The following is a 124,759-nucleotide window of genomic DNA, read 5'->3' as shown; positions in this document are numbered from 1 at the left end:
AAGGCCCACTTGACTTCGCATTCCAAGATGTCTGGCTCTAGGTGATCATACTGTCATGATCATCTGGGTTGTGAAGATCTTTTTGAATAGTTCTTCTGTGTATTCTTGCTACCTCTTCTTTTTTTTTTCTTTTTTTTTTAAATTTTATTTTATTTAACTTTACAATATTGTATTGGTTTTGCCATATATCAAAATGAATCTGCCACAGGTATACATGTGTTCCCCATCCTGAACCCTCCTCCTTCCTCCCTCCCCATACAATCCCTCTGGGTCATCCCAGTGCACCAGCCCCAAGCATCCAGTATCATGCACCGAACCTGGACTGGCGACTCGTTTCATATATGATATTATACATATTTCAATGCCATTCTCCCAAATCATCCCACCCTCTCCCTCTCCCACAGAGTCCAAAAGACTGTTCTGTACATCTGTGTCTCTTTTGCTGTCTCATATACAGGGTTATTGTTACCATCTTTCTAAATTCCATATATATGCATTAGTATACTGTATTGGCAGAGAAGGCAGTGGCACCCCACTCCAGTACTCTTGCCTGGAAAATCCCATGGATGGAGGAGCCTGGTGGGCTGCAGTCCATGGGGTGGCTGGGAGCAACTTCACTTTCACTTTTCACTTTCATGCATTGGAGAAGGAAATGGCAATCCACTCTGGTGTTCTTGCCTGGAGAATCCCGGGGACCGGGGAGCCTGGTGGGCTGCTGTCTCTGGGGTCACGCAGAGTCAGACACAACTGAAGCGACGCAGCAGCAGCAGCAGCAGCATACTGTATTGGTGTTTTTCTTTCTGGCTTACTTCACTCTGTATAATAGGCTCCAGTTTCATCCATCTCATTAGAACTGATTCAAATATATTCTTTTTAATGGCTGAGTAATACTCCATTGTGTATATGTACCACTGCTTTCTTATCCATTCATCTGCTGATGGACGTCTAGGTTGCTTCCATGTCCTGGCTATTATAAACAGTGCTGCAATGAACATTGGGGTACACATGTCTCTTTCAATTCTGGTTTCCTCAGTGTGTATGCCCAGCAGTGGGATTGCTGGATCATAAGGCAGTTCTATTTCCAGTTTTTTAAGGAATCTCCACACTGTTCTCCATAGTGGCTGTACTAGTTTGCATTCCCACCAACAGTGTAAGAGGGTTCCCTTTTCTCCACACCCTCTCCAGCATTTATTACTTGTAGACGTTTGGATCACAGCGATTCTGACTGGCGTGAAATGGTACCTCATAGTGGTTTTGATTTGCATTTCTCTGATAATGAATGATGTTGAGCATCTTTTCATGTGTGTGTCAGCCATCTGTATGTCTTCTTTGGAGAAATGTCTATTTAGTTCTTTGGCCCATTTTTTGATTGGGTCGTTTATTTTTCTGGAATTGAGCTGTAGGAGTTGCTTGTATATTTTTGAGATTAGTTGTTTGTCTGTTGCTTCATTTGCTATTGTTTTCTCCCATTCTGAAGGCTGTCTTTTCACCTTGCTTATAGTTTCCTTTGTTGTGCAGAAGCTTTTAAGTTTAATTAGGTCCCATTTGTTTATTTTTGCATTCATTTCCAATATTCTGGGAGGTGGGTCATAGAGGATCCTGCTGTGATGTATGTCGGAGAGTGTTTTGCCTATGTTCTCCTCTAGGAGTTTTATAGTTTCTGGTCTTACGTTTAGATCTTTAATCCATTTTGAGTTTATTTTTGTGTATGGTGTTAGAAAGTGCTCTAGTTTCATTCTTTTACAAGTGGTTGACCAGTTTTACCAGCACCACTTCTTAAAGAGATTGTCTTTAATCCATTGTATATTCTTGCCTCCTTTGTCAAAGATAAGGTGTCCATATGTGCGTGGATTTATCTCTGGGCTTTCTATTTTGTTCCATTGATCTATATTTCTGTCTTTGTGCCAGTACCATACTGTCTTGATGACTGTGGCTTTGTAGTAGAGCCTGAAGTCAGGTAGGTTGATTCCTCCCGTTCCATTCTTCTTTCTCAAGATAGCTTTGGCTATTCGAGGTTTTTTGTATTCCCATACAAATTGTGAAATTATTTGTTCTAGCTCTGTGAAGAATACCGTTGGTAGCTTGATAGGGATTGCATTGAATCTATAAATTGCTTTGGGTAGTATACTCATTTTCACTATATTGATTCTTCCAATCCACGAACATGGTATATTTCTCCATCTATTAGTGTCCTCTTTGATTTCTTTCACCAGTGCTTTATAGTTTTCTATATATAGGTCTTTAGTTTCTTTAGGTAGATATATTCCTAAGTATTTTACTCTTTTTGTTGCAATGGTGAATGGAATTGTTTCCTTAATTTCTCTTTCTATTTTCTCATTATTAGTGTATGGGAATGCAAGGGATTTCTGTGTGTTGATTTTATATCCTGCAACTTTACTATATTCATTGATTAGTTCTAGTAATTTTCTGGTGGAGTCCTTAGGGTTTTCTATGTAGAGGATCATGTCATCTGCAAACAGTGAGAGTTTTACTTCTTCTTTTCCAATTTGGATTCCTTTTATTTCTTTTTCTGCTCTGATTGCTGTGGCCAAAACTTCCAAAACTATGTTGAATAGTAATGGTCAAAGTGGGCACCCTTGTCTTGTTCCTGACTTTTGAGAAAAAGCTTTCAATTTTTCACCATTGAGGATAATGTTTGCTGTGGGTTTGTCATATATAGCTTGTATTATGTTGAGGTATGTTCCTTTTATTCCTGCTTTCTTGAGAGTTTTTCTCATAAATGGATGTTGAATTTTGTCAAAGGCTTTCTCTGTATCTATTGAGATAATCATATGGCTTTTATTTTTCAATTTGTTAATGTGGTGTATTACATTGATTGATTTGCAGATATTGAAGAATCCTTGCATCCCTGGGATAATCATATGGCTTTTATTTTTCAATTTGTTAATGTGGTGTATTACATTGATTGATTTGCGGATATTGAAGAATCCTTGCATCCCTGGGATAAAGCCCACTTGGTCATGGTGTATGATCTTTTTGATGTGTTGTTGGATTCTGATTGCTAGAATTTTGTTAAGGATTTTTGCATCTATGTTCATCAGTGATATTGGCCTGTAGTTTTCTTTTTTCGTGGCATCTTTGTCAGGTTTTGGTATTAGGGTGATGGTGGCCTCATAGAATGAGTTTGGAAGTTTACCTTCCTCTGCAATTTTCTGGAAGAGTTTGAGCAGGATAGGTGTTAGCTCTTCTCTAAATTTTTGGTAGAATTCAGCTGTGAAGCCGTCTGGACCTGGGCTTTTGTTTGCTGGAAGATTTCCGATTACAGTTTCAATTTCCATTCTTGTGATGGGTCTGTTAAGATTTTCTATTTCTTCCTGGTTCAGTTTTGGAAAGTTGTACTTTTCTAAGAATTTGTCCATTTCTTCCACGTTGTCCATTTTATTGCCATATAATTGCTGATAGTAGTCTCTTATGATCCTTTGGATTTCTGTGTTGTCTGTTGTGATCTCTCCATTTTCATTTCTAATTTTATTGATCTGATTTTTCTCCCTTTGTTTCTTGATGAGTCTGGCTAATGGTTTGTCAATTTTGTTTATCCTTTCAAAGAACCAGCTTTTGGCTTTATTGATTTTTGCTATGGTCTCTTTTGTTTCTTTTGCATTTATTTCTGCCCTAATTTTTAAGATTTCTTTCCTTCTACTAACCCTGGGGTTCTTCATTTCTTCCTTTTCTAGTTGCTTTAGGTGTAGAGTTAGATTATTTATTTGACTTTTTTCTTGTTTCTTGAGGTATGCCTGTATTGCTATGAACTTTCCCCTTAGGACTGCTTTTACAGTGTCCCACAGGTTTTTGGGTTGTTGTGTTTTCATTTTCATTCGTTTCTATGCAAACTTTGATTTCTTTTTTGATTTCTTCTGTGATTTGTTGGTTATTCAGCAGCGTGTTGTTCAGCCTCCATATGTTGGAATTTTTAATAGTTTTTCTCCTGTAATTGAGATCTAATCTTACTGCATTGTGGTCAGAAAAGATGCTTGGAATGATTTCAATTTTTCTGAATTTACCAAGGCTATATTTATGGCCCAGGATGTGATCTATCCTGGAGAAAGTTCCGTGTGCACTTGAGAAAAAGGTGAAATTCATCGTTTTGGGATGAAATGTCCTATAGATATCAATTAGGTCTAACTGGTCTATTGTATCATTTAAAGTTTGTGTTTCCTTATTAATTTTCTGTTTAGTTGATCTATCCATAGGTGTGAGTGGGGTATTAAAGTCTCCCACTATTATTGTGTTATTGTTAATTTCTCCTTTCATACTTGTTAGTATTTGTCTTACATATTGCGGTGCTCCTATGTTGGATGCATGTATATTTATAATTGTTATATCTTCTTCTTGGATTGATCCTTTGATCATTATATAGTGACCTTCTTTGTCTCTTTTCACAGCCTTTGTTTTAAAGTCTATTTTATCCGATATGAGTATTGCTACTCCTGCTTTCTTTTGGTCCCTATTTGCATGGAAAATCTTTTTCCAGCCCTTCACTTTCAGTCTGTATGTGTCCCCTGTTTTGAGGTGGGTCTCTTGTAGACAACATATGTAGGAGTCTTGTTTTTGTATCCATTCAGCCAGTCTTTGTCTTTTGGTTGGGGCATTCAACCCATTTACGTTTAAGGTAATTATTGATAAGTATGATCCCATTGCCATTTACTTTATTGTTTTGGGTTCGAGTTTATACACTCTTTTTGTGTTTCCTGTCTAGAGAATATCCTTTAGTATTTGTTGGAGAGCTGGTTTGGTGGTGCAGAATTCTCTCAGCTTTTGCTTGTCTGTAAAGCTTTTGATTTCTCCTTCATATTTGAATGAGATCCTTGCTGGGTACAATAATCTGGGCTGTAGGTTATTTTCTTTTATCACTTTAAGTATGTCTTGCCATTCCTTCCTGGCTTGAAGAGTTTCTATTGAAAGATCAGCTGTTATCCTTATGGGAATTCCCTTGTGTGTTATTTGTTGTTTTTCCCTTGCTGCTTTTAATATTTGTTCTTTGTGTTTGATCTTTGTTAATTTGATTAATATGTGTCTTGGGGTGTTTCACCTTGGGTTTATCCTGTTTGGGACTCTCTGGGTTTCTTGGACTTGAGTGATTATTTCCTTCCCCATTTTAGGGAAGTTTTCAACTATTATCTCCTCAAGTATTTTCTCATGGTCTTTCTTTTTGTCTTCTTCTGGGACCCCTATGATTCGAATGTTGGAGCATTTAATATTGTCCTGGAGGTCTCTGAGATTGTCCTCATTTCTTTTAATTTTTTTTCTTTTTTCTTCTCTGATTTATTTATTTCTACCATTCTATCTTCTAATTCACTAATCCTATCTTCTGCCTCTGTTATTCTCCTATTTGTTGCCTCCAGAGTGTTTTTGATTTCATTTATTGCATTATTCACTATATATTGACTCTTTTTTATTTCTTCTAGGTCCTTGTTAAACCTTTCTTGCATCTTCTCAATCCTTGTCTCCAGGCTATTTATCTGTGATTCCATTTTGATTTCAAGATTTTGGATCAATTTCACTATCATTATTCGGAATTCTTTATCAGGTAGATTCCCTATCTCTTCCTCTTTTGTTTGGTTTGGTGGGCATTTATCCTGTTCCTTTATCTGCTAGGTATTCCTCTGTCTCTTCATCTTGTTTAAATTCCTGAGTTTGGGGTGTCCTTTCTGTATTCTGGCAGTTTGTGGAGTTCTCTTTATTGTAGCGTTTCCTCACTGTGTGTGGGTTTGTACAGGTGGCTTGTCAAGGTTTCTTGGTTAGGGAAGCTTGTGTCGGTGTTCTGGTGGGTGGAACTGGATTTCTTCTCTCTGGAGTGCAATGAAGTGTCCAGTAATGAGTTATGAGATGTCTATGGTTTTGGGGTGACTTTGGGCAGCCTGTATATTGGAGCTCAGGGCTGTGTTCCTGTGTTGCTGGAGAATTTTCTTGGTATGTCTTGCCCTGGAACTTGTTGGCCCTTGTGTGGTGCTTGGTTTCAGTGTTGGTATGGAGGCATTTGATGAGCTCCAGTCAATTAATGTTCCCTGGAGTCAGGGTTTGGACTTAAGCCTCCTGCTTCCAGTTATTGGTCTTATTTTTACAGTAGTCTCAAAACTTCTCCTTCTATACAGCACCATTGATAAAACATCTAGGTTAAAGATGAAAAGTTTCTCCACCGTGAGGGTCACCCAGAGAGGTTCACAGCATTACATGGAGAAGAGAAGAGGTAAGAGGGAGTTAGAGGTGACCCGAATGAGATGAGGTGGAATCAATAGAGGAGAGAGCAGGCTAACCAGTAATCACTTCCTTATTTGCACTCCACAAATCTATTGCCTGTCACTTCCAAGGCAGTTCCCTCTGTTATAGCTTCTTCTGTTTGCTGGTCTCTTCAGTGTCTGATTTCCACCCTGATACAAAGGGGGCGGTGGTGGACACCTTTTTTTTTTTTTTTTTTTAAGGCTCACTTGTTCAATCGTGCTGTGGGGAGGGAGAGACGTTGCAAATAAATAAGACTGGCGTGTGCTTGCAGTGCCTCAGCCACACTGGGCCTGCCCCCACTCACGGCACGTGTAGCCTCCCTGCCCACACTGCTCAGGCTTTAGATTGCTCTGCCAGGAACCATCCGCGGCCAGCCCTGGGCTGCTTGCACCTCCCAGGTCTAAGCCGCTCAGGTTCAGGCACTCGGGTAGTCCTCAGAGGCACAGACTCGGTTGGGCCCGCGTTTTGTGCCCTTCCCAGGTCCGAGCAGCTCAGACAAGAAAGACAAGACATATGCTTGTGTTTCAATGATGAGGCGTTTGGCGAGCGTGGTTGCTGTGACTTATCCCCTCCCCGCCGCTCGGTTATCTGGGTGTACAACCGGCGCACCTTCTCAGGTGGATGTTGACTGTCCAGAACCCCAAGAAGTTTTAGTTAGCAAAGAAGCCTGCTTACAGTTTTGTAGATAATGTCTCTCTGGGGCTGCGATTGCCCCCTTCTAGCTCTGGCTGCCTGTCACAGGAAGGGGACAGTCTGCAGCCGGCTATCTCTGTACAGTCCTTTGTTCTGTGCGCTGGCCTGGCGGTGTCTTAGGTTAGGGCTGGCTTTTCACGTGGTAGATATCCCACAGTCTGGTGTGCTAGCCCAAATTATTTTGCTCAGGTAGTGCTTGGGGTATTCAGGCCAGATCCTTACTCTAAGTGATGCAGCCTGCGCCGCGCCTCCCTGCCCAGCTCCCGCTTGCTAATGGCAGATGCAGGCGTCTGTGCTGCTTCTCCACTGGGGGAGTTACTGTAGGGCTTGTAATCTGTGGGTTTTAATTGTTTATTTATTTTTCCTCCCTGTTATGTTGCCCTCTGTGCTTCCAAGGCTCAGCGCAGACTCGGCAGTGAGAATGTTTCCTGGTGTTTGGAAACTTCTCTCTTTTTAAGACTCCCTTTCTGGGACGGAGCTCTGTCCCTCCCTCTTTTGTCTCTTTTTTTGTCTTTTATATTTTTTCCTACCTCCTTTCGAAGACAATGGGTTGCTTTTCTGGGTGCCTGATGTCCTCTGCCGGCATTCAGAAGTCGTTTTGTGGAATTTACTCGGCGTTTAAATGTTCTTTTGATGAATTTGTGGGGGAGAAAGTGGTCTCCCCATTTTATTCCTCCACCATCTTAGCTCCTTCTCGCTACCTTTTCTTAATATCTTCTGTTTCTGTTAGATCCATACTGTTTCTGTCCTTTATTGTGCCCATCTTTGCATGAAATGTTCTCTTGGTATCTCTAATTTTCTTGAAGAGATCTCTGGTCTTTCCCATTCTATTGTGTTCCTCTGTTTTTTTGCATTGATCACTGAAGAAGGCTTTCTTATCTCTCCTTGCTATTCTTTGGAACTCTGCATTCAAATGTGTATACATTTCCTTTTCTCCTTTGCCTTTTACTTCTCTTCTTTTCACAGCTATTTGTAAGGCCTCCTCGGGCAACCATTTTGCCATTTTGCATTTCTTTTTCTTGGGGATGGTCTTGATCACTGCCTACTGTAAAATTTCATGAACCTCCATCCATAGTTCTTCAGGCACTCTGTCTATGAGATCTAATCCCTTAAATCTATTTGTCACTTCCACTGCATAATTGTAAGGGATTTGATTTAGGTCATACCTGAATGGTCTAGTGGTTTTCCCTGCTTTCTTCAATTTAAGTCTGAATTTGGCAATAAGGAGTTCATGATCTGAGCCACAGTCAGCTCCCAGTCTTGATTTTGCTGAATGTATAGAGCTTTTCCATCTTTGGCTGCAAAGAATATAATCAATCTGATTTGGGTATTGACCATCTGGTGATGTCCATGTGTAAAGCCTTCTCTTGTGTTATTGGAAGAGGGTGTTTGCTGTGACCAGTGTGTTCTTATGGCAAAACTCTATTAGTCTTTGCCCTGCTTCATTCCATATTCCAAGGCCAAATTTGCCTGTTACTCCAGGTGTCTCCCCACTCCAGTACTCTTGCCTGGAAAATCCCATGGACGGAAGAGCCTGGTAGGCTGCAGTCTATGGGGTCGCTCAGAGTCGGACACTACTGAGCGACATCACTTTCACTTTTCACTTTCATGCATTGGAGAAGGAAATGGCAACCCACTCCAATGTTCTTGCCTGGAGAATCGCAGGGATGGGGGAGCCTGGTGGGCTACTGTCTCAGGGGTCGTGCAGAGTTGGACACGACTGAAGCAACTTAGCAGCAGCCAGGTGTCTCTTGACTTCCTACTTTTCCATTCCAGTCCCCTATAATGAAAAGGACATCTTTTTTGGGTGTTAGTTCTAAAAGGTCTTATAGGTCTTCATAGAACCATTCAACTTCAGCTTATTCAGCATTACTCATTGGGGCATAGACTTGGATTACTGTGATTTGAATGGTTTTCCTTGGAAATGAACAGAGATCATTCTGTCGTTTTTCAGATTGCACCCAAGTACTGCATTTTGGACTCTTTTATTGACTATGATGGCTACATCATTTCCCCTAAGGGATTCTTGCCCACAGTAGTAGATATAATGGTCATCTGAGTTAAATTCACCCATTCCAGTCCATTTTAGCTCGCTGATTCCTAAAATGTTGGTGTTCACTCTTGCCATCTGTTTGACCACTTCAAGTTTATCTTGATTAATGGACCTAATCTTCCAGGTTCGTATGCAAGATTGCTCCTTACAGCATCAGACTTTACTTCCATCACCAGTCACATTCACAGCTGTGTGTTGTTTTTGCTTTGGCTCTGTCTCTTCGTTCTTTCTGGAGTTATTTCTCCAGTGATCTCCAGCAGCATATTCGGCACCTACTGACTTGGGGAGTTCATCTTTCAGTGTCCTATCTTTTTGCCTTTTCATACTGTTCATGGGGTTCTCAAGGCAAGAATGCTGAAGTTTTTTGCCATTCCCTTCTCCAGTGGACCACATTTTGTCAGAACTCTCCAGCATGACCCATCAGTCTTGGGTGGCCCTACATGGCATGGCTCATAGTTTCATTGAGTTAGACAAGGCTGTAGTCCATGTGATTAGTTTGATTAGTTTTCTGTGATTATGGTTTTCAGTCTGTCTGCCCTCTCTTGGAGAAGGATAAGAGGCTTATCCCCTTCAGGAGCTTCCTGATGGGAGAGACTTACTGAGGGGTCTTGTTCTGATCAGCGGGGCCATGCTCAGTAAATCTTTAATCCAATTTTCTCTTTTCTAACACCATACACAAAAATAAACTCAAAATAGATTAAAGATCTAAATGTAAGACCAGAAACTATAAAATTCCTAGAGGAAAACATAGGCAAAACACATATAAATCACAGTAAAATCCTCTATGATTCACCTCCCAGAGTAATTGAAATAAAAGGAAAAAATAAACAAATGGGGCCTAACTAAACTTAAAAGCTTTAGCACAGTGAAGGAAACTATAAGCAAGGTGAAAAGACAGCCTTCAGAATGGGAGAAAACAATAGCAAATGAAGCAACTGGCAAAGAATTAATCTCCACAATATGCAAGCAGCTCATGTAACTCAATATCAGAGAAATAAATGACCCAATAAAAAAATGGGCCAAAGAACTAAACAGACATTTCTCCAAAGAAGACAAATAGATGGCTAACAAACACATGAAAGATGGTAAACATCACTCATTATCAGAGAAATGCAAATTGAAACCACAATGAGGAAACATCTCATGCAGGTCAGAATGGCTGCCATCAAAAAGTCTACAAACAATAAATGCTGGAGAGGGTGTGGAGAAAAGGGAACCCTCTTACACTGTTGGTGAGAGTGCAAACTAGTAGACCCACTATGAAGAACAGTATGGAGATTCCTTAAAAAACTGGAAATGGAACTGCCACATGACCCAGCAATCCCACTGCTGGGCATACACACCAAGGAAACCAGAATTGAAAGAGACACATGTATCCAAATGTTCATCACAGCACTGTTTACAATAGCCAGGACATGGAAGCAATCTAGATATCCATCAGCTTATGAATGGATAAGAAAGTTGTGATACATATACACAATGGAATATTACTCAGCTATTAAAAGCAATGCATCTGAATCAGTTCTAATGAGGTGGATGAAACTAGAACCTATTATACAGAGTGAAGTAAGTCAGAAAGAAAAATGCCAATACAGTATATTAACACACATATATATGGAATTTAGAAAGATGGTAATGTTGACCCTATACAAGAGGCAGCAAAAGAGACACAGATATAAAGAATAGCCTTTTGGACTCTGTGGGAGAAGCCAAGGGTGGGATGATTTGAGAGAATAGCATTGAAACATGTATATTACCATACGTGAAATAGATGACCAGTCTAAGCTCGATGCATGAAACAGGGCACTCAAAGCCAGTGCACTGGGAAAACCCAGAGGGATGGGATGGGAAGGGAGGTGGGAGGGGTTTTCAAGATAGGGGACACATGTACACCTGTGGCTGATTCATGTCAATGTATGGCAAAACCCACTACAATACTGTAAAGTAATTAGCCTCCAATTAAAATTAATTAATTAATTAATTAAAAAAAACTAAGATCATGGCATCCAGTCACTTCATGGGAAATAGATGGAGAAACAATGGAAACAGTGACAGACTTTATTTCTGGGGCTCCCAAATCACTGCAGATGGTCACCGCAGCCATGAAATTAAAAGACACTTGCTCCTTCTAAGAAAAGCTATGACAAACCTAGAAAGCATATTAAGAAGCAGAGACATTACTTTGCCAAGAAAGGTCTGTCTAATCAAAGCTATGATTTTACCAGTAGTCAAGTATGGATGTGAGATTTGGACTATAAGGAAGGCTGAGGGCCGAAGAATTGATGCTTTTGAGCTGTGGTGTTGGAGAAGACTCTTGAGAGTCCCTTGGACTGCAAGGAGATCCAACCAGTCCATCCTAAAGGAAATCAGTCCTTTATTGGAATATTCATTGGAAGGACTGATGCTGAAACTGAAGCTCCAATATTTTGGCCTCCTGTTGTGAAAAGCCAACTCATTAGAAAAGACCATGATGCTGGGAAATATTGAAGGCAGGAGGAGAAGGGGATGACAGAGGATGAGATGGTTGGATGGCATCACGAACTCAACGGACTTGAGTTTTGGCAAACTCCGGGAGATAGTGAAGGCCAGGGAAGTGGTGTACTGCAGTCCATGGGGTTGCAAAGAGTAGACAGGAGTGAGTCACTGAACAACAACTCTCATTTGGGGCTCCCTTAAAAAAAAAATCTGTCCAGATAGTTTTGCTCTTAATCTAGGCCATCTATACTATATTAAAATCAACTTGTGACATAATTGTTTCACCTCACAATACACAATTTGAGACAATAACATAAAATTCTATATCAAAACAAAAAACAGTCATAGTAAATTTCCTGAATAGCTAGCTGTCATTTGATTAAACACACACACACACACACACACACACAGACAATATGCCGTTACATTGTAGATAACATATCTTTATTTTTAAAGTTAATTTTGGATTTATAAAGAAAGATTTACCCCTTTTGGGATATTTGATTTTGCAATAAATCTTCATCCTTTTATGAAGTAATGAAACATGGTTCACTTGAAAGTAGGAAAAGAACTATTAGAAACAGAAGTTCTCATTCTGAAACTTGGTAGCATGAATCTTAAATTTAGCTAATTGAAAATGAACCATGAAAAAAAGGTCTGGAGTGGTCTAACCAATTGCCTAGAATTTTAGACACACGATTTGACCTTTGACCTTAAATAGATTTCAATGTCAGTAAATAAAGAACGACACGCCTCTTTTTTACCTAGCTATGCATAAAGGGCTATTATTACCATGACTCAATGACACAATCCTGTCATTAACAGCTCTCAAAGACAGAGTGAACACTCGTGGGTTTCTTTAAGTTTTATTTTCTAATTTTATGTTCAAAATACAATTTTGTTTTCTTTGGAATGCACGTTCTACATTGGATCACTTTCTTCTAAAATCCAATATTCCTGATTTATATGAGTTCTCAATCAATGGCCTAATTTTGAGATGACATCTTTAGGCTCTGATTTCATCAACAGAAAGACCAGTCCGACAGGAAGTTGCGCTGACGTTACCATCCTATGTAAACATCCCAGGCATTTTGATTCCGTGTCCGACACTCATTGTTTTTGTTTTCCGTTTCGTCAGAAGGTTGGCCACAGTGCCCAGGCAGTGCCTGCACGTGTCTGTAAGCCTTTATGAGCGTTCTCGATCCGAAAAAGCATAAGGGCGGGACCTGGATGAACCCTGGACACGGGCAGGTGAGGCATCAGCTGGGACTCCGACAGTGGTCCCCTAGTGGGCGGGACTCGCCGAGACCTAGCGCCCGGGCTGCCTCGGGGAGAAAGACCGGCGGCCGCGTAGAATAGACCGGCGCCTCAAGGGCAGCCCGGAGGGGGCGTGACCGACTAGCGGGGGCCGGGCCGGCTGGCGGAGGCGGGCTCTTCGAGGGCAAGGCGGAGGCGGGCCCGGAAGACAGAGGCGGGGCTGGGAAGAAGGGGGCGGAACCGGGTGAGGAGGCGGGATCGGCGGGTGGAGGCGGGGCTGGCTACAGGGATAGGGCCGCGGGCGGGTCAGGGCCGGAAGACAGAGGCGGGGCTGGGAGGAAGGGGGCGGAACCAAGTGAATAGGCGAATTCCGAGGGTGGAGGCGGGGTCGCCGGTGGAGGAGGAGCAGCCCGGCGGGGCGGGGCCATGGGCGGAGAGGGGGCGAGGCGGGGGCGTGGCGGGGGGGCGTGGGCAGCCGGGTAGGGCGGAGCCAGCGGGCTGGGTCGGGATCTCCCGGGCCGCGGTTGCTGCCCCGTCTGCTCGCTGCGGCCCCGCACTAAGACCATGTACTGGCGCCGCGCAGCGCTCGTGGGGACTCGGCTCATCCCGGTCAGGAGCAGCTCAGCCGGCCGGCTTGAGGGGCCAGCGGGAATTTCGGGCTCCGGGTAAGCGGCTCTGCGAGCAGCACGAGCTGGGCGTGGCTGTGCGGCCTCGCGGGGGTCTGGACCTAGCGGTGGGCTGGGGCGGCTTCTTCCCGGGCGCCCGGTACGCCCCGAGTCGATCGAACCGCTGAGGCGCCTCGGAGGGCGGGAGGCCGGGAAGGGACCAGGAGAGAAGGTGCCTTAAGTGTTCTTGGCGATTTCGGGACCACGTGATCTTCAGATTGCACAAGCCTAAGTCTTGCTGGCTTGAACCTCCCCTCCTCCTCGGTTAGTAGATAAAATACAAGATGCCCTAATAAATTAGTATTTCAAATAAACAGCGGATAATGGTTTTTGTTTAAGTATATTCCAGATATTGAACGGAACATACGTAGGCTAAACAGTTATTCGCTGTTTATCTGAAATTCTAATTTAACCGAGCAATCTGCATTCTCATTTGCTAAATCTGGCTCCTGCGGCAGGAAGTGGAGGTGGCGCTTTCTACCAAATGGCCAGGTCTTCTAGATAGGACGGTGTCGCCTCTGTCTCGAGCGAGGTCGGTGAATACCCGCGGCCCCGAGGCCTGCGTTGCGAGACCGCCTCCTCCCGCGAGGCCAGTCAGGGCTGTCTTACCAGCTCGCCTATCTGTACATCCATCCCTCTGTCTGGGACGTTATTCCTAACTCCTCAATCTGTTAACTTCTGCCAGTTTTGCACGACTCGAGGAGCCCCTTGATTAACCTTCTCTGCTAAACTAGAAACCCCCTCCAGAAGGTGCCAATCACATAGTGTAACTATTTGACAAGTCCTGGAGGTTCAGTGGTGTTTTTACAGTGATACTATCCCTGAGGCATTTCAGCCCTTTGCCTGCTTAGCACATGGTAGGTGTTCCATAAACGTGGCATGGCTAGTGGCTACTTCATTAATGGAGAAGAGAAACGTGTATTGAACAACTTACTTTTTTTTTTACAACTTACTTTCTTGAATTGGAGAAAAGTGCCTTCCAGCAGCTTTCTCTTTTCTTTGGCAGGGAAGGTGATGTTTCAGAATACACCTTCCACGTCCTCTTAGTACGTAAGGAAATATGGTCTTAGGAAAGTTCTACTAGAATTCCTGCTTCCAGAGTAGATGCAAATAGTAGATGCTTTGGGAATGCTAATTAAGTGTTGGAACTGAGATGAAAAGGATGTGTTCTCTTAGTTGATAAGACAAATAGATTGATGTGTTGTTCCACCTAAGCTCCTACTTAGGTCCACACCTTCATCCCTTAACCTCCATTTTCTTTCCTGAAAGCTAGATAGTAAAGGAGGCAGGCCTTTGTGATATTAGTAAACAAATACTTTGACAATGCTATTTTGTACTGATAGCAAGTAAAACGTTTCTCTTTCATATGTTTGGATATATATTTGCATATTGGGTTGCTCTGAATGGATCTTATCTGATACATTGTCCTTAATGTTTAACTGCACTGCTCTTTAAAATTCATTTTAGGATGGGGAACAGCATATCGTCATCTTTGGGAAACGCAGCAACTGCTCCCATGAATCAGATCCAAGTGAGTGATGGGGGACATGTAGGAAAAAACTTTCCTTGGTGGAAATAGAATTGTTGTACATATTTAATATGCTTATCTAAACTTGACATAGTCTAGTAAATTAATTACTAAGTTAATATATTTTTAAATCTGCTATCAAAATCATGCATGATACAAAGAAGTTCTGGATCATTTTCTTAGTTAGAATTTATGAGATTTATTCTTTTTTTGGCTGTGCCAAATTGCTTGTGGGATTTTAGTTCCCCGACCTGGGATCGAACGTGTGCCCTCTGCAGTGGAAGCACAGAATCCTAACCACTGAACTGCCAGGGAAGTCCCTATGAGATTTATTCTTAATGGTGCCTTCGCTCCTCTAAATTGGGCCTATGAGGTTGACTGCTCTTTCCGTCTCCCCCACCTCAGGTTTCCTGTTGTTACCAGTCTGGGTGCCTTAGCCAGGCATACTGTTCGTTTCTGCCCTGAAAAGCTGTTTTTCTAAAACATAGAACCTAGTTTGCAGTAGTTACTCTATGACCAATCCTCTCAAGGATACTGTGCACTGCTGTGTTCTCTTGTCTTTCTCTTGCTTGAACTGCAAAGCCTAGTTAAGTCTGCCTCAGAAAATTCCTCTTGTGTATGTTTTTCTACCCTTATAGCCTACAGGACATTGGAGAAGGCAGTGGCACCCCACTCCAGCACTCTTGCCTGGAAAATCCCATGGATGGAGGAGCCTGGTAGGCTGCAGTCCATGGGGTCGCTAAGAGTCGGACATGACTGAGGAACTTCCCTTTCACTTTTCACTTTCATGCATTGGAGAAGGAAATGGCAACCCACTCCAGTGTTCTTGCCTGGAGAATCCCAGGGACGGGGGAGCCTGATGGGCTGCCATCTATGGGATCGCAGAGTTGGACGCTACTGAAAGCGACTTAGCAGCAGCAGCAGCAGCCTACAGGACATGCGTATTTCTCTGTTCCTCACCACCAAACACCACTACTCACAAACATTTCTGCCTTTAGTTTATTTGACTACAAAAGTATTCACTCACAGCTGCTGAATATAACAATAATGTTGGAGACCTGTTGTGAGGGATTGCCTCTTTTAAAATACGAATAGGAAACCATGAGGAACTTCCCTGGCAGTTCGGTGGTTAAGATCCCATGCTTCCACTGCAGGGGGCACAGGTTGAATCTCTGGTCATGGAATTTGGCCTCGCAATTGGGCCAAAAACAAACAAACGAAAAGAATATGAAACCATGAAATATTTAGCAAGGACAGGGTTGAGAAAATGTGAGAAGGAAGGTTCAAGAAACTGTGACACTGTCATCCTGAGTTTTTGCTCAGTTTGGAATCTTTCAGTTCAGTTGCTCAGCTGTGTCCAATCTTTGCGACTTCATGGATTGCAGCACGCCAGGCCTCCCTGTCCATAACCAACTCCCAGAGTTTGCTCAAACTCATGTCCATTGAGTCGGTGATGCCATCCAACCATCTCATCCTCTGTCGTCCCCTTCTGCCTTTCCCAGCCTTCAATCTTTCCCAGCATCAGGGTCTTTTCAAATGAGTCAGTTCTTTGAATCAGCTAGCCAAAGTATTGGAGTTTCAGCTTCAGCATCAGTCCTTCCAATGAATATTTAGGACTGATTTCCTTTAGGATAGACTGGGTGGATCTCCTTGCAGTCCAAGGGACTCTCAAGAGTCTTCTCCAACACCACAGTTCAAAAGCATCCATTCTTCAGCGCTCAGCTTTCTTTATTGTCCAACTCTCACATCCATATATGACTACTGGAAAAATCATAGTGTTGACTAGATGGACCTTTGTTGACAAAGTAATGTCTCTGCTTTTTAATATGCTATCTAGGTTAGTCATAACTTTTCTTCCAAGGAGTAAGTGTCTTTTAATTTCGTGGCTGCAGTCACCATCTGCAGTGATTTTGGAGCCCCAAAAAATAAGGTCTCACAGTTTCCATTGTTTCCCCATTTATTTGCCATGAAGTGATGGGACCAGATACCATGATCTTAGTTTTCTGAATGTTGAGTTTTAAGCCAACTTTTTCACCCTCCTCTTTCACTTTCATCAAGAGGTTCTTTAGTTCTTTTACACTTTCGCCATAAGGGTGGTATCATCTGCATATCTGGGGTTATTGATATTTCTCCCGGCAATCTTGATTCCAGCTTGTGCTTCATCCACCCCAGCGTTTCTCATGATGTACTCTGCATATAAGTTAGATAAGCAGGGTGACAATATACAGCCTTGATGTACTCCTTTCCCAATTTGGAACCAGTCTGCTGTTCCATGTTCAGTTCTAACTGTTCCTTCTTGACCTGCATACAGATTTCTCAAGAGGCAGGTCAGGTGGTCTGGTATTCCCATCTCTTTCAGAATTTTCCACAGTTTGTTGTGACCCACACATACAAAGGCTTTGGTGGAGTCAGTAAAGCAGAAGTTGATGTTTTTCTGGAACTCTGCTTTTTCTATGATCCAACAGATGTTAGCAATTTAATATCTGGTTCCTTTGACTTTTCTAAATCCAAATTGAACATCTGGAAGTTCACAGTTCACATATTGTTGAAGCCTGGCTTGGAGAATTTGAGCATTACTTTGCTAGCATGTGAGATGAGTGCAATTGTGCGGTAGTTTGAGCATTCTTTGGCATTGCCTTTCTTTGGGATTGGAATGCAAACTGACCTTTTCCAGTCCTATGGCCACTGCTGAGTTTTCCAAATTTGCTGGCATATTGAGTGCAGCACTTTCACAGCATCATCTTTTAGGATTTGAAATAGCTCAACTGGAATTCCATCACCTCCACTAGCTTTGTTCGTAGTGATGCTTCCTAAGGCCCACTTGGCTTTGCATTCTAGGATGTCTGGCTCTAGGTGAGTCATCACACCATCGTGGTAATCTGGGTCATGAAGATCTTTTTTGTATAGTTCTGTGTATTCTTTCTACCTCTTCTTAATATCTTCTGCTTCTGTTAGGTCCATACCATTTCTGTCCTTTATTGTGCCCATCTTTGCATGAAATGTTTTCTTGGTATCTCTGATTTTCTTGAAGAGATCTCTAGTCTTTCCCATTCTGTTGTTTTCCTCTATTTCTTTGCATTGATCACCGAGGAATCTCTACATCACTATTTGTCAGGGCTTCCCTGGTGGCTCAGATGGTAAAGAATCTGCCTATGATGCAGGAGACCTAGGTTCAATTCCTGGGTCAGGAAGATCCTTTGGAGAAGGGAATGGCTACCCACTCCAGTATTCTTGCCTGGAGAATCCCACGGACAGTGGAGCCTGGTGGGCTACAGTCCATGGGGTCTCAAAGAGTCACATGCAACTGAATGACTTTCACTTTACTATGTTTCAGCCGCCAGGGTGCCCCTCTCTCTCTAAATTTATGGTCTCGGTGTGTCTCTAACCTGAGGCAGCACAGTGAGGAAGGAGCACTGGCCTTGGTTTTGGGACAGGGTGGGTTGAATCCCACCCAGTGCTGTGAACTCCTCAACCTCAGTTTTCTCATCTGTAAAATGGATCAGTAGTATATCTCTGGCCTGTCTAGCTCTCCCTGAGATAGACTTTTGAAGTAAACATTGAGAGTGAGCAGAAGAGAAGCATGGAAATAGATTTGCAGACACATAGACTCTTGAGAGTCCCTTGGACAGCTAGGAGATCCAACCAGTCAGTCCTAAAGGAAATCAACCCTGAATATTCATTGGAAGGGCTGATGCTGAAGCTGAAGCTCCAATACTTTGACCACCTGATGTGAAGAGCCGACTCATTAGAAAAGACCTTGATGCTGGGAAAGATTGAGGGCAGGAGAGAAGGGGATGACAGAAGTTGAGATGGTTGGATGGCATCACCAACTCAGTGGATATGAATTTGAGCCAACTCTGGGAAATAGTGAAGGACAGGGAAACCTGGCGTGCTGCAGTCCATGGGGTCAAAAGAGTTGAACATGACTTAGTGACTGAACAACTGAACAGACACTGACTTGGAGCCCTTCTGACCCCCGAGGGTGGATGTAACTTCTGAACCACTTTGTCCTACTCTCTGATTTTTGACCTTCATCTTGAAGGTGCTGCTTATGACTCGCACTAGGACAACCTAGCAGATGCTTGGGTGCTAGATCTGTCCATTCAGAAATTTCCAAAGGACCTGGGCATTGACATGCACAGAGCTCAACAAACTTCACCCGTGAAGTTGTGACACAGATGCACAGCGAAGCCTCGGGGTCTTTGTGACAAAGGCAGGCAGGATAGCTTCCAAGGCTAATATAGCTTTCCGGCTGATGTTAGAATTGTCTGGAATGTTTTTCAGAAATAGTTTCTGACCTCTGTCTCAAACCCACTGAGTCAGCATCTCTGGAAGTAGCTTTTCCAGGAACAATGAATGCTGGGGAATATCTTATCAAAACAGTGATGACAGTTGTTTTTTTACTATAAAGATATAAAAGGAAGGAGTGGAAATTGAAGGGAAAAACTATTGTTTATACCTGGATCCTTGAAAGCCTTACATTTTGAAGAGAATTCATACATATCATTGGGGCTTCAGGTGTCACTAGTGGTAAAGAACCTGCTTGCCAATGCAGGAAATGTAAGAGACATGGGTTTGATCCCTGGGTCGGGAAGATCCCCTAGAGAAGGGCATGGCAACCCACTCTAGTATCCCACGGACAGAGCAGCCTGGCAGGTTACAGTCCAAAGGTTTGCAAAGAGTCAGACATAACTGAAGCGACTCAGCATGCATGTGTACGTCATTTTTCACCATTGAACATTAAGGAAGTGGGTCGATCATTTTGCAAAATATAAAAATACCAAATCACCATGCTATACATCGGAAACTAATATAATAATGTAAGTCAGTTATATTTCAATGTAAAAAAAAAAAAAAGCAAAGAAGGGAATTCTCCAGTGGTCCAGTGGTTAGGACTTCAGGCTTCCACTGCCAGGGACATGGGTTCAATCCAGGTTGGGGAGCTAAGACCCCATAAGCTGTGTGGTTCAGCCAAAAAAAAAAGCAAAGAATGGTTAAGATGGTTAAAAAAATTAAAAAGACAGTTAAGTAAGGAGTTAACTCCTGAACACCTTCTGAATATTTGAGAAGTAGTATGGCAGGAGATTGGAGAAGGAAATGGCAACCCACTCCAGTATTCTTGCGTGGAGCATCCCACGGGCAGAGGAGCCTGTCTAGCTACAGTCCATGGGGTCGCTAAGAGTCAGACACAACTGAGTGACTTCACTTTCACTTTTCACTTTCATGCATTGGAGAAGGAAATGGCAACCCACTCCAGTGTTCTTGCCTGGAGAATCCCAGGGATGGGGGAGCCTGTTGGGCTGCTGTCTATGGGGTCACACAGAGTCGGACACGACTGAAGCGACTTAGCAGTAGCAGTAGTATGACAGGAGATTAAGTACCTGGGCTGTGGACTCAGACTTGCGCGGGTTCAAATCCCAGCTCACCCACATATGAGCTGAGGACCAGGGATAAGTTATTTACCCTCCTCTCTGCCTCAGTTTCCTCATGTATGAAGTGGAGACGATGATAAAGACCTATCTCAGGATTGTGGTGAGGTTTAAGTGAACTAGTGAAGGTAAAGTGTTGAGGATCGTGTTGGCACACAGAAGTGTCTGCTGTCTATGAATTGGCTGATTATCTACATTATTACTCTGTGCCAACACTTTGCACCCATCACATCCCTTTTCCCTAATAATGTTCCTTTGTCCTCAATCTACAGATGAGAATTAGATGACATAGGCTGAGTCTGAGCCCTGAATTGTGAGGCTCCAAAATCCATACCTTTCCTACTATATCATGTATCTCCTGTATCATGATTCCTTTCTGAGAGGTAATGTCTAGAATTAAATTGATCTTTTTGTTTTTGTTTTACTGCAGGAGACCATTTCTAATAATTGTGTGGTGATTTTCTCCAAGACATCCTGTTCTTACTGTACAATGGCAAAAAACCTTTTCCATGATATGAATGTTAACTATAAAGTGGTGGAACTGGACATGCTTGAATATGGAAGTCAGTTTCAAGACGCTCTTCACAAAATGACTGGCGAAAGAACCGTGAGTCCGTTCCCCGTGGTGCTTTGCCCCAAAGTGGGTGGTGAGCTGGGTCACCTTGGGCCTGTGTCCTTGTGTAGGGAAAAGTGAGCCAGACATACTCTGAGAATCTGAACTGATAAAGAAATGGCGGATCTTGGAACTGATTCATAGACCAGGAAACAGAGTTCTGTTTTTTAAAAATTTTTACCATGTGTGTTTGACTGTGTGAAATGGGTGGGGTGATGGTGTTGGCATAAGTGGTGTTTTTTTTTTTTTTTAATGAGTGGTGGTCTATAAATGGTTGACATCCTCCTGGGACTTTTTCAAGATGAAAGAATTCTTTCCTCACTTGAACAGTGCAGATCAAGGGTGCTTCATTTTCTGTACTAATAAGAGTGCTTTTGGGCTCCATGTTTTTAGATTCTTGAAATCTGAGGATTTTCCCATAATATGCATTGTGGAAAAAATAGAGGAAATTCCATGGTTGTCCAGTGGTCAGGACTCTGAGCTTCCACTGTAGTGGGTTCGATCCCTGGCCAGGCAGAATTAAGATCCTGCATGCTGCATGGTGTGGCAAAAAAAAAAAAAACCAAAGGAAAAAGAAAAATAATGGCAACATTATTTTTCCTTCCTGTTTATATGTGCCATTTTCCTTCCTATTTATATGTGCCTGTTAAGGAGTTGATAATGTACTGTTCCCCTTTAGTAAACAATGGTAAGAAAGAACCACTTCAACATTATTAATCATTAGAGATTGCTGATTGCTTTATTTTGCCATTTATATGCCAAAGCGATGAGGAGAAAGGGATTGAGAGTCAGTTTGTCCTGGGTTTAAACCCCAGTTCTGTCACTTACTTCGTGATCTTGGGTAAGGTCCTGTGCCTCCAAAATAAGACTAAAAAATAGTACCTACCTGAAAGGTGGTTGTTTAGACGCTAAGTCAGACTTTGTGAGCCCATGGGCTGTAGCCAGGATTTTCCAGGCAAGAATACTGGAGTGGGTTGCCATTTCCTTCTCCAGGGGATCTTCCCGACCCAGGAATTGAGCCTGTCTCCTGTATCAGCAGATGGATTCTTTACCACAGAGCTAACCAGGGAAGCCCCATCTAAAGGGTTAGAAAATTGAAATAGGTAATTATCAAAGAGCTTTATATGGTGCTTTGTCCATAAAAGCACCCAGAGTAGCATGTATTAGGATCCTGTGAATGGCTTTAGACTTCTGACACCCAAGGTGATATCTAAACTTTTGTTTATCCAACAGGTACCACGAATATTTGTCAATGGAACTTTTATTGGAGGTGCAACTGACACTCATAGGCTTCACAAAGAAGGGAAATTGCTTCCACTAGTTCACCAGTGTCATTTAAAAAAAAGTAAGAGGGAAGAACTTTAGTGATGTAAGTGCATATAACTTTGCTAGTAATATGTCACTATATATTTAAAATGATATTGCCTGATAATGCCTTTTAAATATTTGAAGGTGTTTTAAATATATGAATTATCTTCATGAAAAAGTAAAAATAATGAACAATAAATCACTGTGGAAACATCTTATTTGCCAGTTCTTCAGTAAAAAAGATATTTAAAACTGAAGGAGCAGGTAATAGGTGACAACCTGGACAGACAGGCATCTGAAGTGAGTGCTGCAAGGGACAGTCCTGTGGGACTAAGCAGCTGCCCAGGTGACATGCCAGTCCCAGATGACCAAGAACTTTAGTCTGATTATGCGGGGACTTGTTACCAAGTGGAGGATTAACAGAAAGACATTTGGGTGGGGGGACATAAGTTTTCAGTAGAAAAAAGCATAATTGTTACTGGGAATGAGGGTTTCAACATAAATTTTGGGGAGACACATTCAGTCCATAACACCATAAATTACAGCTGGATAAAAGTCTTAATATAAATCTAAGGCAAAACTAGGTTTTGGCAGCTGTACTTTCTTTCCAGAATCATAGGTTAGAAAGAAAATGGTGATCTGTTTAAGAAAAAGTATGATCTTTTTTTTTTGGTCTTTGATTTTTAATGTTAAGATCTGAAAGACAAACTTTAAAAAAAACAGGCCCTTTTTCCCCCCCTCACTTTTACCACTAATCAACTTAGACATGAATAGCCAAAATATTTAATTGGGAAGCTGAAAAGCTGCTGGGAAAAACGGGATTTTTTAAATATATTTGAGTTTCATTGTTTACTAATACTAAAAAAAAAAATACTATTTGAACAATGGTTTTTAAAGGCAAGTTTCCTAATTCAGGTTTAAAATAAAGTTTAGTTTTGCTCATCTGTGAGGAAATATTTGCAGTTGACCCCTGAACAAGGCAGGGATTGGGGCTCCAAATACCACCTTGAAAATCCAAGTGTAATTTAGAATCAGTCCTCCGCACTCTCAGATTCATCCAGTTACAGACTGTCTAGTACTGCAGTATTACTGAAAAAAATCCACACAGTTCAAACCCACGTTCCAAGGGTCAACTGGAGTTTGTGATCTTTCATTCTCCATACAGCTGTTCACTACCATCTTTAAATGGAGAACTCTAATATCGAATGAATGTTTATAAAGTTTTGGTGGGTATATTCGTGTGTAGCTTGTTCTCTTCAATTCCTATGGCTCAGATCTTAGAACTTTTAATATGAAAGTTTGATGGGAATTCAGAGAAATCTCTGTAAATTGGCACGTAAAATATTTTTATTTGCATAGTTGAGTTTTGGTGTTACCTTTTCCCAAAGGCAACTTTTATTTTCTAGAATTTTGTAATTGAAGTATCATTGCTTTCCAGTGTTGTGTTAGTTTCAGGTATAAAGCAACGTGATTCAGTTACAGATTATATACCTATTACATATATGTGTGTGTATATGTTTTTTCAGATTCTTTTCCCTTACAGGTTATTTCACAGTATTTAGTAGTTCCCTGTGCTATACAGTAGGTCTTGTTAGTTAACTATTTTATATATAGTAGTGTGTATATGTTAATCTCAAATTCCTAATTTATCCTTTCCTTCCTCCCAAAGGCAACTTTGATTTTTTCCCACAAAAGAATCCTGTTTTAAACTCTTTAAAAAATGTGTATTTTTATTAAATCTAGTTTTGATTCTATAATACCCACTGGAAAAGAATCCTCAAGCACATATTTTAAATACACATTGAGGCATTTCAAGACCAGTATTAATGATCAAACCTTAATTTCATTTTATTCAACTATTATAAGATTGAATATTCAAATACTGTAAGATTATAAAATGTAAGGTCAGGAGCCTTACATCTTGTAAGCCATGCATGCTAAGTCACTTCAGTCATGTCCCACTCTGTGGGCCTATGGACTGCAGCCTGCCAGGCCTTCTCTGCCCATGGAATTCTCCAGGCAAGAATACTGGAGTGGGTTGCCGCGTCCTCCTCCAGGGGATCCTCCATCGAACCTGCATCTCTTATGTCTAACCTGCACTGACAGGCAGGTTCTTTACCACTAGTGCCAACCTAGAAGCTTCTTACAAGGCATATAATAATAACCTTAAAATTCTTCTTTCAAGAAATAAAAAGACAAATACTTGATGTGCATAGAGTTTATTTGGTACCTCTGTCAAATTCTACAATAATACAAGTGGCTAGAAACAGTTCACACTGTGCCCACCTGCACTCGATGTCTAAAATGATTTATCCAGTATGGGTTTTGCAGGGCTAGACAGGAGAGTCCAGATTTCACAGTATTGGTGGAAACTATTTTGTCATGAAACAGATTTCATACATTAGTGTTTCATCCATTTTCCTATCAGAAAACAGCAGAATTACATTGTTAGATGTGTTATTTACAGTGATAACTTGGAAGACTCAACAGAGTATCAGTGAGTTTATCAACTGATCTAGGAGACCCCCACCCCTCCTTCAGGGTCCTTTTCCTTTGAAATGGAATGTGTTATAAATCAGACTTTATATACTTTAAAGCACCAGCTTGACAATTTTAAGTTTTCTCTCATTTTTATAAAATATTCCTGCTTTAAAAGGCAAAGTGAATGTAAAAATGTGAATGTAATTAAACATCACTGGCCTGGATACTTCTTATTGCAACTGTTTTACAACTGTATTCACTTCTTTGAATGAATTGCTGGTAGGCTTGAAGGAAAATATTTGCCTTTTGTCTTGAAAAATTCCCTTAAAAAATTAATCATTTTTGGAACTGTACAACTTTATTTTTCACTAAGAGTGTTTAAATATGCAACTTGGTCCTTGGAGATCATGTTACATAGAGTCCAGCTTCTTGGATAATTTGTTATACAAAACAATAAAAAACCTTAAACTATCACAAGGTATTACTGATGTTAACAGTCATGTATGTATAACACATCAGTGTCCTAGATTATCCTGTTAATGGGTGCTTAAACAACTAATGTACAATCGGATTTTAAAACTTGTTAAATATCCATTCTTTATGTAAAAGAGAAAGCTGTAAAAGAACCTTCAAGTTCTATACTTCAGAAATACTGACACTATTAAGGCATTACTTAATGAACAGACCCTAAGCAAAGTATGAATGCCTGTGTTAGAGAGCTAGTCATATTTTAAGGCAGTCAGAAGGTTCATTTTTTTCACTTTAAGGCTCTTATATACTTCAATTTTATTCTATGCAGGCATTAGTCTGTATAGTTTAAATACTGAGTGGTCAAATATAGAAATCAAAGCCTTTATATAAAGAAAATGGAGATTTTATAACTAGATTATAACAGTTCTTCCTCAGCCAATTTTTTTTAAAGTTGATTTCATATATCTCATCCCTTAGGAGAATTTCTTCATTATCAGAAGCTGACAATAAAAGGAGGAAAATATAATTTAGATGCATTACAAGTTATGTCTAGTCACACCATACCAAATTACATGCAGTCCATCTGTAGTAGTGCAACAAAAATATTTTTTCTTGGTTACTGTTCATTAATTATATAATATCTTTGATTTGGCTGTGTATGGATTCTAAACAGTTTGCATTACAAATAAAGCTTATTAAGTAATTTAAACAGAGGTTTCGATACAATGATTGTATTGATATAATGTTCCATCAATTATGTGGTAACGATACATAAAATAGCAAGGCTTTAACCCCATTTACTACCCTTAACAATCCAAGTGTTCATTAAGTGAAACGTACCTAACTTACTATTTCTTTTGTTCATGTAGAGATTCTGATAGCTTCTAAAAGCAGAAAAACTTAAATATATTTGAAAATGGAATATTTTCACTTCTGTTCATAAAATTACTATAACATGGCAGTACTAAATTAAATAGAAGCAAACGGAAAAATTTTCTTAGGCTCAGAAATACCTTTTATATGTTTTCATTATATTTACAAAATTAATTCTCACTGAAAATAATCACATTAATTTCAGTCATAGAATTCTGCAACATATCTCCTAAATTTATGTTTCTTTTTACCAATTTCCTATGTAGTTTGGTATTTTCAGAGTTTAGGAAAATGTGTCATTTGTTATAATTTCTATTCAAACTGTAAGTTTAACTACATTATTAGTTTTCTTTTTTTAAAATTATTAGTTTTCTATATGAAAAATACTACCATAGGATTAATTTTTAAATTAACATCATAATAATTTTTCAAAAGTAAATAAAACACTTACCAAGTAAAAAAATGTTCAATGTGGATACAAGTCTTATTTATAAGACCTTTTATATTACAAGCCATGTATATAGTAGCATAGTCAAGTACTTGGTAGACCAAAGATTTTGTGGGTAGTCTTTATAATTATGGCAATATGAGGACTGAGATGTGCTACTTTCTGAGAGTATTCAGTTATTTATTTTTTAAAGAGTGCTTTTTCTAAGAGCCAGGTACACTTATAATTGCAAACAAAGGCTGAAAAACTAACCCTACTCAAAAGGCCACAAAATTTCTGCGTACAGCTTATATAAAAGGTATAAAAGATTGGGAAGAGAATTTATCAATTTGATTATTGTTCCAGGAGACCTGCCTGTTATTAATTTGAAAAAAAATGTGCCCTTAACTCTATGTGGAACAAAAAGCAATCTGCAAAAGGTGTATCCCAAACCTAAATACAGGTGACTTTCTTGTCATTCACTTTATTACTCAGGTACAGCAGGAGTAGAAAAACAAAAAACCAAAATGTCAGAAGAAAGGACTTTTAAAAGAAAAAAAAAGGTATAGAAGTAATCTTTCAACAAGTAAGGGACTAGGGAGCAGGTATATGGGATATACTAGATTAAATGCATACAGTAAGTACACCTAATTAACTAGTTCGACTTACCTTTTTCCCTAATTCTCCCTTGAGCATGTTTCCATTGCAGCTATCTGACATTTCTCTAGAGGGGTTTATCGCCTTAACAAATCACCCATGTCTGTGGTAGACAAGACTAGAATTTTTCATTTTTGATTACTTACTGTAAGGGCCTTATTGAGAAATGTGTGGGTGCCTTTAAGTCAAATTAAAATAAGTCCAATAAGTGATCACAATCATTTTTCTTTATTGTTTAGATGTAGCTTTATTGTGCTTCTAAAGATGTTTCTCACGTAACTGTCAGATCCTCACATTTATTCAGAAATCCTGTCTTAAATTTCCCAAATAACTTTAAATTGCTTTGCAGAAAAAAAGCCTGATTAACTGATATTCTATCATTTATAGATTTACCTATTATTTAAAAGGTAAGCAAATGTTTGTCAGACCATCTTCTTATTTAGAGTATGTTTGTTTTTTAATGGGATCTTAGATTTGGAATATATTACTTCTTTCTCTTATCAGAGAATGATGACATTTCCCATTCAGATCAGGAGTGTGTTAAAAAATTACTCATTCTAAAACATTTTGCTTTCAAAACATATACCCTATTAAAGGTTTTAATTTTAAAGAAGTTCCAATTTGTATTGCAAGCCCTCTTCCCAATTTTGACTTTTATACAGATATAAATTCATTGATTCTTCTATGATCCAAGGATCAGATATGTTATTTTTTAAGGATAGCAAAGTTGAATCACACAGGTTAAACTGGTTGTCTCCAGTCACACAGTAAGAGAGTGAAAGAGGCTCCAGGGAGATGATGGTACATCCCATTCATTGAGCATTTTCCTCACCAATATTCCCATAAGATGATCACTAAACTAAACAATACAAGACAGTGTTCCTAAGTGGAATCTCCTAGAAATTTCAACTAACAAGGAAAGGGTAGGATTATAAGATTAGTTTTTGTTTTTACTAATTACAACTATGTCCTGAAAATATTTACGTATTTTCTGGGACATAAAGTTTATTTTTCTTAGGGTTGTTTTTTTAAAAGCAACATTTTCCTAATCAGCAGTAATGCTACAAGTAATTCAGAAAATAAAACTTCTTTATTACTTGAGAATATTTTATTCATAATGAGGTAAAAGTTTTTATTTTTTCTATATGACTATGTTATATAGCAACACAGGTTATTAAGATATTAATTGTGCTTGAGGGTCACTATGAACTACAAAAGTATACATGTTCACAATGTCTCTGTTTTTCTACTCCTAAAGCAATCATGTATATACATTAAGTATTTCCTAATACCTAAAAAGATAAAAGTCTATTTTATCCCTTACTCTTGTAAGTAAATGTCTTCCCATCTCTGGGGAAATGAACACTGGAATGAGAATGAGGAGGCCGTTTCTAGACCTAGGGTTCCAATGTCACACTCTCTCGGACCTCAGGTTCCTAGCCTAAGTCAAAAAGTTACCTTTTACATAGAAATTTCTAAGGTTATTTTCAGCTCTAAAGCTCCATGATTTGAAAATAAAGCTACCTTGTGTGGTGGTCTTTAGTTTTCTTGCTCAAATCTTAACATTTAATAGACTTTTCTATGTGACTTCAAAAAGGTCACAGCTAATCTTACTTCTCTGATGGATTTATTAATATTAGTTCCTGAATATTCTGACTAAAAACAATATAGAAACAGTATTTAACCGAAGGAAATAAGCATTTATATTATATTCCACTTAACATTTCTATTAGGAATAAAAAGTTAGATCATGTTATAATTTTTAATTTAAGAAGACCTTGGGTTTATGTAATGAATTCAAGTATGATTACATAATTCTATTAGGTTCTTTAAACTTTAAACTCAATCTGAGCATAATATTTTAATGTATCAAAAGTAGCTACCATTTCAAATCTAATGCCTGACACAGGGTAAAAAAACCAAAGATAGCAGAAGCGATGTATTTTGTGGGTGTTGGGTAGTGATGCCACTAGCTTTGTTGACCAAAATTTCAGGTAAATCACAATATTTACAAATTGCTACCAGTTGCCTTGAAGGATGGCTACATATCAGATAAACCCAGTATAAACATGTCAAATAAGTTTGAAAGGGACATTTTCTTGTCACTCCCAGAGCCCAAATTTCTCATCAAACAGAAGAATATACAAATTCTAACATTACTTAATCCTTCTGCCCCCTAACATAAAATCTCTAACCCCCAAGCACACAAGTCTGTGATTTACACTTATGGTTTGACTTTTCATAGTGAGAAGGCTTTAAAAATCCCCAGTAAATCTTTAAATACATTTAAAGAACAATACATAAAAACTAAAGTTTTATGTGCACATTATCTTAGACAACCATGATATAATTATGAGCAAATATATTGGCATTTCAACCGCTTAAAGCTCCTCACACAGAAGGGGTATTTGCTCAAGGAAATAATGCACTTTATAATGAATAGGAAGTTTAATATACACAAATAAGAAAAATTTAATTTCCTATAGACTGGTTAGTGGTAATATGCCACTCAAAAATTGCCTTTCAAACCTGAAAGACCTAGCTTGCTTATTTTTTTATACTATCAAAAAAGAATATTTTGCCACAAATCAATAGTAGACAAAGAGAGGAGGGTGCCAACATGTTTACAATTAGAAATATCTAAAACCCATTTATAGTTAGCTAAAAAAAGTAATTAAAAGTAATTAAAACAAAATTTTAAAGTAAGATAAAGTAAGGTAAAATATTTTAAAGTAAGGTATAACCAGATTATGGTTACAGTTGAGATTTTATTTGTCATATTTTTCAGATTAAGAGTAGGGGAAGTTAAATGCTTGAAACATCTTATGTTTTCATTTATGAAAAAATGTGTCCCTACATATGGCTATGTTGGTATAAGCCACAGGAAACCATCAAATCATGCCCCTCACAGCAATAAACAAACAAAACAAACCAAAATAGACTTCCTCAGCTGACACAAACTTTAGTATTTCTTCTCAAAGGTTTCCATTATGTTTTTGGTTAATGGTAAACAATCCTGTAAATGTAAATTAACCCTCAGAAATAGAGTATCTTTTCACTGACTGAGAATGCTGCTACTTATGTGATTGGAGAAAACTGTTAAAAGCAATTTGTAAAACTCATTCATAAGCAAATGTCTTGGTTGTTGTTTTATCCCCTTGGTACAAAAATTTACAAGGAGTTTCATAATCAATCACAGTACATGGTCCAGTGCATTTCAGAGTATTTGGACATTATCAAAGCTGTCCTTTACCAGTGAAAACATTTAAGAAAACTTAAAGGCATTTCTCAAACAAATGACATGATATAGGACTACTTACACTTTTGGCTCTCACTTCTTTTAAGTACAAATGTGATCATTCACCAAGCAGAACTGCTGGACTATTTTACAGTGTCTCAACAAGAAGTTCTCTGTTAGGTAGAGGGGGCTACAGTGTATTCTGAAGCTATTTCCCCAAAGCTAGTTTAGTAGAAAGAACTTTGGGCTCATCTTATTATTCCTTCCTTTTTTTTTTTGGTAAGGTAACCTTTCCATTATGCACATACTGTACCATTGTCTGACTTTTTTCAGTGGATTAAGATTAGCTGGGAAGTAGCTGTGTGTTTTTAGCGAGATCACTGATGGCAGTGGACCTCTTAGGTTGTGCTGGTGAGTATGGTTAGTTAAATCATATCTAATGTGAAACTTCGAATCACATCCAGAGCTCCAGTATCAAAGCCACACATGTCCAACATGCCTCTATCATCTGGGTCTGCAATGGTAAAGCCATTTGATGTCATTCCACAAACAATCAATTTAGCTGGAATATCCATATTCTGTAGGAAAAGATCAAAAACATTAAAAAAAATAGTATGTTAATAAGCAAAAATGAATAACCTCCAAAATGAAAACATTTTAAATTCTATCACAGTTTTTCATTACAAAGCCAATTTGTTTTTCCTCCATAAAATCTGTCAGTCTTCTGGGGCCAGAAGACTTCAGAAGAAGAGAATGTGATCTTTAGAAGTATAGAGAATTAAACATGTGAACAACCTGCCTGAAATTCCTGCTTCTCTGCTGGATGTTATTACTCGTTTTATGGACACAAGATACATTCCTGAGCAGCACAGGGACTCTGTACTCATGAAACCTGTCAGAATGTTCAAAGACATCAGACACTTTTACCAGCACATCATACACTGGGGCAGTATGTATGGGTACAAATAAGGAAAACAGTTCCTGGGGTTATCAATTTTTGTTCTATGACATTGGTATGTATGGCATATATAAATGTCATAACTATAATGTCAGTGCAATAACTTGTTCTCTGCAGCTATGATTTAAGGCTAAAATACTTGAGTTTTTGAGAAAGACTAACAATCACTGAGTGTGCACTATGTCAGATACCATGAGCTCTTTATAGACAATTGACCTAATATTAACTGTTATAACCGAGGGCTTCCCTGGTGGCTCTGTGGTAAAGAATCCATCTGCCAATGCAGGCGACAAGGGTTCGATCCCTTGGTGGGGAAGATCCTCTGGAGAAGGAAATGGCAACCCACTCCAGTATTCTTGCCTGGAAAATCCCACGGACAGAGGAGTCTAGAGGACGACAGTCCAAGGAATCACACGACTTAGCGACTAAACAATAACAATTGTTATAACAACCCTAGAAGGTAAGTAGTACTTTTAACCAACATGGTACATACCACAGCAGTGATATACTATTATGACATGTATCAGTTAAATAATTCACTTGGATCCACAGCTAGTATAAAGAGAAAGACCCAGGACTCAGAACCCAGGCTTCTTGATTCTGAATTCCATTCTCTCACTTGTTGTCTTAAGCACACATGAGAATCCCCAGAAAGGATAGTTAATACACGGTCCCATCCCCAGAGTTCCTGACTCAGCAGGTCTCCCAGGGGCTCCAGGAACATGCATTTCTAACAAGGTCCCAGGTGATGCTAAGAAAAGGTGCAGGTAGGGAAACCACACTTTGAGAGCCACTGCTCTTCATCAAGTTCTAGTTCTACTTCCAGTCACACCTGCCACAGTTCAAGGGCTCCACATTCTCACCTGACTAGCAGATTCCATACTGGACAGTGCAGATACAGAACAATTCCCTCATTTCACAAAGTTCAACTGCAGAGCACTGACTAGAACTCAGAAATACTCATAACACTTAAAGCACACATTATATTATAGCTTTGCTTTACATTTATGTAGTTCTTAGCAAAACTCAGAAATGATGTTGAATCATTAAAAAGTTTGTGGTTAAATTTAAAAAAATTTTGATTATTACTGAAAATACTGTTTGCAAAGGATATTAAAATGTGTACATCTGGAACTGGTTGAAATAAATTATATACATGTACTCAGTATTTCCTCATTTCAAGTACTGTTGAGTCCAGAACTAGTGTCATATTTCTTTTACAAAGGTACACAACTACCTTCAGTATTATTTTTTTTTTAAATATATTGACTGTTTTAGAACTGAATCTTGTTTGGGGTGAGAATGAATATTAGAATTTGCTTTACCTTTCGATATTCCCTCAGAGCGATAGCAGGATGGACACTTCCAGCAAAGGTCTCGTTATCAGTGAATACAATGAAGACATCGGCAGCTGTATTTGTCTTTTGAGCCCAGATCATTGGAAGAGAGCAATCAGTTCCACCTGCTGGGATCTAACTCAGAATAAAAACATGGTCTTAAATGCTCTCATTTCCATACTGAGATGTCCGAAATAATTAAATACTTAAAAATACTATTTTACACGTTATCATCTTGTTTAGCGCCAATGTATAAGCTTTCAGAAAGCTTGTAAGTATATTTTTGACTTTGTGCTCGTAAGAAAAACTGAGATGTAACACAATTTGTTCTCATATATTAATATCAGACATGACATCAATACAAAATTATTATAAAATACATGTTAAGTAAACTACATGAAATAGTTTCTTACCTGACTCATAGCCAGTAAAACTTGTTGTAAGGTCATATCTGTAGTCACTGGACATGGTACCATTTCATCTGAAAAAGCAACTATAGAAGAATCTTTCTCTGTTCGTGTGACAACCTGAAAAATTCAATAGTAGGAATTTTCACTACATTCAGGGGAAACAAATACAGTCTTTTAAAGTTCATCTTTAAAAGAAAATATGATTTATTTCTGAACTTACTGTGTGTGAAAACTATACAGTAACAGTATAGCTTTCAAAGCACTTTCACAAACTCTTACAAAGAAACTAGTTTTAACAACAATCCTTTGAAGCAAACAGAGTATATATTATTCCTCTTATTTTATTAAATAGGCAATAAAACCACAGAAGAGAAGCTAAGAAGCTCGCTGATGGTTACTCACTACTGAATCAGGCTAGAACTGAAGTCTCCTGTCTGTTATTATTAGTCCTTGATCTTTTAACATCTATATTCGTTAATAATTTCTTTAAGCATTATCTATTTCTTTAAAAATACGAGTAACATTTAATCTGTTATTGTAAAATTAAAAGTTCTACTCTGATTTTTCTTTAGACATGCGTTTTCAATATACCTACAATATCGTATACACCTAAGTATTAAAGTATATGTAAGTATGTTTTTGTTGTTGTTCAGTCGCTAAGTTGTATCTGACTCTTTGCAACCCCATGGACTGTAGCCTGCCAGGCTCCTCTGTCCATGGGATTTCCCAGGAAAGAATACTGGAATATATAAGTATACTCAAATATATATACAATGACTTAAAGCTTTGCTTAAAACAAGTGAAACTATAATTTTTGATCATATCCAACTTTATAGTTTTGCACTGGGTCAATATTTTCAGTATGGCAAAATCCTAAATTGCCTTAGGAGTTCTTACCATGCACATCGCTGCAGCTACTGTGCTTGCATTGAGTACACTACCCAAAACTCTTTGGTCCATAGAACCACTGACATCAATTGCCAGTAAGAAACGCTTTCCAGTTGGCTCAACTGTCTAAAGAGAACACAAAACAATCGTTAAAAGCAATCACAGAAACTGTAAATAAATTAAATTTCTAACATACCATATTTACTTAATTTTCATTCAAAGACTAAGATAAAAGGCTTGATTTCTGATTTACCAACTGACAAATATTTAGAAATGCTTAGCTTTAACTAAAGGTAAAACAATGAAAATAAGATGGCCTATTTAATAACTTTAGTAGCTAGTAAAGAAGTTACAGTCTTCCTTTTTTTTTTTTTTTTTTTTTAACTTTTCCTCATGAAGTAAACTGGGAATTTCTAGCAAGGAATTTTTTTTGTAGTAAAATATAAACAACATAAAATTTACTTTCTAATCATTTTTAAGTGTATAATTCAGTAGCATTAAATACATTCACAATGTATTTTTTATATATCTATGTATGTATCAGAGAAGGCAATGGCACCCCACTCCAGTACTCTGGCCTGGAAAATCCCATGGACAGAGGAGCCTGGTAGGCTACAGTCCATGGGGTCGCTGAGTCAGACATGACTGAGCAACTTCACTTTCACTTTTCACTTTCATGCACTGGAGAAGGAAATGGCAACCCACTCCAGTGTTCTTGCCTGGAGAATCCCAGGGACAGAGGAGCCTATTGGGCTGCCGTCTACGGGGTCGCACAGAGTCGGACACGACTGAAGCGACTTAGCAGCAGCAGCAGCAGCAGCATATGTATGTATGTATGTATATAACCACCATTACTATTTCCAGAACTTTTCATCCCAACAGAAACTCTGTACCCACTGACAATAACTCCTCATTTTTACCCACCTTTAGCCCTAAGAAACTTCTGTTTTACTTTCTACATCTATGAATTTGTGTATTCTGGAAACCTCATGAGTGGAACCATAGGATACTTATCCTTTCCTGTCTGGCTTGTTTTCACCTAGCATAATGTTTTCAAGGTTCATCCCTGCTGTAGCATCTTTCAAGTTCTACTACTTTGTAAGGCTGAATACTCCATTATATGCATATATCATATCTCATTTGTCCATTCATCTCCTGATGAATACTCAGATTGTTCCCACCTTTTGGCTGCTGTGAATAAAGCTTCTATCAACATCTGGGTATTAGTACCTATATGAGTTCCAGTTTTCAATTCTTTTGGGTATATACATAGGAGGTGGTATTTTTGGATGGCCAGAGCCATCCAATTAGGTGTGAAGTGGCATCTCACTGTGGTTTTGATTTGCATTTGCCTGATGACTAATGTTGAGCATCTCTGCATGTGCTTAACTGGCCATTTGTTTACCTTCCTTGGAGAAATGTCTGTTCAAGTACTCTGCTCATGTCTTGAATTGGGTTGTTTGTATTTTTACTGTTGAGTTGTAGGAGTTTTATATATATATACACACACATATATGTATATAAATATATATATATATTCTGGATGTTAAACCCCTGTAAAATAGATGATCTGCAAATATTTTCTCCTTCTCTGCAGATATCTTTTCACTCTCTTGACAGTGTCCTTTGATGCACAAAAGGTTTGAGTTTTGATGAAGTCAAAATTTATCTACTTTTCTTTTCCTTTTGTTGTCTGTGCTTTTGATATCACATCTAAGAAGCTCCTGCCAAACCCAGGGTCATGAGCTTTTATAATATGTCTTCTTCTAACAGCTGTATAGTTTTAAGTCTTATCTACAGGTCACTTTGAGTTAATTTTTGTATGTGGTGTAAAGTAATGGTCCAGCTTCACTCTTCTGCATGTGGATATCCAGTCTCCCCAGCACCATTTGTTAAAGACTATGTCTTCTCTCCATTGAATTGTCTTGACACTCTAGTCAAAAATCAATTGACCATATACATGTGCGAGTTTAATTCTAGGCTCCCTGCTCTGCTCTGTTGGTGTACATGTCGTGTTTATGCCAGTACTACACTGTTTTGATTACTGTAGCTTTGTAGTAACTTTTGAAATCCTAAATTTGGAAGTGTGGGTCTTCCAACTTTTTTTTTCAACATTAGGTTTCCCGATTTGGGGTCCTTTGAGAGTCCATATAAATTTTAGGATGGGGATTTCTGTTTCTGCTAAACATGCCACAGGGATCACACTGAATCTGTAGATTGCTTTGGGTACACCAGCATCTTAACGTTATGAAGTCTTCCAAACTAGGAACACAGGATGTCTTCTCATTTATTTCTTCTTAAATTTCTTTCAGTAGTGTTTTGCAGTTTTCAGTAACTCAGTCTTACACCCCATAGTTAAATTTACTCCAAAGTTTCTCATTATTTTTGATGCTGTTGTAAATGGAATGTTTTCTTAATTTTGTTTTTGGACTGTTCATTGCTAGTGTATAGAAATACTACTGATTTTTTTCCTGCTGAATTTATATCCTGCAACTCTGCTGAATCCATTTGCTAGATCTAATATTATTTTGTGGAATTTTTAAAAAAATTCTTTTTGGTCATGCCACGTGGCATGTGGGATCTTAGTTCTCCCATCAGGGATAGAACCTGTGCCCCCTGCAGTGGAAGGGTGGAGTCCTAACTACTAGACTCCAGGGAAATCCTATTTTGTGAATTCTTTATGGTTTTCTCCATGTAAGATCAAATCATCTGAGAACATGATAGTTTTTCTGCCTTTCCAACCTGGACTGAGATTTTCCTGGTGGTTCAGTGGTTAAGACTACATTTCTACTGCAAGGGGCATGGGTTCAATCCCTGGTTGAGGAACTAAGATCCTGCATGCTGCAGGAGTGGACAAAACATTTTTTTTAATAAAAAATTTTAAAATGAAAATGAAAACAACCTGGATACATTTTAGTATTTCTTCTCCTTTCGTAACTGCTAGAACTTCCAGTAAATGTAAATCAAAGTGGGAAAAGTGGGCATCCTGGTCTTGTTTCTGATCTTAAGGGAAAAGATTTCAATCTTTTACCCCTGAGTATGATGACAGCTGTGGGTTTTTTACACATGACCTTTATCACACTAAGGAAGCTCATTTCCATTCCTGGTTTACTCAGAGTTTTTGTTTTTTTTTAATCAGAAAGGGTACAGGATTTTGTCAAATGCTTTTTCTGCATCAACTGAGATATCATGTGTTATCTTTTAACATGATGTTATATTACATTGATTTTTCTTATATTGTATGATCCTTGTATGTTGAGGGTGACTCTCACTTGTATACTCTAATATGCTGCTGAATTTGGTTGCTAATACTTTGTTCAAGAGCAAGACTTTTTTAAAACCAAAAACTTTTAACTTATGGCTCTGATATAGAATTTCTATTTGTAAAAGATTATTCCCTATCAAGACAGAGGACATCTACTACTGATTAATGGGGAAAACAGGACAGAAGATCAAGTCCCTGGACTCCACAGGAATGCAAATTTTTAAATTCAGTAATTTAAAACATCAAAATTTAATGGTTGATGTCTGGTTGTTGTCCAAAGGTAGAGACAAATACTTTATTCATAAGCTTATGAATATAATCATAATTATATATTCATTTTCACATGAACAAATAAATACCTAATCAAAAATGGTTAAACTACTAATATCATCTTTAAAATGTGTTTCTAAATCCTAACTGGGTTTTCGTTCTCAAACAAAAATCAAACCATTACCTTAAACGTTTTATAAAAAGCGGCATCCAGAGCTTGCAGAATTTCTTCATCGGGGCGCCACTTCAGTTTTCCTCTGAGCCCATGACCTGTCTTATAAGTTTCTAATGCAATTAAAACATGAAATGGATGTATACGAGCCTAGAACATGACAGAGACAGAAAGCAAATGTCAAATTCAAGTGAAAAACAGTAATCATGTCTCTTAGATTTTTGTTATTGTTATTTATAGCTAATAAATTTTTTTGTTATTTATAGCTAATAAATTATTTTGTTATTTGTTATTTATAGCTAATAAATCTATTTCATAAAGAGAAAAATGAGGACATATTAAACTTAGATTTCAGAGTCAATGCAATGTGGTATGATAAAAGTCTCAAAACACCTAAAAAATTCTGACTCCATTTCCAAAATTTAAGAGCCAGTTTTTTCAGTTAGTAGTAGTTAGCAAAGGTAACCAGAGAAGGCAATGGCACCCCACTCCAGTACTCTTGCCTGGAAAATCCCATGGACGGAGGAGCCTGGTAGGCTGTAGTCCATGGTGTCGCTAAGAGTCGGACACAACTGAGCGACTTCACTTTCACTTTTCACTTTCATGCACTGGAGAAGGAAATGGCCACCCACTCCAGTGTTCTTGCCTGGAGAATCCCAGGAACGGGGGAGCCTGTTGGGCTGCTGTCTATGGGGTCGCACAGAGTTGGACATGACTGAAGTGACTTAGCATAGCATAGCATAGCAAAGGTAACACTTACCTTTTTTAACAGTTTTTCATTACACAGCTTTTCACATACTAAAGACACTTCTGAGTTTCCTGGTTCAAGCACTGAATTAGCGGTCATCTTTCCCAGATTCCTTAGTAATGCTGTGAGAGGCATTTCTTGTAACAAAGCCTTCCATACCTATTGCAATAAAATAGGTAGAAATAAAAGGAATTAAGGGGAAATGAATACATGTACAGACATATCAATTAATAATAGTCTTTAAGGTTTTCTTTTGGGGGTTCGGACCACTTTCTAAATAAAAATTTGTGTGGGTTGGTCAAAGGCTCATGGAACCTGCTCTTTATTAGAGTAATAAAGTTAAGTACATTATATTTTGTGAAGGAACTGTATATAAGAATTTTATTTATTTAATTAGTGAGGTAAACTAACCAATACATTTTCTGGAATGGAACTAATACTTAAAAATTGCCAACTACATCTGGGGCATTGTGCCCAGGTGTTTTAAATAAATGTTAATTTTAAGATATATTTAAAGTTTTTAGGGAATTCCCTGGTGGTCCAGGGGTTAGCACTTGGCACTTTCACTGCTGGGGGCCTAGGTTCAATTCCTGGTCCCCAGTCAAGGAACTAAGATCCGACAAACCATACAGTATGGCAAAAAAAATTTTAAGTATTAATATATGTTAAAAGCATTAGCAAAGTTTATCCTTTTACTACACAGCCTAAGTTCCTCATGTTTACTCATATGCTGGAATGTATTATAACTTTCTTACCTCTTTAGACTTTAAGTGATTTGTTAGGAGATGTTCCCTAACCAGTCTGTGCTCTTCTATCAGATGAATGACTTCCAGTTCATCTTTTGTGCGCTTCACTTTCTCTACAGCCTCGAGATACTTTAATAATTTTTCAGCCTCCACAGAAAGTGCTTTTTCTTTATACATTTCATGGACCTCTTTCCAGCCCTTTGTAATATATTTGGTGACAATAGCAAGTCCTTCAACAAAAGACAGAATTAAAACGGCATGTAGGATTAGCAGGTAAAAAACTGGACGTGTTACTGAGAACACCATATGTGAATGGCACATCTAGATACATAGGAGTTTAAACCAGGATGCTACTTCCCATAATATGACAAACACACTTAAGCAAATGGAGTCAACTAATTTTTGCCTATCCCATGAGACTCTGGAGGTAAAACTCCAACCTAAGGTGTTTTGAAGTCTAATGACTCCAAAGTCATTTTATTACAGAGCTTTTTTTTGGGAAGCAATAGCATTAGAACCTTTAGTACACAGTAACTATTTCAGGTCCACAATCTCAATTCACAAATGTACAGATCTACCTCAGTTAATCTCATATTCACTTGCCCCTTTACCTGCTAAATAAACATGCATTTGTAAATTACAGAGATAAGTGAAGTGGACAGGTAGGTAGGTATCTTGTAATTTTTAATAGCTGAGAAAGTATTACAGGCCTAAATAATGTGTCCATTTGTTCTATAATTCCTTTCAATAGTTGAAAAAGCTTTGGGTTGGGGGAGTGAGGAAATCTGGATTCTAGCCTATATGCATGTGTGATTATCTGAGGCCTTAGTTTCCACTTCTGTAAAACAGTGGGGGGACATAATTATCAAATTTCAAGGTCTATGGGGGGAAGGTAGGTAAAATAAATAAAAGAGGTCATTGATATAATAGTGGTCATGACTGGAGAATTAAACAGAATATACCTGACAGATATTTTAGTGAAATAATTGGAAAAAAAAAAATTTGGCTTGGTGCTGCTACAGGAATGCATTTTCAATATAAGGTACAATATGGATTTTTATATAACACTGGCAAATAATTCATTTTTTCCCCCTAAAATATAGTTCAGGCCAACTAAAATACACCTCTAAGACAGACTGAGCCTATGTGCTATTTCTGAACTCTAAATAATCTGACTAAAAGTTAATATTCACATGCAGGAACTTCTAAAGAATTGTGACTCTGCTGTCTTACACATCTTAATGTGAATCTGGAATTCCTGACAGTCCAGTCGTTGGGACTATGTGCTTTCACTGCAGGGGGTATGGATTCAATTCCTCATGGGGGAACCAAGATCCCACAAGCTACATGGTACCCAAATAAATAAATACAACAAGGATGTAATTTCTAATAAAAAATCAAAATATACATGTGTTTATGTATATAAATATTTACAGTAATTTATTGCTTAAATTTCATTTGAAAAAGTTCATTTGTAGTTTTAGAAAAAAGTGGTGAAACAGGAACTACTGAGGAGATTTCATGTATGAAGACATCACCACACAAGATGTGTAGGAAGGAGGAGAAGCACCAACACTGCCCTTTACTTGTGTCAGAAACTGTGTTTAAGTATTCTGATACACACTATCACTGTTAGTCACAATGATTTCAAGGGCTATTCCCTTTCTACCTTTTTTTAATAGATGAAGATATAGAAACTCAGACAGGTTCAGTTACTTGGTTTATGGACACACAGTAATAAGTAGAACTGAAATCTGAACTCTGAGGGGCTGTCATTTCAAGTTCCACCTCTGCTGTAAGAAAAAATGTCAACTTTGGACATGTTCATTTTGTGACTGTTCACATTCAAAATTAATCCTGTGCAAAAGTTTTTCTTATTTCCCTTCTAAGGACTAAAGAGTCATTGTAGATCCAAATAACTTCTCAAAAGTCTCTTCTAATAGACACAGAAAAACTGCCCCAAGTTACCATGACCCCTGGATGACTGCTTGAAGACAGTCTGTTAAGTTCAGCACTATTTCAGGTAGCCTTTAGGTTCAATGGAATGTATGTCCAAGGAAGTGCTTAGTTGCTCAGTTGTGTCCGACTCTCTGGACTGTAGCCCACCAGGCTCCTCTGTCCATGGGATTTTCCAGGCTAGAATACTGGAGCGGGTTGCCATTCCCTACTCCAGGGCATCTTCCCGACCCAGGGATCGAACCTGCATCTCCTGCACTGGCTGGTGGATTCTTTACCATTAAGCCACCTAGGAAGCCCCAAGATTTAGAATATCAACCTGCAAATCTGTCATTTGATTCTTAATCATTAATGTGTAGGTGTTTAATTCCAGGTTGGCATTAAACATGAATTAGTCAATCAGTGTCTTGAGACTAAAAGACTATTTCTAGAAAATATTACACAATTGTCTGATGGCAAATAAAAATTTGCCATTTACTGGATATCTGTACCTCACCTGTCGCCATGAAGATCTCATACTTACCTTCACTGGAAGGTTTAAGATGTGACAATCTTAACAGATCTTTGTGAGACCAGCCGTTTCTTTGTTTGTATTTTGTAACTGCCAGGGCGAGGGCCATGCCACCCTTTTCATTATACCAGTCTGCTACAGCTTTCCGGAGGGCACGACCCCACATGCCACACTTCATGCTTTCCTTCAGATCTTTCTTAAACTGGATAAAAGTAAACAGGTGTGTAGGGATGCGACAAACTTCAGGAACAGCTTTGAAGGCGGCTTGTTTGGTGCTTATGTCAGAACACTGGGAGCAAATGGCGAGGGCAAAGAGAGTGGGTTCCTGCTTTGCGGTTCTGCCTTCTTGACTAAAGGACTTTATTTCCTGTATCACTTCACATCCTCTACCATCTTCAATCAATCTGATTAAAGCTTCAGCATTCTCAAGGCCCAGCTTCTGTTCTTTGATATAGTAAGTCCCACCTTCAGAACCAAAACATAAGAACCGGTGTAGCCGATTCATATCAGTGACTTGCCACACGTATCCACCTTCGGAATTAGCTATCTGCTTCTCATTCAGTGGCTGCATTTGGTTTATCGATTCCTCCATTTTTCTGTCTTTAGGAAGCCTATAAAAAAGCAAAATGAAAAAAAAAAAAAAAAAAAAGCAAAATGTTATTACAAGAAAATAATAGAATTCTGTATCACTGAAACTACCATTTAACAGAAAAACTTGTAATCACCTTTAAAAATCCAGATGCATTAACAGAATTATCTTGGAATTTTTTGAAAAATACAAATGCCCAAAGTGAAAGTCGCTCAGTTGTGTCCGACTCTTTGAGACCCCATGGGCTACACAATCCATGGAATTCTCCAGGCCGGAATACTGGAGTTGGTAGCCTATCCCTTCTCCAGGGGATCTTCCCGACCCAGAATCGAAGCGGGGTCTCCTGCGTTGCAGGCGGATTCTTTACCAATCGAGCTATGAGGGAAGCCCCACTATCACTATTTTCCCCAGGAAAAAAAACCAAAATATTATTACAGCTAGATAGAAATGATAAGATTATAAAAAGAAAAACCGTTTATTAATCTAGGCTTATTGAAATCTGCCATGAAATATTTTAATTTAAAAATATTGTTTAAGTAAGTTATGGTATGACGATCAGAAGTGACAGTCAAGAAGTTGCATTTTTGATGTAGTTTGCTGCTGCAGAGTCTGAGCAGGCAGCTAGGGTGGAGTCCAGAGGAGCAGAGGGAGAGGAGAAGGGGTGGGGGCGGGGCAGTAATGGTCTCTGACTCAGTGACTGCAGACAAGCTCTTCCTGTGTACCCAACATCTGTTCCTCCCTCCTCTTTTCTAACTATTATTCTCTTTCTGGTAGTAATATCCTGCAGGGGACATTCCCCAGCCCCAAGGGATGAATCTTGATTGCTCTAAACAGTGGTTCTCACAGTCTATGGGCATCAAAATTACTCCAAGTGCTAGTTTAAACATAAAATGATGGGTCCCATTCGCCCCATCCCCCCCAAGTTTCTTTCACAATTCAGAATGTCTGGCTGAGGCCTGAGTTTTGGTACCAGTCACGAGTCCCCAGGTGATGTTCTCAATCCTCTTGCCATGTGACTGGTACAGGTATTGGGCAAGTATCACAGCTCCTGCCAGTGAGACACGATAAATCTCCTGGTAATACTTTGGAGGTCTCCTTCCCTCTTAAAAAGGGGCCTGGACTCTTAAAACGGCATGGTCTCTAAAAGAAACAAAAGAGCTATATATAGAAAACTATAAAACACTGATGAAAGAAATCAAAGATGACACAAATAGATGGAGAAATATACCATGTTCATGGATCGGAAGAATCAATACAGTGAAAATGAGTATACCCAAGGCAATCTATAGATTCAATGCAATCCTTATCAAGCTACCAATGGTATTTTTCAGAGAACTAGAACAAATAATTTCACAATTTGTATGGAAACACCAAAAAAACCTCAAATAGCCAAAGCAATCTTGAGAAAGAAGAATGGAACTGGAGGAATCAACATGCCTGACTTCAGACTATACTACAAAGCTACAGTCATCAAGATAGTATGGTACTGGCACAAAGACAGAAATATAGATCAATGGAACAGAATAGAAAGCCCAGAGATGAATCCACACAACTACAGATGCCTTATCTTCGACAAAGGAGGCAAGAATATACAATGGAGAAAAGACAATCTCTTTAACAAGTGGTGCTGGGAAAACTGGTCAACCACCTGTAAAAGAAAGAAACTACAAAATGTTCTAACACCAAACACAAAAATTAACTCAAAATGGATTAAAGATCTAAATGTAAGACCAGAAACTATAAACTCCTAGAGGAAAGCATAGACAAAACACTCTCTGACATAAACCACAGCAAGGTCCTCTATGACCCACCTCCCAGAGTAATGGAAATAAAAGCAAAAATAAACAAATGGGACCTAATTAAACTTAAAAGCTTTCGCACAACAAAGAAAACTATAAGTCAGCCTTCAGAATGGGAGAAAATAATGCCAAATGAAGCAACTGACAAAAGATTAATCTCTAAAATATACAAGCAGCTCATGCAGCTCAATACCAGGAAAATAAACAACCCAATCAAAAAATGGGCCAAAGAACTAAACAGACATTTCTCCAAAGAAGACATACAGGTGGCTAACAAACACATGAAAAGATGCTCAACATCACTCATTATCAGAGAAATGCAAATCAAAACCACATCTCATGCCAGTCAGAATGGTTGCTATCAAAGTCTACAAACAATAAATGCTGGAGAGGGTGTGGAGAAAAGGAAACCTTCTTACACTGTTGGTGGTAATGCAAATTAGTGCAGCCACCATGGAGAACAATGTGGAGATTCCTTTAAAAACTGGAAACAGAACTGCCATACGAACCAGCAATCCCATTGCTGGGCATATACACTGAGGAAACCAGAATTGAAAGAGAGACATGTAGCCCAATGTTCATCATAGCACTGTTTACAATAGCCAGGACATGGAAGCAACCTAGATGTCCATCAGCAGACGAATGGATAAGAAAATTGTGGTACACACACACAATGGAATATTCAGTTCAGTTCAGTTGCTCAGTCGTGTCCGACTCTTTGCAACTCCATAAATTGCAGCACGCCAGGCCTCCCTGTCCATCATCAACTCCCAGACTTCACTCAGACTCACGTCCATCGAGTCAGTGATGCCATCCAGCCATCTCATCCTCTGTCGTCCCCTTCTCCTCCTGCCCTCAATCCCTCCCAGCATCAGAGTCTTTTCCAATGAGTCAGCTCTTCTCATGAGGTGGCCAAAGTATTGGAGTTTCAGCTTTAGCATCATTCCTTCTAAAGAAATCCCAGGGCTGATCTCCTTCAGAATGGACTGGTTGGATCTCCTTGCAGTCCAGGGGACTCTCAAAGAGTCTCCTCCAACACCACAGTTCAAAAGCATCAATTCTTCGGTGCTCAGCCTTCTTCACAGTCCAACTCTCACATCCATACATGACCACAGGAAAAACCATAGCCTTGACTAGACGGACCTCTGTTGGCAAAGTAATGTCTCTGCTTTTGCATATGCTATCTAGGTTGGACATAACTTTCCTTCCAAGGAGTAAGCTCAGCTATTAAAAAGCGCATTTGAGTCAGTTCTAATGAGGTGGATGAAACTGGAGCCTATTATACAGAATGAAGTAAGTCAGAAAGAAAAACACCAACACGATATATTAACGCATATATGTGGAATTTAGAAAGACAGCAATGATGACCCTATGTGCAAGACAGCAAAAGAGACACAGATATAAAGAACAGACTTTTGGATTCCGTGGGAGAAGCCAAGGGTGGGATGATTTGAGACAATAGCATTGAAACATGTATATTACCATATGTGAAACAGACGACCAGTCCAAGCTCGATGCATGAAACGGGGCACTCAAAGCCGGTGCACTGCGACAACCCAGAGGGATGGGATGGGAAGGGAGGTGGGACACATGTACTCCTGTGACTGATTCATGTCAATGTATGGTAAAACCCACAATATTGTAAAGTAAATACAAGTAAATCCAATTAAAATAAATTAATAAAAAAAGGAAAATAAAAAAGGCATGTTCTTTCTGCTTTGAGATACTCATTTGCAGCACATGATGCCTGAAGTGGTGTCAGCTATCTTGAATCATGGGGAAGCCAGTTTAAGATGACATACAAATAAGGATGGCAGAGCCAGAAAAGATTTAAAAAAAAAAAAAAAAAAGTCTAGGCCATTGATACTATCAAGTTACCTGGAACTTAGAAATGTACTAATATATCATAGTGTTAGTGTTAGCTGCTCAGTTGTGTCTGACTCTTTGCAACCCCATGGACTATAGCCCACCAGGCTCCTCTATTCATGGGATTTTTCCAGGCAAGAATACTGGAGTGGGTTCCCATTTCCTTCTCCAGGGGATCTTCCTAACCCAGGAATCAAACCTAGGTCTCCTGCATTGCAGGCAGATTCTTTACTCTCTGAGCCACCGGGGAAGCCTAATGTATCTTTACTGTTTAAATTGTTTATAGGTTTTCTGTTACCTGTAGCTGACAGCATTCTGATTAACATCCTGATCAACAGTGCTCATTTACAGTTTGTGTCATCTGTAACTACCCACATTTTCCTCCTTCCATTATCTCTAAAGCCACTAGAACTGACTGACAGCAGTATCACTTTTTCTCCTCCTAACAGAGTAACCACAATCATCCACTGCTGTTCTCTCTTCAAGTGTTTACTCTCAGGTCTCCTGCCTGCACCACTACAGTGCACTGGGCTTCTCCCCATGGCCAATACCACAGTGACACAGCCAACAAAAAATCCTCAACCAGCATTTACTACATACTATGTGTAAGGCATGAAGGAGATTTCTGTTCCATTAAAAATAAGATTTTCAAAACTTTTACTGCCCTCAGGGAAATCACAGTCTGTACAATGTGGTAGAAATTTATTTATACCTCAATTTAAATTTATATACAATTATGCACAACTTTATATCCAATTGATAAAGCACTTGTAATCAAGTGCTTTAATAGAAAAATGAATAAGCAGAGGAGGATAAACTAATGCTGTCTCAATAATCCAGAAGGCTGAAAAACTGGTATATAAAGTTTGGGGAATGCATTCCAGGAAGGGGTATCTGTAATCTTGCTCTGTGTCTTTAAAGTTTAGAAAAGGAAGTAAGAATATTGCAAAGCAATGCTGACAAGTAAGGCAGTAAAATAAAGAAAAAAAAGAAAAAAATTTTTGAAGATGATAAAAGCTTGAGCATGTTTATATACTGTAGGGAAGGCTAAAGATAGAATCCTGGTGAATATCAACAATTAAAAGCTAAGGACAAAAGGGTCCTTTGAACGAGAAATAGGAGAGGCCCACAGACTTTAAATCAAGAGGAAGTGATTATCATACATCATAACAGAGAATTTCACGGAGTGAAAGGCTGGTAATGTCAAACACTTGGTAATCAAGTAAATAAGGCTGAAATTGGCAACAGGAATGCTGAAGAGAGGCAATGGCAGCAAGAAACAGCTGGATTCCAGTGTGGCGAAGAGGGCACACAGCAAGAAAGAGCCTTCACAGGTAAATGCTCTTTTATAGAAAGAAAGTTATAAAGGCAAGAGAAAAGCAAAGGTGGGACATAGAGGACAAATCTTTTTACCTTTTCAGATGAGAAGACAGGAGGCTGAGGTTGGAAGTTTAATTTGGGGAGTTGAAGGCAGTGGAGGAAGGGTGTTTAGTGAGGCAATGAGATCCCTGAAAGCTGCTCAGAGCATCCACGTGGAGACTGGCCTTGACAGCAAAAGAGCTATCCCCTTCCCTAAGGGTGAAGGTGACTGGTAAGGGCCCCTCTGAGGGAGAAAGAGAAACAAGGAAATGACTGCATTCCCAGTGGGGAAGTAAGTCTGGTGACTAAGACTGGGTCTCAGAGCGGGGAACACACAGTGCATGGGAGAAGGTAGGTAAGGAGTAAGTGGGAGAAAGCCTCAGGTTCTGAATATAACTGAGGGGGACAGAGATTTGGATTGTGTGGAAATAGCAGTGTCAGTATTTCAATACGGCTCTGATACAAAGAAGGAGATCAGCCCTGGGATTTCTTTGGAAGGACTGATGCTGAAGCTGAAACTCCAGTACATTGGCCACCTCATGCGAAGAGCTGACTCATTGGAAAAGACTCTGATGCTGGGAGAGATTGGGGGCAGGAGGAGAAGGGGACGACAGAGGGTGAGATGGCTGGATGGCATCACTGACTCCATGGACGTGAGTCTGAGTGAACTCTGGGAGTTGGTGATGGACAGGGAGGCCTGGTGGGCTGCGATTCATGGAGTCGAAAAGAGTCGGACACGACTGAGCAGCTGAACTGAACTGATACAAAGCAGTGAATGTCAGGGCAGGCCTCGGCCTCAGGTGGTGTCCTCAGGTGGTGTCGGAGAGGCGGTGGTCATTCTATCAGTCACTGGGGACTGATTTACAGTGACTGAGAGCAGCATAGGCTGAAACTCCTGGTGTGGTGGATGGTGCTTTTTCTATGTATTCTTAACCTCTTTTCAACATGGCATTTACCTCTTCTTTTCAATCCAAAAAGACTAACTGCCTTCTCAAAGACTGATAACATTAATCACTAATTCCAGTAGAAATTATTATTTTGATTTTTATACTGCATTTGATGTTACTGGCCTCTCCTTTAGATTTTACAAAAACTCTCTCTGGTGTTACTTCAACCAGGCCATTATTGCTTACTAGATATGTTTGTTGGATGAGTGTGAAATGACATTCAATTATCAGATTATACTACTACCCCAGCTTTCCTGCACCAAGGTCCCGGTGGTGAGTTCAAGGTCCCAGTATAAACCTAAAATCCCCTCCTTTCCAAGTTTTCCCTTGTATTATATTCTTTGTGACACGCCCAGCTAACATAATGGTTCCCTTGAGAGTGGGGACCAGGTCTTACTTGTGTATCACTCCTCTAGAATATCATTTTTAAATAATTACTAATATATATTTAAGAATAACTAAGCAGGGTTTCCCTGGTAGTTCAGCCAGTAAAGAATCTGCCTACAATGCAGGAGAACCCAGTTTGATTCCTTGGTTGGGAATGTCCCCTAGCGGAGGGCATGATAAACCACTCTAGTATTCTTGCCTGGAGAATCCCTATGGACAGAAGAGCCTGGTGGGCTACAGTCCATGGGGTCACAAAGAGTTGGACATGACTGAGCAACTAAGCACAGGACAGCACCAGTAACATTAAAGTTGATTTCTCTGAACCATTTATCTAAGTATTATGCATGACTTGCTTTTCTTTCCTGTAACATTTACTTTAAAAATAAGTCTCAATGCATGCAATTAAAATTAAAAACATAATTCTTTAACATAAATTCTGTAATCAGAATAAAATAATAAATGTACTATATGCAGGTAACAGAAATACAGTTAAAAAATAAAACATGAAAAAGTTACAAAGTAATGAGTTCTGAGTAAAATAGTCATCTGAGGATAGTATTTCTCTGTAAATTCTTCTAATATGTTTAATATTAGGTATTCAAGTATCTTTTGTACACCAAGCAGCAAAATGAACTTTAATTCTAGGGAAGATGCCTGAAAAAGAAATGTAATTTTTATAATTCCTATTATAAGAAATGAAATTACTTATTCATAGCTGTACCAATGGAATCTTCCCTTAAGTCTTATATTAATGACAACTCTGACCACGTATCTTTTCAATATTTCTGCAAGAGAAACTGTTCACCTTTTTCATATGCTTCTGTGAAAGTACTTTCCAGGATGCAACATAGAACAGTGGACATATAACATCATTAACAGCTATGGCACCTGTCTACTTGCTTGTGTAGATATACCAGAGTCAGAATGTTTGGCAGCATATTCCAAGCTACTCTGTCACTGAAACTGCAACAGAAATTAACTTTAAAATTGGCCAGGTGGAGACCAGTCCTGGGTGTTCATTGGAAGGACTGATGCTGAGGCTGAAACTCCAATACTTTGGCCACCTGATGCAAAGAGTTGACTCATTGGAAAAGATCCTGATGCTGGGAGGGATTGGGGGCAGGAGGAGAAGGGGATGACTGAGGACGAGATGGCATCACCGACTCGATGGACACGAGTTTGAGTCAACTCCGGGAGTTGGTGATGGACAGGGAGGCCTGGCGTGCTGCGATTCTTGGGGTCGCAAAGAGTCAGATATGACTGAGCAATTGGACTGAACTGAACTGAACTGAACTGAGGTGATAAAACATAGTGGTATAATAATATTTGTTTTTTGTGGGAGGTACAGACTACTGGGGGGAGGGGCTTCCCAGGTGGTGATAGTGATAAAGAACAAGCCTACCACCAATGCAGAAGGTATGAGACCTGGGTTCAATCCCTGGAGAATCCCATGGTTAGAGGAGCCTGGAAGGCTACAGCCCATGAAGTAGAAAAGAGTCGGAAAAGACTGAAGCAACTCAGCACATACACAGACTTCTGGGTATAAGACAGGCTACAATGATGTATTGTACAACACAGGGAATATAACCAATATTTTGTAACAACTATAAACGGACTGTAACCTTTACAAGTATTAGACTATCTGGTTTTTGTCCATGAGTCTCAAAAGGCTTCAAAAACCACTTGGGGTTTATATTAAAAAAAACCTCAAAAATATACATGCATCCAATGTTCACAGCAGCATTATTTACAATTGCCAAGGTATAGAAGCAACCTAAGTGTCTATCAACAGATGAATGAATAAATAACATGTGGTATATGTATATACAATGGAATACAACTCAGTCATAAACCATAAAAAGGAATGAAAATTTGCCATTTTCAGCAACATGGGTGGACTTGGAGGGCATTATGCTACATGAAGTAAGACAAAGACACATATTGTATGGTATCACTTATGTGGACTCTAAAAAATACAACAAACTAGTGAATGAAGAAACAATAAACAGGTTCACAGATATGAAGAATAAACTAGTGGTTACCAGTGGGGGGAGAGAAGGGGAGAGGCACAATACAGGTACAGAGGATGTATAAAGAGAATTATTATGAGATTATATGAAATCATGTGTGTGAAACTTAAAAACTGTAAAGTGGCATAGAATTTAAAGAATCTTTTATTCAAAACAATGTTAACAACAACAAAAAAAACCTTGCAATATCCTGATTGATGGGTGTCTTTGTTATGCTAATGATAGGGCTCTTTCTGGGCCTTTGGATTGCTTCCAGATAGGATCACCATAAAGACCAACCGTCTGATTAGAAGGCTGGGAACTCTGGACCAGATCATCCTACCAGGAGGGGAGGATGGCAAAACACTGGGCTCAACCATGTGGTCAATGAATTCATCAATCCTGCTTAATTATAAGACCCCCATACACAAACTGCGGACCCCCAACTTCAGCACAGAGTCCAAATCAGTACTGGTGGGGTGCCGTGCCAGGACTGCACAAACAGAAGGGACCCTGCTGCTGCCTCCAGACTGGCCTGGGCATGTCCTCCATTTGGCTGTTTGAACTGCATCCTTTTAAATAAAACTGTAATCATAAGGCTGGTGCTTTCAGGGAGTTGAGTCATCCAGGTGAACTACCGACCCTGAGAGGGTTGCGGGATGCCCACCTGGGCAGGCAGAAGTGTGGGGAGACTGGGGCCCTCCCAGAAGCTGCTATCTGAAGGAAGGGCAATCTGTTGGGAGTTCTGCCTTTTAACTTGGGAGATCTGATGGAACCGTACTCTGGAATGGAACTGAGGTGAAATGAATGTAAGGCACTGAGGTGACATCAGAGACTTGATCTCAAAACACAGACACCAAAGGCGTAAGTGACAAAAAGAAAAAAAACAGGCTTTCATCAAAATTTAAAACTGTGTTTCAAAAGACACCACAAAGAAAGCAAAGAGACATCCCAGAGAAAGGGAGAAAACACTTGCAAATTATACATATGATAAGGAATTTGTGTCTATAATATAGAGAGCATTCATAACTACATAATAAAATGATAAATGCCCCAATTAAAAAACAGGCTAAGAGTCTATATAGGTGTTTCTTCAAAGAAGATATACAAATGGCAAACACACACAAAAAATGCTGAGTATCACTGGTCATCAGCAAATAAAAACTGCAATGAGATATCATTTCACATGTACCAGAATGGCTATAATCGAAAGGACAATAATAAACAGCATTGTGAGGATCTGGAGAAATTAGAACCTTCATACCCCGCTGGTGGAATGTAGAATGTTGGATCATATGATATCTCTATATTTAACCTTTTGTGGGATTGCTAGATTCCTCTCTAAAGTGTAAGGGGTTTCTTTTTGGGGATGATGAAAATGTTCTGAAATTAGATAGTGGTAACGATTACACAACTCTGTGTGTGTGTGCGACAACTCTGAATATACTAAAACTCCTTAAATGGGATGTATGAAGTCTACTAAAACTCCTTAAATGGGATGTATGAAGTCTATCTCAAAAATGTTAATTTAAAAATTTTTTTTAAATTGACTAGGCAAAATATATTTGCGAAGTTATTTAAAAAGATAAGCATTCAAATGATATTTAACCCTACTTTTTTTATATTTGTCTTCAGAAAGCAATTTGAGATACACATAGACATATATATATGTGTGTGTGTGTGTGTTGTTGTTTAATTGCTAAGTCATGACCTACTCTTTTGTGATGCCATGGACTGTAGCATGCTAGGCTCCTCTGTCCATGGGATTTCCCAGCCAAGAATACTGGAATGGATTGCCATTTCCTTCTCCAGCGGATCTTCCTCACTCAGGGATTGAGCCCATGTCTCCTGTATTGGCAGGAGGATTCTTTACCACTGAACCACCTGGGAAGCCCGTATGTGTGTGTGTTTGTGTGTGTGTGTGTATATATATATATATATAAAAATATATAAATATATGTGTGTGTGTGTGTGTGTGTATGATGAGATGACATCATACACTGACTTGATGGACATGAGTTTGAACAAGTTCCAGGAGTTGGTGATGGACAGGGATGCCTGGAGAGCTGCAGTCCATGGGGCTGCAAACGAGTTGGACACGATTGAGAGGCTAAACTGATATATAAACACATATGTGTATTTATATTTTTATATACATATACACAAACACACACACACACACACACACACACACACATATATACATGCTGCTGCTGCTAAGTCACTTCAGTCGTGTCCAACTCTGTGCGACCCCAGACGGCAGCCCACCAGGCTCCCCCATCCCTGAGATTCTCCAGGCAAGAACACTGGAGTGGGTTGCCATTTCCTTCTCCAATGCATGAAAGTGAAAAGTGAAAGTGAAGTCGCTCAGTCATGTCCGACTCTTTGTGACCCCATGGACTGCAGCCCACCAGGCTCCTCCGTCCATGGGATTTTCCAGCAAGAGTACTGGAGTGGGGTGCCACTGCCTTCTCCACACATACATATATAGGACCTTAATTTCTTCCTTCCCCAACTGCTTTCATCGCCCTTCTCAAAGCTTAAGCTCCAGTGTCAGTGGTTTAGAAGGCAGTTGGGGAGTGAGTTAGGTCAGAGCATGGTCATCAGTTAATCCACTCCTGAACATCCAAGTGTTGTAAATCCAGATTAACAAAGATAGTTAATTCTTCTTTCAGCCGGACTGACATACCCAGTATTCTTAAAGCACACCCCTCCAAAGAAATTTAATACAGCTTGTTTTATTAAACTTCTATAAATTAAAATTTGGGGAAGCAATCAAACAAATCACAATGTTACTAAAAGCACAGCCACACTTTGAAATTGGTTGTGGTTCTTTTTTTCCTAATTTTAAATGCAAAATCAGTGAATGCTAGTAATACACAGTATGTAATAGCATTTATTTCTGCTTCTCATTCACTGGAACTAGAACAACTATTGAAGCTGAAGCTCCAACACTTTGGCTACCTGATGCAAAGAGCTGACTCACTGGAAAAGACCCTGATGCTGGGAAAGATTGAAGGCAGGAGAAAGGGACGACAGAGGATGAGATGGTTGACATCACTGACTCAATGGACATGAGTCTGAGCAAACTCCAAGAGATGGTGAAGGACAGGGAAGCCTGGTGTGCTGCAGTCCATGGGGTCACAAAGAGTCAGACAAGAACAACTATAGTACCTTTTAACAATGCTAATACATGATTTCTAAGCATTCCTACATTTTTCTTGAAAGTACACATCTAAGTATCTTTCCAAAGTCTCTTGATCATTTGTTACTTGAAAAGGCTCCCTTTCATCCCAAGAGGTCAAACAAGTTTGTAGCTTACTTCTTTTTAAATGAAGTCAAAACTGACTTACACTTATGAGAGAGAGCAAGATAGTTTGGAAAAGAGGGAATACTGAAAAACCTGGGGCCACACGTTCAGATAACTGTATCACTCAGACTGGTAATGGACATGAGTGGATCAAGTCAAGTGTGATGTAATAAAAAGCAGTGAACAGTAGGAGACATAACAGCATGATATCCTGAAGGCACGCCCTTTCAGCCAACTGGTCAACATGTAGTAAGGGCCTTGTAATTCCAGATCCTCTCATTTTGCCCAAAGACCCAGAAATCTGGATTTTTATGTGAACTCTTAGGCTTAAATCTTAACAATACAACTAAGGAAATTTGACCCCCATCCCTTTTCTGATAACTTATAGGTTCTGTCAAGGGCTAATTTTCAGTTTGGTCTCTACGACAGGCACCACATTGAGTGGAGTGAGTATCAAATGTTAGTTCTGCTGTATTTACTTAGCACTGAAGTTCTAAGTTCTATTGCCAAGTTCACAGCAATCCTGCAGATTAAAAAGTACCACAAATTACTGCAAACAGCTCTGGGGTCTGATGACACTCATTCTAGGTGTCATAAGGAAATAAGCCGAGACTCCTCGCCTCACAAACTTCCGCATTTAAGTATACTTAGCAGAACTCCCAGGGACGGGGTACCCAGGGATGGGGTCGCACAGAGTCGGACACGACTGAAGCCACTTAGCAGCAGCAGCAGCAGAACTCCGCCACCCTCCCCCCACCAGCCTGAGGACAGAGTCTCTCAGCTATAAACTCTCAAGAAAGATTCCCCCCCAAAATTTTAAATCTAACACCTGACACAAACTTGGGCTTCTATTCCATAATACAACTATGTCTGTCTTAATATTAAAGCTGTCCCGTTGTTTCTCAATGAAATATATCACGTTTATTTTGTGGCTTCACACAGCCCTGTAGGACAAGGTTCCCTTATTCCAGGTCCACCAAGCTGAGAAGCAAAGAATCAGAGTTTTACCAAGTAAAGCTTTTTTTCCCCCCTTGAAAGTCAAGGGCCCCTCCTGGAACTCAGAGATTCAGGGAGTGATGCATAATTAATCCCACCGTTAAAGACTTTATCTTAACATCAGTATTCTGTAAGGGGTTGGTGAAGGAGGGCTGTTTCGTGATTCAGTGAAGACAGCCATTTTTGGTCCAACGCATCCTTTAGTCTTAGGACCATTATACATATTTTCAGATTTAAGACACTACATTTTTCAACCTCCTGTATCTTGGAGGCGGCATCGCACAGCACTTGTCTATCACCCCCGATGGACGACAGGACGGATTCTTCTCCTCTCCCTCGTCATTCCCTCCAGCACAAACTCGTCCTGGGTCTTCTCACAAAGATCCTTCTCCTCAAAGCCCGCAGGCTGGGCAACGCCTCTCGGCGCAGCAGCGGCGGGAGGAGGAAGGAGGAGGAGGAAGAAAGCGGGTCCTCGGGACGTCGGTCGGCAGGAAGCTCCGCAAGCAGCAGCGGGAGGGATCCCGGTCTTCCGGAAGGGTCCGGGCCAGCGAGGAGCCTCACGGAGCGGCCAGTTCCGCTCCCCCCACCCCCGAGACGGACAGAGCCCCGAGGAGGAGCAGGAGGAGGTCTGCTCCGGCCGCGGAGATGCGGGGCGACAGCCACGAAGGACCGGCCGCACCCTGCGCGTACCCCCCCACCCCGCCCCCCGCGCCGCTCAGACCGCACAAAGGGCCGCGGCCACCCGGCCGCCCGTGGTTCCCTCACCTGTGCCCGGCGGCCAAGCCTCCGACGCCGCCGCGCCACCGGGAAAAGTGAAGCGCGGCACCGCGCCGCCACCGTAAGACGACGACGCACGGCGGCCTGACGCGCGACGACTGCTCTGGGGCCGCCGCCAGGGCCTCCGGGTTCGGCTCCCGGGCTCGAGCCCCGCCCCCCGGCCGCGCCCCGCCCCTGCCCCAGACGGGCGAGGGGCCCGGATGTTCCCTCCTCAGGGGCCCCAGGCCCCGCCCTTTCTCGGATTTTGCCCAGACCGCCCGCCCCCAACCCCTTCCGAATCCGCTCCTGGTCCAGCGCGGCCCAGGGAGAGTCTCGCCCACTCCCGGGTGGCTAGAGCGTCTGCCCGCGCTCTGTCGCGCTCCAGGTGACGGCGCAGCGGAGGCTGTCGGGAAGTAGGCGGGGTGACGTGAGGTGGACGAGCCCGCGGCGGGTTTGCCGAGCTCAGTGGCCAGCGGTGGCAGGAGCTAGGGCCGGGGGCTCCCGGAGCCGGAGGTGGAGCGGGGCGGCGCGCGGCCGGGGCCATGACGGGCAATGCCGGGGAGTGGTGCCTCATGGAGAGCGACCCCGGGGTCTTCACCGAGCTCATTAAAGGATTTGGTGAGAGCCAAGGGGGCCGTCCTGGGCCGGTGGCGGGTTACGGGAGGAGGCCGGAGCTGGTCACGAGCGCTTCTCTGCGGCTCCGGCCGCCTGGCGTCTGAAAGGAGGCGACTCCCGAATCCTGGAGTCGGGGAGAGGCGGGGGAAAGGCAGGGCTTCAGCCCCGGCAAGTCGCGTTTCCGTGGCGATCTGAGAGCCACATCTCGGTGACAAGAACGTGTCCCCGGGATTCGACGCTCCAGGACTGGGTTCCCTGGCCCGAACCCTCCGCCCCGGCCGCCACTTGACGCCTTGGAAGTCTCCTGTTTCCACCCCCGGCGCCCCCATCCCAGGCAGGTGTGTCCAGGTGTGCGTGTGAGGGCATCGGTCCTGCAAAAAAAGTCAAGTGTGCCTTGTCGAGGGTGGGGTGTCCAGGGCCCCAAGCTGCCCAGGAACCTGACATCCGAGTCATTCGAAGCAGAACCCGTCGAGTGTGTGTGATCGGCCCTGGGGCCGTCCGCGCGGGCTGGCTACATGGGACGCGCGGGCCACCTTGCTCGTTCTGCTCGCTTGTGGCTTCCGGGAAAGTGTGCATTCTCCAGCGAGTGTTCTAGAGACCACATGCTTGCCTCTTAATTGCTTTCTGACTCTATTCCTTGTCTGTGGTCCCAAGTAACCAACGTATTCGACTTGGTGGCCTCTGCCCTTCTTGTTCCCTGTTCTCTACTTCGGCAGTAAGTTTATTTTTATCTGTTACATTTTTTCAAGTATTATTCATTTTAGCTACTATGTTATTAAAACTTGTACTGAAGGTAGAAATTGAACATTGATAGTCGTGCGTCTGTGCTCAGTCGCTTCAGTTGTGTCTGACTCTTTGTGACCACATGGACTGTAGCCTGCCAGGCTCCTCTGTCCATGGGATTCTCCAGGCTGGGATACTGGAGTGGGTTGCCATGCCCTCCTCCAGGGGATCTTCCCGATCCAGGAATTGAACCTGTATCTCTTGAGTCTCCTGCATTGCAGGCAGGTTCTTTTCCCACTGAGCCACCAGGAAGCCCACTGTTTGTTGTACATAGCTATTTGAAATACCATTTATCACTCATATATTTTTACGTACTGTATATCTCAGACACATTGGTAGGGTTTCGGTATTTTTAGTGTGAATAAAGCAGGTCTGCTGTTCTGAAGAACTGACAAGCAATATATAATATGGCATGTTAACTGCTGCCTTAAAGTATTTACATAGAAGTCCTGGAAGAACACAGGCAGAAGGAAAAGCATAAACAGTAGTGATATTAAAGTATATGACTTAGGGAACAGCTGCTCAGTCCTGTCCATTAGCTTAGTTCTTTACCACTAGCGCCACCTGAGAAGCCCAGGGAAAGGGCTGGGGAAGTGACTAAAACAGTGTTATAGATTAGAGGAGTATTTGAATCCCAAACTGAAAAGATAAACTGAGGCCCAGTTGTGTGCCATGCTGTGTTGTGTGGATTGGCCTGTGATCCCCAGCGACTTAACTGTCAGATATTTCAATGCTGAAATGACATTTTTATAATTGAAAAACATTTACTTCATGTAGTGTGCAGTACACTGGAATGGAATGAAGTGAGAGACTAGCTAACTCTTAAGATGGTCAGAATCTGAGAAGATTAGCTCAATATGAGTAGTGATTTGGAGAGGAGGTAGTCAATAATTTTGGCTTTTAAGTCCACAGGACAGTTAACTGGTGGGATAAAGGGGGAAAGGTGATAATGACTTTAGTCTCTAGCTTCAGTTCAGATCAGTCGCTCAGTCGTGTCCGACTCTTTGCGACCCGATGAACCACAGCACGCCAGGCCTCCCTGTCCATCACCAACTCCCGGAGTTGACCCAAACCCATGTCCATTGAGTTGGTGATGCCATCCAACCATCTTATCCTCTGTCATCCCCTTCTCCTCCTGCCCTCAATCTAGCTTAGGAGACTGGTGAAGTAAAAGAGAAGAGTAGGTGTGATGGACAAGGAAATAGGTTCAACTTTGGACATAAACTGAATTTGAAATGTGCACAGGTTTAACCATGAAGTTTTACCTTCAAACCCTTAACTATTATGACATATTAAAGTTAACCTTAAAAAATGTTGTACCAGGCAAATTTGCTTATTTTAAAGTTAGTTCATTCTATTAACAGCTGTTGCTTCACTTTCATATGTGCAGAAAGCTTGGAATTGAAAGTGATTTAAGTAAAGTCAGGTATAAGAGACTGATACGGAACCGCACCTCCTGTACCTGCACTTGTGAAAAGTGAAGTGATATGGTTGGCTCAATTACCAGGAGACCTTTGCCAAAACTTAAATGATGGAAGTTGTACATCATTATCAGCTGCTTCAAAGAGACAAAAGTTTATTTCTGTCTTTTTTTTTTTTTTTTCCTCATTCACGTCACGGATTTAAAAATGCTTTTGGAAGTTTATTCTTTCAAAAGTGAAACATCTTATTGTTTTATAGGTGCTACTGTAGTTTTAAGTTTCTTCACTGAAGGGGAAATTATTTGTGAGTTCAGTGATTATATAATTAAAAATTCTGGTGGAATATAACATCAGGGTAAAACAAAGTTCTGTGTTAAGAAACTGATGGAGCAGAACTATATTTTTAATTGATACAGTGCATACATGATTAATAAATTGAGTAAAACAAACTATTATAGTATACCAATTAAAAATAGAAGCCGTTAATTTCTGCTTCTAGCCAGGATAGAGTATCAGGGACTGGATTTAGTACAGCAAATCAGTGACCGCAGCTTTCCCTTCAATAAACTAGAAAAGGAAGGGCAGATAAAACCTATAGTAAGCAGATAAAAGGAAATAATAGAGATCAGGGTTGAAGTTAGTAAAATAGACAAGAGAAGAATAGTGGAGAAAGTCAATGAAACCAAAAGCTGTTGTCTCAAAGATCAGTAAAATGGATAAACCTCTAGTCAGACTGATTGGAAGAAAGGAGAGGAGAAAAATGACAAATATCCAGGAATAAGAGAGATGACATCATTACAGATTCTATAGATATTAAAAGGATAAGTGAATTTTCTAATAAATATTTATGCAAATAAATTTGACAGCTTAGCTGAAGTGTACAAATTTCTTTAGACACAAATTGCCAAAGTTCACTCAAGAAGTAGTTGATAAACAGTATAGCCTTATGTGTTTTAAAAAAATTGAAATCGTAATTTAAAATTTTCCCACAAGGAAAACTCTAGCTAAAATGTCATCACTAGTAAATTCTTGCAAATATTTAAGGACTAAGTAATACCATTTCTACACAGGCTTCTCCAAAGACATTGGAGAAGAAGTACTCCTCATCTCATTTTATGAGGGTCAGCATTAATTTTAACACCCAAATCAGACAAAGACATTGTAAGAAAAGGAAATTACAGACCCATATCTATTGTCAACATAGAAACAAACATTCTAACCAAAATGTTATCAAATCAAATCCAGTAATATATTAAATAGACAGTATGTCATGAATGAGAGGGGTTTATCCCAGGAATTTAGGGTTGGTTTAACATTTGGGATTCACTGTAATTCATCATATTAAATAAGAAAAACCATATGATTAGATTATCTCAATAACTGCAAAAGACATTGGACAAAAATCCAGCATCTGTTAAGAATTACAAAGTGTTAGGTTTTAGCCTACTTGCCAGCCAGCAAATGAGCCTGCCACTATTTTATAGATGCTGGTAGACAGCTTCAACTTTAGAGGTAAATAATAGTATCACTCATGGCACGGTAGTCAGCAGGAGATTCATGTTTGCATTGGTGTCCTTATCCTTTGAGTCCATAGGAGTGAAGGTAACGCCACAGGCACGAGTTTCTGTCAGAGCTGAGGAACCTCTGACCTTTGGGAGCCTCAGCTTTAGAGTCTGCTTGCAAACTTGCTCAACCTTTGACTCTAGGGAGATGATATTATAGACAGCAGATCAGTCTTCTCTCTGCCCCACACAGGGAGATACTATCCCTGATCTTCAAGTCTGTTTACTATTTTGACATTCTTGAAAAGACAGTTCTGAACGAACCTGCAATTTCTCTCAGAAGACAAGCAGTAACAGTAGAAACTGATTGAGAATTGTCTCCCAATGAAATCGATCCTTTCTTACTGTACCAAATATGCCATTCCGTCAGCTACTCGGATTAATCTGACTGGACCTGCAGGACTGGTATCAAATCTGTTTATCCCTTGGGGTGTTTATGTTAGGAAGCCAGGTGACTTTCTCAAGTTTTTGTATTGGCCTTTCCTCCTGGCTTAAGGCATTAAATCAGGCATAACAGTATGTATTAGTGATTGCACAGACCCTACCTGGGTCTGCAGGGAGGAAGTCTAAAACAATTCTATCATCTACAACTCTGGCCCATGAGTTGAGGCATATCTGAGGGATTCAGGGCCAGTGTGGTGTTTCCTTTACATGGAGGTCTATTTCAAACACTCATAAGGTGCACGTCCCTTATTGTGGGGAGAGAGGTGAGTTAATGCCTGGCATTTACACAGGAAATAAAAGAACAGTTGAATGTGCATGTGGTACACTTGGAAGTGAGTGTTGACTCCAGTCTTTGGGACCTCCAAAAAGGCACCTTCTTATGAGTGAAAGTGAAAGTTGCTCAGTTGTGTCTGACTCTTTGCAACCCCATGGACTGTACAGTCCGTGGAATTCTCTAGGACACAGTACTGGAGTGGGTAGCCTTTCCCTTCTCCAGGGGATCTTCCCAACCCAGGGATCGAGCCCAAATCTCCTGAATTGCAGGTGGATTCTTTACCAGCTGAGCCACAAGGGAAGCCCAAGAATACTGGAGTAGTAGCCTGTCCCTTCTCCAGCAGATCTTCCTGACCCAGGAATCGAACCAGGGTCTCCTGCATTGCAGGGGATTCTTTACCAACTGAGCTACCAGAGGGGTATACATTAATAGTGCCTCCAACTTAGGGCTCCTTGTTCATTTTTAATAACTGACTTTAGTCCTTTTTGGAGAGATTGCCTAAGAGTTGACCATACAGTTTTTCCTATTTTGTCACATCACCAGTTGAATGGCATTTGTCTGTGCCATGTAATAACTGAAAATGCGGTTGGGAAAGATATCTGGGGCTGCTTTTTGTGGGAGGTGCAGAAGCTGGCGCCATTCCTGCTGCTTCTGGTGGAGCTGTTTATACGGTCATGGGGTTGGCAATCAATGTGTCCAAGCTGTTTGTTGAAAGATACCATCCCTAGCAGCCAATTAAATTTAAGTCACTGATAGTGGCTTAGTGTTAAAGAATCCACCTGCTAATTCAGGTGACACAAGAGATTCTGGTTCAATCCCTGGGTAGAGAAGGTGCCTCGAAGTAGGAAATGGCAACCCACTCCAGTCTTCTAGCCTGAGAAATCCCTTGGACAGAGAAGCCTGGCAGGCTACGTTCATGGGGTCACGAAGAGACACAACTGACCATGCACAACAGTTTGGGAGTGCCTACCCAGAGTATTTTTCTTGGGGAGAAAGACTCCAGGTATGTTGTTGAGAAAATTATTTTTAGAATTAGTTTCTCAATAGAGCTATTTTATGGAGCCTCCAGCACTATAGTACAAATGTGTTTGTCAATATATAAATATTTTTAAACAGTTTAATGAATTAATTTAATTAAAAATTTATTTAATGTTTTATTAAGTAAAATCAATTCGATAAAAGCAGTGTTCTGGTTTGAATGGCAGATTATTTGGTTATCCTGTTTAAGGCCCAGGTTAGCTGTTCTTCAAAGTTTTTTTCTGACCTGCAGTGGTAGTCTGCTACCTCTTAACTTGCAGAGCGCAGCCCCTGTACCTTTCATATGCAAAGTCTGCAGACTGCATAGTCTCTGAGTCATATATATTTGCTTCCTACGAGGTCGAAGTTCTTGTATGTGTCTGTGTGTGCTCATTGTGTCCCACTCTTTGCCACCCCATGGACTGTAGCCCACCAGGCTTCTCTGTCCGTGGGATTGTTCAGGCAAGAATACGGGAGTGGTTTGCCATTTCTTTCTCCAGGGGATCTTCCCAACCTGGGGGATCGAACCCGTGTTTCTTGCACCTCCTGCACTTGCAGGTGGATTCTTTACTGCTGAGCCATTGGGAAAGCCCCAGGTTGAAGTTTTTAAATATTGGTAAAGTAGTTTATTATTTTCTGTCCTTGTTAGGGCCTAATACCATGCTTGGCATATATTTTCAACCTGTGTTTGGTTGAATCATGCATACAGAACCTATGGATACAAAGTGCTGAATGTATTTGTTAAATACCAGCAATTCATTAACTTTTTAAAGCTCAACTCCCACTCAAGATTTTACTTAATAAATATTAGAGAAGTCAGCGTGGTGATATTTTGTGCTTGGTATTTGAGAATGTATACCTCACTAGAGAATTTTGTGGATTAGATGAAGCAGGTAGTATTCTCATTTTAAATTTGAGGAAAGTGAGGCTCAAAGACATTTTCTTGCTAAAGGCAAAGAACTTAAAGGCATTGCTAGGATTACAACCCAGGCCTCTTGAATCATTGCTTATTTTTATTTCCATTATAACCTGCATTATTTGCAGTTGAATGTACATAAAGGGATTATTGGCCTTCCCTGGTGGCTCAGATGGTAAAGAATCTACCTGCAATGCAGGAGACCCAGGTTTGATCTCTGACTTGGGAAGATCCCCTGGAGAAGGGAATGGAAACCCACTGCAGTATTCTTGCCAGGAGAATTTAATGGACAGAGGAGCCTTTGGGCTACAGTCTATGGGGATGCAAAGAGTCGGACACGACTGAGCAACTAACACTTATACTTTTTCACAAGGGGATTATTCAGTTCAGTTCAGTTCGGTTCAGTCGCTCAGTCGTGTCCAACTCGTTGCAACTCCATGAATCGCAGCACGCCAGGCCTCCCTGTCCATCACCAGCTCCCGGAGTTCACTCAGACTCAACGTCCATCAAGTCAGTGGTGCCATCCAGCCATCTCATCCTCTGTCGTCCCCTTCTCCTCCTGTCCCCAATCCTCCCAGCATCAGAGTCTTTTCCAGTGAGTCAACTCTTCACATGAGGTGACCAAAGTGTTGGAGTTTCAGCTTTAGCATCATTCCTTCCAAAGAACACCCAGGGCTGATCTCCTTTAGAATGGACTGGTTGGATCTCCTTGCAGTCCAAGGGACTCTCAAGAGTCTTCTCCAACACCACAGTTCAAAAGCGTCAATTCTTTGGCACTCAGCTTTCTTCACAGCCCAACTCTCACATCCATACATGACCACTGGAAAAACCATAGCCTTGACTAGACAGACCTTTGTTGGCCTAGATATGCTATCTAGGTTGGTCATAACTTTCCTTCCAAGGAGTAAGTGTCTTTTAATTTCATGGCTGCAGTCACCATCTGCAGTGATTTTGGAGCCCCCAAAAATAAAGTCTGACACTGTTTCCACTGTTTCCCCATCTATTTCCCATGAAGTGATGGGACCAGATGCCATGATCTTCGTTTTCTGAATGTTGAGCTTTAAGCCCACTTTTTCACTCTCTACTTTCACTTTCATCAAGAGGCTTTTGAGTTCCTCTTCACTTTCTGCCATAAGGGTGGTGTCATCTGCATATCTGAGGTTATTGATATTTCTCCCGGCAATCTTGATTCCAGCTTGTGCTTCTTCCAGCCCAGCGTTTCTCATGATGTACTCTGCATATAAGTTCAATAAGCAGGGTGACAATATACAGCCTTGACGTACTCCTTTTCCTATTTGGAACCAGTGTGTTGTTCCATGTCCAGTTCTAACTGTTGCTTCCTCACCTGCATATAGGTTTCTCAAGAGGCAGGTCAGGTGGTCTGGTATTCCCATCTCTTTCAGAATTTTCCACAGTTTATTGTGATCCACACAGTCAAAGGCTTTGGCATAGTCAATAAAGCAGAAATAGATGTTTTTCTGGAACTCTCTCGCTTTTTCCATGATGCAGCAGACGTTGGCAATATTAGATAGATTAGAAACATCTATCTCCTTATACATCAAGTTGAGTACTGTGTTTTCCTTTTACAAAGATGTATATGTGTCTAACATAAGGTTATTTAAACAGTGCCACTACTTGAAATTATACCTTTGCAAAAGATTTTGGGACTCTTAATTCAGTGACTTTTGTCATTGTGGGTTTTTGTGTGATACATGCAATGTTTTAATGTTTGGTCTTTTTACGGTAGATTTCCAATAGCATAACCAGTGTTAACAGTTGCATCAGTGCCCTTTTGTGCCCTTTCTTGATACTCGTATAATTATAGGTCCAGTTTTGTAAGGTTTTTTTTCCCCCAGCTTAATTATGTGGACATCTAGCAACCTGTTATACACATGTGGGTTGTTTCTAGTTCTTCTCTACTACAAATAACATAGGGCTTCTCTGGTAGCTCAGCTGGTAAAGAGTCCACCTGCAATGCAGGAGACCCTAGTTTGGTTCTGGGGTCAGGAAGGTCCCCTGGAGAAGGGACGGGCTACCCACTCCAATAATGTTGCCTGGAGAATCCCTGTGGACAGAGGAGCCTGGTGGGCTACAGTCCGTGGGGTCACAAAGAGTGGGACGCAATAGAGTGACTAAGCACACAGACAAATAACATAGTAACTCTGCTCGTACCTGTAACTTTAATACCTGAGTGGGTGCTGATAGATATTTGCTGAACAGAGCAAATTGTGGTAGTAAATGGTATAAATGCCCAAAGTCACAGAGTTGGGTGGTCGTTGGTCCAATTTTTTTTTTTTTTAAACCACTCATTTTTGCAGTTGGTCTAAAGGCTTCTCCAGCTCTGACTGGAAAATAATCTGGAGTATTAGAAAAATGCCCAGACTTTGGAACCAGACATGTTTTAATTAATTTTTTGGCATATGTTAGTTGTAGTGATTTTAGGCAAGACACCTACTATCCCTAAGCCTCTTTCACATAATACTTGCTTTGTAGGAGTTAGGGAAAATCCATTTAAAGCTCTATACCCATTGAAGTTACTGGTAAATATGACTGTTTTTTTGTTTTTGTTTTTTTCTCTTGTGATAATACTACTACCTGACCTTTAGTGAACCCTAAAAGTGTGTGAAAGTGTTAATTACTCAGTCGTGTCTGACTGTGACCCCATGGACTGTAAGCCCACCAGGCTCCTCTGTCCATGGAATTCTCCAGGCAAGAATACTGGAGCAGGTTGCCATTTCCTTCTCCGTAAAGTGTGTGAAGGCGCTGTATTGAGTGTATGTCATTCATAATAAATTATCTTATGAGATAATAAGTAATCTCCTTTATTCCTCACAACAGCTCTGTGAGTATGGGGAGCGAGAAATCAATGGTAGTGGAGGCAGGGTTCAGACCCTGGCAGTTTGGAGGCCACGTTTTAACCATTACCACGATATGAACTGCTAGAGCTGGAGTCTCCACCTTGTCCTCTTGCTTTGTCTGGATTAGACACTTTGGGTTTGATAATTCATTTTGTTTTGACCTGTTGGGCCAGGTAATTATTTGTTTTTGGGTGCTATCCTGTGCATTGTAGGATGTTCAGTATCTCTGGCTTCTACCTCCTAGATGCTGCCTGCCCCCCCAAGTGGCAATAGTGGCAGTAAAAATGTCTTCAGACATTTGCAATGTTCTGTGAGGGAGAGGGGGACTATCTTGGTTGAGAACCATTGGGGGACTCTGATGTAGTTAACATTAAATTAAAATTTTAATTTGTATAGTATAAAATTTTAATTTAATTTGTATAGTAATTTGTATTTTAAAATGTATGGTATTGGAATTTTGGAAAGGGATCAGAACTGAATACGTGATCTGAAAGTCACTGTTAAGTGGTGGTTACATATTACTTTATGGATCAAGTGGACAATAAGGAAGAAAGAGGGCCACGGGCAGAACTGTGGAAACTTAGCAGCTGAGTGAAGAGGGTGGATGAAGAGGAGCCAGAGATAGAGAGAGACTGAGAAGGGACAGTCATGGGTGGTGCTTCAGTGAAAATAAATGGGGAAAGTTTTTAAAGTTGTCAAAGTAATATACTCCCTTTGTAAATAATTAGAAAATAGTAAAGAAAGGGCTGGGATTTGACTGAACTTGACCAGTTTTACCATTTTAATTTGTCATGTCGTATTGTGCCTAAATGTACATTTCTTTCCCTTGGTATTTTATTTAATGGTGAAGGGAAAAATGCGTTGTTTTGTCTTCTGAAGAAATAATTTCTTATTTCAGGTTGCCGAGGCGCCCAAGTAGAAGAAATATGGAGTTTAGAGCCCGAGAATTTTGAAAAATTAAAGTAAGTATATTTTAAATTATGTTAAAAATATGTCTATACTTAAGCAAACTTAAGCACATTATCTCCTTTATTTTTTTCAACTGTGTAAAGGGCTTCCCTCATAGCTCAGTTGGTAAAGAATCCTCCTGCAATGCAGGAGACCCTGGTTTGATTCCTGGGTCAGGAAGATCCCCTGGAGAAGGGATAGGCTACCCACTCCAGTATTCTTAGGCTTCCTTTGTGGCTCAGCTGGTAAAGAATCCTCCTGCAATTCAGGAGACCTGGGTTCGATCCCTGGGTTGGGAAGATCCCCTGGAGAAGGGAAAGGCTACCCACTCCAGTATTCTTAGGCTTCCTTTGTGGCTCAGCTGGTAAAGAATCCTCCTGCAGTGCAGGAGACCCTGGTTTGATTCCTGTGTCAGGAAGATCCCCTGGAGAAGGGAAAGGCTACCCACTCCAGTATTCTGGCCTAGAGAATTCCACGGACTGTGTAGTCCATGGGGTCGCAAAGAATTGGACATGACTGAGTGACTTTCAAAAACAAAAAAAGGTCAATATTCTTCCCATTTTATAACCAAGAACCCCATGCTTATAGATAAGTAATTCACAAGGGATTCAAAACTAGGTCTGTGTAATTCTGTATCAACAAAGTACTGATTGGTCAACTTTTTTTTTTTTTTTTTTTAGCAACATTCACTTTATAGATCAATAGTGTTAGAACATGGAACACATTTTAACACAAACACAAAACACATGAATAATAGGTCAGTCTACAAAACTGTATTTAATAGATAATGTATTTTGCTAACCCAATATATTGATGATAATTCAGAACTTTTTTCCCCTATTATTACATTGCCTCTTGGGGAGGTTTCAGTTCAGATTCCAAATGTTGATGCCCAGAAGTACCTTCCTCTTACCCCGTCCTTCTGACTGGAGTTACTTGTCTGTCTCTCCCTAACCCTGAAACCTCTGTGTCCACAAGCACCAACCCTGTATTACAGATAGAAGGCTAGAAGAGTTTTCGATGTGGGGAGCGTTCTTAGAGTCCTGGAATGGGGACTCTAGGGATATGCTTTTAATATCTTTAGTAAGGAAATAGTTTAACAACTCCCCCCCGCCCCCCATTTTCTCCTTCCCCACAGAAGGAAAAATCATTTTACATTGAGTAAGAGGATGATCAGGGAAGTTTAATTAAAAGTGTATCATTTAACCTGTCTTTGCGGGATAGGAAAGAATTTGTTGTGTGGAAGGTAGTGGTGAAAGACTGGAGAAACTCCTCACGTGGTGATTTAATTGTTCAGTGGTAACACCCATGTAGGGAACTGGGTAACTTTATTATGTGTATGCAGTAGCAGTAGCAGCCTTATCTTGGGCAACATTCTAGTAACTATGAGTAGCAGTGCTGCTGCTGCTAAGTCGCTTCAGTCATGTCCGACTCTATGCGACCCCATAGACGGCAGCCCACCAGGCTCCCCCGTCCCTGGGATTCTCCAGGCAAGAACACTGGAGTGGGTTGCCATTTCCTTCTCCAATGCAGGAAAGTGAAAAGTGAAAGTGAAGGCGCTCAGTCGTGTCCAACTCTTAGTGACCCCATGGACTACAGCCCACCAGGCTCCTCCGTCCATGGGATTTTCCAGGCAAGAGTACTGGAGTGGGGTGCCATTGCCTTCTTCTATGAGTAGCAATAGAAATCGTAAAACATTTTCTCGCATTTACTTCATTTGCACTGTATTTCTTAAGTAAATGTCTAAAACTTAATATATTGACAACGTTTTATAGAAAATAAAGAATCTTCCTGCAATGCGAGAGACCTGGCTTTGATCCCTGGGTTGGGAAGATCCCCTGGAGGAGGGCATGGCAACCCACTCCAGGATTCTTGCCTGGAGAACCCCCATGGACAGAGGAGCCTGGCAGGCTACAGTCTATGGGGTCACAAAGAGTTGGACATGACTGAGTGACTAAACACAGCACATATAGGAAGCAGGGTTTGGTGTCACTAATTTGTATTTTATTTTGTAGGCCAGTTCATGGGTTGATTTTTCTTTTCAAGTGGCAACCAGGAGAAGAACCAGCAGGCTCTGTGGTTCAGGACTCCAGACTGGACACAATCTTTTTTGCCAAGCAGGTATGGTCCTTGGACTCTGAAGTCTCAAGAGCGATGCTTTTTATAAACAGGATTCTTTTCCACCTGTGTGTCTCTAGTGTAGCAGTTCTCAAGTTTCTTGGTCTTAGGATTCCTTAACATTCTTAAAATTATTGAGATCCCCAAAGATCTTTATTTGAATTTTATTTATTAATATTTATCATTTAGATATTAAACTGAGACATTTAAAGTATTAATTGATTTAAAAGAGTAAATTCTGTAAATGATAACATTTTTAAAATAAAACATATGTATATTTACCAAAGCAAAAGAGTAGTGAAAAGACTGCATTGCTTTACATTTTTGTAAACCTTTTTAATGTCTGGGTTAATAGCACACAGCTGGCTTCTCCTATCAGCTTTATTCAGTCTATTGCAATATTTTTGTTTTGTCTTGTTTTCAGTTGAAATATATGAAGAAAATTTAGTCTCACACATGTATATAGTTGAGGAGGGAGGAGTATGTTCATTTCTTTTCTAGGAAATTATGGATATTCTTTGATATCATATCAAAACTCCAAAAATGTTTCTCTTCTAAAGATTGGTTGCAATGTGAAATCTGAACTCATATTAGTAAACTTTGTACTTCGTTTTATTAAAATCCTCAGGTTTATCTTGCTCTTCAAAAGGATCTTTTACTCATGCAGCATCTGATAACATTGTGCATTGGTCATTTTGAAAATTTACCAACTGATTTTGATTTCGTAAATGTTAGTACATATGATTATACACATTATAACAAGTCACATTTATTAATATCATCATCTGTATAGTCAGAAAAATTGTTAAGTATCATGAAACTTTTAAACTCACAGTGGTGGATCTAAGTCTTAGAAAATTCTAATTTTCACTTTAAAGTTCAAATTTTATCAAGGATACCAAATATTATCAGGTGTTTTCCTTGAAGTGACAGACTCAATTCACACATTTCAAGAAAATATCTGCCAGATACAGTCTGAACAACTGTATTTATCTGCCATATGTCCTTTCAAGTAAAAATGATGTTCCTGGAGAAAAGTTAGCTGACAGTTCAAACAGTAGCAAGGGTGCCTTTCCTGGAATTGACTGGCATATTTTGGTTTATAGTAGAAGTGCTTTATTTGTATTTCCTGTTTCACTCAGCAAATATTAAAGAATTGTACTCTGAGGTCAAAATGAAATAAAAATAATTTTTACTGCTTCATCAAAGACGTTCTTCAGTAAAAACTGGTTTTTGTTCAGCTAGTTTTTAGAATTATACCTATGTGTCAGTGAAAGAATTTAGTGCCACTGCCTAAGTATGTTAATAAAATAGCAGCAGTGTTACCCACGATTGCTTTTGTGCTGCAGTGCAAATATGTAAGCGAGGAAAACCAAAGACTGTCCTGGAATTATAATGGAGACAATTTTGAGCTCACAAATCCCTTGCAAATGGTCTTAGGAGTTCCCAGGCATCCATGTATCCCATTTTGAGAACTGCAGTTCTAGTGTATACAATAAACATTTAAGCAACATTAATAGATGCCTACATATTTTAGATCTAGAGTCCATTGTTTGGAAAAGCTGGAAAAGAGAATGCTGAAAGAGGCTTGATTAATATATAAAATCTAAGCTAAAGATGATTACATTTGTTTGAAAATAGCACTTCTTTCTAAGACTCAAAAGATTAAGATAAACTGTTAAACCTGTAGAAAGGTGGAAACAATAAAACTGCTAATTCTCATTACTGCCCTTTTAACCAAACGTTTCCTATTCCAGTTAGTAACTTGTTTTACTTTTTCCTCTTCTTTTATTACTTCTTTGTTTTCCTACCAACTTTTAAGAATGGAGTGTTTTTAGAGAAATTAGAATTTTCTTGCTTTACTTCAAGGATTAGAAAAACATTTTATCGTGTAGTTAAAGTACTTAAGTTATAAAAATGTCATGATGAGTGAATATACACCTGTGTCTATTAATCCCTCCCAACAGTTTGACTCATTCATTTAATCATCAAATAGTTGCTGAGCACTTCCTTTGTGCTGGGCTTTATTTTAGATACTAGGGGTATAATGGTGGGTAAGACAGGCATGTCTCTTTGATTTGTTATTACTGTCATGATAACAGTACCAATGGAAGCCAATATTTACCATTCCTGTTGTGTGCCAGATATTGTGCTTTAGACTATATTATTTATTTAATCCTTGCAGCAGCCCTGTGAGGTTGTTATCCTCATTTCACAGATGAAGAAATTGAGGCCTAGAAAAATTTACTTGGCTGAGGTCCCACAACTAGTACATGGTGGATCCAGAATTTAAACCCAGGTCTAAAGCCCAGGTTTGTGGTTTCACATTCTGTACTACCTCCCACATTTTCTATCCATCTGTTGACACATTCTTATTATCATTTTTTTAACTGAAGTTGGACTGTTGTGCAAAATATTTTGCTTCTTTTTTACTTAAAATTTGATTTTGTTCCATTTCAGTGCACATAACAGTATTAGATAACATATTGAAGGTTTATTAGGTACTTTATATATCTTATTTTTTATTATTAATTTACTTGTAGTAACTGATCCTCACAACAACCCTGTGTGGTTTTATAGCTTCCTCGTTATTTCACAGATATGGAAACTGAGTCCCAGAGAGATTAAGAAACTTGCCCAAGTTATGTGGCTAGTCAGTGGCAGAGCTGGGTACAAACCAAGGCACTGCTAACTTAAAGTCCATCCCATATCACTCCACCACTTCTTTTAAAAGCATGGATCAGTCAGTTCAGTTGCTCAGTCGTGTCCGACTCTTTGCGACCCCATGGACTGCAGCACTCTAGGCTTCCCTGTCCATCACCAACTCCCGGAGTTTACCCAAACTCATGTCCATTGAGTCGGTGATGCCATCCAACCATCTCATCCTCTGTCGTCCTTAGTATAAGTATCCTGTAATTTTTTAACTCACTTCTTAAGGATAAACACTTTGAGATTCTTCTCATGTAATGCGAATAATCCATTTATGAGTTGTAATATTTTGTATTTATATAAGTACCATTGTACTACAATAATTATAATAATATAATTATAATCATAATGTGTGATATTCTAGATAGTACAGAAGAAGTAGGGAACAGATAGTTTCATCCTTCAGGTGATTTTTCTAATTTTTAAGAACATTTTTGTTATTTTTTAAAGGTATATGAGACTCTATACCCATTATACAAAAATGTAAGCATAACGGTTGTATGATGTAGAAAGTAAAGACCCTTAAAATCCCTACTCCAGAGATAACCACTTAAAACAATTTATATTTTTCAAGATGTTTTTCTGTGTGTGTGTCTATTTAATTATATTTCTTCATACTAAATTGTAAACCCAGGAGTCAGGTATTTTGTTTTCATGTATACTTCCTGGCATGTGGTCAGTATCCACTAAATGTAGAAAGAATATTATAATTAAAGAGCACTGGAATTCACTAACACTAAAACACTAATGATGTCTGACTTATAGAAGCCTGGCTGTTTTTTTAAGGTATAAGAAAGCCCTCTATAAAGAAAAAAAATGTTACTAGAGTATGAATTTATACTTTCTGGAGTTCTGTGATATTTTTCTAGTTCTGTATTGCATTTCTACCTTACTATAATTTAATGTTTTATTTGTATTACATTATTACTGCCATGTTTACTAATATTCCAGATTAGTGATTTCCTAACTATGTCATATTTTTTATTCCGTACTGTGCCAACAGTTCCTGGTCAGTAACTCAACATTAATATCAGTTCCTTTAGGGTATGTATCCTGTGAGCCTGTGTTGGAACTTTCATAGTATATATTACCTAATATATAATCCTTGGTTCTAGGCTTCACGAGCTTATAGTAATGATTTCTAATCTGGACTCTGAGGAATATTTTCAGACATTTAAAAAATTTAATTAAAATTTTATCTATTTGTGATAAGGTCACATGGATTAATTAAATATATAGTTATTTCCATATGGAATCACACCAATTTAGAGAATGTTACTGCCTGTCTTACACTAATCATATGCTGTAATTGGAAGTATGCAGGCGTGGGGGTCATTGATTAGCAAAATATTGAGAAAAGAAATTGTCTTCTGGTGATGATAATTTGTATTTAAGGATCCAGGAAAGACCTTTTTGGTAATGCTTCTCTGCAAAACATTGTTGTCTTGCTACTGTTTCACCGATGAGAAGCTGAGGTCTGTTTGATGTATTGTTAAGGTCATGCTGTGATGGTATTGGGTGTGTGTGTGACTCCGCCTGTTCAGTCTTTCAGGAAAGATCGGTTGTGTGTCTGCAATGTGCCAGACACTGTGACGGGTGCTTGGGAGATAAACGACAGTCAGGATCCCTGCCCTCGAAGGTGTTTAGAGTTTAGTGGAGGAGATTGGTTAAGCAGTGAAATGAAAAACTACAGTGGAAATAAATGCTGCATGGAGTGAACCATCTTGTGAAGTTTGAAAATAATCTATTAAGAGTACACACACTTTGGACACTAACTGCAGGGTTTTGGGTCTTCAGTCTACCTTCCCTTCTGACACTTGCAAGTTTGGGGAGTCCCCAAACCCATCCTCAGGTTCTGTAGTTTGTTAGTCATAGACCTCACCATAAGCTGTGTAATAAACTATGTTTCAGTCACATGATGACTTTATTACAGTGAGAGGACACATTAAACTCAGCCATGTGAAGAGACACGTGGGTCAGAGGCCAGGAGCGTTCTCTGTACACTGCTTCTGGTTGTCTTCTCCCAGGGGAGCCACAGACAGCACCAACTTCACTGGCAGTGATTGTGACAAAGTGCACAGTGTTCAGGCCATCTCAGCTGATTCCTGGGATCCAGTTTTTACTGGCCCTCAGTTTCCAGCCACATGAAGGCTGAGCTGTTGATCCAGAACCCACCCCGGTCACATTGTGAGACTGTCTGTGTGGTGCCCAGCCCCCAGGTGAACACAGATGCTTTTACCAGGCATGGGTCTTCAGGAGCTTGGAGGTCACCTCCCAGGAGCCAGGCCTCCCTTAGGGTGAGGCTGAATTCTTCACTACACACATGAAAATGGGACTGACCTTTCAGGGAGATCTGAGAAAGCTTCCCTGAGTAAGGGACAATTCAGCTGAAATCTAAAGGTTAAGTAGGTGTTAAGTGGGAGAAGGAAGTTGAGGATCATCCCAGATTACTACATTATGGTGGAAAGGAGTAGGGCTGGTAGCGTGTACTGGAAGAAGGCCGGTACAGCTGGACTGGAGAGAACACGGGCAGGGTGGCAAGAGATACAAACAGCGCATGAGTCAGGGTTTAGTATGATCAGCTGTAGAGAAACAACAATTTATGAGAAAGACAGGTTTTTCTCTTTCCCATCCACTGTCAAAGCCAGCAGGGTGGCAGGCTCTTTTACTGTTCCTTTGTATGTGCTTTCTATTCCAGTTACTTCTTGGTCCGAGATGACAGTTGGAGTTTCAGCTGTTTCTTCTCAACTCCACATCCTCGACAGTAGGAGAGGACAGCACCCTCCTTTTTGACGGACGTTTTCTAGAATTTGCCTGTGCCACCTGCTTTCTTCTCTTTGGCTAGAACTCAGTCATATGACTGTACTTGGTGGCAGAGGAGACTGGGGAGCTGTCTTCATTCCAGGTGAATGTGGACCCAGATATATGTGAGTCCTTTGTTCTGGAAGAGGGAGAAGGTGGATATTAGAGACTGACTCCCCGCTTCCTGCCAAGGTGCCGACAGAGGCGGATCATGCTTGAGCCCTTTGTCTGTATCCTAAGAGCAGTAGAAGGTTACTGAAGTGTTTTAAGAAGGGTGATACGATTAGATTTTCATTTAGAAGAGATCACTTTGGCTCCAGTGTGGGCAATGTGTTTGAGGAAGGAGTGGTATAGGGTATGAGATGACATAGCAGTTAATAGACTTCTGTAGAAGTCCATGCCAGGGTAGGTAACACTCCTAGTAGGGATATATGTGAACAGATTTGAATAACACTCAAGAGATAAAGTAACTAGCACCTTTAATGTGTAACGATTGGGAGTGACTAAGGAAGAGAGCATATCAGTCAATGATGATGCCTGTACTTTTCTTTTCTCCTTTTTAGAAGATTGACCTTCCAGTACACAAAATGGAATTACGATTATCCCTGATTCATGACATACATTCCTGCCCTCCTTTACTTTACTCATTTGGCTACTTTATAACTAGTAAGCACCTTAGAACTCAGCCTAGTAAACCTGCCAAGTAAACCTACCATCTGTCATTCCCTGTGTCCCCCCACATGGCTTTCATCCTCCGTCCCTTCATCTGAGTAACCTGCATGTTGAATTCTATATCTCATTTCCTTGCTTTCTACTCTATATAATTTTTTCTAATCCTGAAATGGCTGCATGTGTATAAAATTTTAACTTTATAAAAAGTATCATGTTCTGTGTATTTATTAATAGTTACGGGGGACTTACTTTTTGGATTAATTTTATATTATTAAGATTTATCCAACTTATTTTGCATGGTGTACAATAGTGATTGCATGAACATGCATGAAGAGTAAGCAGTTGTTTGCTGTTGTTTAGTCACTAAGTCCTGTCCAACTCTTCTGTGACCCCATGGACTGTGTAGCCCACCAGGCTCCTCTGTCCATGGGATTTCCCAGGGAAGAATGCTGGAGTGGGTTTCCATTTCCTCCTCCAGGGGATCTTCCTGATCCAGGGATGGAACCCATGGCTCCTGCATTGTCAGGGAGACTCTTTACTACCGAGCCACCTGGGAAGCTTAAATAATTATTTTCTCTTCATAAATTAGTGTTTTAGTTTTCATTTGCATCACTTTGAACTGTGCAGCTCTACTTATTTTTGTACATCTATTGTATATGTGTGAATTTCTCCTGATGTGTAACCAGAAGTACCATACTACTTCATCTGATAGGTAAATGTTTAACTTAAGGAGGAAATATCAAAGTGCTTTCTGAAGTAGAGGCTTCAGTTTATACCTGTACTAGCAATATCTGAGTTACTGTGTAGCCACGTACTCCAATATGCAGTATTGTTAGGCCTCATTGATTTTTGCCAGCCAGCTCATTCTAAAATGGTATGTCTTCGTGGTCTGAGTTTACATCTCCCTGGTCACTAATCCTGTTGATAGGGTCTTGATACCTAGTGGCATATGTGTTTCTTCTGTGAAAGTCTTAAGTTACTTTTCTGTAGGATTAATGTACTTTTCTTTTTGATTTATAGGCATTGTTTATATATTCATGATACTGCTTCTTCAAATTGGTACTTTATTGTGTTACTTTTTATGGGTGTTTTTTGATGATGGAAATTTGTATTTTAGAGCCTGTGCTTTTTGTATCTTGTTTAATAAAGTGTTATCTATCTGAAGTTATGAAAGATATTTACCTATACATTTAAGTTTTAATTTTTGATATCTATGTCCATAATTCATCAGGAATTGGATTTTGGTATATCACGTGAGGTAGGGTTTCAATTTTACCTTTTTCCCACCTGGATCACCCTTTTTTTGAACATCCATATTTCCTTATTTACCTGACATGCCACCCCTGTTGTATATGTGTTCCATACGTGTGTGTGTGTTTCCTGAGTTGTACTGATCACTTTTGTCTGTCTCTGTGCCCATACCACCCTGATTTAATTCTTTTCACTCCTTTGTAAGTTCTTACATCTAATAGGTCATGTCTCCCCTACCTGCTCTTTTTTGGAAATACCCTTCCTGTGCTCTTGATATAAATTTCAGACATCTTATCAAACTGTATCAAACTGTATGAAAACTTGTATTGGAATTTTGACTCCAATAACATTGAATATATATATCAACTTGGGGAGAATTTATATCTTCATGATATTAAGTCACAAACATAATATGTTTCTCTATTTAGACCTGCTTTTATTTATTTACTTTTATATGTGCATTTAAGCTTTTATTATCTTTAATATGTTGCATAATTTTCTTGATAAAGGTCTTTTACATATTTTGTTAGAGTTATTTTAATTTATTGATATCTCTGTTATAAATCATCTTTTCTTCAGTTGTATTTTCTAGATGTTTGCTGCTAGTATAAAAGATAATTAATTTTTATGTCTTAATATTTTATTTAGCCATCTTCCTCAACTCTGTTATCTCTGTTATTTGTTGGTTTGAGAGAAGTGTTTCTATCTAAATTACTTTATCAATAATACCAGACTTATTTCCTTATTTTGAATCCCTCTGTCTCTATTTTTCCTATCTTATTGCCTGGTTTAAACCTCCAATAAAATCAATGTGATTTTAGAGGGAATGCTTTTACCATTTTCCATTTCAGATTTTTTTTGTCCTTAATATTTTTTTTTGGGTAAGGACATTCTTTTAGTAATTTAGTAAGTGTCCTTATTATGGAAGGACTAAGTTTTTTCAAATGCTTTTCTGCATCTGTTAACATGATCACTTTTATTTTCCCTCTTAATAGGTTAATACGATTAGTTACATTTATGAATTTTTCTAATATTAAATCATTCTTTCATATCTAAGATAAGCCCTGTTGGTCATGATATATTCTCTTTTTATGCACTGTTGAATTTAATTCAATATTTGTTTAGAGTTTTTTTTAGCATCTATATTTTTGAATGAAATGGGCCTCAATTTTCCTTTCTTGTAATGACTGGCTAGTTTTAATATTAAGGCTGTGCTTATTTCATGAATTGGGTTGAAATTTCTTCTGTTTTGTAATTGTCCTGAAGAATTTGTATAAAATTTAAATGGTCTGTTTCTTCAAATTTTGGTAGAATTGGCCTATGAAATCATCTGTGCCTGGTTTTTTCTTTGTGAATGTATTTTTAACTACTGTAGCCATGTGCTAGTTAAAAGACTTATTTGGGCTACTTATTTTTTCTTGACTTAGTTCTGGTAAGATTTTTTTTTAATTTCTCCATTTTAGTTTAAGTTTACAAAATTGTTTTGTATGATTGTTATTCGTATCCCCTTATTTTGTTTTAATCTTATTTTTAGTTATATACCTGACACCTTGAGTTCTGACTTGCACATTTGCGTGATCCTGGTTTTGTTTGCTCCATTAACCTATTGCCCTTTATTATTTCATACTAGCATTATGTATGCAGAGAAGGCAATGGCACCCCACTCCAGTACTTTTGCCTGGAAAATCCCATGGACGGAGGAGCCTGGTAGGCTGCAGTGCATGGGGTCGCTAGAGTTGGACACGACTGAGCGACCTCACTTTCACTTTTCACTGTCATGCATTGGAGAAGGAAATGGCAATCCACTCCAGTGTTCTTGCCTGGAGAATCCCAGGGACGGGGAAGCATGGTGGGCTGCTGTCTCTGGGGTCACACAGAGTCGGACACGACTGAAGCGACTTAGCAGCATTATGTATGGGGCTTCCCTGGTGTCTCAGTGGTATAAAATCTGCCTGCCAATGCTGGAGACATGGGTTTGATCTCTGGGTCAGGAAGATTGCCTGGAGAAGAAAATGGAAACCCACTCCAGTATTTTTGCCTGGGAAATCCCATGGACAGAGGAGGTTGGCAGGCATACTGTCCATGGGGTCACAAAAGAGTCAGACATGGCTTAGTGACTAAACAACCACGAGCATTAGGGTTGGAGAAGGAAATGGCAACCCACTGCAGTATTCTTGCATGGAGAACCTTGTGGATGGAGGAGGCTGGTGGGCTACTGTCTGTGGGGTTGCACAGAGTTGGACACGACTGAAGCGACTTAGCATGCATGCATTGGAGAAGGAAATGGCAACCCATTCCAGTATTCTTGCCTGGAGTATCCCAGGGATGGAGGAGCCTGGTGGGCTGCTGTCTGTGGGGTTGCACAGAGTCGGACACGACTGAAGCGACTTAGCATGCATGCATTGGAGAAGGAAATGGCAACCCATTCCAGTATTCTTGCCTGGAGTATCCCAGGGATGGAGGAGCCTGGTGGGCTGCTGTCTATGGGGTTGCACAGAGTCGGACACGACTGAAGCGACTTAGCAGCAGCAGCAGCATTAGGGTAGCAACCCAGTGGATCTTGTTTGTTTTTAGCTATTTTCAGTCCTTCCTGTAAATTGTATTAAACCGAACCTTTCTGAATCACTGTTTTTACTGCTATTTCCTATTTAAAATATCTTACTCCTAGGGTAAGCTCCTGATTGCTTATCAATACTGATTTAGTAGATGACTAAGGACCCCATATTCTTGACTACAAGCATACTAATACAGGCAGACCGATATACTTATTGTTATCAAACATCTCATCTCAATTTGTTCCTTTTTGTACCCTTTTCTCTTTCTAGAGTGAATTCCCTTCTCCGTTCTCTAGGTTCTACTATGCTTTCAGTGCTCTCTTAAAAGTGGTGGTGGGAAAAACTGGCTCTTGCTCTAGTGGGCAGGGCCTTGCTCAGTAAGCTTTAATCCAAGTGGATTCCCTCCCTGGTAGTTTTTTTGGCCCAGCCCTCTGGTCTGCAGGCTCTGTGGTCCGGTTAATGGCAACCTCCAAGAGGGTTTATGCCAAAGGGGACCTTCCCAGACTGCTGCTGCCAGTGCCCCCATCCCTGTGGTGAGCCCCTGCCAACCCAGACCTCCACAGGAGACCCTTCAAGAGTAGCAGGTAGTTTTGGTTCAGTATCCCGTGGAGTCACTGCTCCTTTCCTCTGAGTCTTGGTGCATACAAGGTTTTGTTTGTGCCCTCTGAGACAGAGTCTCTGTTTCCCCTAGCCTGTGAAAATCTTGTAATCAAATCCTGCTGGCCTTCAAGTTCAGATTCTCTGGGGTTTCTAAGTTCCTTTGTCGGATTCCTAGGCTGGGAAGCCTGACATGGGGTTCAGAACCTTCACAACAGTGGGAGAACTTCTTTGGTATTATTTTGTGGGTCACCCACTTTTCGGGAATGGGATTTGATTTTATCATGATTGTGCCCCTCCTGCTGTCTTTCTGCAGCTTCTTCTTTGTCTTGGGATGTGGGGTGTCTCTTTGGTAGATCCCAGTGTCTTCCTGTCGATGGCTGCTCAACAGCTAGTTGTGATTTTGGTGCTCTTGCAGGGGGGAGATGAGTATGTGTTCTACACCACCATCTTGAACTGGAAGTCCTGTCTCTGCTTTTTAATACACTGTCTAGGTTCGTCATAGCTTTTCTTCCAAGGAATAAGCGTCATTTAATTTCATGGCTGCAGTTACCATCAGTAATTTTGGAGCCCAAGAAAATAAAGTCTGTTAATAAATATTAAAAAAATTATTAATTTATCCTATAGCTATGACTCAGTGAAGATTGACTATAATTTATAATGCAGTACTTCAAGCAGTTTTAGATGTATTTCTCTAGGCATCTGCCATGTTCTTTTCTGTACACCAGGATAAGAAGTTGTTCTCTAGCCCGTGTGTTGTGAAGTCAGGTAGCTGGCAGCATGAATGTGTGAATTGGATTTTGTGTAAGAGGTAGAGAGTGGAAGAGCTCAGATGAATTAGAGAATATATGGCCTCTTCAAGGAATTCAGACCAAATTCCTAAGGTTCTGGAGCAACCCTTCTTGTGACCTCCTGGTCTAGCCTTCCTTCTGTTGTTAAACTGTACTGCTTTATTTAAGTGTGTTACAAGTCAGAATGCTTTTAGTAGAACACTCAGGACTAGTTAAAGATTTAAGCAGTTGGGGACTGTATACATAATTTATACTGCAGAAATTATTTTCTGAAATAAGTTTAAGTTCTTCCGAAAGGATGTATATAAGGTGATTTTTACATGTTTCATGAGGACAAGGACCGCATCTCTTACGTTCACTGTGTGTTCAGCATTATCACAGTGTCTGGCCCCCAGTGGGTGTTTCAGTAAATATTTGAACTGAATGGCTGTGCACTTTTTAGTGTCTGAAAAAAGAAATTTTTGCTACTTCTGTGCAGTATTCCCCCCCTTATCTGCTGTTTTACTTTCCATGGTTTTGGTCAGCTCTAGTTGAAAATATTAAATGGAAAATTTCAGAAGTAAACCATGAGTTTTAAACTGTGTGCAGTTCTGAATAGTGTGACGAAATCTCATGCTGTCCTCCATCCCACATGGGGTGTGATGCATCCCTTTGCCCCTCGTGGATGCTACCAGCCCATTAGCATAGGAAAGAACATTTTATTTTTTGGGGTTGGTACTGTGCATGTTTGAGGCATCCCCTGGGGGTCTTGGAAGATCCCCCGAGTGAGACTCATGTGCTGTTTATAGCCTTGCCAGTTGGTGGCACTAAACTCATTTAAAAACCTGAAGAGGCATATTTATACCCATGCACACACATAATGACTATTCTTCACACAAACACAAAACAGGCTGGTAATAAATCATGGATACTGTTAAGTCCTTATTAACTACAGAAGAGGAGTATCAGTAACCACATGATTCTCTCTCTCTGTCTTTTTTTTTTTAATCCAACTTTATTGAAATATAACATATACAAAAAACCTGCATATTTAATGTATACAGTTTGATGATTTTACATAGAGTTCTTTACTAATCCTTTAAAAAAAATTTCTGAAGAGATAGATTACAGATTTGAAGTTCTTAGATCATAGGAGTGTTTTTTAGTATTTCCTGCCATAGCCTCAGTGTCGAGTGTCTAGCATTGGGTATAGACTGTGTCTTTAATGTGTCATCATTTTGAAAGAATGTGTGAATGAGTATAAATTTTAACTTCTGTTGACTTCACTCCTACCAACCCATCCCCAGATAATTTTGGCCCAAGATAAGAGAGCCCTACGTCTTATTTTAGTTAATGACCTTTATGATGTCTCCTTTAATCATTACAAATTTTCATCCAAATTTACTGAAGAACTGTGATTCAGATCAGAATACATATTAAAAGAAGTCAGTGGCAATGTTAATTGGATTCTAGATCTACTGTTACTTTTCTCTAATCACCAACCATAGGATAGTTTTGAGTACAAAATACTGTAAGGGGAATTCGAAGAGTGTGGTGTTATTACTGTTTGAGAGTTGGGAGTAAGAGAGTGTTCTCTAATGGAAAAAGCAGGCTTATCAAGGAATTTCTTAAACATACTGCAGTCAAAAGTGTAAGAACTCACAAATATTTATAAGATTTCAAAAGTCTCTGACCACAAAAAAGTGTAAGAGTGTAAGAGTTAATGAAGGAAGATGATTGAAGGATTTTATTTTGAAATCAGGCAAAATAGAAGTAATTTATCAAATTGTCAGATCATAAATGAATTAACATTTTTGGAAAATGGTTTTTAATTACAGTGTAGTAATGAAATACAGCAGTAGGAATAAATTGTATTTTAAAAAATAATTTATCAAGTTTAACTTTACAATGAATCTAGCTGGCGTTTGCAGTGATGGTCTGAGGCTCTTTCCAGCTCTGTAATCTCAACTCTGAGTAGGTGCTGTAGGGAGTGTGGCAGAAGCCCTTGTCCATAAGTAGGTTATAATCTCGTTGGAGAGACCACAAGTGTGTATGGAGCCAGCCTCCAGTGTTGGCTAAGTACAGGGATTTCTCACACCGGATCACCTGCCTTTTAGCTCTGTGCCCTCTGGGCAAGTTACTTAACCTCTTTGTTCCTCAGCTTCCACAAATGTAAAATGAGGATAATAATATTACTCCTTCTTCTTAAACTGTTGACTGACAGGATTAAAAGAAGCCTAGAAAAGTACTTGGCACAGAAGTGCTATTTGAATGTTTTCTTCTCTCAGTAGAATGTAAGGTCCTCACAATTTGTTAAATAAATAGTTAATAGCTAGAGGTTAGGGCTGTAAAGATTGCATTGAAAAATATGTGGACAGTATACTACTGCTGTATGTGCTGTCGTTTTTTAGGAATTCAAATGAGGGAAGAAACTAATATAGATTGTTGCATAATTTCTCTAAAATTACACAGGTAAGTTAGAGTTTGCACTGGATTCTGAAATTTGGATTGAATATTTGTAGGTAGAGACAAGCTTATTAGGAAGTGAATAAGAGGGAAGGATAGGCTCTTTTGGTTTTATCAGGTATATTTTAGAGCAGGAAAGATTGGTTTCGTTACTCTAACTAGTCTTCAATTATGAGTTCATTTAATTTATTTGATTCAGCTCCAGAATTGCATAAAATTCCTGAAAATAGATTAAAAATGGAAATTACTCATGTTTATTATGTTTATGCTAATACTATATTAAGTAAAATTTGGAAGCTATTATTTTTTTCATATTTTAGGGGTCAGTGTCACCAGTTGAAAGCTGGGTTTTTTTTAAACACATTGATAATATTTTTCCTTTTATATTTTATAGGTAATTAATAATGCTTGTGCTACTCAAGCCATAGTAAGTGTGTTATTGAACTGCACACATCAAGATGTCCATTTAGGAGAGACATTATCAGAGTTTAAAGAATTTTCACAAAGTTTTGATGCAGCTGTGAGTACAATCTTATTATTCCTAAAATATCATGTTTGTGGTGGTTCTTATTTTAATAGGCTACTTTTAAAACTTATTTCAGATGAAAGGTTTGGCGCTGAGTAATTCAGATGTCATCCGACAAGTGCACAACAGTTTTGCCAGGTAAAGAGACTTTATATTAAATATAATATTTGCTGGTTTATCTTTGCCGATTTGTTTCTCATTGTTTTTCTCTTCCCTGTAGACAGCAAATGTTTGAATTTGATGCTAAGACAGCAGCAAAAGAAGAAGATGCTTTTCACTTTGTCAGTTATGTTCCTGTTAATGGAAGACTGTATGAACTAGATGGATTAAGAGAAGGACCGATTGACTTAGGTAATGTGGTTCCTATTTCTGGCATTTCCATTTTGATGAAGAAAAAAGGATTAGATGTTCACCTTTGTTTCAGTCCCAGTGCTGTGTAGGTTTTGAAAGGGGAGGTGATGTCCTTAAGCTCTTCAGTCCTTTATGAAACTAAGTAATAGACAGTGAGGACATGTTGACTACTGTAGTTTCATTGGGACCTTTAATTCTTTCCTATGAGAAAAGTGTTTTTAGTCCCTAGATTACATAATTTATTTTTGATTTTTCAGTTAACTTTTAAAAACTACTTCTTTCAGTGAACTTAACTTGTTATTGATAAGAAATATGATCCCATCCCTGTCATCTGTGGTAAAATATTTTCCCTTGAATTTAGATCTTTCAGAATCTCTGTAATTCAGTGTTCAACAGTCTATAGAAATGTTTTTCTTCAAAGCTTCTATTTAAATAGTGCAGTACTGTGCTGTCCTTTGTGCCAAAGGGTGGATTTGTCCTGATCCCACCCCAGCTCCAGCCTTGAGCTCATGATAAATGGTTATTGAGTGAGGCTGAGGTGGTTCTGATCTAGTAATGAACTAACAGACCCACAAAAGAAGTTTAACTCCGTATTTTACCTCATTAAGTTTTCTTTTTCTCTTTTTAAAGTTCGGTTTAAGTTCAGGGAAACCTGTTTTTATGAAATTGGAAAAGACTGATGCTGGGAGGGATTGGGGGCAGGAGGAGAAGGGGACGACAGAGGATGAGATGGCTGGATGGCATCACTGACTTGATGGACGTGAGTCTGAGTGAACTCCGGGAGTTGGTGATGGACAGGGAGGCCTGGCGTGCTGCGATTCATGGGGTCGCAAAGAGTCGGACATGACTGAGCGACTGAACTGAACTGAACTGAATGTTATTTGCTGTTCACAAAACTTTATACTTCCAGATTAAAAAATAAAATTTGCAGTTTTATTTTGCTTATTCTGTTCTTAACTGCCCACACCCATGCCTGGAACCAGTAGTTCAGCTAATGCAGATTTACATGTTTAAAAATATTTATTTTTCTATGTTTCTTAAAGAAAATTAATAGAATGTTCTTTTAATTATGTAGAAGTTGATTCACTCTGGTTGAGGGTTGATCTGATCTCTGCATTTTTTCTCTTGGCATCTGTCTGGTCAGCCATTCTCTATTCATTGGATCCATCAGCTATAAAGGACATTAACTATAAAACAGAACGACCAGTTTTGCTACACAGCTGGTGGCCATGCTAAAATATAGGTAAAAAGGGAGGACTAAAATAACTGGGTAAAATCAGTTTTGCATTGTGTGTAGATTTCAGTATTTTTTTTTCTATAGTTGTGATGGTGGGGAGTCAAATAAGGATTGAATCCTTATTTTGTCACTAACATATGAGCGGGCTTTTCTTAGCCCTCAGTTTCATCATCTGTAATATGAAAGGCAGTCATCCTTATCTCACAGAGACAAGAGTTTTAATGAAATAATTCCCTAATTCATTACTTTCTCAAACATTTGTCTAGCACCGCTAAGGGACACAATAATGTGACAATGCAAATTATGATAACTTATCATTTCCCCCTAATCATTCCTGAGAAAGTAAGAGTTGAAGCTTAACATAGTTTTGCTAAAAAGTTTTTTACTATAATGAATTTGCCAAAATATTAATAAAAAATACTTTGAATAAACTTTTGAAATAATATTGATGTCAAATCTGAAGTAAATGCTTTTGCATTTCTTCCTAGGTGCATGCAATCAAGATGATTGGATCAGCGCAGTGAGGCCAGTCATAGAAAAAAGGATACAAAAGTAAATGCTCAGCTTATCTCTTTGGCATAATGAATGTCCTCATTTTTAAACATTTCTTTAAGGCTTTTTTTTTTATTGTTGTTTTAACAATACTTACTGAACTTTTTCTTTGGATTAATGTGTTCAGGAAATCATACAGAAAAATTTCTAAATTCTACATAATAATAAGTTATCTTGTCTTCATAGAAGCTAAATATGCACATCTCTGTTCAGGTAGATATTTTATACAGTTATTTTGTGAAGTTTATTGTTTCAGGACTGTCTGTCTTTTTTATTAAATTAATTTTTATGTTGAGATAATTATAGATTCACATTAAGTTATAAAAATAAATTAGAGAGATCCTGTGTACCCTCTACCCTTCTGGAGGAACATCTTGTAAAACTGTGGTCCAGTGTCACAGCCAGATACTGACACTGATACAGTCAAGATGCAGGAGAATTCCATCACCGCAGTGGTTCTTCATGATGCCCGTTTATAGCTGCAACCACTACACCCCTGCTCTGCCACCCCCCATCCTTAATCCCTAGTTCTATAATTTTTGTCATTTTAGGAGTGTCACATAAATGAAATCATAAAATATATGACCTTTTTGAATTGACTTTTTTCACCTAGTATAATTCTTTGGAGATTCATCCAGGATGTTTAGTATTATCAGTAGTACCTTCTTTTCTATAGATGAGTAGGAGTCCATGGTATGGATAGTCTATTATTATTATTATTATTGTTTTTTGCCCATTCACCTATTGAAGGACATCTGGATTATTTTCTGGTTTTTGCTATTATGAATAAAGCTGCAGTAAACATTTGTGTACATATTTTTATGTGAACATAAATTTTTGTTTCTCTGAGATAATACCTAGCTGTATGGTAAATGCATGTTTGATTTTTTTTAAAGAAATTGACAAACTCTTCCAGAGTGGCTGTACTATTTTATTTTACATTTCCACCTGCAGTATAGTATAAGTGATCCAGTTTCTCCACAAGCTAGCTAGGATTTGGTTTTGTCAAAATTTTTTCTCTTAGCCATTTTAATAGGTGGGTAGTGATATTTCCTTGTGGTTTTAATCTGCATTTCCCTGATGACTAATGTTGAAGATCATGCCTTTTGTTTCTTTTGTAACTGAATTGTTTGTTTTCTGACTGTGGAGCCTTGAGGTTCTTTATACCACCAGTCCTTCCTCAGACACTTGACTGAAAACAGTTTCTCCCAGTCCCATCGACCCATCCTCCCATCGTGGTCTTTCACAGAGTAAAAGCTCTCCATTCCAGTCTAGCCCAGTTTATCAGTTTTCCCAATATGTATTTTTGTTGTCCAACCTAAGAAATCTTTGCCTAGACCTAGGTCCCAAAGATTTTCCCCTTTTTCTCTTTAAGGGTTTATAGGATAATATTTTACGTACAAGTCTGTGATGTATTTTGAGTTAATTTTTGTGTGATGTGAAGTTAGGTCAAGGTTCATTTTTTTGCTTCATATTTTCAATTGGTTTAGCACCATTTGTTAAAAAAGGCTATCCTTTACTGAACTGCTCCTGCACCCTTATAAAAAAAAAAAAATCCGGTTGGGCACATTTGTGTGGTCTGTTTCTGGGTTCACTCTTCTGTTCCACTGATCTGTTTTTCTCTTCTCTGCAAGTACCTCACAGTCTTGATTGCTGTAGCTTTATTATAAGTCTTAGAATAGACTGATGCCTCCAACTTTATTCTTTTTCTTTAAAGTTGTTTTAGCTGTTATAGTTATTCTGCCCTCCATGTAAATTATAGTGTAATTTTGTATCTACAAAAGTTCTTGTTGGGCTATTGATAGGAATTGTGTCAAACATCAATTTTAGGAGAATTGGTATTTTTTTTAAACTCAGCTGATGCTTCCAATCCATGAGCATGGTATGACCTTCCATTTACTTGGATCTTCTTTAATTTCTTTCATCAGCATTTTGTGGTTTTTAGCATACTAATTCCATACATATTTTTTCAGATTTATATCCCAAGTAGATCATGTTCTTTTGACTGATAACGAATGATACTGTATTTTAATTTTTAATTTCCATGTGATCATTGTTAGTGTATAGAAATAAAGTTTAATTTTTTTTCTTTCTTTGTCTTGCATCCTTCAACCTTGCTGAACTCACCCACCAGCTTTAGAAGCTTTTTGTGAATTCCTTGGCATTTCCTACATAGATAGTCAGATCATTTGCAAATAGAGACAGTTTTGAATTTGCCTGTTTCTAATTTTGGTTTTATCAGTTTTTAAAGCTTTATATATTGTTGCAGTCTGTTGTTTGGTGCATGAACACTTATGATCACTATTTGATTTTGGTGGATTGACATTTTTACCATTATGCAATGCTGTCCCTCTCTAGTAATTTTCTTTACTCTGAAGTTTACTTTATCTCTGGTTCATAGTCTTTTCTTTCAGCACTTGAGAAATGTTATGCCACTCCCTTCTGGTCTCCATGGTTTCTGCTGATAAATTCAGTTATTCAGTGTGTTTTCACCCTGTAGATATGGTTAACTATATTTGTTAACTTTATTCCTAGGTATTTTATTCTTTTTGAAGTAATTGTACATGGAATTGTTTTCTTGGTTTGTCTTTCTGATAGTCATTATTAGTATATAGAAATGCAGTAGTTTTTATTAGCTATTAAAACTATTAATAGCTCTAATAGTTTTCTGATAGTTTTTAGGGTATTTTGTATTTAGTTTCATGTCATCAGCAAATAGTGAGTTTTGCTTCTTTCTTTCCAATTTGGATGCTTTTTATTTCTTTTTATTGTGTGGTTGCTGTGGCTAGGACTTCTAATACTGTGTTGAATAAAAGTGGTGAGAGTAGGCATCCTTGTCTTGTTCCTGATCTTAGAGGAAAAGCTTTTTAGCTTTTCACCATTGAGTATGATGTTAGCAGTTAGCAGTAGGCTTGGCCCTTACTGTGTTGAGATATGTTCCATATGTACAAAGTTTGTTAAAGAGTTTTTAATCATGAGTGGATATTGAATTTTGTCAAATAGTTTTTCTGCCTCTATTGAGATGATCATGTGATTTCTCCCCTTTGTTTTGTTGATGCAGTTATCACACTAATTGATTTGTGTATGTTGAACCATCTTTACATCCCTAGAATAAATCCCAGTTGATCATGATGTATGATCTTTTTAGTGTATTGTCAAATTCAGTTTACTAATATTTTATTGAGAGTTTTTGCATGTGTGTTCACCAGGGATATTGGCTTGTAATTTTATCTGAAGTGTCTCTGATTTTTTATCAGGGTAATGCCATACTCAGAATGAGTATGGAAGTATTCTCTCCTCTTAATTTTTTTTAGAATAGTTTGAGAAATATAAGTATTAATATTAGCTGTTCTTTAAATGTTTGGTAAAATTCCCCTGTGAAGTTATCTGGTCTTGGATTTTGTTTGTTGGGATTTTTTTTTTTTTTTTGATTACTGATTCAACTATTGTTATTGTTTGTTGTTTAGTCTTTAAATCATGTCTGACTCTGTTGCAATCCCAGGATCTTCTGTCCATGGGATTTTTCAGGCAAGAGAATTAGAGTGGGTTGTCATTTCCTTCTCCAGGTGATTTCCCAACCCAGGTATCGAACCCACATCTCCTGCGTTGGCAGGTATATTCTTTACCACTGAGCCATCAGGGAAAACCCTACTCATTCAGTTATATAACTAGTAATCTGTCTGTTCAGATTTTCTATTTCTTTCTGATTCGGTCTTAGAAGGTTGTTTCTAGGAATTTATCCATTTGTTGGCATATCATTTTTCATAGTATTCTCTTATGATTGTTTGTATTTTTGTGATATTGGTTGTAATGTCTCTTCTTTACAAAAGCTTTTTTAAAATGTCAGTTTTTATGGTTAGCCAATTGGTAGATTTGTGTTTACCCCAGAGAATAAGGGAGTAATCAGAATAGATTATCTTAATTATAACAGTGTTACATTTCTTTATTACATTATAAACTGTCATTTTTTCTTAGGTACAGTGAAGGTGAAATTCGATTTAACTTAATGGCCATTGTGTCTGACAGAAAAATGATATATGAACAGAAGATAGCAGAGTTACAAAGACAACTTGCTGAGGTTTGTGGCCATGTGTTTTATGTACAAAGTTCTAGTTATTCTCTCAGGGAAACTATTTTCTTTTCTTCTTTCCTTCCTTTCTTTTTTTAAAATACAGATTTAATCAAGTATCCTGAGTGGTGGTTAAGATAATGCACCCTGGAGTCAGGCTTCCTAAATTCAGCTCCTGCCTTTGCCACTTAGTGAAAGTATGATTTTGAGTGTATTTCTTTGTGCCTCAGTTTCTTCATGTAAAGTGAAAATAATAGTCTTTACCTTAAATGTTGTTGTGAAGAATAACTGAGATTATATATATATACAGACCACTTCAAAAAAGTGACAGACAAATAGTATGTACTAAATGCTGCTGCTGCTAAGTCATTCATTCGTGTCCGACTCTGTGCGACCCCATAGATGGCAGCCACCAGGCTCCCCCATCCCTGGGATTCTCCAGGCAAGAACACTGGAGTGGGTTGCCATTTCCTTCTCCAATGCATGAAAGTGAAAAGTGAAAGAGAAGTCGCTCAGTCATGTCCGACTCTTAGCGACCCCATGGACTGCAGCCTACCAGGCTCCTCCATCCTTGGGATTTTCCAGGCAAGAGTACTGGAGTGGGGTGCCAAGTGTTCACAATTAACTATTTACTGTAATTTAATTATATAATTAAGCAAGTTAGAATATATTTGTTACAGAATTAATTGGGCACATTAGAGTCACATGTAATCTTTATTATTCCTTATGATGATTATCTTCCCAGTAAATATGATTGGCAAAGAGAATTAGTAATAGACAAAGACTTCTGTTTACATTTCTTTGATCACATTTTCCTGAGTATGTTTAAGCACATTTATTTTATAGCTAACAGAAGATTGTAGCAATTCAGTACATTATACAATGGATGGTTTTTAGGTAAAAATTCATACATATTATAGAACACAGAAATTTGGGAGAAATACTACTTCTTCCTTATGCTTACTTATAGGCCCTAAATAAGTATTTCTTTCATCCTTTAATATTACAGTTATTAAGCTGATACTCCATCACCAATATTAAGATCAAAATTGGGAAATGACTGTACTATGTTTATCATCTAAAAATGTTTTAGACTTAAGCCTCAGTTATTAGGGTGTGCTGGTTCTTTTTCTTTTCCCCAAGGAGGAACCCATGGATACAGATCAGGGCAGTAATATGTTAAGTGCTATTCAGTCAGAGGTTGCCAAAAATCAGATGCTTATTGAAGAGGAAGTACAGAAATTAAAAAGATATAAGGTAGGTGTTTTTCTTTTGTTCCTTAATGTTTTAACATAGTGTAGTGTATTTTGATGTGAACTGCTTGATTGCTCTTCTCCCCATTATTTACATGTTTTCAGAATGTGTTGATTCGCCTGGCGCCCTACAGAGGTAACTAGTAAGGTTTCTTTCCTTTTTATTTTTCTTCAAGTTATTATTATGAACAGATATTTAACACATCTGTTGCTAATGTTCACTGCAGTTATTTTTAATGCTCAAATTACCCCGTCTTTGACCGTTAGGAGCCACATCAGGCTATCTCCCAAGTTCTTTGGATGTGACTGTCTTCATGTCTGATAGCTTCCTTGCTTTCTAGCATGATAAGATATTTCAGACTCTATCTTGTGCATTTCCTGCTTCAGAGTTGAAATTGGCCATTTTTTTCAAGAAGTCCTGAGTGCTTTTGGTGAGAAATGGTGTTTAGAAACCATTAGCAACCATTGGTTGCTCAGGGTGCTTAGCGATATTGATTCTTCATTATTTCCAGGACTTTTCAGAGCTAAGAAATACGTTTTTACTAGTTTCTTTTTTTATCTTTGAAGAGAAAATACAATTGGAATTCATGTTAATACTTGAACTAAGGATTAAAGGGCTTTATATTTGAAGTTAAGCATTTGTGTCTTTTCATTTGAAAATCTTGGTTTCTATCAGCATTAACATATACTTACTTGCTTTGTGCTATATGTATATGTATATATGTATGAAAAGGTTCAGAATAGCAATGCTAGTAGTGTTAACAACTGAGAAGTGTTCTCGTAATTTTTTTCCTGAGGATATATTTCATTTTGAATGTGCAGTCAAACTAGCATATTTTAAAATTCACTTGGAAAACTTTTCTCTTGGTGTCATTCTGTCTCCAATTTAGTACATAGCTGGGTTCATTTTTTAAATTTTCTTTCCAATTTTTTTAGGGTTTTAAAATTTTTAAATTATGTCAACCATTGTATAACTCAGGGTGAAATACTGAGCAAGCCTATCTTCAGTTATGTTATTTTTCTTCATTTGCAGTCTGTCTGATAAACTTTTTTCAGAAATGGAGAAGAGTGAAGGAAACTTTTTTAATTTTGTAGGACGTTGGAAACAGTACTTAGGTGATCTGTCATGTTTGTCACAGTAGAAAAAGCAGCTTTTCATCTGAAGCTCAGTTGAGGGCAGGGATTGTTCTTCTTTCTGTTGTTTACCATAGTGTGAGAATGCTGCTTTGTAACATACTTAACAGCCAACAATGTGATTGTTAAAATACATGGACCCTGGGCAAGTAGGATTTCTTTATGTGGAGGTGGTAGGATCTGGCTCCAGAGTGTTCCAGACAGGAAAAAGAAGGGCCAAATTCACGGAGACAGGAAAGTAAGGGATGAAAGCTTGAATGTTATCTTCTCTTTTATGTGGTATTAAAAAACTGCCTACTATTTATGTATTCTGGTGTAGTGTTGTTACATAATTAACTAATTTTTCATGTTTGCCTTAAGTATAACACTGAGTTTTAGAATGTTTGCTTTGTTTGAGAATGCTTTGTTCAAAAATGGGGCTAAAGAATTTAGCCAAAAAGAATTCTCAGACCAGTATAAAATGAACATGCTAAAATTTTATTTACTTCATTAATTGAGCAAACCTGTAAGATGTCACAACTAGTTCAAAGGAGAAGTCAAAGAAGCTCAAATTTATATGAACTGTAGGAATGCCAGAATGAATTTGCAAAAGATGGAAAATTTTTTTTTCCTATGGAAAGGGAAGTAAATTGAACCTCTACCAGACAGTGACAGGCTGCAGTCACGTAACTTGGGAGAGTGTAGACAATGCATAGTTTTCCACCGGAGCACAGATTTTTCCCTACAGCTATTCCCTTTTTGGTCAAAAATAATCAAAGAAAGATTGTTCTTAATCACACACTAAAACTGGTCTTATTAAGTGTGGCCTTATTGTTTGCATAGGTGTAGTAGCAGAAGTGTTCATTTATCTTGTAGGCCTTTTTAGTTTGCTTTCATGAGTTATGTTTTCATAGATTATCTCAGATTAGACTTTTAAAAGCCTCTGTTGTTTGCTAAGCCAAGAGTAGGATGCTGTACCCCAGAGAACTCTCTCCACATATTTTATCGTAATTAATCTTTATTCTCAGTGGCAATGGAAATCTCATTATTTCTAATGCTTTTTTATGATAATGGAGGATTTTCTTTCATTTCTATTTTGAGCTGGATCCAAAAATTAAAATATCAGAAGCTTAGTGAAAATAGTGTGGTTTGATATGTGTTTTGTTTTCAGATTGAAAATATCAGAAGGAAGCACAATTATCTGCCATTCATTATGGAATTGTTAAAGACTTTAGCAGAACACCAGCAGTTAATACCACTAGTAGAAAAGGTAAGTCTTTTATTGGTGAGTACTTAAATTAGATTTAGAGTCTCCAAAAAATGTTACTTGACTTGAGTAGAGATAAAATTTGGTGAAGCTTTGCTTTTACTTACTTGTTTTTCAGCTTGAGAAATGCTGGGTCAGTGTCATATTGCAAAATAAAAATAAGGAATTGCTTTGTTGCTTTAGCTTTCCGGAGTCCTTAATATTAGAAATTCAGATTGTGCTATATTAGAATGAAATTTAAAACGTCTTTCTTTCTTTAGCTGAAAACAAATTATTAATTTTAATTATTGAAGTAATAGATGTTTCTCATTTAATTTAGCAAAAATTTGAATTATCAGAGAGTTTAGAACTAGAATGAGCATTGAAAGGGGGAAAAGCATAACCTAGCCTGAGAAATAGGTTTCCTTATTCCCAACCTATTACCCTTTGCACTACTACAGGTTAGTGAAAAATTCTGATTACTAGGATTTTTTCCTTCCATATAAGGCATTTTAAGAAAAATTTTGAATAAATAAAGCGTAGTTGTTTTTTAAGTTTATACAGTAAATCAGTGTTTCTGAAAGTGACCACTGGATACTTTTATTTATTTTTTTTATTTTTAATTGGAGGATGATTGCTTTACAATGTTGTATTGGTTTCTGTGACACAGCGTAGATCTCTTTATAACACTTGTTACCTGGCCCCTCCCCAGATAGTCTGGTTTAGGGAGGGAATCTGTAATAAGTTCTCCCAGGGGGTTCTAATGAAGCTGGTCAGTTTACCACATTTTGAGAAGATAGTACCAGGCAAGTACAATTTTGGACCGTTAACTTAAAGACCAGAATACATTGTAGATGTTTTTTCTTATTAACTTTGACGTTAATGAAGCACAGATACATTTCAACCCAACTGTTTGATACCATCATGAAATCTGAATAATTCAAGATGTGTGTTCAGGTTTTTGTATATACTTTATTATATAGATCCTGAATATGCTATGTACTGTGCTTAGTTGCTCAGTTGTGTCCAATTCTTTGCAACCCCATGGACTGCAGCCCGCCAAACTCCTCTGGCCATGGGAATTTTCCAGACAAGAATATTGGAGTGGGTTGCCATACCCTCCTCCAGGGTATCTTCCCAACCCAGAGATCAAACCCAGGTCTCCCACATTGCAGGCAGATTCTTTACTGTATGAGCCACCAGGGAAGCCCGAGGATACTGCAGTGGGTAGCTGATCCCTTTTCCAGGGGAACTTCCTGACCCAGGAATTGAACCATGGTCTCCTGCGTTGCAGGCGGATTCTTTACCAGCTGAGCTACCAGGGAAGCCTGAATTACCAAGGAAGTCTGAAGCATATGTTCAGGGAAGATCCTGAACATATGCTTCAGCTTTTAGCATTAAAAGTAAAATTGTTGCAGGAACACTGCTAAATCTTCTCTTCTACCCATATAGATTTTTTTCTGTTCATGTATCTCAAGGAAGTAAAAATCATAAAAGTCCAAAATGTGAACTAATTTTTAAAGGTTTAGAAACAATTAGGGTCCTGTAATCCTCAAGATTGCCTGATTAACTGAGTATCTAGATATTAATATTCTTTGTATGAAACACTGAAATATTTCTCTGTTGAAAATACTAGACTATAGACTGCTATGGCAAATTATATGATATATCAGGTATTAAATATAGATAAATATTATCAGGGACCAGACAAATATTTTAGAGAAATTTTAAATGTATGTATTTTGCTTTAAAATTGGTCCATGAGTAAACTTTTTTGTGCAACTTAAGAATAGGACCATTTTTATTTGACTTTAATGACAGTATATTTCCATAATTTTTTTTTAAAAGCACAGTTAAAACAGCTTTCCAACTTTTGCATTAGAACCATAATTCCTTAGTTCACATTGTTTTGGACACAGGGTGGCAGTATATGAATGCCTGGTGTTAGTGGAATACCAACCCAGTCTGTTCTTCATTTGTATTTGTTTTACTGAAAGAGTAGTTACTGACTTTCTTGTTCTTTGACTACTAATACTGCACAGGCAATATTGAGATATATTTATTTCTTATATATATGCACCATCTGTTATGTGCATAGATTTTGAAGGGAATTCAGATTCATTATTTGATTAAAGTTTTTGAGATGTTTTGATTATCCAACATTTATCTAACTGAAACTGTGTTTGAGGCAGTCTGTTAAAGTCAACAGATGTACACATAAGACACATCTCTGTCTTAAGCAACCTAGTTGGGGAGAGGATAGGAATACATAATTATAGTACTGTGCTGTATAGTATTATTCTGATAAGTGCCAGAATAAAGTCATGCAAGAGATTCTGGGGGAAGCACAGGGGTAGCTCCTAAATATTAACTTTATGCCATTTAAAATTTCACATCCTCAAATTTTTAAATCTGTTGTTAGAATTAGATGCTTTAATTTCTACCAGTGAATCAGCTTCTTTAGTACACAAATATATTTTTGTTCATCTTATTTTGAAAAAATCATGTTGTATTGAAATATCAGTTTCTGCTGATAACTGCAAATGTTAAAAATTAAGAACAACAGATCAAGATTAAATTTTATAGTTATATACAATATAAAGATTTCAGCAGTGAAAATTACTTAATAAATAACACTTCTGAGAAAAAATTACATGCAGAGTTCAGAAATGGATTATTACATTGAAACCCACCCTTCTTCCCTGCAATGCCAAGTGAAAGAAAAATTAGGGACGAAGTGTGGAAGGGGTGGAAGCAACCGAACAGAAAGGTATGGCTACTCTTGGCAGTGTTGCTAAGAGCTAAAGCTGTCCAGGATCCAGTTTTTGGGAACAGCGGCATTTACTTACTGCCTGTGATGGCTTGGAAATATTTGAGCTGTGAAAATCTGTTCATTTTACAAAATAATAAAGAGTGCAGACTTTGATTCTCCCAAGGGCCTATGCCTTTAATGAATTAGGTTAAGATCTTGCCTTATAAGTGTTCTTGTTCTATGAAGCTTCTATTCTTATCTGATTAGTTCATTGGATGTATGTTAAATAAAAACTGCTCAGGAGGTAATATAAAAATGTATAGTTATAAAATTTCTTGTGCCATACATCAAATCTGTTCCTTAAAGTATGAAATAAAATCAGCAGATTAACGTTTCACTTGTTAAACTTTTACTGATTCAGATATACTTATAATTCTTTAAAAATTTTATCCCACCTTTTATATATGTTTCTGAATCATTTTCTATCTCAGGTTTTTAGCAGCCACCAATACCTACCATAATTTAAAATCATGGATTTTGTTACTGTGGGGGATTCAGAGCAACCTCACAGTATTGAATTTTGTCCAAATTTTACAAAGACATTATAATTCAATTGGTAATAAATAACTAATGTACAGAATTTACTTTTTCTAGCCCTTAATAGAAACAAGGTAGAACATAGTTAAGTTGTTCACAATAATATCTATGTTAATACTTATGATTACAGAATTATCTGACTTGAGTCAACAATTTTTAATATCTCAATAGCACACTAAATAGAAGGAACATATTTCTGAACCGTGAACATTTTTTCGATGCTATTTTGAAATACAGTATTTTTTATTTTTCAATAAAGGCCAGAATACAAACTTTTGGTTTAAATCTCAGAAATGTTACTTATTATAAGCTGTTGCTTTTAGGCAAGTTATTTATTTTACTATAGAATCTATTTCCTCATGTATAATTTGAGAATCATACTTAGTTCACATTCTTGGGGATTAAATGAGATCTTATTTGTCAGAGTATATAATTATTTTTAACTTATTTTATTTAACTTACCTTTAGTTTTATCTGAATTATATATTTTAATACATGAATGAATACTCTACATGTCTTTGCTTATTTAATTATGTTGTAAAATTTGTTATTAACCAGTTAATTCATTCTTATTAATCCTAGTAAGGTACCTGTGTATTCAGACATCATTAAGAAAAGAAGTACACATTTTATTTCCCAGTTACATCAAAAATGGAATTGTGTTTTTATTATTTGGAAACAGAAAACTTCTTTGAGAAATCATACGCATCAAATTACAAATTATTCTTTTTAATTGAAAATGTTTATATACACAATTTAAGAAACTATATGGTACATACAACGTATTTACTCTTAATATATTGTAAGGCATAGCACTCAGTTTTGTCATACAGTTGTATAATAATTTTATTACCTAGTGCAGAACAAAAAAAGATTATAGTTCTAATCAAGGAAGGTTTTTTCCTTAATTGTATAATATCAAGGGTTTAATTTACTTGATCCTTTCTAATTCAAGTGCCATAGTGTAAAGAGCATTATATTCTAGTCTTGTAAAAGCTTGCTTCTCAAAGTGTCACCTGAGGGCCAGCAGAATTAGCATAACCTGAGAGTTTGTTAGAAATTTAGATCCTCAGGCATTTTATTGAGTCAGTCTGCATTTTGACACAGTTTCCAGGTTATTAGTTTGATAACACTTTTAGCTCTGCTGAAAAGTGAAATATAATTACTGTGTTCAAGCTCTGTACTTGTTATGAGCTTCAAGTGAACAGCTCTTGAAAATGTTTTTTGAGTCATATTAGTGAGGTTTATCCGGAGAAGGCAATGGCACCCCACTCCAGTACTCTTGCCTGGAAAAATCCCATGGACGGAGGGGCCTGGTGGGCTGCAATCCATGGGATTGCTAGGAGTTGGACACGACTGAGCGACTTCACTTTCACTTTTCACTTTCCTGCATTGGAGAAGGAAATGGCAACCCACTCCAGTGTTCTTGCCTGGAGAATCCCAGGGACGGGGGAGCCTGGTGGGCTGCCGTCTATGGGGTCGCACAGAGTTGGACACAACTGACATGACTTAGCAGCAGTGAGGTTTATCAACATTCCGGGTATGTGATCCTTTAGTTAAGTTAAACTCATTTAAACTATTATGTTAAACTCATTTATTCAAATATGTAGAAATCAATATAGGATATTTCTTATACTCAGTTTGTATGAAAAGTGGACACATACGTAAATATATTGTTGTGAAATAGTTATGAATGAATATGTCTTTATGGAATGAGTACATTTTTATCTTAAAATTATTACCATTATAATAATACATTTTCAACTTCAGGTAAGAAATAACTGCAAACCAAATATGATCGTTTTTATTGAGGACAAAGAATCACTATATAATTGTCCAGGAGGAGTTTGTTGTGAGTCTCAAGTTATAAAAGATAATACTTTAGACATCCTTTTAGCTTAAGACTGTCCTCTTAGACACATTTTAATATGAACTGAAACATACTTTTAAGATGTTATTGTATGCTGTCTTTAATTTCTAGGCAAAAGAAAAGCAGAATGCAAAGAAAGCACAGGAAACCAAATGAAGAAGATGCTTTGGGATGTGCATACATTTCTGCTTCTGCACTTATTTTCATGGAAACCATTAAGTATAAAGAACCTTGAGCAACTTTCTCACTGACTCAGTGCACGTTTGGCAATAGTACCAGTCTGTCTTGTCTTTAATGCATGGATTCATAAACTCTCCCTACCTGCATCATGTGCATGTGGTGCGTACTAAATAAAAGCGGTGTTCAGAGCACTGGCCCAAATTCCATTATTTAACATTGGATCTGAGAACTCCTGTTGGTTCTTTGGATAGATAACTGCCATAATGAGCGTAGAAAATGGACAAATGCTATTCTCTACCTGTAATTGTTACAATTAATCTTTCATTCAATCTTCCAGCTCAGTTAAATGCTTAAAATTTATAAATGTCAGATCTTGATTAAACTGAATCTCTTTTCTTCTCATCATTAATGAAAAAAAATAAATATTTCTATCTTATAGTATCTTAAGTATTTTGAAGATTTAAAAATGATTTTATCTTCTATACCAATTATTTAAAAAAGCTTGATTTTTAAGCAGATCATTTGAAAAGAACAAAAGTATAATTTCTAGTGATTTTCATTGCTATGAGTAGAAAAAGTAATAAACATCCCAATTTTATTTTAGCAAACTTTTTTCAGTGTTTGGAATTATTTATGTATTGTAGAATTGTTTCAGGAAGGTGTATTATGCGTCAAAGCAAAATTTTAGATGAAGAGCAAATTGTGAAATCTTCAAGATTTTGGGTGTTACTCAGTTTGGCAATGTTTTTTCAAGCTGTTAAGCTGTATCTTTATAAAAAATCAAAGGTTGATCAATTTTGGCTATTATCTGCTTTTTTATAAGACAGGTGATGGTGGTGATAGAAGATCCTTGTTTGCCAATTTGAACAAAATTAGTACAGCCCAGTAGTTTATAAGAGCCATCTATAGTTTGCCCACAGTGGAATTTGCTATTTCTTTTTAGAGTTGCTTTGTTCTTTATTTTATGAAATGATACTGTATTCTTGCTCTAAATCTTCTTTTTCAAGTTAAACTTTAAAGGAAATTTTATAAAACTTCTATTTATAAAGGAAATAATCTACTTTTTCTTTACTAGGTACATTTATAAAATTGATCCATGACTCTTTAGTATTTTATTATGGAAAAATTTAAATATAAGTAGAGAGACTGTATGCATCCTCTAATTTGAGACATGAATTTTTTAAGGTTTTTTTTTTTTTTTTTTTTTTTTTTCGTTGCTGCAAAAAGCTTTATTGTTTCCATTTGGTCCAAGGCTTGGAAGAGGGCCCCAGGGTGGTTAAAAAACTGCCTAGTGGCAGCAAAGAGGGGCTTTATGCAGAAGTCCTGACACCAGTGGAGCTTCTCAAAGGCTACTGGGCTCCAGAGTCTCCTAACTGTGCTCAAGGGTGAGCCTCTTAAAGAGACACTCATCCAGTCCAGCCTGGGGACCTCCAGCCTGGGGAGGTTAGCCAGGCGGTGGCTTATCTTCTGGCTCTTTCGCCCACTCGTCTAGGAAGCAGCTCTCCAGGAAGTCACAGAGGTGGGGGTCCACCCAGGCAGAATCCAGAGCAAGCAGACCCAAAAGGGCCTGGTTCACAGCGTCCTGGGTTTTGCACTGTTCATCTTGGGATGGCTTCTGCACCTCATGAAAGAGGGTGTGGCCGCCCCAATTGTTTTGCACTCTTCAAGAGTCACTGGGTCCCTGGTGCTTCATCTTGGCCAATTTACAGAAAAAGTGGCCCACACCCTCCAGAACCACATTGTTGCGGTGGGTGTAGAAGCCCAGAGAGGTAAGTGTAAGAGACCCGGTGCGTGTTGACAGGTGGTGAACCATGGTCTCTCCGTCAGTGAAATCAGGTGAATCTGGGAACTCATGACTATTCCAGTAACAAGGAGTTCAGTTCAAAAAATAGAGTTGGCTGGTTCTGGAGACTGAGTGGCTGATTCTGAGGGTTGAAACTGAATAAAAGCTTGGAGGGTAGTCGAAAGCTGGAGTTTGGGGGCGTCCCTAGGTCTGTTCTGTCCAAACACTGTTGAAATAAGAGACACATCCCCAAGTAGCCAAGTGCACTGCTTAAGGATTGGTTTTATGCTTACTATATTGTGGTATTTTTAAAATAATATGAGGAAACCTAGTGGGAAATTGAGTAGTAAAATTGATGAAATATTTTTCATACATAATTTCAATTAAAGGTCATAAAATTTTTTGTTCTGCGTTTGTTCATGAGTAAATACATTTTGCTTTGGATACAGTAGTGATTATGGAGTGTTTTCAAAACCATGATACAGTTTAAAAATGATTTCATAAGGATTACTCTAGGTTCATCTTGATCTATACATGTATCTCAACTTTATGTATTTTGTAAAGCAATGCAAAGAGTATTATAGTAGGTATTATCCAGTGACCAAAGACAGTGTGATACTAGCATTGTTGTCGTTTAGTTGCTAAATTGTCCCTGACTCTTTGCAGCCTCATGGACTGTGGCCTGCCCTGCTTCTCTGTCCAGGGAATTCTCCAGGCAAGAGTACTGGAGTGGGTTACCATTTCCTTCTCCAGGGGATCTTCCCGACCCAGATTGAACCCACAGTCTCTTGCATTGGCAGGCAGATTCTTTACCACTTAGCCACCAAATCTGTATTTATAAGGTCACTTGAGTTTTGACAGAGATAGCAAAGTAATCCAACAGAGAAGGAAATTCTTTTCAACAAATGGAGCCAGAAAAGCTGAATATTCCCATGGAAAAGATGAACCATGATCTCTCCTACCTCACAAAAATGAATTTGAGGTGAATCCCAGACCTACATGGAATAGCTAAAATACAAAGCTTTTTATAACAAAACAACATGTGACTATCTTAGGTCACAGAAAGCAGTGACCATAAAAGATCTAAAATTAGTGTTCATGAAAATTAAAAACTTGTCATTGAAAGATTCTTTTAACAAAAGTAACTAGTATCAAGTGACATTTAAAAAAATGTGTCATAGAGAGTGAATTAAGTCAGAAAAAATATATTAATGCATTTATGTGGAATCTAGAAAAATGGTACGTTTCTGTCGCTCAGTCGTGTCCGACTCTTTTTGCGACCCCATGGACTACACCACGCCAGGCTTTGCTGTCCATCACCAACTCCCAGAGCTTGCTCAAACTCATATCCTTAGAGTCGGTGATGCCATCCAACCATCTCATCCTCTGTTGTCCCCTTCTCCTCCTGCCTTTAGTCTTTCCCAGTATCAGGGTCTTTACCAGTGAGTCAGTTCTTCGCATCAGGTGGCCAAAGTATTGGAGTTTCAGTTTCAGCATCAGTCCTTCCAAAGAAATTCCAGGGCTGATCTCCTTCAGAATGGACTGGTTGGATCTCCCTGAAGTCCAAGGGACTCTCAAGAGTCTTCTCCAACACCACAGTTCAAAAGCCTTGATTCAGCGCTCAGCCTTCTTTACGGTCCAACTGTCACATCCATACATGACTACTGGAAAAACCATAGCCTTGACTAGATGGACCTTTGTTGGCAAAGTAATGTCTCTGCTTTTTAATATGCTTTCTAGGTTTGTCACAGCTTTTCTTCCAAGGACCAAGCATCTTTTAATTTCATGGCTACAGTCACTGTGTACAGTGATTTTGGAGCCCCCCCAAAATTAAGTCTGTCACTGTTTTTGTTGCTTCCCCATCTATTTGCTATGAAGTAATGGGACCAGATGCCATGATCTTCGTTTTCTGAATGTTGAGTTTTAGGCCAGCTTTCTCACTCTTCTCTTTCACTTTCATCAAGCTCTTTAGTTCTTCACTTTTTTCCATAAGGGTGGTGCATCTGCATATCTGAGGTTATTTTATTTCTCTCGGCATCTTGATTCCCGCTTATGCGTCATTCAGCCCAACATTTTGCATGATGTATAGTCTTCATAGAAGTTAAATAAGCAGGGTGACAATATACAGCCTTGATGTACTCCTTTCCCGATTTGGAACCAGTCTGTTGTTCCATGTCCAGTTGTAACTGTTGCTTCTTGACCTGCATACAGATTTCTCAGGAGACAGGTAGGGTGGCCTGATATTTCCATCTCTTTAAGAATTTTCCACAATTTATGTGATTCACACAGTCAAAGGCTTTGGCATAGTCAATAAAGCAGAAATAGATGTTTTTCTGGAACTCTTGCTTTTTCGATAATCCAGCAGATGTTGGCAATTTGATCTCTGGTTCCTCTGCCTTTTCTAAATCTAGTTTGAACATCTGGAAGTTCATTGTTCATGTACTGTTGAAGCCTGGCTTGGAGAATTTTGAGCATTACTTTGCTAGCGTGTGAGATGAGTGCAGTTTTGCAGTGGTTTGAGCATTCTTTGGCATTGCCTTTCCTTGGGATTGGAGTGAAAACTGACCTTTTCCAGTCCTGTGGCCACTGCTGAGTTTTCCACATTTGCTGGCATATTGAGTGCAGCACTTTCACAGCATCATCTTCCAGGATTTGAAATAGCTCAACTGGAATTCCATCACCTCCACTAGCTTTGTTTGTAGTGTTGCTTCCTAAGGCCCGCTTAACTTTGCATTCCAGGATGTCTGAGTGATCACACCACCATGGTTATCTGGGTCATGAAGATCTTTTTTGTACAGTTCTTCTGTTGTATTCTTTTCACCTCTTCTTAATATCTTCTGCTTCTGTTAGGTCCATGCTATTTCTGTTCTTTATTGTGCCCATCTTTGCATGGTATAGATGAACCTATTTGTAGAGCAGGAATAGAGGCCCAGATGTAGAGAACAGATGTGTGGAAACGGACTGGGGAAGAGTCAGGTGTGGGATGAATTGGGAGATTGTGAGTGATTCATCCACACTACCGTGTGTGAAATAGAGAGCTAGTGGGAAGTTGCTGTATAGCACAGGGAGCTCAGCTCGGTGCTCTGTGGTGACCTAGAGGAGTGGGGTTAAAGTCCAAGAGGGAAGGGATATATGTATACTTAGAGCTGATTCATGATGTTACACAGCAGAAACTAAGATTGTAAAGCAACTATACCCCAGTTAAAAAAAAAAAAATTAGCTGTATAAAGCCACTGAATTAATAGCTATAAGGTTATTTTCTTATTAACCTAATTCTAATAAAATTCCTTGATAGGCCTGTCCATACCTTAAGAATGGTTTATTTTATCGGTTCCTTCTTTGATGAATGCAAATGCATTGTAACCCTGCATGATAATTTCTGGCAGTGAATAAAGAAATATGTTATCCTTTTCTGTGTCCTAAATCATGAAGCTAGTGGAGAAAATAGAGGAATAAGGAGTAATTGCAACCCACTCCAGTGTTCTTGCCTGGAGAATCCCGGGGACGGAGGAGCCTGGTGGGCTGCTGTCTATGGCGTTGCAGAGTTGAGCCTGACTGAAGTGACTTAGCAGCAATAATATATAAACATTGGTTATGTGGAAAATTTTTTTTGAAGTTTTTAAAAAGAAAGTCTTATTTGTTCATTTCACTTTTGCCCTTTCTTGTCTAAAATACGGTTTAGTGATTGAGTAGATAAAAGCACTTCCATTTGGTTTTATTCCTTTTAATATAGCCAGTCGTAAGGGATATACTTCTACTGTTTTAAACAAAGAAAGCTTGCCAACAGCTGCGGTACTGGCTAGTCTCACTTCATATGTTTAGTTCCCAAGATAGCTGCCCTTTTTCTAGCAGAGAGCAGTCAGCTTGACTGTGTCACTGGAATAGACAAATATTTGTTCTGAGATCATGTGCTGTGGGGACTTGCTCCCCTATTTAGATCATGATGAATACTCCTGTGTGTCTTGTGGTATTACATGTAGATTAATGCCATTTAGTTACTAATCCTAGTTGCCTCAAACATTTCAAGATACATTAAGAAATTGCTCTTTTCCTGTAAGATTATACTGTTGCTTATGTTTGAGCGGGGGAAAATGGCTTTTAAAAGTTTTCCCCTTAAAAGAAAACTTAAAGATAAGCAAAATAAAATTATTCTTGATTCTACCACCAGAGATGACTACGTTAACATTTTAGAACCCTGACTATTGATCAGAAGGACTGATGCTGAAGCTGAAGCCTCAATAATTTGGCCACCTGATGAGAAGAGCTGACTCATTAGAAAAGATTTCAATGTTGGGAAAGATTGAAGGCAAAGGAGTAGGGGGCAGCAGAGGATGAGAGGGTTGGATAGCATCACTGATTCAATGGACATGAGTTTGAGCAAACTCCTGGAGATAGTGGAGAACAGGGAAGCCAGGCATGCTGTAGCCCAGGGGGTTGCAAAGAGTTGGACACGACTTAGTGCCTGAACAACAACAAAAGTGATCCTTTTCCCTACATGTTTTTATGTGTTAGTCTTAACATGCCCTTTCCACATTCTGAAATAGATTTATGTAATATACATTATTTTTAAAGTTAATGACACTTTTTTGTATCATTGATAACTTCCTTGCAGGAAATAAACGTCTCTAGCTAGTTTAAGAGGAATGGGAATTAATATTGGGAATTTTGAAACTACTTAGTTCCTTACAAAGTCATCAGAAGGTATGGAGGCGTGAGCTCAAGTTTGGGTCCCCAGAAATGACTTGTAGTGAAATTGGTGGCCAACCAGGGCAGCTGCTGCTGCTGCAGTGTCAAGGGGCTCTCTACTGGGTTCCTGACATCAGAACAGGTTACGGTGGCTGTGTTCTGGGAGAGGGAACTGCTGCACCATCTACAGGTAACGAGTGACCATACGTGGGAAAGCAGAAAACCGCCACCTCTGCATGGCATGCACACACCTCTGCATGGCTCCACCTTACCTGTCTCCTCCAGGTCTTAGGTTTTCTGCAAAGAGAGTCTGGGAAATTAAGTGTTTAGCCCTTCAGTCTGCAGAGTAGGAAGGCATCCCAAGGATGGATGAGGAGATCGATGTGGGTGTTGGGTACAAATCCATTTCATCACACACTGTTAACGTTCTCCACCAGAATAACTCCTTTTTACATGAGTGGAACATGTTTATTTTAGAGAAATGAGAAAATACAGAGAAGGAAAAATGTATAAAAATCCAATTTAATCCCATTACCCAGAGATTAATAGTGTTCTGATACAGATTTCTCCAGAGACTGTGTGTTTACACTCACACATGTAATAGGTTTCTTCTTTTTCTGAAAATGGGACTATGTTGCATGTGCTTTTACCCCAAATGTCTTTTCATATTAGTATTTATGTTTATTCCACACCTTTTTTCAATGGTTGCTTAGAATTCCACTATCTAAACTTTAATGTATTTAACAAGTCCCCATGGAGGCTTATAAGGAATAAAACTTAGAAATAAAATGGGCAAACTGGATACCTCAGTTTTTAGGGAGAAATTTCATTTTCATTTTTTAAACAATGCTTTTTTTTTTTTTTAAGTCTTTTGAATTTGTTACAGTGTTACTTCTGTTTATGTTCTGGTTTTTTTCATGCAAAGCATGTTGGGATCTTGGTTCCCCCACCGGGGATCAAGGGCCTCCCTGGTAGCTCAGTGATAAAGAATCCACCTGCAGTGCAGGAGATACAAGAGACTGGTTCAGGCCCTGGGTCGGGAAGATCCCCGGGAGAAGGAAATGGCAACCTGTTCCAGTATTCTTGCTTGGGAAATCCCATGAACAGAGAAGCCTGGTGGGCTGCAGTCCATGGGGTCACCAGGACGTGACTTAGTGACTAAACCACCAGAAATCGAACAGCACCACCAGCACTGGAAGGCAAAGTCTTAACTATTGGAACTATTGGACCACCAGGGAAGTTCCTTATTTTTTAAAGTAAATTCAGTTCCTAGATGAGTCAATCACACATATCTTTAATTTGTTGTTTTCCTTATCGCATGGTTACTGGCAGTAAAGCCAGTGACTGACCAACTAAAGATTTATCACTCTTAGGATTTACCTAGGAGTTTTGATTTTGACTTGATATGTTAACGTCTTGACATATCTTTCTAAATACATTAATATCTTTGGTAATTTATTCTTATGGTCATTTATTCAGCATACCTGAATTGTTCTAGATGCTGGAGATATACTGGCGAAAGAGATAAGGCCCCACTATCATGGTAAAACGAGGAATAGACAAGCCTGTATAATACCATCTTTCAAGTAGTAGTGAGAAGTATAAAAAGAAACCAGGACAAAAGGATGGAGGGAGTTGAGGCTTAATAGGATGGCCATGGAAAATCCCTTTAAAGAGATGATATTTAAGCAGAGACCTGAATGAAGAGAATTGTCTTTCTGAAGTACTGACTCAGCAGTATGAAAGTGAATTGCATATGAGCAGAACTAATGTGATAATTCAGAATATTAATTTTCAGTAATGTTTGATGACAGTTGATTTGGGGTGTCAAGGTAAAAATAATAGGTTGAATAAAAGTTACATTGAGAAAAGGCTAGGACCGCTGGCCAGTGCTTTTTAGGCTATCCAGATATTTTACATAATAAACTCCTTTAACTCTTTCTTGTAACAGTAATAATATAGTACTACTAAACTGTAAATCCAGTGGTAAAAGCCTCATGCAAATGTATTTTTAAAAATAATTTGAGATATGATTAATAATGATTTAGATAATATAACTAAAATGAAAGTACTAGAAAAATGTGAGAGAATATTTTATTATTTGGGAGTCAGGAAAAACTTCTAAGCAAGAAATAGAACATCAAAAAACATAAAGAATCCAGAAATGAAATGTTTGATTCTATGAAAACTTCTGTACAATAACATACACCATAAAACTCTTCTTAAAAAGACAGCAAGCTAATAAAATCTTACCATAAAAATGTAATATATATATATTAGAAGTATAACATCTAATATACAGAGAGCTGTTACAAAAAAAAAGAAAAAGGTAACCTAGGAGAAAAATTGGCAAGTAATATGAACAAACAATTCACAGAAGAAATTAAAATGGCTAGTGATATTTTAAAAGATAGCAAATCCCACTAGTGATTAAGAGAATATATATGGAATTTAGAAAGAGGTAACAATAACCCTGTATACAAAACAGCAAAAGAGACACTGATGTATAGAACAGTCTTTTGGACTCTGTGGGAGAGGGAGAGGGTGGGATGATTTGGGAGAATGGCATTGAAACATGTATTATAATATATATGAAACGAGTTGCCAGTCCAGGTTCGATGCACGATACTGAATGCTTGGGGCTGGTGCACTGGGACGACCCAGAGGGATGGTATGGGGAGGGAGGAGAGAGGAGGTTTCAGGATGGGGAACACATGTATACCTGTGGCGGATTCATTTTGATATATGCCAAAACCAATACAATATTGTAAAGTTAAAAAATTAAATTAAAAAAAAAAAGAAAATGAAAGTTAAGATAATAAAGGGATGCCTTTTTCCTGATTATGAAGGCAGTTAAAGTGATTGCCAATGTCTCTTTCCCAGTGTGAGCATAAGACAGGCTCCTGAAACAGTGATAGAAGCTGTTTTGAAAAGCAGTTTGGCAATTCTCATGTTTAAGAAAATTCATCATTGTATTCTTTGTGAGTGTGTGTGTGTATGTGTGTGCTCAGTCATGTCTGACACTTTGTGGCCCCATGAATATAGTCCACCAGACTCCTCTGTTCATGGAATTTCTCAGGCAAGAATCCCAGAGTGGGTTGCCATTTCCTACTCCAGGGGATCATCCCAACCCAGAGACTGAACCTGAGTCTCTTGCATTTTCTGTATTGGCAGATGGATTATTTACCATTGAGCCACCTGTAATTGCAAATAATTGGAGACATCCTAAACACATAGCAATAGGGAAGAATGAATGAGTTATAGTATGTTGGAATACTGTGCAGTCACTGAAAAGAAGGAGGTGAATTTTTATGTATTAGCATGGAAGGATGTTTGTGATATATTTTTGAAGACAGAGCAAGTTGCATTATAGTGATGTAGTAAGAATTCATTTTCTGAAGAAAAATCTTAGATGGGTATATAAGAAAAAATACTTTAAAGTATCATACCAAACTCTTCAAAGTTTTCAGTCTAGGAACTTAGAACTTTAAGGGTGAAGTGGGGAATTTTTTCCATTTTAAATGTATAGATTTCTGAGATAACTGAGTTTTTCCTACCAGAATATATTACTTTTGTATTCTAAACAATAAATTATCAGTAAATTAGCTAATTATTGTCATAACAAAAGTATTGGCAGAATTTTTTTCAATAAGATGCTCCGTAAGTACAGTTAAATATGAACAAAACAAACAAATGTAGCAATATGCATATATATATACACACACATACAAATAACACATATATTTAAAATAAATATATTTATTGTGCAATCTAAGGCATACCTAGAATGGCTTCCGAGCAATAATAATACAGCGGATTATAGAGTTCTCCCCTCTGGTGACCATTCCCCTCACATTTTAAATATATTCTTTGATTTTACTTTCTTCTGCCTAGTTATTTTTTCCTTTGAAGCAAACCATCTGTATATAGCTTAGCTACTCACAGACCAGCAGCATCAGGCATCACCTGGGAACTTGTAAGGAATGCAGAATCTCCTTGCCCTAGACCAAGGGAATCAGAACCCGTATTTTAACAAGATGCCCAGTTGTTCCCTATGCACATGAAAATTTAACAAGCACAGCCTCACTTGTTACTTTTATGTTTATGGAAATGTTTTTATAATCAATGGGTGTTGGGCTTTATTTGTTGCACTTAAGAAACTGGTTTTAGGACTTTTACAGTTTCTGTGGCAAAATACAAAAGTGCAGTTGACTAGAAAATTTATTAGAAATAAAATGCAAAACCATCCACAATGTGCCAGGCATTGTCCTGTGTGTTTTTACATAGCAGCTCTAACTCCCTACAAGATTCAAAGTAAATCCTGTTATACCCATTTTTCAGATGAGGACACTAAAGCACTAAGATAGTTCCTTGCTCAAGTTCACACAGCTAGTAAGGAGTAGTCCTAGGATTCAAACTCAAGCTGAGACTGTTCAATTCATACTTCTTTCCTTCTCTCCCTCCCTCCTTCTTCTGTCTCTTCTTTTTTCCTCCCTTTCTCTCTTTCCTTTTCTATCTCCCTCTTTCTTCCTTTTTTTCCCTATCCCACTCTTCCTCCCAGCCCCCTTTTCCCTCTCCTCTTCCTTCTTCTCTCTCTCTTCTTCCCCACCTCCCATTCCTAGAGGTGACATTGCTGTTGTTCAGTCACTGAATTATGTCTGACTCTTTGCAACCCCGTGGACTTCAGCACACCAGGCTTCCCTGTCCTTCAGCATCTCCAGGAGCTTGCTCAAACTCATGTCCATGACTCAGTGATGCCATCCAGCTATCTCATCCTGTTAACCCCTCCTCCTGCCTTCGGTCTTTCCCAGCACCACGGTCTTTTCCAGTGAGTCAGCTCTTCGCATCAGGTGGCCAAAGTATTGGAGCTTCAGCATCAGTCCTTCCAATGAATATTGAGGGTTGATTTCCTATAGGGTTGACTGGTTTGATTTCCTTACTGTCCAAAGGACTCTTCTCTAGCACCACAATTCAAAAGAGGTGAAGTTGCATTATTACAAAGCACAGAGTAGAAGCACTCCCATGAGAAAATTATGTCTGGATTTATTAGACGCTTTGCAGGAGATGCTGATGACCTTTCCTGGGTTATTAAGGAATGCACATAAGTGGTAACCATGAGCTCTGGGGCCTGGTTATTATAATGATTCTGATTAGAGACTAACAAACTCTCCACGTTGGGCTGTGTTTCCTAGTGAGATTACCAAAGTCCAAAATCTGCCCTTTAGGATTATGATTTGAGGCTTTGAGAGTATACACACTGCAGGTGATAAGGACATTGGATAGTTGAGACAACTTAATAAAACTTGCAGGAGGCTAATGTACACTTGAAAGACAATTTATTAATTTACTTTACAATTAAAACTGCCAAGAGAGCCAAATATTCCTGATTGCCTATCAGTACATTCTCTCGGGTTACCAAGAAAACAGAATTAAGACCAGGAGGTTGGTTGACTGTGGTGGTGTGGTTTAGTTGCTAAGTTGTACCCAACTATTGTGATGACTGGCCCCCCACCCCCGGACTATAGCCCACCAGGCTCCTCTGTCCATGGGATTTCCCAGGCAAGAGTGCTGGAGTAGGTTGCCATTTTCTTATCCTGAGGATCTTCCTGACCCATTAGAAGTGGTCCAAAAGGACTTGTTTTTTAGAGGTACTGGCTGTTGTGGCCTATGACATGTTTTGCCATACTTAATGTCAACCAGATCTGCCTGGTTCACTACACACCTCCTTGGTCAAAGAGTTATTATATCTTTTTCCTACACATTGCTAGGACTCAAAGTTTTAAACTCCACAATTATCACTGGTTGATATCTTCCTACTACTCATATCACACGTTTTCAAATATGTTGTAATTTAGGTTTATTTATTTCAATGTTATTCTAATCTGGTTTCTTCCAATGACATGTGGAGGGAGCTTTTATATTTTTTAAAATTTAATTTTTTTAACTGTCTCCAAATAAGGGTACTATTTCCTATAACCTAGGTAACATCTGGGTTCAGTCCCTCGGTTGGGAAGATCCTCTGGAGAAGGAAATGGCAACCCACTCCAGTATTCTTCTCTGGGAAATTCCATGGATACAGGAGCCTGTCCATGGGGTTGCAAAGAGTCAGATACAACTGAACACACAAACACATTTAACACCTATGGACATGGAATCAGTGTTTCTGTTCTAACATGGCCGGCATGACCTTTCACCTTCCTGAGACAATTTATATCTAATTTATATATTTGGAATGCCATGCACACTTCTTTGGAAAGTTTTTCTCTTAGAGCACACAAGGTTGTTAATTGGAATAGTGGTTAATACTGTGGACATTTGGTGACACAGTTACTTTTTCAGATTTTTTGAAAAACTTTACTTGGATGAACATTTGCGATCACAAACACCGATGTGTCCACGTAAGTCACCTCTTTATATCTTCTGTGAATCACTTGGTCACTGTAGCCTCTACTGTCATCCTAAGAACTGAGCATAGTTGCTAACTTGCTCAAAGCTGGTAAACACAGCTTCACAGTTAAAACATTGACCTTTCTGCATAAAATTTTTTTCCCAGATTGTAACTTCCTGATGCAAAATATTGCCAGCTACTGTGCTTGGACTTGAGAGGCCTAGGATTCTAGTCTTCCCACACTACTAACTTACCGTGTGACTATGACCTATAGTTTGTTTTCTGCTAAAACGTACTTTGTCCTTTGTTATACATTTCAAGTAGCCCTTATGGGGCAAACAGATGGCTTTCACATCCGTTTATACAACTAACCCTTAAAACAAATACTGCTTTATTAAAGCTTCATTGTTTTAGACACACACTTCTGGCCCTCTCTTGCTCTCATGGTTGAGTCTAAACATAAGAAATCAAGCATCTGAGTATAAGCTGTATAAACTATGCGTTCTGACGCAGCATCTCCAATCTGACCCCCAGTTGTTTGTACATACCATCTTTATAGCTTCTTTCCAAATGTATTCACCAAAATGAAAATCAGCTGCTTTCTGGATGTGTCTTTCAATAAATGCAAACAATTCGGGGGCCTTGGGGTAGAACTACCATTTAAAAAAATTTGAGGGACTTGGCTGGTGGCTAATAGTCTGCACTCCCAATGCAGGGGGCCCAGGTTCAGTCCCTGGTCGGGGAACTAGGTCCCACATGCCACAGCTAAGAGTTTGCTTTCCACAACTAAAAAGATCCCTTGTGCTGCAACTCAGACCTGGTGCAGCCAAACAAATAAATACTTAAAGAATTGAATTCTATATATTAGCGTCAGTAAACGTCAGAACAGAAGCTCTGATTTTATAAATGCTGCATGATAGTATTCTAATATAAGCAAGATTGAGAATAGGCTTTACCCTCTGCTTGCCCATTCACTGGCTCATTCAATCTGAGGTTCACTGCTTTGTTGGGAAAACATGGATGAAGAGACATGGTCTTGCTCTGTAGTCTTGGGTTGGGTTTTAATCTTGAGAGATTATAATAGACACTGGTGATAACTTCCCCAGAGAGCAGGGACAACATGATGATAAGTAACTATTACCCACCCATTAGACAAAACAGTCTAAATGAAGTCTAGTTACTGCCGCACATGCAGTAATAATATTTATGTAGTTTGAACAAATGTTTATGAGAATCAACTTCCACTTCAGATACCGACTTACTATTGTATGTTGTGGTCATGGTGTAAATACTCCTGTCAACATTTTTCTTTTTTCAGATTCAGTAACAGCTTCTTGTGGGGGGCAAGAAATAAGAGGAGAAAAAAGAATAGAGGTGTTAGCTGGTTTTCAGTTTAGGTTCTAGATAAATAATATGCAACAATAGTGACTTCTAAGTTCTGTCAGCATTTGGGGGCTAGAGAAGTACTCCCCAGGAACTGTGGAATTAAGGAAATAAGATTGCATTCTGCAAGTTAAATTGTAAGGTCAACACCATAACAGAATATTGAAGTAGACAGTCTCCAGAATGAGGCAGACTGTTTCTAGTCCATTTGGATATGACATAAACCAGAGGTCACAAACTTGGGTCTGCAGACCCAGGCAGGTCATAGAGTGAAGCTGATCAGGTTTAATATGCTGAACACAAAGTGATAGTCTTCACTTTTCACAAAAATATGTGCTTCCTCTACTGTTCTTTGACATATGTGCCCCTCTTTGTTCAATTTCCTTTTCTCTCTCATCTGTGAGATAGAACAGCACATATTTTATTTTTCTCTCAAGTAAGAGGGAGAAAGAAGAACACAAACAGATTAATGGCAGGTGACCCGTGGCCGGAGTGGCAGAAATCTAGTGAGCAGGAGAACTCACACCTTACCTGAGGGGAAACAGCCATTCCTCAGACATAGCTGATTGTTTCAGGTGAAAACCAGGGCTGTTATTGCAGATCTTCTGTTTTTGAAAGAAGCCCCCAAACCAGGATTTACTAGAATTTCTCAATTTGGCAATGTTGATTTCAGTTTCCTTTAAAACACCATGCAGTGAACAAAAACCATCTGTGGGCTGAATTTGACCCAGTCTCCACTTTAAAACCTCAGCTATAACGTAATTGAATGTAGTAATATTTTATGAACATAGCTCACTCAAAAGGAGTTAGTCAAAAAAGAATGGCCAACTGTAGACATGCAGTTGTAATAGAGTCATAGTATATATTGAAATACGTTTGGAGGAAGGCTTACCGCTAAATGCCTGGGTGTCTCTGATCTCAGCACTTAGATATCTCTAATGTTAAACCCGTTTTGCATTTCTTGGATAAAACCTAATTTGTTCCTGCTATAGTAGGTGTTTTTATATATTACGGGATTCCATTTGCTAATACTTTGCTTGGGATTTTTGTCTCTATATCTGTGAGTAATATTGGTCTTATTTTATCTTTCTCTTACTACTTTGCTTTGATTTTGATAATAAGGTTTTGCTGCTGCCACATAATGAGTCTGATCATTCCAAAATCTGGAATCTTACTGGATCTTTTTTTGAGGTTTCTTTTAGTGCTAGCTTGAGTTGCCGTGTGTGTTCCTTATCTCATTGTTCTTGAAAAGTTATTTGTAGGAAAATTTTGAGGCCTGGGCTGCAGGTTTCCTCCAGAAGAGGTTTACATTGCTTATACCAGGTACCCAGGGCTTCCCTGGTGGCTCAGGTGGTAAAGACACTGCCTTCAATGTGGATTCAATCCCTGGATAGGGAAGATCCCCTGGAGGAAGAACTGTCAACCTACTCCAGTATTCTTGGCTGGAGAACTCCATGGACAGAGGAGCCTGGTGGGCTACAGATGGGGTTGCAAAGATTTGGACACGACTAACACACGCACGTATACCAGGTACCCAAGGCTCAGCAAATTTGGAATAAGCTTAATCTATGTTGAAGACCACAGTTTCTTGAGCTTCCTGAATGGTGCAGACCTGGGCTATTGGATTGCACAAAGGCTGATTTAAGTACGTGTCATACTTTGGAGTCCAATTTTTTTTTTTGTGGGAAGAATTTACAATTGAATCCTTATTGTGCAGAAGACAGGGCTTTGATTTCTATTCCTGTTAACCTGGGTGGCCATAACAATTAGTCTAAATTTTCAAGTTTGACATTTGTGTAAAGAGCAAAGGCATCTTTCATGGGTTCTTATCTCTCTTTTCTTTGCCCTGGTAATTTCTTATTAACTTGTTGATACTTGGATAATTTCATCCACTGTTTTTTGTTTAAAGTTTTTCTAAGCAGGAGATTTAGTCCAGTACCAGAATAGCATTACTAGACAATGAAGTTCCTTCTCTGTTCATTTCTACATGTAAAGACTGTCAAGGTTTACTAGTAGAGTTCTTTTTAATTTAAATGTAATTGACATACAACATTATATTAGTTTCGACTATCCAATATAGTGATTTGACATATACTTTATGAGATGATTGCCATGATAAGACTAGTTATCATCTGTCACCATACAAAGTTATTTTGATATTATTGACTATATTACCTGTATTACATCCCTGTGACTTAATTATTTTAGAGCTGGACATTTGTGCCTCTTAATCCCCTTTACCTGTTTCATTCACCCTCAGGCCCCTACCTCATGGTGACCACCAGTTTGTTCACTGTCTCTATGAATCTGTTTCTGTTTTGTCTTGCTTTTTAGATTCCAACTAGTAGTTCTTACTTATTTTTAAAACTTGAGAATAATTTCAATGAAAATATATGTAGTTCTTATCTCTGCAGTAGTGGCATACTTTGTATTTCCATTTTCTTTGATTACTAGTGGGGTTCATCTTTTATGTGTTTGATGGCCATTTGTATTTCTTAGCTAATGAAGTGAAGTACTGCCTGTTATGTATTTAATACATTTTTTTCTATTGATGTGCTAATATTTTTTAAATTAATGTTAGAAATTTTAATAGCTTTTTAGATATTAAGAAATGTTCATTTTATAAGAAATGGTAAAATCTTATTTCTAGAGCTTCTAAACCATCAGGTTACTCCATCAATAAGTGAAAGTCACTCAGTCGTGTCCGACTCTTTGCAACCCCATGGACTATACAGTCCATGGAATTCTCTATGAGAGAATACTAGAGTGGGTAGCCTTTCCCTTCTCCAGAGGATCTTCCCAACCCAGGGATCGAACCCAGGTCTCCTGCATTGCAGGCAGATTCTTTATCAACTGAGCTATCAGGAAAGCAATAAAGAGGAGGAATATTGGTATGGGTGGCTTAAGGCTAATGATATTTGTCTCATTATAGTGCTGGAGACAGTGTCCTCTAAATATGTACTCACCATACTAAGCAGCAGGTACTTAATGAGGTTCTGGGCATATAATAGTAAAAACAAGTTATGACCTTTGTCTTCATTAAGTTTGCTCTTTAGTGAGGTTGACAAACCTGAAAAAGTCATATGTATAGATACACACACACACACATATAGATAAACACACACAAACACACATTTGTTATTGTTCAGTCGTTCAGTCATGTCCGACTCCTTTTGACCCCATGGGCTGCAGCACATTAGGCCTCCCTTTCCTTCACCATCTCCCAGAGCTTGCTCAAACTCATGTTCATTGAGTCAGTGATGCTATCCAACCATCTCGTCCTCTGTCGCCCCCTTCTCCTCCTGCCCTCAGTCTTTCCCTGTATCAGGGTCTTTTCTAGTGAGTCAATTCTTCACATCAGGTGGCCAAATTATTGGAGTTTCAGCTTCAGCATCAGTCCTTCCAATGAATATTCAGGACTAATTTCCTTTAGGATAGACTGGTTGGATCTCCTTGCAGTCCAAGGGACTCTCAAGAGTCCTCTCCAACACCACAGTTCAAAAGCATCCATTCTTCAGTGCCCAGCTTTCTTTCTTTTTTTTTTTTCAGTGTTACAGCTCCATTTTATTTAGAAGATAGCAGGAGAGTGAGAGAGAGAAAGAGAGAGAGAGAGAGAGAGAGAGCGCGCACGCGCGCATGCACGTGGGAGAGAGAGTCCCAGAGAAAGCGCTTTGGCTCCTCCTTTTATATGTTTTTTCCTCCACCTGGGCCTGCCCTATGCAAATTGGGCTTAGCCAGGAGTGCTGTTTGTTCTGCCTGAAGTTTTCACTCTGGTCCTCGGACCTTCCTTTGACCTTCCTTGTCTTTTAGCCACCGCCATTTTGGGCTCCTTTTCCCTATTCTACCTACCTAACATTCCCCCCTCAAGAGATGGGAGGCCCAATTCTTTGGGAATAGGGGCGTCGAGGTCTTCCTGGCTACTTCCTGCTGAACTGGGGCGGCGAGGGGTATTGGGCCTACCCCTCTTGCTAGTCTCAATCAGCTTTCTTTATAGTCCAACTCTCACATCCATACATGACCTGGAAAAACCATAGCTTTGACTAGACAGACCTTTGTTGGCAAAGTAATGTCTCTGCTTTTTAATATGCTGTCTAGGTTGATCATAGCTTTCCTTCCAAGGAGCAAGTGTCTTTTACGTTCATGGCTGCAGTCACCATCTGCAGTTATTATGGAACCCCAAAAAATAAAGTCTGTCATTGTTTCCATTGTTTTCCCATCTTTTTGCCATGAAGTGATGGGACCAGATGCCGTAATCTAACTTTTTGGAATGTTGAGTTTTAAGCCAACTTTTCCACTCTTCTCTTTCACTTTCATCAAGAGGCTCTAGTTCTACTTCAAAGACTTTCTGCCATAAGGGTAGTGTCATCTGCATATCTGAGGTTATTGATGTTTCTCCCAGCAATCTTCATTCCAGCCTGTGCTTCATCCAGCCCATCATTTTGCGTGATGTACTCTGCATATAAGTTAACTAAACAGGGTGACAATATACAGCCTTGACGTACTCCTTTCCCTATTTGGAACTTGTCTGTTGTTCAGTGTCTGGTTCTAACTGTTGCTTCTTGACCTGCATACAGATTTCTCAGGAGGCAGGTCAGGTTGTCTTGTGTTCCCATCTCTTTAATAATTTTCAGTTTGTTGTGACCACACAAAGGTTTTGGTGTAGTCAATAAAGCAGAAATAGATGTTTTTCTGGAACTCTCTTGCTTTTTCGATCATCCAACCAATGTTGGCAATTTAATCTCTGGTTCTCTGCCTTTCTTGAACATCTGGAAGTTCACGGTTCACATACTGTTGAAGCCTGGCTTGGAGAATTTTGAGCATTATTTTACTAGCGTGTGAGATGAGTGCAATTGTGTGGTAGTTTGCACATTCTTTGTCATTGCCTTTCTTTGGGATTAGAATGAAAACTGACCTTTTCCAGTCCTGCAGCCACTGCTGAGTTTCCCAAATTTGCTGGCATATTGAGTGCAGCACTTTCACAGCATCATCTTATAGGATTTGAAAGAGCTCAACTGGATTTCCATCACCTCCACTAGCTTTGTTTGTAGTGATGTTTCCTAAGGCCCACTTGACTTCACATTCCAGGATTTCTGGCTCTAGGTGAGTGATCACACCATTGTGGTTATCTGGGTCATGAAGATCTTTTTTGTGTAGTTCTGTGTATTCTTGCCACCTCTTCTTAATATCTTCTGCTTCTGTTAGGTCCCTACCACTTCTGTCCTTTATTGTGCCCATCTTTGCATGAAACGTTCCCTTGGTATCTCTAATTTTCTTGAAGAGATCTCTAGTCTTTCCCATTCTATTGTTTTCCTCTATTTCTTTGCACTGATCACTGAGGAAGGCTTTCTTACCTCTCCTCACTATTCTCTTCTCACACTGTTCTATTTTGTTTGTTAGGCTCCTCCATTCTTACAGGTTCAACACAGAGATCTAGATGACTTCCAAGGTATGGTTCCTCTCCCAAGTGCTGTCCAACTACTGCTGAACTTCTCTTTCTAGATGGTCTTCTGTAATCTCAAAACCATTGTGGCTGAAAATACACTCACATCTTCCTTCCTGACTTATCTGTTCCCTTACTGGTAACTAGACACCCAAAATGAAAAGTCATAGTCCTGTTTGAGTTCCTTTTACCTTCTCGTCCTGCTCATTGTGGAGGTCTTGAGGAGATACTTCGCCTCTGTAATGGCTTATCATCACTAGCTTGCATTTCCTATGCCACCACCCTGACACTGGCAGGGCTCTCTTTAAAGCTTTAAGGTTCCTTCCTTCCCTGAGCCATACTCAAATGTAAAGCTACGCCAAGGACTTCTCTGGCAGTCCAGTGGTTAAGACTTTGCCTTCCAGTGCAGGGGGTGTGGGTTCAATCCCTAGTGGGAAGCTACGATCCCACATGCCTTGTGGTCAAAGATTGAAAATATAAAACAGAAGCAATATTATGACAAATTCAATAAAAGACTTTTTATATGGTCCACATTAAAAAAGAACCCTTATAAAATAAAGCTATATTCAACTCTAACATAGGAAGCTTAACTTGCACATTGAAATTTTAGAAATAATTTACTAGAATTTATGAAAGCAAAAGCAAGTGTGAGACACAACTGATGAAACCAAAATTCTGTATATATTCACTGACAGTGAACTTTTTGTTTTCTTGCTATCTCAGCTTTATTGTTGCCTTAACTTAGTGGACAGAGTTCAGCCTTACCCAGACTAGTACAGATATTTTGCTTTTTAATTCTGTAACTGCATATATTTCCCTTTCCTTTATTCTCTTCTTTAAATTAATCTTCCCCAATCAGAACTCTTTTCTTCTCAGGAAAATGGAAATGCTCTCTCTCTTACCAAATACATAAACTAACCAGACGGCTAAGACTTCGCGCTTCCACTGCAGGGCTCGCAGGTTTGATGCCTGGTTGGGGAACTAAGATCCTGCATGTCACACAATGGGGCCAAAAAGAAAAAAAAAAAAAAAAAAAGTGAGTGGTTTATAGGCTGCTCGTGTTATATTTCTGGGCTGCTCTCCAGAAGTTCACCAAGACTCAGAACCAAAGGTGTCCCAGATATTTGTTGGAATGCAAATGAAGCCGAGTGCCAACTTTTTCTAAACTTGAACTCTGGCTTGGGCTTTCAATTTCTTCCCACCTGTTTTAAGTAAGTTCTGCTTACCAGATTCTTCTCTTCCCACATGCTGTTGAATTTCAGACTAAGTGTCTGCTGCTTCCACATTTATAAAAATATTGAATTGCTTCCTCAGAAAAGTCTTGCTTGGACCTAGCAGATTTAGGGCAAGTGAGTGAGATTAATTTCCATTTTACTAAGCAGTCCAGAGCCCATCATTGGGTGCTCCTTTTCACTTTCCTTTTAATCTTTTTTATTTTTTAAATCACAAGTAAGTGGAGAGTATTTTTTCTTCTGTCCTATAACACACTTTTCTCCTCTTTTCTCTCTGTGTCTTTTTAATGCTGAAAACTCTTTGCCAACAGCTACAGAGCTGCCCGACTCTGAAACCAAACACTCACCCCAGGACTGGGTGAGAATCTGTGAGCCTGGAACAAGTCTGGGGTAGAAAGACTTCCAGAACCCCTCTGTTTTAGGGAGAATGAGGGTTCCTTCTTTGCCGGAGAGAAGAAAGTAGATTTGAGGGAGAATGGGGAGTATTTCTGTCACAAACCAGCTGCTGAGTGTTGACTAAAGTCTTCTGGTAATTAGCCAGATTGTTTATAGCATATACATGGTATAGATGTATTCTGCCCATTTCTGAGAAATTCAGTAGGTTTTTGAAAATCATCTCACCTTTATTTTTTAAATAATTTTTAAGTCCATGTTTGCCTTTTGAGATGGGAGAATAACCATTTTTTCAACACACTTTACCACTGAAGAAAACAGAGAAAGGCATATTTACATCAATTTCCCAAGGTTATGCAGAGACATGTAGAGCAGAGTCCCTTCTATATATTTCTCAAGTATTTTTGGATTTTAGGCTATTTCAGTGGAATCAGTAACTTCCACTTGCTCTGTTGTTCAGTTGCTAAGTCATTCCCAACTCTTTGCAACTCCATGCATTGCAACACGCCTAGCTTCCTGGTCTTTCAGCATCTCCCAGAGTTTGCTCAAACTCATGTCCATCGAGTCAGTAATGCCATCCAACCATCTTGTCCTCTGTTGTCCCCTTCTTTCTTGCCCTCAATCTTTCTCAGCGTCGGGGTCCTTTCTAATGAGTCAGCTCTTTGCATCAGGTGGCCAAAGTATTGGAGTGTCAGCTTCAGCATCAGTCCTTCCAATGAATATTCAGGTTTGATTTCCTTTAGAATGGACTCTTTTGCTAGCATTTATACTTGCTACTGCAGAAAATAAAACAGTTAACACTTCCCCTCTCAACTCATCAGAATCAAAGGAAACTTTAATATGTTTTGTGTAACACCATCATAGTCATTTAAAAAAATTAAATTGCAGGCGTAAATTATAACATCATAGCAAAAAGTAAAGTGTAGCTTCTCCCATATTACAAATGTTAATAATACAATTGTCTGCTCCTGAGAAGAACTAAGTAACATAGAAGGCAGTACTTTTGTCAGTCAGTAAACCAATATTTCGGAGAAGGCAATGGCCACCCACTCCAGTACTCCTGCCTGGAAAATCCCATGGACGGAGGAGCCTGGTAGGCTGCAATCCATGAGGTCGCTAAGAGTCGGATACAACTGAGCGACTTCACTTTCACTTTTCACTTTCATGCATTGGAGAAGGCAATGGCAACCCACTCCAGTGTTCTTGCCTGGAGAATCCCGGGGACAGGGGAGCCTGGTGGGCTGCCGTCTATGGGGTCACACAGAATCGGACACGACTGAAGTGACTTAACAGCAGCAGCAGCAGCAAACCAGTATTTATTGAACACAAACTACATTACTGGCCCAAGGCAGGGACCCAGCCTGACAGGCCTGTGGCGTGTAGCAGGCACACCTGCTAGTGCACACAGTCCAGGAAGATGGGGCATTCTTGGCTGTAAATGCCTTGTTGAACTTCAACATCCTTTCTGACAGTGTTCCAGCAACCCCTGCTGGGGAAGTGGCTAGGGAGGTAACTGATTTTCCTTCTCTATCTGAAGTAATCACTATTAATCACTGAATTAACCACTATATGAAAATAAAACTGGTGTAGGACTGAGATCATAGACTTTGAAGAGAGATAAAGCTGGGTTCGGAGATTATAGACTTTGAAGAGAGAGACAGCTGGGTTTGAGTCGTGACTTTTTCACTGTTGTGTATCCGTAAGCAAGTCAGTTAATCTCCCTGAGCCTCAGTTTTCCCATCTGCAAAACAGATAAAAATAACCTCCCAGGACAGGCACCGTGAGCACTAGTGGTCATGGCATGTAGAAAGTGCTCAGTGAATGTATGAAATGGAAACTTACTCTTCAGAAACATTTAAATGATAAAACGGGTTGATTAGTTTTCATCTGTGTTTGGCATCATATAGGTATCATTACTTTGCCAACAAAGGTCTGTCTAGTCAAAGCTATGATTTTTGCAGTAGTCATGTATGGTTGTGAGAGTTGGACTACAAAGAAAGCTGAGTGCCGAAGAATTGATGCTTTTGAACTGTGGTGTTGGAGAAGACTCTTGAGAGTCCCTTGGCCTGCAAGGAGATCCAACCAGTCCAACCTAAAGGAAATTAGTCCTGAATATTCATTGGAAGGACTGATGTTGTAAATGAAAACTCCAATCCATTGGCCACCTGATGAGAAGAACTGACTCATTTGAAAAGACCCTGATGCTGGGAAAAATTGAAGGCAGGAGGAGAGGAGATGGCAGAGGATGAGATGGTTGGATGGCATCACTGCCTCAGTGTACATGAATTTGAGTAGGCTCTGGGAGTTGGTGATGGACAGGGAAGCCTGGCCTTCTGCAGTCCATGGGTTTGCAAAGAGTTGGACACGACTGAGAGACTGAACTGACTGAGGAATAGCCCTTGTGGCTCACCTGGTAAAGAATCTGCCCACAATGTGGGAGACCTGGGTTCGATTCCTGGGTGGGAAGATCCTTTGGAGAAGGGAATGGCTACCCACTCCAGTATTCTTGCCTGGGAAATCCCATGGACAGAAGAGCCTGACGGGCCACAGTCCATGGGGTTGCAAAGAGTTGGACATGACTGAGAGACTAACACTGAATTCAACTGAAAGGTATAGCCCCAAAAGTCTTCTACCTGTTTTCTGATAGGAAGTTAGAAGTTTTCATTATAAGAGTTGTGTAGGAGGAACTTACATTTATTAAGGAACTCTGTTCTAGTCACTATTTAGAAATTTTATAGATTTGTCAGTGGCTCAGATGGTAAAGCGCCTGCCTACAATGTGGGAGACCCAGGTTCAATCCCTGGGTCGGGAAGATCCTCTGAAGAAGGAAATGGCAACCCACTCCTGTATTCTTGCCTGGGAAATCCCATAGACAGAGGAGCCAGGTAGGCTACAGTCCATGGGTTGCAAAGAGTCGGACACGACTGAGCGACTTCACTTTCACTTTCACTTTTCATTCCTTTCAACAGTGTATGAGGTCACCGTTATAATTTTCATTTTACATGTGAAGACATGAAGCTAAATTTGGTTAAGGGGGTTATCCTAAATCATATGGCTAAAAAGTGGTGAAATCTAGCTCCAAAACTTCTATCATTTTAAGTACTTGTGTAAGATCAATGAATTGTTTATATCTAAGACATGAGTTTCTGAAACTCCATAATCATATGCCTGAGTATTCAGGCAGTGAGATATTAACTGCCTATGTCCACTGAAAGCTTTTGTCCCAACAAAGAGGCTTTCAAATTTGACAAAGGATCCTAATGGTCAAGTAAACCTTGATGATATAAACTGAAAAATAAACTATCCAGGCCAGCACCAACTATTTTAGTTTTCTTATAGTTTTTCAAAAAGTGTAAGTAAATTTGGAATCGTTAATACTTTGGGAAAATAATCAATGATGTTAAGGTGCATCCTTGGAATGGGGAAACTGTTCTAACTATAGAATCACTACTATGGATATAAATAAAGAGATTTCTTCTGATTATAAAAGTAATATTTGCCTATTAGAAAATGTTTAGAAATAAAGAAAATATAAAAAGTGCTTTTCCATTGCCCCAGCTCCTAAAGACGACTGTAATTATTTTGGTTATTCTGTATATTTAAAAATTAAGAAATTTTTGAAAAAGTGAACTGGATAATTTTTAAGATTAGAAAACTAAAGGTTGAGAAAGCTTACATGCCTTACCTAAGGATTTGTTGTTGTTGTTTAGTCGCTAAGTTGTGTCCTACTCTTTCCTACCCCATGGACTGTAGCCCACCAGGCTCCTCTGCCCATCACATTTTCCAAGCAAGAATACTGGAGTGGGTTGCCATTTCCTTTTCCAGGGTATCTTCCCAACCCAAGGATTGAACCTGAATCTCTTGCATTGGCAGGCGGGTTCTTTACCACTGAGCCACCAGGGAAGCCCTACCTACAGATACTAATGACTAAAAACAAGTATTTATTTTGATCAAAAGTAAATAATCATGTCCTAATTTACATGACTTCATTGCAAAGATTGGAATGCATTTTATTACTTTTAATAAATGTATTGCCCTGTTTTAATACTCAGATGAGGTATGAAACTTATAGCAATCATTCCCAAGTCTTTCCTTTTTTCAATTAACGGAAGCAGATAACATTTAGGGCCTTCCAAGAACACTCACCAATGAGAAATTCCAAGGGAAATATGAAGTAACAGAAACAATGACATTAGGGGCTATTTTAATGGCCCATGTGGTTGTTCCCTACTCCTACCCTCAATGTTCAAAAAGGCACTTTTGTTCTAGAATGAAAATAAGAAGCAATGTGCTAGATGAAATAGGATCTTTTTGCACCTTGACTCAGAGAAACAAACTGCTCTAAGAAACTCTTCTGGGAACTACACAATTCTGTTCTCATAAATTTGCAAAATAATTTATTTCTTTAAAGTTTGGTAACCTGAGGTTTAAAAAAAGGCCTTATTGAATCTAGGGTGAGTCAGAACACTTTTTATTTTGATGGAGCCAGTTTTATGTGTTCAAAAGCAATCTTTGTTCTAGTTAATTTGTCTTCTGTTTCATTTCTGTTTTTGTTTTGTGGAAATAAAACATGGTAAAGAGACACATGTTCAGTTCCTGGGTCAGGAAGATCTCCTGAGTAGGAAACAACAACCCATTCCAGTATTCTTATCTGGAAAATTACATGGACAGAGGAGCCTGGTGAGCTATAATCCATGGGTCACAAAGTGCTGGACACGACCAAGCGACTGAGCACATACACATGCCCACAATTAGAAGGTGGAGTAGGACTTTGTTCATGAAAACGAATTCAAATCCCATTTTATTTACACACTGGGTGATGCCAAGTCACTCACTTTCTCTCTAGGTCTCAATTTCTTAATTTTAAAAAATTTTATTAGTTTTATTATTGATATATACTTACTTGCTTTACAATGTTGTGTTGGTTTCTGCTGCACAACTAAGTGAATCAACTATATGTATACCCATATCCCCTCCCTCTTGAACCTCTCTCCCACCCACCCTCATTCAACTTCTTTAAACTAGCGGTGATGTTGTCTACCTTGTAGAGTTGTGGTGAAGATTTTAATCTCTGTTTAAATGATAAATGTAAGCTCTTAACAAGTGTTTTGTCCTGTTTCCCTTCTGAATGAATATAATAGCATAAGTTTTGTTGTGTTGTATATCTTGGTCATGGGAAGCAAGGCTAAATTAACATTTTGCCTTTGTTGCCATTCATTTCCATACAGAGGACTATCCTATCA

The 124,759-nt window shown here is 39.0% G+C and overlaps 3 protein-coding genes across 10 annotated transcripts; 2 read left to right on the top strand and 1 right to left on the bottom strand.

The window, feature by feature from the left end:
- The first annotated feature begins 12,594 nt into the window (after positions 1-12,594).
- Positions 12,595-32,921, top strand: GLRX2 (glutaredoxin 2). 4 transcript variants are annotated; one of them, XM_044943212.2, is made up of 5 exons: positions 13,190-13,383; positions 14,851-14,914; positions 20,771-20,947; positions 22,187-22,322; positions 32,710-32,921. In XM_044943212.2, the coding sequence occupies exons 1-4, from the start codon at positions 13,283-13,285 to the stop codon at positions 22,316-22,318; spliced, it is 474 nt and encodes a 157-aa protein (XP_044799147.1). In that variant the 5' UTR covers positions 13,190-13,282; the 3' UTR covers positions 22,319-22,322; positions 32,710-32,921. The 4 variants fall into 4 exon arrangements, with proteins under 4 accessions (XP_044799149.1, XP_044799147.1, XP_044799148.1 ...); XM_044943213.2 differs by lacking the exon at positions 32,710-32,921 and adding an exon at positions 25,691-25,720; XM_044943214.2 differs by lacking the exons at positions 13,190-13,383; positions 32,710-32,921 and adding an exon at positions 12,595-12,712 and having other exon boundaries at positions 22,187-22,476.
- Positions 24,465-55,876, bottom strand: RO60 (Ro60, Y RNA binding protein). 2 transcript variants are annotated; one of them, XM_044943210.2, is made up of 10 exons: positions 55,697-55,876; positions 43,229-43,398; positions 41,682-42,280; positions 39,212-39,432; positions 38,469-38,615; positions 37,721-37,858; positions 34,011-34,127; positions 33,117-33,230; positions 32,692-32,838; positions 24,465-30,986 (listed from the first exon to the last, which is right to left on the bottom strand). In XM_044943210.2, the coding sequence occupies exons 3-10, from the start codon at positions 42,259-42,261 to the stop codon at positions 30,834-30,836; spliced, it is 1,617 nt and encodes a 538-aa protein (XP_044799145.2). In that variant the 5' UTR covers positions 42,262-42,280; positions 43,229-43,398; positions 55,697-55,876; the 3' UTR covers positions 24,465-30,833. The 2 variants fall into 2 exon arrangements, with proteins under 2 accessions (XP_044799145.2, XP_006061481.3); XM_006061419.4 differs by lacking the exon at positions 43,229-43,398.
- Positions 55,877-56,079: 203 nt separating this feature from the next.
- On the top strand, positions 56,080-98,399 carry UCHL5 (ubiquitin C-terminal hydrolase L5). 4 transcript variants are annotated; one of them, XM_006061414.4, is made up of 11 exons: positions 56,082-56,305; positions 66,476-66,539; positions 68,541-68,646; positions 82,860-82,985; positions 83,068-83,129; positions 83,212-83,342; positions 85,068-85,131; positions 89,107-89,209; positions 90,344-90,457; positions 92,738-92,836; positions 98,143-98,399. In XM_006061414.4, the coding sequence occupies exons 1-11, from the start codon at positions 56,230-56,232 to the stop codon at positions 98,185-98,187; spliced, it is 990 nt and encodes a 329-aa protein (XP_006061476.1). In that variant the 5' UTR covers positions 56,082-56,229; the 3' UTR covers positions 98,188-98,399. The 4 variants fall into 4 exon arrangements, with proteins under 4 accessions (XP_025141887.1, XP_006061476.1, XP_006061478.1 ...); XM_006061416.4 differs by having other exon boundaries at positions 56,083-56,305; positions 90,347-90,457; XM_025286102.3 differs by lacking the exon at positions 90,344-90,457 and having other exon boundaries at positions 56,080-56,305.
- The last annotated feature ends 26,360 nt before the right edge of the window (positions 98,400-124,759 follow it).

Source organism: Bubalus bubalis, chromosome 5, assembly GCF_019923935.1.
Source record: "Bubalus bubalis isolate 160015118507 breed Murrah chromosome 5, NDDB_SH_1, whole genome shotgun sequence".
In the NCBI taxonomy this organism is placed as follows: domain Eukaryota; kingdom Metazoa; phylum Chordata; class Mammalia; order Artiodactyla; family Bovidae; genus Bubalus; species Bubalus bubalis.
Note: the sequence above shows the minus strand (reverse complement) of the source record. Positions and strands in the feature narration are given on the sequence as shown.

Coding starts and splice junctions, on each gene's coding strand:
- GLRX2 (XM_044943212.2), top strand. CDS start 13,283: ATGTACTGGCGCCGCGCAGCGCTCGTGGGGACTCGGCTCATCCCGGTC. Junction 13,384..14,850: donor GCGGGAATTTCGGGCTCCGG/GTAAGCGGCTCT, acceptor AATTCATTTTAG/GATGGGGAACAGCATATCGT. Junction 14,915..20,770: donor CTCCCATGAATCAGATCCAA/GTGAGTGATGGG, acceptor GTTTTACTGCAG/GAGACCATTTCTAATAATTG.
- RO60 (XM_044943210.2), bottom strand. CDS start 42,261: ATGGAGGAATCGATAAACCAAATGCAGCCACTGAATGAGAAGCAGATA. Junction 39,433..41,681: donor TCTTAAACCTTCCAGTGAAG/GTAAGTATGAGA, acceptor CTTTTGTTGAAG/GACTTGCTATTGTCACCAAA. Junction 33,231..34,010: donor TAGCTGCAGCGATGTGCATG/GTAAGAACTCCT, acceptor TGAATTTTTCAG/GTTGTCACACGAACAGAGAA.
- UCHL5 (XM_006061414.4), top strand. CDS start 56,230: ATGACGGGCAATGCCGGGGAGTGGTGCCTCATGGAGAGCGACCCCGGG. Junction 82,986..83,067: donor CACAAAGTTTTGATGCAGCT/GTGAGTACAATC, acceptor AACTTATTTCAG/ATGAAAGGTTTGGCGCTGAG. Junction 89,210..90,343: donor TACAAAGACAACTTGCTGAG/GTTTGTGGCCAT, acceptor CTTTTCCCCAAG/GAGGAACCCATGGATACAGA.